Source organism: Phragmites australis, chromosome 11 (genome assembly GCF_958298935.1).
Source record: "Phragmites australis chromosome 11, lpPhrAust1.1, whole genome shotgun sequence".
Taxonomy (NCBI): Eukaryota; Viridiplantae; Streptophyta; class Magnoliopsida; order Poales; family Poaceae; genus Phragmites; species Phragmites australis.
Genome location: NC_084931.1, coordinates 17,252,243 through 17,396,421, shown reverse-complemented (window position 1 = coordinate 17,396,421; position 144,179 = coordinate 17,252,243). Strand labels below are relative to the sequence as shown.

Here is a 144,179-nt window from a genome sequence, read left to right as displayed (position 1 = left end):
TGAATGGTAAATTGACCAAACATTTCCCAATTAAGATGTTTTGGCATAAAAGAAACATTAATTACAATAACAGCCTTGCACTTAAATTAAAGTTACCGAACAGGGGGGCATTGTGCCTCAAAAACCTCTCTGTAATGGTTGAAGTACTACAGTGCCAAAAAAGGAAAGGAGGATGGTACTGAAGGAGATGCATTGATCATACTCCTATGTCATGAATTCAATGTATACCATGAATGCAGTTCTAAAGGAAATAACATTGTCCATTATTAAATTTTCCTTTGTAAAAATCCTATGTATAACTGAAAATTGAATCACTACTCCAATATAGTTGTTACAAGAGATGAAACCAATTGCCTCGTTGGTCGTAACTATGAGACACTGATCAGATGCAGGTTGCAATCTGAGAGAAGAGATCACCTGTTGTGACGCGCTGGTGAGCTGCTGCTCCCACTCCTGCAGCTTATCCTTCTTCTCCAGGAACTCCCTATCCTCTTCCACTAGTGGCGGCTTGACGCCAGCCCAGTCGGCCACCACCGACTGCTTGAGCTCCTTGAATATCCTCAGCAGGTCCCTCCCGCCCTTGGCCGGCTGCACCACGTCTTGCGGCGCGGCGACAGCCTCCTCCCCGGCGAGGAGCTGCCGCGGGAGCCGCGCCGCGCCATCGAGCATCCTGGACGCCACGTCGGTGCTACCAGGCAACGGCATCTTTCCCTCGGCCTGCAAGAATACGCGCAGCTCGTCGCTGGGCCCGATCGCGGGGTGCTCGGCGAGCCGCCACAGGTACCGCTCGAGCGCGGCGCGGCGCTGGGCCACGAACTCGTCCCGCTGCATGACCTGGCTCTCGACGGTGTTCTTGTCGGGCCGCGGCGGCACGAAGTGGCCACGGAAGGTCTCCGCAAGGCGGTCCGCGAGTGTGACGAAGTCGCGGAAGCGGCGGCGCACGGCGTGGCGGTGCTGGCCGGGGTCCCCGCGGCGGACGCTGGTGACGAGGTAGGAGACGTAGGTGGGCGCGGATCCGGGAACGAGCGAGGTGGCGACGGGCTCGGCCTCGGTCTCCGGGTCTGAGACCGCGAGGAGCACGTACTCTGAGGCCGCGGCGCGCGCGGATCTCGGGGAGGCGGAGGAGGACGCGGAGGCGGAGCGGGGGGAGGAGGCACCGGCGACGTCGGCATAGGAGGGCGGATCGACGAAGGAGGAGGACGACGTCGAGGAGAGTGGGAAGGCGGCGGCGCGCGCGGGAGGGGAAGGGGGATAGGCGGCGGAGAGGAGCGGGTCGAAGGTGGAGGCGACGGAGGCGTAGTCGGAGGCGGCGGCGAGGGGGAGGGTCTCCATGTCGCCGTCTTCCACGCCGTCGCCAGCGGCGGCCGGATCCGGTGGCGGCGCCGAGGACATCATGGCGAAGCGGGGCGTGGGGACCGGGGAGGTGGGTGAGCGAAGAGAAGACGGAGGACGGAAGGCGCCGGCGGTTTCGTTGCGGTGCGGTCACCGCGCGGTTGGGATAAGAGACGCACTCGCTCACGTGCTCCGTCGTGGCCTCGAAGTAGTAACTGTGTGTGGGGTACCGTGTAACGTATGCAATGCAAGCAACCACAACGCATTTTTAGGGTGAGTTTTATTAAAAAGATGTGTTGCATTGTACTATCTCTATTTTTAAATCAATATTATTTTAAAATTTTAATATTATTGTTAAATAGATGTCATTTTAGATTTTTAAGATGATATTTTACTAAGCACTCGTAGTAAAAGCTATTAAAGTGGAGTTTTAAGTCAATAAATATGATGGATCGGTGATTTATGTATCATTGATTGAATGTTGGAGAAATCAAGAGGAGGTAAACATTCATGTATGAAAAAAATTATTATAAATTTGTTTTGTATGTCGAAAGTTAGAACGACATCTAAAAGAGAACAGTAGTATAGTCTAAGTGAAAGAAGGTTGAAGGAGCTGTATAACTTTGAGAAAAGTATTAAGTTGGTTGCATGATCAGATACAATAATGAACGTAGTGAATCTATGAAGATATTTAGTTACATATATGAGTGGATGTAATGACCATGTGACTTGAGATTGATGAGTGGATTCTACTGATATTGTAGCTTATGTAGTCTGCATCCATCTAGCCTAGATACGATCTGAAGATTAAATTATACAATTCAGTTTTTACAGTCCAATCTATTTATTTTAGTTTATAAATTATAAATCATAATCCTCTATCGTCTGGAAGCTGCAAATAAACGAGTTCTCAATCGGAAAACGTGAAAACCAAGTCCTAAACATATGAAATTGGAGTCTCGAGCACTGCAACCATCGGAGTGGAAACACGACCGATTCGACTAGGAAAAAAGTAGAGGATATTATGCACGCACAACAAAGAGTATATACTTAGCGTGTAAAAGTCCAAATGCTTAGCATAAGCAATAAATGCAAATAACTATTTACGAGTGTGACCACTAACATGCTAATGTTTCATTATACAAGAATATATCATTTTCGGCTCTGAAACACCGATACTTCAAGAAGTTACCATATTCATATCCGATACAGTATCAATACCAATACTCGTCGGATATGTATCTAGCTAGTATTGAAAAAATTAATTATGTAAATTTTAGATACACAGTTAGATACTTCTTCGATACTTAATGGATACAGTCTAGCTCATTTACACCCGTATGACCTAACAAGTCACCCATAGTCTCGCACGCCAACTGTCGTCTACAGTTTTACACGCCTCCTCAAATCCACCGCCCGTGACCCCCTCCCAGCCGCAGTGGTGAGTTCCTCTCTTGCTATCTCTTTTTCAGGTTAATTGGTTAATAAAATGGTTGGTGGTTATGATTTATATGGAATGGAAACATTTTTGCATGTTGTAAAGACGACAAAGTAAGTTAGTGTTGATATTACATAATTTGAACTACCTTTTGTCATCTCATATGCAAATTAGAGATAAGTTAAATCTAGATATATGTCCTAGTTTGATAGGACATGTTAACAATAGTAGCTTCTGAGTGATTTAGATAATACAAACATACTAATGCATCTGTAATTCGATGAAATTGATTGATTGGCCAAGTATCATGAAGTAATGGACTACATAGCAGTCACCCTGAAGGAGTCCAAGTCGAGATCTTGCCAGTACCCCAACAGAAGAAGCGAAGAAGCTTGACAAAAGACCTGATATTCTCCATATGCTGAAGCAGCGCCTATATCTGGAGTGAAGCAACTATCTCGAAGTAAAATTACGAAGGAACAAGATGAAGATCTGAAGATGGAAGTTTTCTTGGATGCTCACCAACAAACTCAAATCTCAAGGACAAGATTTATTTAAAGGGAACATTTCTATAACAACCCAAATTCTATAACCTAAAATTTTCTTTAAAAATGAAATGTTTGCCTTTGAAAAAAAGAAAAAAGAAAAGCAAAAATCCCCCAGGTCCCTCTCTTCCTCCCCTTCTCTCTCCAGCCTAGCCTGTTTTCCTCCTCTATCTCGGCCTCCCTCTCCCTCCAGCCCACCTCTCCTCTCTCACACCCTCCAGCCTAGCCTCGTGCCTTCGGCCCAGTCACCCCATTTGCCCTCCTTTCTCCCGCACGCGGATCATGCCCAGCCGTCGTAGCCCATTCCCTCTCCCCTCCGTGCGCGCCTGCCTTGGGCCGAAGTCGTGCCGCACTGACCTGACCACCGCTCTCGCCCGCGCCGGACTCCCGTCTCTGATGAGGACATCACTCTTTCGGATACACACACACACACCGAGTATTCCTCCAACAATAGGTCCATTGACACGAGCTCGTGCACGTCAACTAAATCATGAGGTGAGCTCGTTCCTTAGTGTTCCTTTATACTTTGATAAGGATGGGATGCTACTGAATAATCATGATGTATTGCTACTTAGGAACACAGGAGAAGAACAGCATGGGCGCCCAAGCCAAGGTGGAGTCCCAATCCAGTTCGAGTCCGTTTCGGAGTCCAGGACCAGTCCGCACTAAAATCGTCGCCCAGGACGCATACGGACTCCGTTTTTGACGTTCTACACATGGTTGGAAAGCTAAGGAGATAAGCTTTCCAACGGTACTGGTCCCATATCCAAATTCTTTCTGAGTCAATGGAAATCGTCGAAACAAGTGGACGTCCAGAATCTGTCAGGGTGCTGCGCCACCATCTTTTGGGCCGTTGGGCCGTGTAACGTGTTGGAGTCCATTACGGACGCGTCCAGGGGTCCTTGGCCGACCCTAGTATTTTATATACAGTAGCCGCCGCCCTAATTAGGGTTGGATTTTGCTTAGACATTGATCTACACACAGTTGTGAGATTTTCGCTCTTGTTCCGGACCGACTAGGCCGCCGCAAGTGTTTGTGGAACCCCGACTTTGAGTGCTTGAATTCAACTCGCAATATTTCAGATTGTATCTTCTACGTTCTTGCTTGTGTTCTCGGTACGCTTGCAGGGATTGAGCCTTCTTGGTGAGGTCAACCGCGCGACACGGTTGATAACCATCGGAGCTGTGGTGTAGTGATTGCAAGGGAGACGATCTGTTCGGGTCGAAGCCTTTGGATCATCAACGTCGAGTTCTCCACCCACCGACTTATCACTACCTATCGGAAGATCAGGCCAACATTGCTCATCAACTGGTATCAGATTTTCAGGTTGCCCGTTAGGTAATTTCGTTTTCCCCTTTAAATTAGTTTGTTTTTCATTACCTAGAGTCCAGAAAAAGCCAAAAAAAAATTCGTCAATTTTCGCTGCCCTAGAACCCTTTGTGTCTGTGCAATTTTTGTTTTCAGTTGCGCGTTGTTGAGTTTGTGTCCGTGGTCGAGTCTTGTTGCTGGTTTTAGAGTCGTATTCTTGGTTTTTAGTCAACGCTCCGTGTTGTTTTGATCACGCCGCTATTCCATCGCCACCATCCCCACCAACAAGTCGAGTCACCACATTACTCAATTTGCCACCGCGAGCCGCCTTGTGTTACTTTCCGCCACGCCAACCCTAGATAGGTCGCAAGTCGTCTTGTATCAATTGCCCTGCCACCGCTGCCATCCTTATTCATCTCGCGATCCTATTGCTTGCAATACCTTAAAGAGGTCAATTTCTGCAAGAGTTGCTTGGAAAAAAAACCCTAACTCGACAGGGGTTCAGTAAAACGGCCATAACTTTCTCATACGGACTCGGAATCAGGCAAAAAAAATTTTCACGGACATCTACAGAAAAAGTTACATCCGTTGCTCCCCGGCTATGCCGGGTTCCGCCGAAATTTTTTTCCCAAATTCGGCTCAGAAGATTGAGTATTCGAGCCGTGAAGTTTCCGCACGCTTTTCAAAGAACGTGCTTGATTTTCTGTAGGTCACATCTTGCATCCGTTTGAGCTAAAAATTTCTGTGGTTGTTGCTTGTGTGCTCCTAGTTTAGAAAAAAAAAATCAGAAAAATACGGAAATTTTTTTTCGTGATTCCTACTAGTGCTAAAAGACAAAAAAAAAGAGGAGCACATAGAGAACACCCAGATAATTGTGCTGTTTGCTGTGTCTTTCTCTGATTATCCTTTTTTAGCTTTGTTTCAGCTGTTGTGCTAGGACTAGGGACACGTGATAGACCAGCAACTGTGATTCATACTTTGGACACTTATTTAGCTTTGCTCTTCTGATTACAATTATTGTTAATCCTTGCTACCATATTGTGCCTTCCAAGCTCCACCTCCTTTGATCCGAACAGGTTCACTCTTGCAATCATCCCACGCTTCCAGACTCGTCACCGGTTGTTCCTCCTTGCTGCGTTGGTAAGAACATTTGTAAGAGCGTGGTAAGACGCTTGAGTGTGTGTGATTCCACCTTCCACAACCTAGTAGTTGATAGGGATAATATTTGTTGTCCTTTATTTTCTACTAACCATGTCAGGTGATGGCTCTCCGTCGGATTTTAAGAATTGTGTGTCCAAGGAAGAACTCAACAAAGCCTTGCAGGATCATACTAGGCTATTGACAGACATTAGAACAAGCATTGCTAACCTCGTCACGCGAGTCAACGACCTTGAGTTGCGACAGCCACCACAGGATGATGACCATTCACATGATGATGATGATGATACTAATGATGGTGACCAAGAAGATGGTGAGGTTTTTGTTGAGCAAGATGCGCGTGCTGAGCAACGTCCTCATGCTGAACAATTACGTCGTGGCCAACAACAACGTCGTCAAGGTAATGGAGGTAATAATGTTAATCGCAACGGTCGCGATGATCCTTATTCTAAGATTAAGTTTTCAATGCCTCCTTTTGGTGGTGCATATGATGCTGATGCTTATTTGAATTGGGAAATGACGGTTGATCAAAAGTATAGTTCTCATATGGTTCCTGAAATACATAGAGTTAGACTAGCCACTTGTGAGTTCACGAATTATGCTATTATTTGGTGGAATGGTCTAGTTTCTAGTGGCTTAGAACCTGAATCATGGCCTAGACTAAAGCATGTCATGCGCAATAGATTTATTCCTCCTGATTATACACGTGAATTGAAAAAGAAATTGCAGCGCTTAAATCAAGGTTCTAAATCTGTCCATGATTACTATCAAGAGCTTCAAATTGCTATGCTTCGTTGTAGTATACAAGAGGATGATGAGGATACCATGATTCGTTTTTACTCCGGGTTGAGACGTGAAATTCAGGACCTTGTTGATTATAAAGATTACAATACTACCAATAGGTTGTTCCATTTTGCTATCTTGGTAGAAAAAGAACTGCAGGGTCGATAACAGGTGCAGAAATTGCGGAACAATTTTGGGAGTACATCTACTTCACGAGTACCACCGGGACAAGCAACAACAATCCCTTCTACATCTACACGATCTGCTGCTCCCTCCTCCAACACTCGGGCGCGTTCAGCAGGAGCACCACAACCATCACGTGAGGTGAGTAAATCTACTGTTTCGCAGGATCCAATGCCACGCTCTTCTTCAGGTGCAGCTACCACGGGTCGTACAACGGGCATTATGTGCCATCGCTGCCAAGGTATTGGCCACGTTATGAAGGATTGTCCAAACCAGCGAGCATACTCCGCAACAGCAGATGGTGGATATGTTAGTCATAGTGATGTCGAGGAAGAATATGCATTTGAAGCTAATCTTGCAACCGATCATGACATGGATAGTGAGGGGGAGGAGATTAGTGGTACCGCTGCCACGGAGAGTTATGCAGCACGTACCTTCATTGTGAAGCGAGTTTTGAGTTCTCAAATGGGGCAAGCGGAGCAGCTACAACGCCATAATCTATTCCAGACATTCCTCATTGTCAAAGATGCACGTGTTCGTACCATAATTGATGGCGGGAGTTGCAACAACCTCTTGAGCTCTGATCTTGTGAAGAATCTTTCCTTGCCAACACGTGCACATCCTCATCCATACTACATTCAGTGGTTCAATAACAGCGGTAAAGTTAAGGTAACACAATCTGCGAGAGTACATTTTTCTATTGGTTCCTACCATGATTATGCTGATTTTGATGTAGTGCCTATGCAAACATCTTCACTTTTGTTAGGCCGTCCTTGGGAATTTGATACCGATGCTACACACCATGGTAGAAGTAATAAATACTCTCTCATGCACAAGGGAAAGAAAATCTCTTTGCTTCCTTTAACACCTGCTGAAATTGTGCAATGTGATAAAGCTTTAGCTGAAAAAGAAAAGAAAGAACGTGTTTTGGAATCTGAAAATCAGCAAGTAGCTCAATCTGTTTTTCCACCTAAGAAAGAGAAGAACACACCTAGGTCCGAAGGCATTAAGTTAAAGGGTGGTGTTATGCTTGCTACTAAATCTGATCTTGCTGAAATTCAAGATAATGATACTTTGTGCTATGCTTTCGTATGCAAAGAGGATTTATTTTCAATTGATGATATACCTAGCTCTTTGCCTGCTGCTGTCACTAACCTTTTGCAGGAGTATAAGGATGTCTTTCCAGCTGAGATACCCCCGGGGCTACCACCATTGAGAGGGATAGAGCACCAAATAGATTTGATCCCGGGAGCGACTTTGCCAAACCGCGCTGCATATAGGACCAATCCGGAGGAGACTAAGGAAATTCAGCGACAAATCCAAGACCTTTTGGACCGTGGGTACGTACGAGAGAGCCTTAGTCCTTGTGCTGTTCTTGTTCTTTTGGTTCCTAAGAAAGATGGCACATGGCGCATGTGTGTTGATTGTAGAGCCATTAATAATATCACAATAAGGTATCGTCACCCTATTCCTAGGCTAGACGACATGCTTGATGAGTTGAGTGGTTCTATTATTTTCACGAAGATTGACTTGCGTAGTGGTTACCACCAAATAAGAATGAAATTGGGAGATGAATGGAAAACTGCTTTCAAAACTAAGTTCGGTCTATATGAGTGGTTAGTGATGCCTTTTGATTTAACTAATGCACCTAGCACTTTCATGAGATTGATGAATGAGGTTTTACGTGCTTTCATAGGAAGATTTGTGGTGGTGTACTTTGATGATATTTTGATCTATAGCAAGTCACATGAAGAACACATTGATCATCTACGTGCTATTTTTACTACTTTGAGAGAGGCACGTTTGTTTGCTAACCTTGACAAGTGCATCTTTTGCACGAATAGAGTTGCTTTTCTTGGCTATGTTGTTACTCCATAGGGAATTGAAGTGGATGAAGCTAAAATTGAAGCCATCAAGAGCTGGCCGACCCCTGGGACTATCACACAGGTGAGAAGCTTTCATGGCCTTGCAGGGTTCTATCGGCGTTTTGTGAGAGATTTCAGCACCATTGCTGCCCCACTTAATGAGTTGACAAAGAAGGGCGTTCCGTTCCAATGGGGGCCAGCACAAGAACAAGCTTTTAATACGCTAAAAGATAAGCTTACGTATACACCTCTACTCCAACTTCCGGACTTTGGTAAGACTTTTGAGTTAGAATGTGATGCTAGCGGTATTGGAATTAGAGGAGTGCTACTACAAGGAGGTAAACCTGTTGCTTATTTTAGTGAGAAATTGAATGGGCCATCTCTTAATTATTCAACTTATGATAAGGAGTTGTATGCTTTAGTGCGAGTTTTAGAAACATGACAATATTATCTTTGGCCCAAGGAGTTTATTATTCATTTTGATCATGAAGCTTTGAAACATATTAGAAGCCAAACCAAACTGAACAAACGTCATGCTAAATGGGTTGAATTTATAGAGTCTTTTCCTTATATCATTAAACACAAGAAAGGTAAAGACAATGTCATTGCAGATACGTTATCTAGACGTTATACTATGTTGTCCCAACTCGATCATAAGATTTTTGGTTTAGAAACAATTAAAGGATTATATACTACTGATTTGAACTTTAAAGATGCTTTCGAACATTGTAAAGAAGGAAGAACTTGGAATAAATATGTGCTGAATGATGGATTACTATACCGTGCTAACAGGCTATGCATCCCAGCTAGCTCTATTCGCCTATTGTTCTTGCAGGAAGTGCATGGAGGTGGTTTGATGGGACATTTTGGAGTGAAAAAAACCGAGGATGTACTGGCTACTCACTTCTTTTGGCCTAAGATGAGGCGGGACGTCGAGCGCTACGTGGCACGCTGCACTACTTGCAATAAAGCTAAGTCTCGCTTGAACCCACATGGACTTTATATGCCTCTTCCTGTTCCTAGTGTGCCTTGGGAGGATATTTTTATGGATTTTGTTTTAGGATTGCCTAGGACCAAAAGGGGGAGGGATAGTATATTTGTCGTTGTGGATCGTTTTTCAAAAATGGCACATTTTATACCTTGTCACAAGAGCGATGATGCTACAAACATAGCTGATTTGTTTTTCAGGGAAATCATTCGCTTGCATGGAGTACCTAACACCATTGTTTCGGATCGTGATGCAAAAATTTTGAGCCACTTTTGGAGGACACTTTGGAATAAACTTGGGACAAAGCTGCTGTTTTCGACGACATGTCACCCTCAAACCGACGGACAAACGGAGGTTGTGAACCGCACATTATCCACCATGTTGCGAGCTGTTTTGAAGAAAAATTTGAGGATGTGGGAAGAGTGTCTACCCCATATTGAGTTCGCTTACAACAGATCAGTTCACTCCACCACCAAGGTAAGTCCGTTTCAGGTAGTGTATGGTTTTAACCCCCGTGCCCCTATTGATTTACTTCCTTTACCAACATCCGAGAAATTAAATTTTGATGCTAAGACACGTGCTGATTTGATTATGAAAATGCATGAGTTGACTAGGGAAAATATTGAAAAGATGAATGAGAAGTATAGAACTTATGGTAGCCGAGGTTGGAAACATATCACTTTTGAAATTGGTGATCTTGTGTGGTTACATTTGCGCAAAGATAGGTTTCCTGATTTGAGAAAGTCTAAATTGCTGCCTCGAGCTGATGGTCCTTTTACAATTGTGGAAAAGATCAATGATAACGCATATAAGCTTGAGTTGCCTGCAGATTATGGGGTTAGTCCCATATTTAACATTTCAGATTTAAAGCCATACTTGGGAGAAGAAAATGACATTGCATCGAGGACGACTCCAATTCAAGAGGGGGAGGATGATGAGGACATCACTCTTTCGGATACACACACCGAGTATTCCTTCAACAATAGGTCCATTGACACGAGCTCGTGCGTCAACTAAATCATGAGGTGAGCTCGTTCCTTAGTGTTCCTTTATACTTTGATGAGGATGGGATGCTACTGAATAATCGTGATGTATTGCTACTTAGGAACACGGGAGAAGAACAGCATGGGCGCCCAAGCCAAGGTGGAGTCCCAATCCAGTTCGAGTCCGTTTCGGAGTCCAGGATCAGTCCGCGCTAAAATCGTCGCCCAGGACGCATACGGACTCCGTTTTTGACTTTCTACACATGGTTGGAAAGCTAAGGAGATAAGCTTTCCAACGGTACTGGTCCCATATCCAAATTCTTTCTGAGTCAACGGGAATCGTCGAAACAAGTGGACATCCAGAATCTGTCAAGGTGCTGCGCCACCGTCTTTTGGGCCGTTGGGCCGTGTAACGTGTTGGAGGCCATTACGGACGCGTCCAGGGGTCCTTGGCCGACCCTAGTATTTTATATACAGTAGCCGCCGCCCTAATTAGGGTTGGGTTTTGCTTAGATATTGATCTACACACAGTTGTGAGATTTTCGCTCTTATTCCGGACCGACTAGGCCGCCGCAAGTGTTTGTGGAACCCCGACTTCGAGTGCTTGAATTCAACTCGCAATATTTCAGATTGCATCTTCTACGTTCTTGCTTGTGTTCTCGGTACGCTTGCAGGGATTGAGCCTTCTTGGCGAGGTCAACCGCGCGACACGGTTGATAACCATCGGAGCTGTGGTGTAGTGATTGCAAGGGAGACGATCTGTTCGGGTCGAAGCCTTTGGATCATCAACGTCGAGTTCTCCACCCACCAACTTATCACTACCTATCGGAAGATCAGGCCAACATTGCTCATCAGTCTCCCTCTCTCTGCACGTGGGCCCCAGCCATCTATAGCAGCCCGACCTCACCCGCCAATCTTGCGCTTGAAAATGGAAAGGAACCCACTCATGTTCGCCTAGATGGAAAGCCCGTCAGAGGAGAAGAAAGGAGAGGCGATCACAAGCAAAAATCAGAGCACGGTTGAAGGAATTCCCCGCGAAATTTCCATCGGCTACCAAACCCGAGCCGAGATCAATTCCGTGAGCCAGGCTATATACACCCCCTCCAACCCCCCCCCCCCCTCCTGAGCACCACAAACCCCTCTGTGTTGTTTTCCCTTGCGAAACACAGCACCAGCGCCGCCCAAGAGCCTCCTCCTCGAGCTCCCACCGCCGCACTTCCTTGCCATCGCCAAGCCACTGTGCCGCTCCTGGTGACCACATGACCAAAGATGCTTCAAATAAATTTTCTATATAATTGGTTCATTTTCTTTTGACGTGAAACAAGGCAAGTTGAAGGAGAACGAAAAGGTTGTTGCTGCGGATGTTCTGCCTTGCAAGAAATTATTTGCCGGAGCTAATTTGCACAAGAAGGAAACAAAGTCATGCATTCAGATTGGCTCCATGCATATTGACTTATATTCGAGCTGTTACTAGTTAGTTTAAATGGGGGAGTTAGATTTGGGATTAGTAATCTAGCCGCATTATTTTAATATTTGTATGTTAGAGTTATAGCCAGGTTGCACATTTAGTCGGCCTTATTGTTTTGGCTGAGTCAGGGTCGGTTAAGTATCTTGTTTGAGTCCGATAAGGTGTGCTGGCCGAGCTACAGCTCTCTAAAGAAGCCCGTAGTAATTGACTTCAGCCGTTCCGGATCATCACACCAAGTTCCGTCCACCTGTTTAACCTTCCTAATTTTGTTCTTCCTGGCACGTCACACAGCCTGCCTGTGAAAATAATTTGTATTCCGATCTCCTTCCCGTAGCCACACAATCCGAGATCTCTTGAGCCACATCATCTCCTCCCTATACAGTAATTCATCCATCTTATCAGATACAACCCGTAATTCCGCTCTACTGTGATTTGGATTTCCCTTGATTTCCTCCAGCTTGCCCCTCAAAACCTCCAGCTCTTTGGTCACAGAACCAAAGTTCTTTTGGCTCCAAGAGCACAGAGCGCGCCTGATATGCTGGAGGGCAGCCATGACTCCGCCCAGTCCTCTATTAGGAGCAACTAGTTTGATTGGCGTGTCGTACACCGCGTCCATTTTTATTTTACTGTGTAGAGCATGACAAAAGAAGACTAAAAAATTAAGTTCACAAATTTTGTACATTTCAATATTTATTTATAAAATTATTAATGTTAAACACATTAAATTAATTATAGAGAAACAATAATACTTTTATGCATGCACATAGTTTTAACATGTAGGTGAAAGTAATACTAACCTAAAAAATTTGTTTCATATTTTTTTGAGTTTTAGATATTTTTCTTTGTATTTTAGATTTTTTCAGCTGATTTATTAATGTAACTAATATTCATTTCGATATTTTTCTAAAATTTTTGGAAAAGAAAATTATGTATTTTAGATTTTTTCAGCTGATTTATTAATGTACCTATACATATGTATGTATATATATATGCGTACAAATATACATGTATATACGTATACGTACTCTGGATCCACTGCTACAGTAGCAGAACCCCTGAGAGGGCACCAATTCCTCCACTGTTAGGATATAGTATTGATGCACCAAGCATCTTTTATCTCTACAGCCAGAGACTTCAGTCTCTCCCACATGATCTCATATCTGAAAATTCGCTTGTGGTGCTCCCGGTTTTCCTTCTTAATCTCCAAGAGAAGCGGGCAATGATCAGACCTTGATGAGACCAGATGATGAAGGGTAGCATCCCCAAAGATGTCGTGCCAAGTAGTATCTGCCACTACCCGGTCTAGCTGGACCTTCACATTTGCCAAACCATCACGTCCATTGTCATATGTGAAAGGTAACCCAGTGAAGCCCAAGTTTGAGGTCACAATCCGCAAGAACCTCCCTGAAAGTCTCCATCTGTCTCTCGGGTCTTGGACACGTCGAAAAATGTTCGAAACCCCACATAGCTTCATTGGAATCTCCCATGACTAGCCAAGGAAGGTCTGAAACCCCTCATAAGCGCCTCAGTAACTCCCACATGAGATGCTGGTCCTCCGTGCGTGGCTCGCCATATACAAATGTAATCCTGAACCACAGCGCAGACAACTCCCGCACTAACACATCAACGAAACGTCTATGTTTCTCAAGCAGGCATACCTCCACCGACTCATGCCAAAACAATGCCAAGCCACCACTCAAACCATCACCGCCGTACAAGTCTTCAGACCTAAATGCCAATGTATATTAGCCGCACGCACACTAGACCATCATGTTTCACACAAGGACACCAAACTTGGGATTTTTGATCTGACTAGAGCAGATAGCTCTTGAACTATCTGAGAGAGCCCTAACCCTCGGTAGTTCCAATATAAGGCATTCATTGCTCCTGACGGGCCTCGCCGTGATGACCCGTGTTGAACCAACATAATTGGCTTCTCAGAACCCCACTTGTGACTTTTGCCCCTAGCCAAACCTCCAAAATGCTCTGTCAATTAACCAGTAGCCCCAGGATTGGTCTCTTCCCTGCCTTCCATACTTGCCACTGTACCTCCCATTTTTCCTGCTCATACAAACTCCCTTTCATTATAGAGTTCAGCTTCTTCTTCTTCAGAGCTCCACCTTTGGCCGAGCTCCTTGGCCTCACAACCAGCGCCATAGCACGATTAACCTCACAAGGCCCCTTTTGGTCTACAGTTCGTTTACACCTTAAATGCCCCTCATCCTTTATCTCCGATGAGCCGTGAGACTCCAAAGAAGACCCCATAGCTTCCAGTACCAGAATCATGTCATTTGAAGAAGGGAGCAATCCATATATGGTCCAGCTTGCAAGAGAGGTACCCCTGATGACTCCACCACACCAGGAAGATTAAGATGCACCACCAGATTATGACCTCTGAGTTACCCAGCTGAACATTGGGCTGATCATTGAGGTTTCCCTTTTTCTCAACTAGCAGTTTGTCAACTTGTTGTGATAACTCCTTATCCACCTGCATGTTGCCCTCCTTTTCATTCGCTTCAAAGTCATCTGTCACACCAACACGAACAAGACTGTCAACCCTCTCCTCCCATGCAAAGGCACCCTGACATCAGGCCAAGGAGGAATCCGCACTCCCGGCACAAGAAAAAGAAAGTTGATGCTGAACCATTGGAGCAACCTCAGCCTTCACATAGCTCGTCTGTTGTTCAAACTGCTTACACGGGGAGCAGCACAGCCCTACCGAATAACGTAGCGATGCTTCCCCCTTCTCTGGCTTCTCGCATTCCTTGTCTGAGTGACCCCATAAACCACAATGGAAACAAAAATAGGGTACACGTTCATATCGAAGATCAAAGTTCCTCACCACCTCCTTGCCCTAGTTCTTGATTTTTGTTGGAAGTTTCACCTTGAGAGCTCTATCAACTGGAAGCTCCACCCTAACACGAAGAAAGTCATGCTTGTTGTGACCTCTCTCTTCCATGTCCACCGCCAGGACCCGACCAAATTTTTGGCCGAGTGTCTCACCCACGCGTTGTGTCATCATCCCAAGTGGTAAGTCATAGATCCGCACCCATACAGGGATGGCATTGAGTGGGACCTCGGATGGCCATGTAAAACCATCAAAAGCCACAACAATTAGAGCATCACCTTTATGGATCCATGGACCACCCTTCAACACAAAGGAGAAGTCACCTTCCGAGCCAAGCGTGATTATGAAGAGGTTATACTTCAAGACCTTGAAACTGAAATCGGCACGCAACTGCCATGCGCGCTTAAGATCATCAAACAAGGCTAACAGGTTTGGGCGCTTCAGCAAATAGTACCTTGCAAGAACCATCCATTGCCCAGCCGAGCGAGCCTCTACTTCATCAATTTCAAACTCCACTGCATCCTCTTCCTCCTCCTCCGCCCTGCCCTCAAGATGGGCACTGGGGCCTATGTTGACGCTGACTTCGTCATTGTGTTCGACATTGAACCTCTGATCCAATACTTTGCCAAAATCATGTAAAGCAACCTCAAACTGGGAATTCTTGCCACTAGTTGGCACCAGCTCCATCCCAGAGGTGACCTCCATGGGCTTAATCACGCCGCCACTAGAGAATGTCGGGTGGGAAGTTTCCTCACCGAAAACCCCTTGATCACCTCAATTCTTAGCAGGAAGTAGTGAATCAGCACCAGCAGAAAATGTCAAGCCCTCTAGATCGAAGAATGAGCACCAACAAGAAATCCTTCGAGCTTTGGGAAGATACTATCGCCAACAAAAAAAGCTTTGTTCCGTGTATCCCCTGGCGCCCACCCCTTGCTTTTATGGCCCCTGGACTTGTGCACCAATCCAGATCGGAAATGGATCGATCCTCACCCATCCTCCCAAGCCTCAACGTGAATTCCAGGGACTCTTTCAATTTGGAATCCAAGACTTCGCACCCTTCCTGACAGCAATCTTCTACAGGATCATATCACACTGAAACCCCCTCGAACTCCTTCCTTAGAACGGCCAGCCCACTCCTGAGGACGATGCGGGGGCGAAATCCATCAATTCTCTGCGATATCATCGTGTCCCCAAGGGACTCCTTCATCCAATTAGGATCAAGATCCATCCAAGACCACCATCAATTAACGAACTCAGGCAAGCCCTCTGTACTATTAAGTTTGATTGAGCCCAATATCTTAGTTGAAATGAATGCTAGCCTTTGTAGGGAGTTCTTGGCACAAGAGATTTCAGATGCCCTCTTCCAAATGGGGCCGCTCAAGGCACTGGGGTCTGACGGGTTTCCGGTATGGTTCTATCAGAAGCACTGAGAGGTCATCAAGGATGATGTTGCAGCTGTGCAAAGGTTCTTCGGTGATGGTGTTCTCCCCATGGGCATCAATGATATGGCAATTGTGTTGATCCCTAAGGGGCCAAATCCAAAGGAGCTAAAAGATTTCTGACCTATAAGCTTGTGCAATGTCATTACAAGGTAATATCAAAATGCCTGGTAAATAGACTTAGGCCATTGCTTGATGGTATTATTGCACCGGAACAAAGTGCTTTTGTATTAGGGAGAATGATCACGGATAATACTCTGATTGCTTTTGAGTGCATTCATGCTATTCAGAAGGGTGCTGGTGATTGGGAGGAGTTTTGTGCGTATAAATTGGATCTATAGAAGGCGTATGACCATGTGGATTGGAATTTCTACAAGAGTTTTTGATGAAGCTGGGCTTTCAAAGTCAGTGGGTACAATAGGTTATGACTTGTGTCTCCACTGTGCGCTATATTGTTCACTTCAATGGGGTGCCCTTGCATCCCTGTATTCCGTCACGTGGTCTTCGGCAAGGTGATCCAATGTTGCCCTACCTCTTCTCCTTGTTGCCAATGGCATTTTTATTCTTCTTAAGCATCATGAAAGACTAGGTTTATTTGAGGGGTTGCGAGTCTACCGGCATGCTCCCAGTGTCTCGCATTTACTATTCATGGATGATAGCCTATTGTTCTTTTGTGCCAATGCTTCTCAAGTGCTTACAGTGAAGAATATCCTCAACTCCTTTGAACATTGCATAGGTCGACTGCTGAGCCCAAGCAAATATTTGTTATTGGTGAATGAGGGACGCCATGCAGTTGTGGCGGAATAAGTAAGATCTATATTGGGAATTCAGTGTGTGGACGTTGAAGCTAAGTACTTGGGCCTTCCTACGCTGCATGGATGTGTTTGCAAGGGGCTATTTCAGTCAGTGGAGGAGCATTTCCTGAAGCGCATGGTGGCCTGGCATGAGAAAGACCTTTTGGTCGCTACTAAAGAGGTCGTGATTAAAGTCGTGCTGCAAGCTTTGCCTACCTACGTCATGAGCATTTTCAAGCTTCCATACTCTCTATGTGATGACCTCATGAAGCATGTCATGGCGTTTTGCTGGGGTTCAGAGAGGGGGTGCCAGAAAATGCAGTGGATATTGTGGTAGACTTTAATCTTGCCCAAACGCCAGGGGGTATGGGTTTCAAAGACTTTAGGCTTTTCAATCAGGCTCTGCTCGCCCGTCAGGCCTGGAGGCTCATCTTCTACCTAGAGAGTTTATTTGCGAGAGTCCTCAAGGCAAAGTATTTTCTAACGAGCAATGTTCTGGATAATGTTGTGACAGGTGAAGCTTCACAGACATGGAGGGCTATTGAGTATGGCTTAGAGCTCTTGAAGAGAGGGGTGGTGCACATGATTGGTGATGGAGATGATACCAGGATTTGGCATGATAATTGTCTGTCGCGCCTTCATGGGATGTGGCCCATTGGAAGCACCCGCACCTATCACCTACGTCGGGTAAACCACCTCATTGATTTAGTGTCTAATACATGGGATGAAGCCACAATTATGAGATATTTTTTCCGTGTTTTGTGGAGGAAATTCTGAAAATAAAGCTATTGGTTGTTCGCACTAAAGATTTTGTTGCTTGGAACATCGAGAAATCGGGCCTATTCTCGGTGAGGAGTGCATACATGTTAGCAATGAGGTTGGAACATGAGGTGGGAGTGATAGGGAGCAGCACATCAGCTGATGGGGAGCACCGAGTGTGGAAGAAGCTGTGGAAAGTTCAGGTACTGGTCAGAGTAAAGGTTTTTGTTTGAAAGGTCGTCAATAATGGGCTGCCAACCCGTGCCAACAAATGCTATAAGCATCTTGAACAACTAAGCACCTGCAAGTTGTGTGGTGCCCTGATGGAGGATAGTTTTCATGCTATTATCAGATGCCCAATAGCACTTCGACAGACTATGAATAATCATTGGCTCTTGCCGACAGAGGCTGATATTATACCATCAGACCGTGATTGGTTATTAATGATCATAGATAAATTCCCTGAGGAGGTCCTTGCCAATTTCTTTATGCTTATATGGTGTGTATGGAGTGTCGGCAATAGTGTTCTGCAGACTAGGGGATCTCCATTGAGGGATTTGTCAATTTCCTGTGCTGCTACATGGACGCTCTGTGTTAAGTCCAACAACAGAGCCCGAGTGCAGATGACAAGGGTAAGCTATGTCATTTGCAGGCAGGACGCAAGAGCTGTGCAGGTTGCAAGGTCGATAGAGAAAATAAATGTGTTCCTCTTAGTATGAGTACTTTCAAAGTCAATGTGGATGGTGTGTTCAATGACCAAAACAGTTATATAGCTGTGGGCATCATTATCCGAGACCATGAAGGGCTGCCTAAGCTAATCACCTGGCGTGTGTTGTTCCACTGCAGGGATGCTAAGGAAGCGGAAGCTATGGCCTGTTTAGAGGGGACCCAATTGGCTCAAAGATGGCTGGATCGTAGATTTCTCCTGGAATCTGATTGTGCCACAGTGGTTGAGAAGCTACGGAACGAGGGCACATACCGCTCTGTGGTGTCTCCACTGATCTGAGACACTTTGCATTAGGGGAGCTACTTGCAGGATCTCAGCTTCACCAAGGTTGGGAGAGAGCAGAATAAGGTTGCACATGAGCTTGCGCAGTTAGCGATTAGGATGAGTCAGAATTGTGTGTCCTTTTCTAGTGTCCCAGAGTGTGTGAGAGCTTTAGTTACTAATGAGTGTGTTGGGTCTATCTCTTGTAGTTTGGTTACTTAATCTTTAATAAAGCTCTCTCCTTCGAAAAAATAAGTGTGCTGGCCGAGTCCAAGTCCTGGCTGGGTCTGTAAGGTCCCTACATGCACATGTGAGAGTTAAAGTTGAGTCCGAGTCGTGGTTCAAAGCCTGGATGCAACCCTTGTACGGCAGATTAGTTTTTGACGTTGTTTTGTCGAGGTGTTCCTCCAAACACAGATGGCGATCCCATTTGCTATTTTCTACTGAATTTGTTGCCCAATTCTGGTGTTGGTGCTTGGAGTGTGTGATCAGGGATTGTTCCTAGGTACCCTGTTTGATTCCTGCGAAATCCCCATCTTCTGATCGTGGTTCACTCTGACTGCGGGTGGAAGTATTTTTAGGGCTTGGTGTGCTGTTCCCTCTGGTTTGCAAGTCAATTTCCTCTGCTATATGCTGCTGAAGTCTTGTGTGAATTTGTTCCTGCTAGCAGTAAAGTTGGTTTATCTATTATCTTGCTGCTATCACCTGCCGTGAGATGTTGCTACTCTATCTACTTTGGCGAGGGAATCAGTTTGGTACTCCTTGTGACATTGCAACTGTTTGTCGAGAGATTTCTGCTGTTATTTGATCATAATTACAGATTACTAATCACGTCGAGATCACAATTCTTTACTGTTGCTGTCTCTGTTACTATTGATACTCCAGCACAAGCCTAATGTGCGTTTGGTTAGAGGATAAAGTTAGATGGGATAAAATTATTTTTGTTTTTTAATGAGATGTCCAATTTTCTATTTGAATGGATTAATATAATGGGTTAGTTTTCTATTTGGTTGTTAGGATTACAGTGGATAGGATAATCTATTTTTCTATTTGGTTAGATTGATTGGATAAGCTGAATTGTCACACCCTAAATTGTACACATTCATATCTATATGCATCCCATAAGCATTTGGATGAATTTGAGCATGTTTGAATTTGTTTGAATTCAAATTGAATTAGAAAGAGAATATCATATAAAATGATAAAAATGCATATAAATAGAGCATACAAAGGAATTTACTTTTTTACCAAATAATTTATAGTTGGAAATATTTTTATAAATTAGTACATCACATGAGAAGAATATTAGTAAATGTTTTCAGGTTTTAGGAATTTATTTGAGGCATTTAAAATTACTAGAAGTTATAAAAGTAGGCTTCTTTGAAGAATATTAATTAAATATTGGCTCATGCTTTTTGGATCAACCAATTAAAACTAGTTGCTAGTGAGCTCTAGTTTACTCATAAAAATATTTATAATTTTTGAACCACTATTATACCCTAGATAAAATCAAGAGTTAAATGAAAAGCATGAACACACATAACAATAGACCACTCTTGCTAGTGTGGAACCGAGCGGCCTCATCCCGGACTTTTTCCCGGATAAGCTCATCCAAGATCTTAAGAAATATATTTTTTGGTTGGATGGCTCTATCCGCTCCTGATCCACGAACCAAACACCAGGCAAAACCAAAAACTTGGATGGAAGGATCCCATACAACCCTCGTATGGTGAACCAAATACGCCCTTACGAGGACAAAGGGAGGTCCGCACTAATTACAAGTTGTTCGATTGATTAAAATTCAAAAAAGTTAGTATTGTTGATTAATACTGTGAAAGATTGAGTAAATTCAGGCATCACAATTGTGTGTCGATCAGCGAGCCACGTGATGTTTTTGTCCCACGTGGCAAGCTTAGTTAGCATAATCGGCCTAGTCAACAAGCGACGCGAGCCTCTTTTTTCCTTTTTATTTTCAAAATCTCTTACTGACGTCAGCCTTGCACAATAAAACCTTTTTCAGTAGATTCCCAAAAATAGGTTATCTTTAATTAGAAAATTTATGAAAATTTGTTAATAAATTGAATAAAGGTTTAAATGTTTTTATAGGTAAAATAAATTTAAATAAAAATTTTTAGTTCTGTTTTAATATCTTTTAGTTATAAAATAATAAATAAATTTTGAATAATGTTTTAATAATGGTTTTAAGGTTTAAACAAATTTTCTTTAATGTTCTTAATTTTGAAAAAAACAGGAAATTATTATTATAAATTAGAAAATGGGTTTTCAGTAGTAAAATAATTTGGAATGATCTACCTTGTCGCCTCGGTTTTCTCATATCTACCTTGCCACCTCAGTTTTGGTGAGATCAAGGGTAGTATTGCTTAGCCATACTTGGGAAACCACGGTTTAATAACTTGATAATGGTTTTATGCAACGAGATAAAATTGTGTTTGAGCAACATGAACTAAGGAATTAAGGAAGAGGATAGGTTGGTTGCCAAGGGAAGGTAAACAATAGTCTTTCTCAATTCAATTAAGGATCTTCATAGTGTAATCGGATCAAGCTTTATAGTACAACCATAAATCTAGTATGGGACGTGTCTAGCCAATTAATTAGTCTCTCCCAACATAGTGTAGATCAGGTGGTGGAACAGAGAATGGATGAGATCTTCTTGGAACCGTAAGGTGCAAAAGAGGGCTTCTGTTGTTGAGGATATTTGTATCACTCGACAGTGAAACCTAAGCGGATAGATACTTGTTGGGAGAAACTTTTTAAAGGCCTTGCAGTGGTCAATTGAGTGCACACCTTGGAAGTGTGTAAGCTACCGACGAGTATCGGCAAAAGAGTTTGATCATGTATTGTGGGTAAAGTGTACAACCTCTACATAGTGTAAAACTGATATATCAACCGCACTCATAGTTACGAGCAGCAAGGAATGCCACACATGATTAGAATACACTATGTTTGGATAACTTTGGGTTGATGGTTCATTCATTGCGAGAACCATATTTGAGGTGTTCAACTTCGCCTGAGGTTAAAAATATTAATTCTTGAGGTTATTTAGTTTCAGCAATTACTTTCATTTTTATTAAATTCTGACTTTATACAAATAATCTCATGTAAACCTTATTATTGTGAATGCCTTCATATCATATTTCATCACAACTTACGAAGTATGAGACATGCTCACACTTGCTATAACCATACTGCTCATTTGGGAATATTTCTGAAGATGACTATGAGGATGGAGAATTCTAAGGTGGTGCTCTACATTGATTGCATGTGAGAGATGCAGATGAGAAGATTATGTTAGTTGCGGTGTTATTTGCCTTTTGATCCTCGAAGGTCCTCCATGTGAGAATGACTTTTTATGTTAAGTTAATCACATTGTGTTTTGTTATCATCTGTGAAGTCTCTGTATATTGTGATTGATTCCCAGCTCAATATACACAAGGGAATTGGTCTGTTCTTAGACTGGTTCAGACAACATACAGCCCACCCTAATAGGGTCGAGTTTGTTCCTTATTTCCTACCTACGAGCATGTTCATGGGCACAAATCACTACTCAACGGGTATACACGCAAATACCCGTGGAACCCATTTACCCGTCAATATATATGACATGTGGGCCTGGCTTACCCTAACCCTAATATTCCAACCACTCCACCAACTCTAACCCCCTGTCACTCACACTAGCCCGCGTCCCTGGCTGGCTCCCTGCCACCAGGCGCCACCACGTCGCCAAACCGTTGGGTCCAAGCGCCATCGTCGCCAGCCCTGCCCCGAGCCGAGCCGTGACCGTCAGCCGGTGGGTAAATGGGTATACCCACGGGCAACGGGTTTGGTCCCCGCATTTGCAAATATACCCATGGGTAGAGCAGCAAGTGACAGATACAAATATTGATGAACACTACATGTACCTGCCATACTCGATTGCCATGCTTCCTCACGTGACTCGCCAACCTCAACCAAGCACATGCTTTAGCAATCACGCATAAGAGAGGAAGCACCCGCCCACCCCTCATCACGTCGCACATTGCTAATCTCTCCAACAGGCTCTAATGGTGGCGACTACATAGCTCGTGTCCCCCACCTCCTCCTTATTGATGTGAAAAGATGCAACGCCAATACTCTGAGCACCTCGTGTTCATAATCTAGCGAGTAGCACCTAGGATACCCTGGTCGTGGTGCTACGTTGTTGGACCTTCATCGTCACCCACTCCCGGGAGTGACCCGTCAGAGTGCGGATGGCCAACAGCTTGTCCTTGGTCATCGAGGTCAAGAACCGATAGCAATGTAGATTGAAAGAGAGAACATGACTACAGAAGCTAGGCAAAAGAGATAAAAATGAAAGATAGATTGTGTTTGATCAATTGGTTGATTTTCTCAATCGGCCATGACCCTCTCATATTTAAAGGACGACAAGTCTTAGCCATAAGAGATCAGGACTCCTAATTCAAACTGAATAAGACTTACAGATATGATTTAGCTATGCCTTTTGATCTCCAAACTTTCTATAACTGACATACCTTTCCTAACTGACCACGTAAACTCTCATATATCTACTCGAGTATCCTTTATTGCAGCTCGGTCCTCTTGGATTCGACTACATTCTTGACGTATCCATGTACTTGAATCTGACCAGCTCTTCCACCTATCCGGAGACCAAGTACTGAAACAAACCATAGTCATTAATTGCCTCACTGGTCGTGACCACTGATCGTAGTCATGAAGTATTATTCACTAGTCAAAGGTATTGTTCACTGGTCGAAGTTACTGTTTATCTGGTTGGAAGTACTATCCATTTGGACGAGTACTATTTACTGTGGTCAGAGTATTGTTCACCGCGGTCGGAACACTGTTCATTGTGGTTGGAGCACTATTCATAGTGGTCGGATCACTGTTTATCAATGGATGTATTTATCGTTGGTCACCTATTAAGCCAGTCATTACTGCAATGACCACTATAAATGCTAAATCTTATCATCAACACATGCCCCCCTGTTTTTGGTAAAACTTGCTCACTAAAAAACATAATATCTCCCTTCCTACCTACTCAGGGTGATGATTAAGACACCGGCCATAAATGTTCCTTAGGACGATGGTAATCAATACATCGGTCATATTCCTTTAAGCATCTTGCCACACGCTAGGATAAAATTTCTTCAAGTATCACCCATTAATAACTCTAGGCAATTTCTTCCCTTTTAGACTTTCTAGCAAATAAGAATTTCCAGAAACGATTCTTACAACTTTATATGGGCCTTCCCAACTCAGAGACCATTTGCTAAACTTATTGTCCTTTGATCCTACATGCAAAATAATCTTCCACACAAGATCTTCAATCTAAAATGGCTTTGCTCTTACCTTCTTGCTGTAGGCTTTGGCTACTCTTAATTTGTCCTTCTCGATCTCCCTCAAAGCCTTCAACCTTTCATATGTCGCTTGATCAATCCTATCAATCATTAAACTATAATAATCCACAGTCGATAGGTTACTTTGCTCGGCGAATCTGAAAGCATTAAGATTTACTTCAACAGGTAAAATAGCTTCTTGACCGTAAACAAGTTTATACAGCATTACTTTAGTTGCACCATGTCTAGATATACGGTGTGCCCACAAAGCCTCTGATAGAACTTCATGTCATCTTTTAGGATGTTCCTATAGTTTCTTCTTAATGAGCTTAATCAAAATTTTATTACTAAACTCGGCCTGACCATTGGCCTGAGCATAATATGGAGATGAATTGAGAAGCTTAATTTTTAATGACTCGGCAAATTCACGTACCTGATGCGATATCAATGAAGTATCTTGATCCGTAGTTAAAGTCTGTGGAATGTCGAATCTATGAACAATATGGTCTAATATAGAATTAATTACCTCCTTATATGTCATTTTCTTGAGAGGAACAGCTTCAGCCCACGTAGTAAAATAATCAGTAGCCACCAAAATAAAGCAATAACCTTTAGAGAACGGAGGATGTATCTGGCCGATGAAATCCAAACCCCAACCTCAGAACAGCCATGGTTTGATAATAGGATGCATCATAGCAGCAGAAACTAATTAAATATCACCAAACTTTTGATATGTCTCGCATCCTTTATAATACATGAAGCAATCATTAAGCAAAGTAGGCCAATAAAAACCAACACTTTTCAATAACCACTTCATCTTGCGTGTTGATTGATGTGTGCCACATATGCCTTCATGCACTTCTCCCATAGCAATCCTAGCTTGATCTAAATCCAAGCATTTGAGAAGTACACCATCCACAGTTCGGCGATATAAATCATCATTCAACAATGTATATCTAAAAGCTTGCCGTCGAATGTTTCTATCAACACTCTTGTTTGGATCTTTCAAATAATCAATGAGAGGCTTCCTCCAATCTTCAATTTTAACAACTTCAACTTTTTCTCCCAATGAAGAATATACAACCGAACCCAAAAATTCATGTTCGGCTATACAAGGATCAACACATTCAAGCATCGGTATTTTAATCACAAATAATTTGCATCTATTAACTTGATAACTCTTGTTGTGCTAAGTCATTAGCTCTGAAATTATCATCTCTAGACACATGCTTGACAACAAAATCATCCAAAATATCAATAATTTCTAAACATTTATCAAGATAGCTATTTAGTGATCCGTCAAAACACTAATAATTACCAGAAACATGCTGGACAATTAGTAGCGAATCACCAAAAGCCTCTATGAAACTTAAAATTCATAGAGGCAAACTTAAAACTATGCTTAATTATTGGTAAAAATTACTCTAGACGACAAGATGTTTCAAAAACAACACCTCTAGGTGACACAAAAATAAGACCAACATCTTGTCAAACCTCACAAGAAGAATTATCAAAATAAAGCTTCTATGGTTTAATAGATATAAAACCGATATCTAAATCATACTTATCATCAATCCAATTGTCAACAATAAAATTAGTTACAGTTTGGCCTTTCATAGATTTCAAAAATTCATAAGCAAAATCATATTTTATAAGTGCATAAACCCATTTACCAATTCTACCACTTAAAATTGACTTTTGCAACATATATTTAACTACATCAACTTGACATGCTACTACACAAGTACTTAGATAGCAAATAATGTCTTAACTTTGTGCAAACATAATATAGTGATAAGCATAATTTTTCAATAAAGGCATACCTGGTTTCCACTTCCAAAAGACGTCGCGATTGCATGCTCTTTACCATCTTGTACTAAAACAATACCAATCACATCATCTCCCGTAGCGATATATAGCCGAAAAGGCAAACCGGCTTTAGGCGTCAGAAGCACTAGCAGAGTAGACAAATATTTCTTGATTTCATCAAATGCAAATTGTTGTTTTGCCCCTTAAGTGAATTCGGTCTCATTCTTTAACTGAAGTATAGGTGTAAAAGCATTAACCTTCCCGGATAAGTTTGATAAAACTTTCTCTAGTAAGTAACTTTACCCAAAAAATTTTGCATATCTTTTTTGTATGTAGGGGGCTAAACTTTTTGTATAGCTTCTATTTTATTAGGATCTATCTTTATGCCCTTCTTATGTATTATAAATCCTAAAAATTTCCCAGTTGACACACCAAAAACATATTTGAGTGGATTATTTTCAGACCATACCGTGCATTCTTTCAAAGGCTAAACGTAAATTGACTAAATGAGAATCATCATCATCCGATTTAACAATTATGTCATCAATATATACTTCTAATATGACACCAAGTAGATCATGAAAAATTAAATTTATAGCCCTTTGATAAGTAGCACTAGCATTTTTCAAACCAAATGTCATAACCACCCACTCAAATGGACCAACAAAACTAGGACAACGAAAAGCCATTTTAGACATATCTTCCTTGGCCATAAAAATTTGATTATAACTAGCATTATCATCAAGAAAACTAATTATTCTATGTCCTGAAGCATCATTAATTAATATGTTGGCTATCATCGTCTTTAGGAGTAGCTTTATTCAAATCTCTAAAATCAATACAAACTCATAACTTACCGCTACTCTTCTTCTCCACCAAGACGATATTGGAAATCTAATGAGCATACCTATATTGTCTAATAAATCCCGATTTCAACAATCGATCTATTTCTGCTTTGATTTGATCATACATATTAGAATTAAACCTTCTAGGGGGTTATTTATAAGGCGTAAGTCCCATTTTAATAGACAACCGATGTTCTACTAACCCTCAGTCAAGTCCCGACATCTCATGATATTCTCATTCTTATTTGACCGATATTGCTCCATACACTTGTGCAGCCACTCTAAATTTCTATCTCTATCCGCATGAATTATCTCTACCTCATCATCCACCCACTGAATTAAAAATTGATGCAAGGTGAAGCTACACAACCATTTGCATGAATCCAATCACGTCCAAGAATAACACTATAGTTACCTTGCACCTCGACGACGAAGAAGGCGGTGGATAATGTCTTGCTTCCAATAGTGAGCTCCATACATATCACCCCTTTGGCCTCATTAGAATCATCCGCAAATCTATTGAGTACTAAATTGGTCTTTATAATTCGCTGTCATCTCTACCAAGCTTCTTGAAAATTGAGTATGGTATTAAATTTATAGCAGCTCCACCATCAATAAGCATCCTAGAAATCGACTTTCTATTAATACGACCCTTCACATATAATGGCTTCAAATGCCGATCTGTCTCCTTTGGTTTCTCAAAAATAGCCTCCTTTGGCCCCAAATCTAATTGAGCCACCTTCATCCACAGCACAAAATTTCGAAGGTAACATAGAAACCATATTTATATCCATACCTTTAGTTGGTGAAGCATCACTAGTGTGCACTGGCGAATCATCATAATCAAGCAAATCTTCATCTTTTCCATCACCTTCCATAGGTGTCGGTGTTATTATTGGGGAGAGGGTTGTTGTAGGGGTTGTCTTGACATCTTGCTTTGGTCTCCACACTTACTTTGCGGGTTGCATTGTCTTTACTTCATTGAAAGTGTCATCCCACAATTTTTCAGCTTGCTGCTCCATTAATTTCTGCTTGCGTAGCCGCTGCAATCTTCTCTTTTTCGTGTAAGATAAGCTAGAGGGCCACCACCTCGGCTGTAGATATTTAGAAAGCAGCTTGTTGCTACTTGCTTCATGATTATTAGAATTTGGAACAGTAGGTACAACAGTAGGTATATTTTTCAGATTTGACCCATTTATTGCAAATTATAATCAGTCTCTTGCCAAGCTCTTCGGCGACCACTTTCATTGATCCAATCTCAATAATATCAGCAGCAGTGGTCCTTGTTTTAGCAATATTAGAATCTGAATTTTTAACAAAAACTCCACTCCCATTGACCCGGTATTCTTTCCTCACATTTTTAGCATGTCTAACATCACTAGACCGATTTATATGCCCCAATCGATCGTCAACAACACATGATATTCTATCAAAAAACTGGCCTACGTGGTGTTGTCCATCCCGGATGAAAGGGTGGAAATTGCATAGGAGGAGGAGGCATCCACATACCGTTATAGTCCCAAGTTGGGCAAGAAGGAAAAAGCATTAGAGGAGGCATCCATGACCATGGCGCTAGCCCAAGTGGTGGACAACACGATCCTTCTTTGATTGATGATGATAATACACTTCTTGCTTCAAAAGTGGTCTTGGCCGCTTGAGATTATTTTGCCGATTTGCATGTGTTTGTACAGCCTTGCCTTTTTCATATTTAGACAAAATTTGCTTGAAAGTTGGCTTGGGTTTCTCAACCTTGACATGTCTTTTTGCTTCATTCACCTTCCACTTGACAACCTCCAGGCTCTTTGGTTTGATCATCCTTGGTTTAGCATTGCCATGCCCCCCGGTGATTGAATTTTTCACCACGATCTTGATTGATTCTTTGCCTTTGGGAGTCTTCTCAAGTAATACATCTCTTAGCAACCTTTTGTTCTCCCCTAAAGCCTTGGACCTTCCTTCACCAACGATCACATTTTTTCCTAAGCTGATTGGCTTGAGTTGCTTGAATTAAAACACTCTTGTCTTGGAGATCAATTACATTAACCGGGAATGGTTGCTTGTCAACTTGAATCTCTGAGAATTTCAATCGTTCTTCATTAATGGTCGATTGAATCTACCAACAAAAAACATTGCAATCGTTAGTTGCATGAGAATAAGAATTGTGCCACTTACAATAAGCTCACCTCTTCAATTCTTCTAATGGAGGAATCACATGACCATGAGATAGCTTAATCTGTTTTTCTTGTAGCAAGTAATCAAAAAGTCTATCGCACTTCACTATCAAAAGTAAATTTAATTTCTTCTTGCCGAGTTTTTTGAGGAATCGGCTTAAGAGTGGAGCAAACGAATGATTTAGACTTACAAGACCAAGATCACTCAGCTACACACACATCGGCATCATCATCGTCTAAATTTTCAGATTCGTACTCAAGCATATGAACATTAGGATGATTGTCACGTCCCAAAATGCTAATTACATAATTAAGCATGCACAATCATCATCGTATGTAATTATAAATATTTATCCATCGAGTTGAGTCAAAATGTGTTTCAAGTACTTTAATGATGGTTTAGAGTACTTTGGAGAAGCCCCAAGTACTTAGAAAAAGGTGGAGAGTGAAGATAAGGAGATACTTAGGAAAATTCAGCAGAAACCGCCCTTGCTATCTGACCAGGCTTATCCGCAGTCTAACCACCAGGTGTGCAGCCATGTGGGCTTTCCACATGGACCTACCACGGTCTGACTGAGAGAATTGGTAGTCTGACCGCCAGAAGTCAGCATAGGCACCACTTAAGGCAATCAACCTCTCTCTCACTCTCTCACTTTCTCTCACTCTCTCCCTCTCTCCACCAAACCTTAGAAAGAGTGGAGTGATCCATTCGTCACGTTCGAAGGCTGGAGACTGGAGGAGGGGAGTCTCACGAGCTTCCCAGAGGACTTCCCTAAGTCTTCCCCTTTTTTCCCCACCAGATTCGCCTCCCACGTGAAGGGGATCGAGGGGGTCCTAAGAGGGGGGGGGTGAATTAGGACTCTTAAAAACTATTGGCTCCAAAACTTTCACAAGATAAGCCTATCTCAATTTCTATCTAAATGTACTTTAGATTTATCTAGTGTGTCTACTCTATTGCTTAAGATAATTTTAATGTAAATTTCAAGTAAATGCGGAAACATAAATTAGGTAAAGAGACGAACTCGGCACGAGAGATTTTTATCTCGTGGTATCGGTGGCACACAAGCCACCCCTAGTCCATGTTGGAGCTTCACAAAGGATATGCTCCCCGTTGCCAAGTCTCTTCCGGTCACAGCTCTTGAGATACCAAGTCACCAAGATAAGGCCTCAAGCACGATGATCCACCAAGCCACCAAGGCGAGGTCTCACCACTAACCTCTCTTTCGGTCACTTATACGTCACTTTCACTTCGGAGCTTTAGTCACAAAGACACGGGCCTCCATGTCCCTGCACAATTCTCACTACGTGAAAAACAGACATGGGTGACAGGTGATGACAGTCATGGATGACAGGTACAGTAACCATCACCTCGAATGCGTCACTGATGATAAGTTATTAGTGACGGGTACGGACCCGTCACCAATGATGAATAAAAGTGACAGGTAATGACTGTTACCTGTCACCTATGAACGTCTCCCATGTGATGGGGAGAAATATATGGGTGACGGGTGACCTCTTAACCTGTCATTTGTATCATATAATAAGTGACAGGTAACTAGGTTACCCGTCACTTATAGCTTTCACCCATGTACAGGGGAGAAACACATAGGTGACGGGTGACCTCTTCACCTGTCACTTATATCATCTAATAAGTGATAGGTAACTAGGTTACCCGTCACTTATGGCTTTTACCATGAATTGGAGAAATACATAAGTGACAGGTAACTAGGTTACTCGTCACTTATGGCTTTCACAAGTGACGGGTAGGCAGTTTACTCATCACTTATGTGTCTCTTGCCCCATAGGAATGAGCTGTTTCCTGGCTGCATCGTGGAATGTAGCCAAGATTTGGCAGTCGTCTTCTCCCTGTAAACAATAGCAACACATCCAAATACATATCGACAAACACACTTGTACAAGAACTCGCTTCATCACAGAATTGCAAATATTACAAAGTTCAAATGAATTCATTACAGAATCACAAATGTTACAAAGTTATGATCAACTCATAATTACATAAGACTTTACAATCAGGGCTTCTATAGTGGAACTCGCCCTGTGGGCTGATGACTTCAGACACCATGAACTCATCGATCCATTGTCAAATATCCACGAGTGCACCCGCGTCAAGAAACATACACTTGTATTTCTGCATAATTTAACCCGTAACCAACGTTATGTTATCATGGAATTAAACTAATTACCAAAATTAGTTATGAACAATATTGTATTAAACTTACATCGGGGGATTTGATATTCTTTGCTCGAAGCGTGAGGGGCATGTTCCATGCAGTATAGAATCCGCATGTGTTGCCTGGTGGTTGTTGGTGGTACTGCTGAAAAGAAACTTTACTGTTAGATGAAAAGGAAAAAAACAGCAACAGAGAATATTTAGTAATCTATTTGGTAGCACTTACCTCGTACCTGGTCTTGTGTGTCAGCCTGCGGCCGGTTTTCGCGTCGTAGTCAGGTTGAGCTCGAAAGTACTTGTCAAAAGCCCTGCATAAAGAGGGATCGATTATGGAGCCTTTGAATGTTAGAAAAGTTTAATATGTGAACTAAGATAGGTAGAACTTACTTATTGAGGGGTTGTTTTATAATGCTGTAATCATGCAATCTAAGTTTGCCTTTTGCAAATATTGGTCTTAACGAGTCGACGTAGAACACCAAGTCCCACTCAAGGCAAATGTTAAGTAAGATCCAATGGCCACCAGTGTTGTGGGTGCCCATCAGGTACTTCACTTTTGATTATTGTTGCATTGCCCTGGCCACATGATTCACAGCGTAGTCGATATGAAGTTGGATGACCGATGTTGCAATGGCCTCAGGGTCAAGAAATGCGACGGGATCCTTGTTCTTCATTGTTTCTTTCATCAAGTGTCTACAGATAAGAACACAGTTAGATTCAAGACTTAATGATATTAATTAATGAATATCTAGTATCAAGGGACTTATAATGTAAAGATCCGTAATAATGATACATCCAGGCCATCAATGTTGAAGAGGTCGCATAAGTCATTGAAACCCACAATGAAGTAGCCGTCTTGATCACTTAAGAAGTGTCGTCGTTTGTACTGTACGACAATGGATTGATCATTGCTGTCTGTACAAGCCTATACGTAGTAATTATGCAGGTCGATACATGCTTTTCCTTGCCCTTGCTAGCTCATCTACCTTTATCAAGGGCTTCCCATATTTGAATTTCGTGTTGGCCTGAGTCCACACTGGTGAAATGTCCGTGGACTTCTTCACTGGTACAATGGACTTCGACTTCGCCGGTACAATGGCCTTTGACATCTCCGGTAGGGGCTTCTTAGAGCATTTCTTCTCGACCTCCTTTTCCTTCTTCTTTTTTGGGCTCTCTGGGGGAGACAGTATTGGGTCTGGAAGCGAGGCTGCCGGATGTGGAGGAGAATACGGTGAAGTCGGCTTCTCTGGAGGAGGCGAAGGCAGTGAAGTTGCCTTCTCAGGAAGTGAGCAGCGCGGCGGTGGTGTACTTGGAGTTCGTCCAGACTAGGATGCACTGGAGACCACGATGTCGCCCCTCTTCCACTGGATCCTTTGATGAAGAGCTTCACTGACAGTTATGACTTCCTCATTGGGGAGGACCTCCAACATATGATCGGTGGCATTGCTATGTACCATATCCATCGTAACCACGGCATAGCATGCACATATCAGGACCGTATGTAAGATACGGATGCCTGGAAGTACCTGGCCCCTTGCAACCTCGATGTGATATCCGCTAGGCCTGATTACAAGGCTGCAGGGCGTGGGCCCTTCTAGCAGGTCAATTGTATCCGGCTCAGTCTCGGCAGCAGCTACTTGTTGCTCGACCTCCCTGGAGGCGTAGCTACTCTTCCCTGCAGCTCTGGGGCTAAAATCCTGTGGCATGGAAATCTGTATTATCTTTTGCTTCAAGATACCCCATGATGCTTGAGTAAACTTTCTGGGTGATGTCCCGTGTTAATACATCCACATCCACTGCACCCGACCTCTTCCTCTTCTTGTACATCCCGATGTCTTCGGGAAAACCGTATTTCCAGCCCTGGGAACTTGATACACCTCGCACTCGACCTGGGTGCTCCAGGTTTCCCAGCGCTGCTGTGAGAACATCACGTTCCCTGACCCCGGTGAAAGAACCTTGGCTGGCTTCGGCTGGCTTTTCTTTGACTTTTTCTGCGACTGCCTGGGTTTCACTATTTCTGAATGTGATTTCCCCGCTATCGGACAGCTCACCCCTTGCATGCAAATATGACCGCGATCGTCCTGGGAATTGATTCCAAGAATTCTCGCGGCCTTCTCTAGCTAATTTCTCATCCTCTGCCTGCCATTTTGCCCTTTTCCCAGCGTACCTAGCTGCGCTGGTCCTGTGGTCATGGTTGTTCTTAGCCCGAAGCTGCTTCTTCTTCTCACTCTCCTTCTTGAACTGCTCAGAGCTCTTCATCTGCACAAAAGCCACCCCTTTTGCTAAGTACCGATTCACAAGCTTGCTCTTAAAGCTTCGGTAAAGTTTTGCGATCGCTTTCATTGTTGCATTGACCGCTGCATTCTTTTGACACTCGCTCATGTTTCCAGGGTACTCCACATACTCCATGACAACATTATTGAACAAGTCCCTCTTCGCTTCGTCACTGAGGTCATCGAACTTAGTCGTTATCAGCACCCTCTCCTGAGCAATGAACCAAGCGACCCTCTGGAATCTATTCAGGGCCTTTTCATCCGTAGGCAGCCCGTCAGCATTGATTTCTGAGACGGTAACCTTGTCTGTCTGCTATTGTGTTTGTGTCCTTGGCTTTCGGGCTCATGCAACACTACCAGTTGTCTGGCTTGGAGACTGCGCTGCCGCCATATAGAGAGAAAAAAGTGGAGTTGACATAAACAAAGAACATTCCTCCATTCAACAAGTATAAAATGTATTGACTCACTCGCATTAATACCTCTTCGGCGGGATTGTATTCTTCATCACTTGCCCGACGTTGGCTCTCCTGATTCGGTGACGGGTCAGGGCTCGAGCTATGATACTAGCTTCCGCTGCTGCCGGAGGAGGACACTGGGTGTGAGCTTAGGCTCCTATCCGCCCCATCTTGTGCCGGAGGGCCCTTTAGTGCTAGTGTCCTCTGTGCTTTTGGTTTCTCAGGGGTGACAGTCTTCTTCTGCCCCATATAAATCAAGTGTAGTATATTCTGTTCTCAATAGAGGAAAGAAAAGGAATCAAGGCTAATGTCTAAAATAATGATTGAGCAGTAGGTTGATATTGCAAATGAATTCCTCTCAGAACACTACAGCTGGCCCTAGGACTCAGAGTTCCTGCTCCCTAGCTGTTACATAGACATATCATCGACTAGGCATGCATCTAAGTTCTTAACTAGTTTCCAAAACCTGAACATAGCTCTATAGAGATAAAACATCATGGAAGCAAATGGGAGAATGAACTCAACAGGATTTCTAGGTGCATAGACACACAACAAGTGAACACTACCAGTTCATCTCCAGGAGCTGCCAAAGCCAACTAAAACCTAAAGAGGAATCAGGCCGAAACTATTGTACTTAGCACGACATGCCCAATCTCAGATCAACAATTCATCATCGAGTAATATAGTGCTCGCAACCATACTGCTTAGATCGGAAATCAAGTTTAATATATTCTTTACACATGACATGGAAACAGCATATGAAACATATATGAAATTGCTCAAAGATCTTACAGTAGGTATGAAACATATATGAAAATGCTCTTAGACTATGTATAACAATTGGCCCAAGACATTAAATGTCCTACCCTCCCTAATTGTTCTGTTGAACTCATCATCAATTGAGCTATCACCTAAGTTCTCAACTAGCAAACAGAGCCTGGACAAAATTCAAAAAAATGTGTGGACAGTACTGCTGTGATCAAACAGAGGACCCAGAACTAAACATACTTAACTAAGACAAAACTGACAGTTGCATATATCAAAAACAAAACTGACAGTAGCATCATCACAAGCCAATATCTGAGCCCAATTTCAATTCAACTACATCATCACAGAGTAACACTCCAAAAACAACTCAGAATGTATCACCAACACACATGTCCAGAGCAACCACTTAGGCCTAAATGCTATTGTGCTTAGATAATGAGCTCAATTTCAGTTCAACTACATCATCACAGAGCAATACTCCAAAAACAACTCGCAGAAGAGAGCATCATCACCGAGCATCATCACAGAAGAGAACATCATCACAGAGCATCATCACAAAGCATCATCACAGAGCATCACTGTAAAGAGTATCATCACAAAGCATCATCATAGAAGAGGAAAACTCACTGAGCGAGGAGGAGGAGGCCGGGGAGGAGGTGGCTAGCACGTCGAGGAGGAGGCCGGGGAGGAGGTGGCCAGCGCATCGAGGAGGAGGTGGTCGGGGAGGGGGAGGCAGGGGAGGAGGAGGTCGGCGCATCGGGGAGTTGGAGATCGGTGAGGAGGTGGTCGAGGACGAGAAGGCCGGCGCGGAGGAGGGTTCAGAGTCGAGGCGCGGGGAGGAGAAGACCAAGGACGGCGATGATCACGGCGGCGGCAAACCCTAGCGTGCGAAACCAAAAATTTAGCCAAAATGAGAGTGCACACGCGCGGGGAAGAGCTAGGGTATATACATATAAGTCATAGGTGACGGTGAAAAATGTCACCCGTCACCTATGAGTATTACCTGTCACTTATTAGAAGTAAAAAGGTGACATGTGATAAATGTCACCCGTCACCTTTTACTTCGACTCGGCCACATGCGCAAAAGTCATAGGTGATGGGTGATAAATGTCACCCGTCACCTTTTACTAAGACTCGGCCACATGCGCATAAATCATAGGTGACGGGTGACGAATGTCACCCGTCATCTATGAGTACGACACATCACATTTTGACATTAATATTACAAATTCAAATAACTTGAGACTTAAAATTTAAATTTGGCATTAACATTAACAATTCAAATAACTTAAAAGTCAAATTTGACATTAATATTATAAATGTGACATTAATATTACAAATTTGACACTGAAAATTCAAAATCGCCATTTTTGTCCTTTCTTGACCTAGATCCCTTCATTGTGGTTGGGGCAAATGTATGGAGTTTCCTTGATCGGCGAAAGGCGTGGCATGACTGCAGTAGCAAAAGGGGGAATTTCATCGAATTGATTGAACTCCTCCTCATCAACGACGTTTGCAACTCCGACGATGCGTCTTTTCCCAGCGAGAACTACATGGCATTTCTTCTTTGTTGTGTTAGTCACATAAAAGACTTGGCGAACATCTTTAGCAAGTACGAAGGGTTCAAACTTGTATCCGACATATTTGAGATCAACGCTAGTGAACCCATACTTATCATTAGTGACGCTCTTTTCCCCATGTACCCAACGGCACCAAAACAGGGCTATCTTGAATCCCAAGTAGTTCAGCTTCCAGATCTCCTCTATTTGACCGTAGTATGTGCCCTTCTGCATGTCGTTGTCATAAGCATCTATACGGACACCACTGTTCTGGTATATGCTCTTCTTATCTTGGGCAACTGTGTAAAATATGTATCCATTTATATCATATCCTTGATATGTCATAATTGTGTATATAGGGCTCGATGCTAGTTTTTTTATCAGAACACTTGTAGGAGTACTCAATTGTCTGATTTGATCTCGGAACCAAGTCGTGAACCTTCGCATATGTTGCCTTGCAACCCAACCTTCGGTCTGCCCTGGATTATCTTCAAGCAGCATCTATTTGTGCTCATCGACATATGGATACAATTCGCTCATTTGTTACAGTATGAGGAAATGAGTTTGGTCGTCAGCCTTCGTATCAGGAGTTATTGCCATCTTCCCCAAAACTCCCACACCAGCGAGCCTCCCCTCATGGTGAGACTTAGTACTAACACCGGATCATCTGGTGAGTACACTCTCACAAACTAACTGTTGGAACCTCACTTAAGCCTCTGTGAATACCGGACACTCCGGTGTATACTCCACCTTCATCACTGAACTTCTCGGTGAGTATACCTTAGCCATTTGAGCCAACATCTTCTTTGTGTAAATTGCTCCGGTGCACATCACTTCATCACCGGATCATCCAATGAGGTTACTGCATTCTCCCCTTTGTCAACAATGCTCCGGTGATTTTCTCCGGTGTGTTCAAATCAATCACTGGACTATCTGATGGGATCTTCTGCTTCTTTTTCATCTTTGCACTGTTCATTATCCGGTGTATTGTCCGGTGTTGCCTTGCTTCATCACCGAACTATTCTGTGAGTTGTTCTATTCTACCTTCTAGACAAAAACACTCCGGTGTTGCCAACACTCGATCACCGGACTATCCGATGAGGCTTTCATGCCTATGTCCCCCTTTGATAGAGATGCTTCAGTGAGTGCAAATACCCAGAGCACCGAACCATCCAGCATAGTCATCTCTCCTGGACTTTTTTCAATTCAACCAAACTTTGTCCCAGCTTCAGTGGCTTCTTTATATATTACATCCATGAGACCTACTAACATATATTCTTGACAAACATGTTAGTTCCAATGATTATGTTATAATTAATCACAAAATTACAATCATGGCCTAATAGAGCCATTTTTCTACAGGCCAGTACCACCTATGAAAATAGTACAACTACAAGCCTGATATGGGACGGATCTAGTCGAGTAATTCGTTCTCTTCTCAACATGATGTAGATCATTTGGTGGTGCGGAGAAGGAAGGGTGTACTTTCTAGAACCGTAAGGCACAAGAGGAGGCTTCTGGGGTGAAGGGTGTACTCTACTTATGTACGGTGATGAAATCTCAGCAGATAGACACGTGCTAAGAGAGACATTGTAAAGGTTTTGTAGTGGTTTCCTAGTCATACACCCTAAAAGTGTGTAAGTGTTTGATCAACACAGACATAATGGAAATCATGACTTGTGGGTAAAGTGTACAATCTCTGCAGAGTGAAAATTGATATATCAGTCGTGCTCACGGTCATGAGCGGCATAGACTCCTCACATGATTAGTCGGATGGTTTCGGATGGTTTGGATAGTCTTTGGTTGGTCCGGATGGATCATAGTGGTAGGAACTATGATTTAACCTTAGGTTTTAGATAGAGGTGGATGAAATCTCAGATGAGGAGCAAAGTAGTTTGAATATTGGCTCAAGTTTTAAAAGATTTTTCATATAGTAAATATGTTGTTTTTGTAACTATTTTACTACTAAAATGGTATTTATGCAAACAAACCCCTGAGTTAAGTCATTCTTGATATTGGTCTCATGTCATACTTTCCTACACTTACTAAGTATTCTATATACTCATACTTGCTATACACAAATAATGTTGCTCAGTCGAGGAAGATTTTGAAAACTTCGTAGAAGGTGGCGCGTTCTAGAGAGTGTTCTCCATCAAATGATTGTGATGTCACCCGGAAGGTTGAAGACTACGCTTAGTTCCGCTGCAGTGTCTTTGCTTTTTGACCCTTACTGGCCCCTTTTGTAAGATCAAAGGTACGTTTAAGTTAATGATATTGTTCTGTTATTTCACTTATGACATCGCTATATATATAACCTGATCCTAATATATATGTAGTTTACATTTGGTTTGATCTTAAAATCGGGTGTGACAATGTGAAGATGGAAGCAGTCCTTAAGGTCCCGAGGATGAGGTTTTCATAGTCTGGTATTAAGGAAAAGTCCAATCACAACAAACCTTAGCTTGCTTAGATAATGGTGGATCAGTTCTCTAATTTGCTAATGCATACCAGCATCAGTGCCAAGCGTGAGTGTGTCTTAGATCTTTAGTTGCAGCTATGTTTTTTCTTCCTCCAATACGACTGTGAATTTGTGCGGTGATCTGATGACAACAGACGCTGCAATTTGGATCGTTGTACTTCCTTTTACCAATAAATTTAGTTCATATAGAGAGTTAGTTTGGCGCTCCTCTTTTTTTTGGGCGGGGGGGGGGGAGGGGCTAGAATGTAGTTTTTATCTTAGAATGCCTGATAGATCGTATTTGGTGTGGTGACCATCAGATTCTATATCTCATAAAAGAGTTATGTTAGATGATCATTACTTAAGCACACATCATGTTATGGCCTTTAGAGTTAAACACCGCATAGAGCTAAATTTTAGAGAGGCTCAGCTTCTTCTTCCTTCTTACTCTCCTCTTTTTTTCTCTCCTCCTTCCTCCTTCTTCTCCCCTTTTTCTCTTCTTCTTCCTCTTTCATGCCCAAAACTTGTAGGGGGAGGGGCTGGAGGGCACTCAAGTGTTTATGGAGGGTAGGGGGTTCAAGCCCCCTAGCCCCGTTGAATCCGCCCATGCGCATAACTAAAAAATTTACACTGGATTTACTTCTATCTTATCAACGAAAGATTAAAAAATTGAGGTGTTTTCTAAAGAGAGATGCTTAATTGATTTTTTCAAAAGACAAAATTTGAGTAATGCGACACAATTTCACACAAACTTGTGGGCCAAAATCAAAATCCCTGCAACTCCGACACCAGTCATGTCACTACTCCATCTACATGGCACTGGTCGTGCTTCTCATCTTCCACCTTCGGTCCCATGGTCTGCGACCCTGCCCTAGTTTGTCAACGATGCTACACTCGTCTCCCTTGAATCTCCCATTGACCCCTAGCCCAAGAGTTCCACGATGCCATCGTCATTTCGTCCTTGTCGCGCTCTAATACACGATAACAATATGTCTCCCATGGCAACAGGTGTTACCGCGTGCTCCAATACATGCTAAAAAGGTCATGTCAAACTCAAATGGAAGTAGTTACAAACAATGGCACTCTACCTCAAGCTCAAAATGCTTATAAATGTCACAAATCTAAACAATGAAATGGTTTACCACCTTCAAAATAAGTAAAACTACTATGCAGTTGGCACACCACTAAACTATCCTGATTTTGGTGGTCTTGGAACATCACTACCAACTGTGGTATAAATTACATCAATTGCAATATGTATCGTATATAATCATTTGTTTCTCCACTCTACTAGTTATAGTGCTGCCTATCTATAGTGCAATAATACCTTTACTGATTTTTGACATCCGATCTACTGCACTACGATCCACCCATCCGTCCTCTGATGCCTCTCGACATCACCATCCTCTCTTGAAGCCTCATCGCCTCCTCTCCCATTCATTGGAAGGGGAAAATACTCTTGGCCCGAGCCACACCTAACACTACTCTATGCGCCGCTACATCTCCTCTTCTTCCCTTTTCGCTCATCTTGGAACGATTTAGCAAAGATATGTGATAATTTACATGGTCGCCATTATTTTCAGTTTGTAACTCTTAATTATCTCCAGCAAAGTCACATCTTAGAGCAACCTAGTGTGTGCGCGATTTTGAAAGTGAAAATGAGCTCGCATGATATTAAAGAAAGGAAAAGGTATGCCGTCCTCTCCCATATATTCTACTCCCTTTCTCTTCTCCACCATTGCAAGAAAATGTAAGAAGAAATTGGTGTGGTCCCTGATGAAGGAGGGGCGGAGGAGATGTCATGGTGTAGGGGTCAGGGAGGAGGATGACCTCGCCAATACCTTGCATGTCGAATCCCTTACCGCAGAACTAGCAACCCAAGGAGCATGGCAGATGAAGATGAGCAGGGCCTTCATGTTTGGGCTCCATCGCTCGAGCTATGTTGACCACAATGCGATTTCGATGGTGGAGAGCTCAATCCATGGGCCCTTTCGGCATTGGGGAGTCCAAACCCCGAGCCACGAGAGCAAAGCTTCCGCTGTAGAGTACCCGATTTTCTTTATTCCCGAAGGTTGAACCAAACAAAGATTCCTCTCTAGCGTATAAGATCCTGTTTGGTAGAGTTTCAACTTAAAGATCCTTACATGATTTAAAGTTTGTAGGATAAATAAAATAATTTAAATATATATTTTTAGTTTAAAATAAGAACAAGATGTTTAAACTAAAAACTTTTAATCTATCTATAGCTCCAGCTCCAAAAATTTCTAGAGTTAAACATGATCTGCACCAAAATTTTTTGGAATTGAAACTCCATCAAACAGGCCCTACATCGAACTATGGTGCTCTCTTGTTCGGTTTGGCACAACACTGGAGTTGCTCTTAGCAAACACAATATTGTCATGACAGTGTGAGAATGTGAGAATGTTTCAAAAGTCTAGTCAACAATCTAAGAGCACCATGAAAAATCTTGACTGTTATGGAATCGGCTGTTTCTATTTGTGTCAACACGTCTAGACCAAATTAGACAAGACTTTTAGAAATAGAAATATTTCAGAGGAGTTTTATCCAAGTCCAAATTCAATATACTTTGTGCTCTTTATTCCCTGTATATACAAATACAAGTTAGTAGGAGACCTCTTGCTAAATTATCCTTATTCACAAGCTCAACGGGTCGAGGCTACATATCATCATTTTTCGGCATAGTACACATGATATCATCACATCGCTGAAGTTTTGTCAGCCTTAGAGCTACATCTAATTCTCTAAATCTTATTTTCGTTCGAGGTTGGATCACTGCGACGCTCAAATTCAACAAAATTGACAGCCAATTCAAAACCCCTCAAACTCAAAGACGAGGGTCACCCGTGCTGTCTATTTTTGGGTCATTGCTGCCATATCCTCATTTGACACTTTCACTGTCCGGTGGTTCGCTCCCGTCCCTTCATCAATCCAGGCCGCTCACCCGACGCTCAACGGCCAAGATCTCTCGCTCCCCCAACGATAGGGTTACGGCAGCAGCACGACCATTCCCTCCGGTTGACGATTGCACGCCGTCCGTCATATACCCAACGGTCAAGATTCATCCACGTACCCCTTCCTTGGACCGTGCCAATCTCGGTGACCCAACAAACCCTTCTGTCGTCCGCCTCCTCGCCTCTCCTCTTCTTCCCCACCCGCGGCGCGCCCACCAAAACCCTAATCCAGATCGCGAGGATGGCCAGCAAGTTCGGGCTCGCCGGCGGCATCCCAGAGAGGCGGGTGCGGCCGATCTGGGACGCCGTCGACTCGCGCCAGTACAAGCCTGCGCTCAAGCTCTGCACCGCCCTTGTCGTCAAGCACCCCACCTCCCCCTACGCACTCGTGAGCACTCTCTCTCGGTCTATTTTTTTAGTGTATTTTTGGGGATGGTTGGACTAATCTGGTGCGGAAATGTGTAGTTCGGTAATCAGCAGCACTGTGCCGTGTTTTTTTTTGGTGTGGGCCGTTCTGTGAAATGTCTGACCAAATGGATGGGGTTACTTGTGCAGTACTGGAAAACGAGGCGATTAGTTCTGAAGTACGTCATTCTTGGCTGGCTGGACCTTGTGCTAAGTGCTAACTTGCTTTGAGCTTTGGAGACTGATGTGATGTTTAAGGTCTAGGAGTAGCTGCAATTTTCAGGCAAGTGTGTATGTGCTTTTGCGGGTATGCCTGGTAGGGACCAAGACGAAAAATAGAATCATCAGGAATCTTTCAGCTGAGGGTTATGGTTGGAAGGTTAGCAACAGCCTATTCTCTCATTGCTACGTAGCTTCCTGTTGGGGAGAGGACTGGTGCTCGATTTTGGTGCTTGAGTGCGGCAGATTTGGCCTAGGTTTGATCCCCATTGTATCCTTCTTCAGTGCAAAGTCAGAGCTGCTTCCATACTTTCAAAAACAGGGGGTAGCTTCATATTTAATTCTCATCTGCTGGGTTGTTGCCTACCGAGTTGGATGGAATCAGCTGGTGTTGGGCCAAAGGGTGATGATCAATCAGGCTATAGAGGGAAAGGAAGAGTGGTGGATTGATTGCCTAGGTGCCTGCCATGTGGTGAGATAGAGAGAGAGGGGGGGTGGGGGTGGGGTGATAATTGAAGTGGGAATAGCCCTCAATGTTGTGAATGTGTAGGGGTGATGAAGGATTGACAGCGAAGGGTAAGATTCTGCAGCTGCTAAGGCTGACTTGACCTCACCCAGTCAGTCGCCCGCCTAACCTTGCCAATGAGGTCCTGATTGTGGTGGTCAGCCATAGCTGAGGTGGATTTTTAAAACACTGATTATTGGGATGAACATACTTTTTTGCTAATAAGGAAGCCAAAAGAATGAGATTTTCCTTGGCCTAGCTATCAATGAGCTTGGAATGAGGATTGGCTTACAAGCCAATACCAGCAGTATGCAAGCTGCTAATCTCTGAGGTTTGACAGCGAGTCATTGCATTGAATTTAATAGTTCAGGTGTTCATGTTATGTACTGTTTATCTCTGGTCATAGAATTTCAGTCTTCTATTTGAGCTCTGTAAGATGTTATGGTCTGTAGTCTTTTTGAGAAGCCTTTTACCCTTGTTTGGTCCATGTTTTCAACATATTTCAAGCACATGGGATTCCCAAGTCCCAACCACTAGGAACATATCCTTATGGAACTATTTCTAAATAAATTTGCGTTCTGTATGGTCAAAGAGTCAATTTGCGTTCTGTATGGTCAAAGAGTTAATTTGCGGCCTGTATGGTCAATTAAATAACGGAGCTGCTTCTCAGATCAATTTGGAGCTGTTCTTGCATTGATATCTGTCATTTCCTTCCACATCTGTTTAGGACCTGATAATGAAACTTCTCTTGGTTCTATCATTTTAGTAAGGGGTCTGCTTTTTTTTTTAAAGGAAAACATTGGTTGTCAATGCAATCAAGCCTTACTGTTAAATTGTCTCATTCCAGGCCCTCAAGGCTCTTATTTTGGAAAGAATGGGAAAGCCAGATGAAGCATTGTGTGTGTCCCTGAATGCCAAGGAGCTGTTGTATTCTGACAATATTTTTCATTTTGATGATCTCACACTTAGCACTCTACAAATAGTATTTCAAAGGCTTGACCGATGTATGTGTACTTGGCCATTTGTTTCATCTCCTTTGCGTCGTTTTTTTTTCCCTAAATTATCTTGTGATCATGCTAATGCAGTGGATCTTGCAACTTCTTGCTATGAATATGCCTGTGCAAAGTACCCTGCAAACTTGGAATTAATGATGGGTCTTTTTAATTGCTACGTCAGAGAATACTCATATGTGAAGCAACAGCAGGTATGATGGTTTTTTTAGTTGTTACTTGATTAACATTCCTTGTGATATCTTAATTTCATTGCTTGCCTTATCTTTTGCAGACAGCTATAAAAATGTACAAAGCTGTAGGGGAAGAAAGGTTTTTGCTCTGGGCAGTTAGCAGTATTCAGCTGCAGGTCAGATATTATGATTTCTCATATTTCCATAGATTTCTAATATTTAAATTTGCCATTTAAATTCATTACTAGAAAGGGATATTATCAATTTTTGTTCTCTAAAAACTAAGTACTTTGTAGATAGAAACAATGCGTTTGTCATGAACCAATGAGTACAATTATGATCAACAATATGCTTTCTCTGGACTGAGGGGTAGTAATGGTTCTACCTTTCTAGGAGCTGACACAACGAAAAGATGCAATATGAGGGTGAGTGGAGTTATTGGAGTGGTTGAGTGTGGAGAGGGGGATAATAACGAGAGTGAGATGGACCATTATGCAGGCAAGAAAAGAGATAGACAATGGTAAAAACATAAAAACTTTATTGGTCCCGTTGGCACCAACTAGTGCTAAACTATCATATCTTAATGCGCTCAGATCCTCAGAAACCTAGAAATATTATTTCAATCATTTTTTATTAAGCTACAAAATCACAGTCAGAAAACTATGCTTAGGCAATAATCCGCATAGAAGTTCCAAATCTGCCACTACCCATTTGAATATTTGATGCAATGTAAGAAATGATTATAGTGTATTAGTATCAGATATTTGGATGCTACTTCTTTGGATTACTAGGTGAATAGGTATTTCATATTGTTGATTTAAGCATGATCTATCCATACGGTAAAATGCAATATTTTAGTAATGGAAGTATGGAAGTGTTTTCATTCTTTCAAGTGTTTGTTGCTGTACTTAAGTGCACTTATATTGCACAAGAGTACAAGACATGATATGTTTTTGCCCATGGCAGGTATATTTTAGCAGTGGAGGTGAGAAATTATTAGCACTAGCTGAAGCGTTGCTTAAGAAGCACATAAATTCACATAGTTTGCATGAGCCGGAAGGTATTTCTATTTTCTAAAATGCCCCTTTGCCATGTTAGTTTTTTCTTTTCCTTTCACTGACGCCGTCCTCTTCTGACATATTTGGACTGTGTGGCAGCACTTGCTCTGTATATTTCAATTTTGGAACAACAGGCAAAGTATGATGCTGCTTTGGAAATTCTTTCTGGAGACTTGGGATCTCTTATGGGAAGGGAGGAGGACAAGCTTCGTTTGCAGGTAATTTGATTTCAATTTTCTTGGACAATGTCTTGTCGTGGACGCATAATTACTGTTGAACTGGGTTGCAAGTTTTGATCAACTACTCTCACCTTTTCACATTCCATTTCTCCCTATCTTTGGATCAGAACAAATAGGATCTGGTGATTTAATTCATGGCTGTGTAAATCATAGTAATTTGTTAATATGCGAATTTATAACTTACCGTTCTTACTGTACCATCTGTAATGAATCTCTCTGGAATACTCTAATAAATTCGAAGTTTGCAAAAGTCATAAACTATAACGAGAGCATGGTTAAAATAGTTTATTGGTAATGTTGATTTATTGAAATCATTAGCTTTATTTAAGTACTCCCTCAATATACAAATGTATCTCGTTTTGGGTAAGTTGGAATCAAAATTTCAATGTGACATCTAATTTCAGCAAATATATCTAGATCGACAAGGCCAGGTGAAAGTATAATCTATCATATAAAAAATTATTTCCATTATACTATACTTTAATAGTTTCTATCAACATATTGTGATAGAGTTTATTAGTTAAAGTTACCCACTGTAGACTGTGCCATGTCTAGAACAACATACTGTTATATACAGAGGTAGTGCCTTTGTCAGAGCATGTTGCACCTCCAGCTCATATACGTTTCATGTGCTTGTATAAAAGATCCTCCAAGTCTCTGTTTTCTCCCTTCCTATTAGGAATGCAAGTGTGTCAACTAATGGGTAGTTGGGTCACTGCTCTAGTTCATTTGGCCTTCAAATCCAAGAAAAAAATGAACTAGCAAATAGGTGGAAGTGCATTTTTAGTTGGAGTGGGTTTTGGGCCGAACCCAAAAAATGGAACTTGCATCCCTACTCCCTATTGACAATGTTACCTGGACTCGCGAATCCGAAAAAAATTTGGTGTGTCGTCACTTATCCGCTCATCGACTCGCACCCGACACGGTGCAACGTGGATCCGACACCTTTGGCCGCGTCAGGGGGGGGGGGGGGGGTGGGGGTGGGGAGGAGAGATGCGGCGGTGGTGGTGTGGGAGAGGAGGTGAAGACGGGGAAATGGCAGAGGCAGCGGGGAATTGGTGCTTGGAGGATTCTGTGTGGGCTGCAGTTTGCGGCGTTGGGCTGATTTGTTTTTCTCTTTTCTCCTTTTCTTTTCTATTTTTCAGCAGCTTTAGTGTAGTTTGTCCAACTACACAATGTATTCTTAATATAATATTAATATAAATTAGACGAATCCCCGAATCTTATTTTCTGGAGTTTGCCGAACCGGACACCTACACCTAAGTCGGACTCCGACACCCGCACCCGTGTCCTAGTAACACTGCCTATTGATTGCCTTTGCCTTTTGAGTTTCATTCACTTCAAGTTGACAGGGGCGGCTTCATGCTCAAGCAAGTAACTACGTTGCTGCTTCGGAGATATATCAGAAGGTCCTCGAGTCTTGGTAATGTTTTCCATCTTTAATTTGATAGAATTTTCAGTTTAATAGAGTTGATCATTACTCATTTACCATGCGTTGCTCCTTAATAATGTTTTATGAACTTCATCCAAAAACAGTAGCACTCCATGCATTTACTAGAAACTCTACCGACTGACTTATCCTCTTTCAGTCATACAACCTGACTCTTTTGATCTACTGTATTTTTAAATATTAAGTTTTATATTGACATTTGCTTCTGAATCAGGAGGCACCGTTATACTTCCCATTGTTTGAAACTTTTGTTTTTGCATGTTCTCCTTGATTTGTTGCATCCTATTTTATATTTATGTTCACCCGCTGTCAATTTCCCTTTTTTTAACTTGGGTTTAATTTTTGATGATTGTTATCTCCTTTTGACTGGACAGTCCTGATGACTGGGAGTCCTTTCTCCATTATTTAGGCTGTTTGCTGGAGCATGACGTGAATTTGCCTAAAGCAAGCACTGGCGAACACTCTTGTTCTTCCTGCTCTGTTAATTCAGCATTGTCCAACAAGACTTGCCTTAGCGAGGAGCTGGTACTTCCTTCACCTAGAGCAACTCTCTTTTAAAATGAACTTTTTTGGTTGGCGATGTGAATATGACTTACTGGAAGTACATTTGTGCAGGTTGAATCTCGCCTTACAAGCGCATTATCATTTGTGCAAAGGCTACAAGAAAAGAACTCCAGCGACTGCGTCAGAGGACCTCATTTAGCTAATATTGAAATTGAACGGCAACGCCGTGTCAGTGGAGACCTGAATGATAGAAAGGTCATTGAAGCTTTGGTGAAGTACTTGCACAGGTTTGTCTGGTGCACCTCTTTCCCTTTCTTCTTTGTGCTGTTGTCTATTTTGAATCTGTTCAAGTGTTCATACCATGAGTATGCATGATGGAAATCTCAGCCTTGAAATTTGCATAAGCCTTTTAGCTGGCGGTTTTGATGTTTACCACACATAAAAAATTACACATGAAGTGGCACATTTTAACTTACTGAAAGCGGGATGAATCTCTCTATGCAATTATGCATAAGTATTTTCCTTACCCTTGGCGCACACTTTTTTGTTTCGTTGTAAGTAGTGTTCTTTGCTCTTAGATTTTGCTAGTGGCTACATTTCCTGGATGCTGTGCTGAACCCTAGTGAACCATATATGGTAACACAACTTTGACAACAGTGCCCATGGCTTGCTGCATTGTTTCTGCTAGTAAGAATGATTTTAGTTGCAGTCCAATCTCTGGGCCAGCACACCCCAACATGCTATAGGACATGGCTGAACCCTAAACACGTGATTGATTGAATTCTGTTCCTATCTCCTCTTAACTGGGATTGCGTTATTGTCCAACGTAAAACACTTAAGAAACTGTACCACACCTCCCACTTGATACCCTCACTCATCCTTCGTGCTTACTGCCCTATGTACTGTGGGAAAAAAAGACATTGCAATACCCTATTCTGTTTAACATAAGCGATTCATTCTGTTTACTAAGTTCCTGATATGACAGACAATAGATTGTGAGAAGCAGAAATATGTGTTGAATATTAATCTGAGGAAAGGGCCCTGGACATACATGTACTAGTGAATTGTTGCATTAGCTACCTATACTTTGAATTTAGTGCATGTGTTTTGAGATTTGCCTCCTGGTTACCAAATTTCAGGTGGTAATGTTTACTTAGTATGCCAATGAAAGGAAAGATAAGGTGGTAAATTACTACTTTGTAAATATAGGTGGTTATCTGACAAATAGGAATCAGTACCACCGTATAATTTTTATTATTATTATGTTTACACATAAATGTCAATTTTTTAATATTCAAACTTTGACTGTTATTTTTTCACAAATATATGTGCAGATATACAAGTGCTAATCTGCACCCTAAGTGTAGCTACACCAAACTGAACTACTGAAAATTTTAGTAGTAACTACCGTTGGTAACTACTGAGTGCAGCTACTACTGAACCAACAGTAGTACAGTGTATTCGGTTCAGTAATTTGCATTGGTTTTTCTCAGTAGTAACTACTGGTGTAGAATAATATGCTACAGCTAGGGTGTAAAATAGCGCTACCGTAGTTATAAATATAATATTCTTAGAAGTATTGTTGATGGGAAGTCTAACTATACATTTTCCATTTTACTTCAAAAAATAGTTTATTGTTTGTCGAAGTATGAAACAGTAAAGCCAAAGTTAACAGCTATTCATAAGCAAAGGAATAATTTGTAGTTTTATACCTGTTTTTATTTTTGCGTAGCAGTCTACCAGCCCATGGATTGCTAGAATTTAATGATCTGGTTGCTACAAGACTTTTCTTCTACTATTTAGTAATTGCAGTCTCTAGCAAGTTTGTCATTGGATTGTTGCCACCATTGCTAACCTTCTACCATAGCAACTGTGCTGTTTCTACAGAGTTGGTACAAACTAACTATAATGTGCACATATACATGCTATATACATATTTTTTCATATTTGCTTTGACATTTTGTTGGCTTTCTTAGGACATGTTGTATGCTATGTCAATATCATGGCAATATGTGTAGTGGATTTCTAATATGATAGTTACCATACATAGCAGAATCACTTAAATCTTCATTCTTGTAGATAATGACAAACATTGTAATTCTAAATGTTTTATTTTGAGCTTATAGGAATTGTTTTTTACCATAGTGTCGGCTCTCTGTGATGATTTGTGATAGTATTTTGAAGAATAACGATGCTTCTCTTAATTTTTACTTTAAATTCCACTTGGTAGCTAAATGTCTTTTTTTTGTCAATTGCAGATTTGGTCATTTGTCTTGCTCTGCATCTGATGTTGAAATTTACCTTCACATGCTATCTGACAATGAGATAACCGAGTTGCTAGATGCAATTTCTGGATCTTTTGATTCATCATCAGTTTCGGTGAACGCACTGGGTTTGACAATAACCCTTTTTAAAGTTCAAGAACTTTTGGGAACTCTATTCACAAAATCGACTACAGGTCTACCTCTGTCAAAATGTCACATATTTATTTGTGTTGTACATTAAAACTTTATTGGGCTGTCTCATTTATGTCAGTTATTTATTCGTGCACCTTAAATTTATCTCCTAATCCAGAACTTCAGGGCATTGCAAAAAGAATGGTTCATACATTTTATAAAAATTTGCCTCTCTCAAACGACCTGGATCCTCAGGAAAGCATGTATGGCGAAGAACTCCTGTCTATGGCCAGCAGTATTCTTGTGCAGGTATGTAGCTGTATCTAATCACAACTAGTGTGAGAGAATAAAAGGGACATTTTAAACTATCCTCAAGTCTCCAAAAAAATAATGTAAAATTTAAGTTGTCTTTTGTGCTGTAAAGTCCAACTTGTCAGTAACTGTTACAAGCTTCTTCTAAATGTGCCCAATTTGTCATCCAATGAGTTGTTCAATACCACAATATATGAAAATGATACCTGGATTTTCCCTTTATATTTTTAAAAGGAAACAAATAATTTTATCATTTTGTGTCCATCTGCAACCCCAGCAATTTATTACTACCTCCGGTCATAAATACTTGATATTTCGGACAACACGGTCTCCAAAGTGCAGCTTTGGTAACTATTTTCTATTGAATCAAATTTGGACCAATGAAGTCATGCTATCATGAGAGTACTTCTCAAGACAAATCTACACATGCCGTTCGTGATCTAAATATTTGAAAAGATATTGATAGTCAAAAGTCTCCAGTTTGACTGGAAGCATGTCCAAAATATCATGTTTTAGTGACCGGAGGGAGTTTGTCAAATGCAAAGGGAATTTGAAGTTAATTATTTTTCAAATATTCAGGCTAATTCACCTATCCATAACATGAATCATGTTACCATGATCCATTTTTATTACCTGCATGAGAGTACATGGTTCTGGTCAATATACTGTATTGTTTTGTTTTTGTTGTCATGAAACTGCTGGAAAATTTCTATTCTTTAGTTATTTTAAGTAACATATTTCTCGTTGTCCTTCTCCATATAAATTGCATTGTTAATACCTTGGAACAGCTATACTGGCGCACAAGGAACTTAGGATACTTACTTGAAGCAATTTTGGTACTAGAGTTTGGATTGACTGTTCGCAAGTAAGTTTATCCTGATATACACCTGTCTTTTCATGGATCAATTTATGACTAATCTCTAATCCTTCAGTTCTGTTACTTTAGTTTATTAGGTGTCTATTAAATATCTAATAAGCACGAAATATTATCAAATTCCGCTGCTGAATTGACTTAATGGTTAAGTTTGAAGCACCTAAATATTAGTGTTCTTTGACCAGACCTAAATGATTATTTGTTTGACTGTTGTTGCATCTCTTTTAAAATAGATGCGATCCTAGAGTTAATTTGATTAGTCGCATTCGGTGTTGTTCCATTTAATAGTTTTTATATCAATAATGTCACTGTGAATAGCTACTTTTAATTTTGCATGCACTTGGCATCCAAGGAGCTTTCATATGCAGCAAAGCAAAAAAATGCAAAAGACTAGTGGTACTGATGCTGCACATGAATTGTTTAAAGCTCAAAACATGGACCTTAATGGTTGATCTATATTACTTAAAAAAAGTAAGCATTTGTTTACCTAATGTTTGCTGGCCATTATTCATGTGTTGTGGCCACATCCCAAGCACATGTGTTGCCCTGGTGTTATTGCATGCACACGCCTACTTTATCCCCTGTAGACTTGTAGCACGATGTGGTTCATTCCACCTTTACAACGTGCCATCCCTCATGAATATAATAGATCATATGGCGACCATTCTTAGCTGTCACCGATGTAAGCATGCTACAATCATATTGTCCAATTACGTGTTAGTTGTCGACTTAGCTTTCACCGATGTCATTAAGAGCATGTTTTCCATGGGTGACAAGGAAAAGCTGTCGTATACTTGTGCAATTTCTGACTTGGAAGTCAAGGATAACTGGGAGATTGGTTTTGATATTGGTAATATTAATGGTGTTAGAGGGGGTGGAGGTGGATTGTTTCCCATGATAAAGTTGAGATGAAGAATAGAGGTTGGGCGTGATGTCTCAGAGAAGAATGACACTAGAAGAAAGAGGGTGGAAAGGGGAGAGACCAAGAACAACATGTCAAGGGGAGGAGCATAACGGAGACTTGTTTGGCTTTTTTTGGGAATATCTAACTCAGGTGACTGAAAATTCAGAAAAATCTTAGTTGATGAATCATACGTTGAATTCATGCCGAGATTTGTGCTCCCCAGTGTCATCCTTCTCATCTTTTGCGTTGCCGCTCGCCGTCGGTCGCCATCGGGCCGCTGGGTTAGGGTTAGAGGGTTTACGGTCTGTGTTCACCTATAGTCCCCTGGTCATAGAGGGAGGCAGGGGGGCGGCAAGGCGGTGACACCATTGCTAACTGCGGATTGGAGGGCATGGGTGGGAATAGCGGCGGGGGCGACAAGGAGCAAGGTCATTAAGTGGTGGTAGCCACTGGAGACGGAGGAGGGTGTCGCGGGAGCATCTTGTTGCCGGAGATGGTAGGGCGGGTAGCCTTGGGTTGTGGTGGAGATGAGCAGGGCAGATGCGGCTCCAGCGGACCTTCGGCGGAGGAGACATAGATGAGGAGGGTGGAGGGTGCTCCGGTAGGCCTCGCCGCTGGGCGAGGTCGCGGGTGGGGTGCGCGGGTGTATTGGGCGTGGCGGCTCCTGGAGGGAGAAATAGAGAGATAGACAGAGAATGAGGGGGTGCTAGGGTTAAGAAGAGACCGAGTGATTTTGGCGCTTGGATTTTAATCTAACGGTCAGAAAAAAAATGTGACTGAGATTTGTGGTGTTCTCAGTCACCTGATGAGGAGTTGCTCCCTTCTTGTATTATCTCTTTTTCTTGCTTTCAAAGGACAGCCTCATCTTGTATGGAGGCCTACTAATCTTAAATAAGGAAAGCAACAATTAAGTCACTTGGATACGAAAAGTTATAACAAGATTGATGAACAACCCCTTGGACTGCTGCGGAAAACACCATCCGGTTTCAAAATAGCTCGATTAATTCAGAAATTTATTGTCTTCAATTTTTGGGATTGATGTTGCTGCTGAAGCTTCCTTGCAGCGTGCAGACTTACAGTCCAATGTGCAGTACCATGCACATTACAATCTAATTATTTGTATTTATCTGACTAAGTGTTGAATGAAAATCTCTAATTTGGTTTTGTGCTCAGGTATGTCTGGCAATACAAGATTATTCTGGTGCATCTGTATTCTTACATGGGAGCTCTTCCATTAGCACATAAATGGTAATTCTCACGTTTGGATCCTTTCAAATGTGATTGCTCATTGTAATTTGCTCCACGCTGGACTTTCGTGTAGCATGCTTGCTCTGCTAACTTCTTTGAACTTAAGTTTCTAGTTCTTTTCCTAGAGATTATTCGATGATATCATTTTTTCTCCTTTCCTGATTGATGTTCTTGTATACAGGTACATTACCTTGGAGGTGAAAAACATTCTTCTAGAGTCTGTCTCACATCACATCTTGCCACAAATGTTGAATTCTCCTTTCTTGCAACAAGCTGCTGATCTTGTTAGGGATTATCTGAAATTCATGGACGATCATTTGAAAGAATCTGCTGATCTTACTTGTCTTGCGTATAGGCACCGTACTTACTCAAAGGTAAGTGGAACCCCTTTTGTTTCTCACCAGTAGCCATCTGCACGGAATCCATGTAAAGAACCTCTTTCTCTCTCTCATACACACACGCCCACACGTACACAAAATATTCCAGTGCATCAAGCGCAATAACGGACTAATGGTACATGTTTTGTAAAAAGGAAACACCAGTCATTTCTGCAATGTAATTACACAAAATGTGGAAAACCTACTGAGATCCTGAGAGTTCTCTCTAATTGAGTCTGGATTTTGCATTATCTCCATGACTCAACAGCTTACTGTTTAATCTTACATAACTCTACTCAGGAAAGTTTCTATCATGAAATCATTGTATTACTTTGAAATATTGAATTGTAAACAAATGCTGTAACCAAACTGCACCGGGTGGACATGCTCTTTAACTCCTGGGGATCAGCATCCTAAATACCTAATATCACTTGATTCTTCCAAACATACCCCATCTATTCTCAGATACCTGCAATTCTGACCAGAATTTTGTACACGTATGTACTTCCCAGCTCTTGGTATATTTTCCAAACATAAATGTATTGACTGTACATCTCTCCATTCTTTACTTATTTATAGTTTGTACTTTATACTAGTGATACTGTTGGGGCTTGGTCATATTTTATTGAAAACGCTTAGGTATGCATTATACTACATGCATTTGAGCATCACTAGAATACACCAAATACAAAGGCAGTCTGCTATTATCATTTTCATATAGACTGATTGCATCCATGGAACATCTGGAATCTGGTCTTAGCCACCTGACAATAACTATTCACATACTGATTTTTGAACCGATATTGGTCAGCGCTATTACAAGGAATTCAACTTATTATCTGCAGTACATAATCGCCAAGGCATTGTTGCGCAACATCTTTGTTCTTATTTAGAATCAAATTTGTTGCAGTGATTCCCTTCCACATCATTGTCTGCATCATCGCTTGATTTCCCCCTAATGGTGTTTTGTGCCATTTCTGAGTGTTTCTTTCTTGTACTGTTGTTTCCTCAGTTTCTATGCAATTTTGTTCAGGTAATTGAGTTTGTTCAGTTCAAAGATCGCTTGCAACGGTCCATGCAATATCTTTCTGTGAGATCAGATTCTGTGTTGCTGCATCTGAAGCAGAAGGCTGAGTCTCTTGAGGAAGTAGAGGTTAGTTGTCCCTTGTCAACTTCTAATCATAACTTTGGTACATATTAGTTGTTCTTATAAATATACTGATGCATGTTTTGATATATAAACAAATATATCTATTTTTCTCCTCTAAACCATTTTGAAACTTGATAGTTTTGGAACCTTAAATTAGGCCATAAATGGGGCTGGATATGTTGTCTGTTGTCGTCGATTATCAGTTTTTATATACCAGTCCTGAAGATTTTGATTTTACTTGCTCCCTGATTGCAGTCTATTCTTGAAAATGCAAGCAATGGAGCTAGATTGGTTGAGCTATCTAATGAGGACAGCATGAAACACTTAACCTTTAATGAAGATCTTCAGGCACGACCTTGGTGGACACCAACAAGCAGTGTTAATTTTCTGTCAGGTGTTTGCTTCTTGTACCAAGTGTGATTTTATCTGTTTATGCTTAACAAGAGCACCCCTTTAGAAATGCTTGCACTACACTATATATGTTTGCCAGTTACTTTCTCCATTTGTGGATCTTTTTTGGAGTCAATTATGGTCTTGCAGGCACAATAATGCTCACTTTTGTCGTTATGATTTTGCAGAACCATTTGATGAAGATGCAGCACCTGCAAGCTATAGGGCCAAAGTGGTACGTCATTTTTATCGCAACCTTATATAAGCTAAGTCAAGTATTATTTAGTTTTCATAGTACTCTTGTATTATTAAAGGATTGAGTCTTGTCCTGGTACATGTTATTAAGCCGACTTTTTATATCTAGTGGACATATTGGTACATTGAAATTTTTTGTGCTTAATAGACATCCATGCTGCTCTTATTGAACGTATCTTGTCATGCATATTTTGTTTTCTCATATCAACTATTATTGTCCTCAAATGTATTGCAGTGCAAGCACAAATCTAATGAGAAGTATGGTCCTAAGCTGAAAGATGCAGAGAGAAAATCTCTTGTTCCTCGGCTGGTTTATCTTTCCATGCATGGTGGTGCATCTTTCCTCAGGGAGAGTGAGCTGAATGGCGCTTGCTCTGATGTAACTGCTGTTGGAGAAATGAAAACCTTGCTTGAGAAATATGCTAGGAGTATTGGTTATTCTATTGATGATGCTCTAAGCGTAGTGCTGGGTATGTCATCAGGCAAGAAGGCTGTTAAGGTACTAGTCAACTGAATAGATATATGATTTTTTCCTTTCAGCTTTCTGACTAATCTGTCTGTACTTTCCCCAGTTTTTTTCTTTATATATTTGCAATATTATATTGTGTATCTCAAGAATAATTGCTGCATTTTTTTACAGTACAAACGCATATCAAGCAAATCCACTTTTTCTATTTTTGCTTTCTCTACTATATGGGTTTTGTTATGTAATGTGTAGCTATAGTTCATCTGTGTGGAATGGGTTTTCCAATTTAGCAGTATGCATTCATTACACTTTCTGGGGAATAGAACTCTGTAAGTCTGTATGTATTGATTGGAACTGGAGTTTTGTCTTGTATATTGCTCATAGTGAGAATTCTCTTCTTGCTGCAGTACTGTGCTTTGCTAATTCGAACTGTACAATTGCAGGATTTTGCTCCTGATATAGTCAGCTGGATGAGCTTTGCTGTGTTTATCAATGCTTGGAACTTGTGTTCTAATGAGTCAGTGATCCCTGGAACTGACGGGAGCAGCCCAAATTCTTGGCAGATTGTGGATAACTTGGTCAAAATTTGCATAGATGAGCAGCTAACTGATGCCAATCGAATGTTGACTTCTCCAGGAAATAATTTTCCGCTTTTAGTTCGGATGGTTACAGAACCCATTTCCTGGCATCTTCTCATAATCCAATCCTGTATGAGAGCTATGGCTCCACAAGGAAAGAAGAAAAAGAAAGGTGGTCCGTCGGAGCGACCAAACATACCTCACTTGCAGGCAATTCAAACTTCTGTACACTGCATTGCTGACACTCTCCAAAGCGTCCAGACATGGTTATCAGATCAGATGAGGCCAGAGGAGCAAGCTTTGGATATCCTGTTGTCACAATTGCAAGGAACTAGTGCTGAAGGTCCAGGACAGATTTCCTGTATCTTGGACGAGAGTTCAGCAATGGCCAACTCTGAAATCGGTGGTCGGATTGCCCAGTCTTTGGAATCATGGAGCTCTGCCGGTGTGGTAAGAAGAATTGTTGGAGCTGAAAATGAGACCGTTGCTGAGTTCCATAAAATATGTGACTCGAAGCTGAAGCTGCTCATGTCAGAATCGGCTTCTCTATCGGCGATGTTGCACTGAACTTCAAAAAATTTTGCCCATGATTTTTCCCCCGACTGTTATTGTGACTTCCCTCTGATGTTGTAACAGTATAACGTCTTGGCTGTTTCTATGCAATTTTGATTGATTGACATCCCCGCTTTTGCGTTACTGTTGCTGACCTGGGATTGTTATTTACATGCCCCGGTTGTACCACCGAATGTGTAAGTCTGTAACCTGACGGTGAAGCTGTTGCTTATAGAATCCACTATGGTGTGCTTCTGTTGTAGGAGATGGCGCCCCCCTTGTTCCGTTGAAGTTTGTCATGTGTTCAACCTGATGTCATGGCACGCAGGGAGGTGGGCAGAACTGGAGCAGACACGCGAGAGCAGGAGGCATGAGTTTGGTTTTCGGAATGAGGTTTTGTAAACCTGCATTGTATATGCATGGAGAGGGAAAACAGTCTAACTGAGTTATATTTATTAAAAAACAGAGGGTTTTGGAGTTATATTTATTAAAAGAATAGAGTGTGTTAGTTGTACGTGTCTGAACATATTAAGTTTACGTTTGGTTGCTTGTAAGGAATTTGTGATATTGATAAATGAGTTTGCTTATATGAGTATGTATCTGCTGAGTTAGGTTATCTTCAGCAGATATTTTAAAAATTCATCTTCTATAATACTATTACAGTATCTATTAACACTACTATAATATTTTTTTTTTTATCTCTAACAGCTACCTTATTTGTTACTTTTTATTACTCTCCTCTCTCTAAACTTACAGATATACCTTGTGAACAGTAATACGATCTCTACTTTCATCAATAAATTTTTCGTTCTCCTTGTGCTACAGTGACTCACCGTATTACTGTAGCATCAGATACGGGTGCTGTTGGAGTGCCTCTCCTGAGGCCATCTTCAGCAGCTACCTCAAATTTTCATCCCTAAAAACACTATTACAGCATCCCTTATCACTATTATAGCATCCCTCAATATATCCATCTTCAGCAGATACTCTATATCTCATCCACTATCTTCTCTCCCCTCTATTAAAATGATTATTTCCCAACCGCCATAACCGTCTGAGGGGCAATGTTTTATCGCATGATCCCGTTGCAGCGGCCATTGAAACGCACGTTACAAATTAGTGTGTCGAATTATATTTTGTTAGAAAATAATTTTGCGGACAATATATTTGCATTAAATTTTGAGGGATAAATCAGTATCGCTGCACCTGCAAGTAAGCATTCGAACATGACCTGATGGAATGTATCCTGGAAGAATGTGGCGAGTCTTCCCCTAGAAGCTTCACGAGAACTGGCTTCTCGGGGAAGGAGGGGCGGTGTCTTCCGTCACAAGGCTCATGAGGTCCCTATATATACACGGGTGAGGTACTCACAATTGGCAAGCCACCAACAAATGGATCGTCGTGAAGCTTGGAAGGAGACCGTGAGGGAGTTGTGTTTCGGAAATGACTCTTTCGATGAGGAAGATTATTTATTCCTTGCCACTGTGAGCGCTTTGTATGAGTCGGAGGCATCACAGCGGGGACCTTGGAGTGGTTCAGTGCCGGGCCGTCGGCGTATCGAGCGGAATCGCCTGGAGGGTCATCATAGGTTGTTTAATGACTACTTCGCCGATCACCCGGTGTACCCAGATTACATCTTCCGTCGCAGGTAATGTTATGAAAAGGAAGTGTGTTGTCGCAGTATTATGATGAAACGTCTTATGCTCGTCGGTCCTGCAGGTTTAGGATGAAACGTGACCTGTACCTCAAGATTGTTCAGGCAGTTGCGGACCACGATCCGTGGTTCCAACAGAGGAGGAATGCTGCAGGAGAGCTCGGCCTGTCGGCGTTGCAAAAAGTCACTGCGGCGTTTCGCATGCTCGCGTACGATGCTCCCGCCGATTCTCTCGATGAGTGCCTCCGGCTAGGGGAGGCCACTATCATTGAGAGTATGAGGCGGTTTGTGCGAGCCGTCGTCAGGGTGTTTGGCGACCAGTACCTCCGCGCTCCGAACGAGGAGGACACCGCGCGCTTGATTGCTACAAACGAGCGAGGAGGGTTCCCCGGGATGCTCGGAAGCATCGATTGTATGCACTGGAGGTGGAAGAACTGTCCCACAGCGTGGTCTGGTTCCTACACGGGACATGTGAACTCTCCGACGATCATTCTAGAGGCAGTGGCGTCACAGGACCTGTGGATTTGGCATGCTTTCTTCGGCATGCCTGGTTCGCTAAACGACATCAACGTTCTGCACCGCTCGCATCTCCTCGACAATCTTGCCGCTGGCGTGGGCCCCCAGGTACATTACTCCGTTAACGGTCACGGTTACACCATGGGGTACTTCCTTGCAGATGGTATCTATCCGGAATGGGCCACCTTCGTGAAGCCAATTCCTTGTCCAGTTGGGAGGAAGCGGCAGCACTTCGTCGTTCAGCAGGCGGCGTTACGGAAGGATGTCGAAAGGGCCTTCGGGGTCCTACAATCTCGGTTTCCCATAGTGAGGGGGGCAACGAGGCTATGGGACGAGGAAACACTTCACAACATCATGACCGCCTGCATTGTCATGCATAACATGATAATCGAAGACGAGAGACCTGATGGGGACGTCGAGCACGTGTACGAGGGTGCTGGTGATCCTGTGGAGCCATCACACACCCCATCCCCCACACTAGAAGCATTTGCCCAAAGGTATGGGACGATAACTAGTAGGCAGGGGCATCACCAGCTCCGTGAGGATCTTGTCGAGCATCTGTGGCAGTTCCACGGAGTCGAGTAGTTCGTACTACGTTGAGACAGATGTCACGTGTCCTGTGGTAGTCAGTATTACGTTAAATAACTGGTCCTGTGTACTTTGGTATTGCGTATTATGTTTAGTAATTTGTCACCCGTCCTTTGGCAGCTAGTGTGAGGGTACTGCGTATTATGTGCAATAAAAATTGCCGTGTCCTTTGGCACTTCGCACGAATGTATGTCCTCGTAGTGAAGACTGACTGGAACTGCAAGGATCAGTTCAAACGCAGCATAGCCATTACACTAGCTTATTCATACAGGTGTACACCAGTAATTTCCCATCAGACTCTAGACAAGCACAGGCATGAAGCCGTCCGAAAATCAAGCAACATTTATACCTGATGCCAACACCAGGAACAAGACCGAACATAAATCGAACTGGACAGCTACTCTACATAAACTCCACACCGAACTGAAAGAAACAATGAACAAGACCATGGTTCAGATGAGACACCTCAAACTGGACAACAATGTAACCATAAACTGAAATTCGGCCATAAGGAGTTCACAAAGATGGGCCTCCGGTGACGCGCCTAGCGGCAATGATGCTCTGCCTGAGGCTCTTGTAGTAGGACTGCTGGTCCTCATCCATTTGAGAAAGGTCCATGCTCATTATGTGCCTCTCCTCCTTATCCTTTTCCATTTGCATACGCTCCGCCTCGAGCCTCAGCCTCTGCTGCTCCTTTTCAAGTTCCATTTTCATTCATTCCTCCTCGAGCCTTAGCCTTTGCCGCTCAACATCCATCAACTCTGCAAACCTCTCAGGTCTTTCCTTTTCAATCTTGTCTTTCATTGCCAACTGCCAATCGAATAAGTCCGTCATGGGCCCAGAGGCTGAACTCGACGATGAATTACCGCGGGCTTCCTTCGACCGAGTGCGACCTGGTGGCCGTTTGCCACGTTCACTAGCATTGGATGGAGTTGCATCCACATCCTCTGCTCCATTCAAGCCAGCAGACGAGCCTACATTGGGGGTCGATGAGGGGCTTCCCGTGGTGGAGACCTTCTGCCGTTTGCGCGAGCTTTCTACCTGCCACTTGGGATGATCCCTCAACTCCCTCCAACATGGCAGCAAGGTGAACTCCTTGTGCTCGGCGGCTTGAAACATCGTGCACGCCTCCACGACCTAGAATGTGTGAAAAAACAGCAACCATCAGATTACGAGATGCAAATGTATTGCATACTAGCCATGTGAAAAAGGATGCAAGCCTAGGCAAAGAGGTATGTTTGAAACCGAAGCATTACATGGTGCTACAATCGAAACTGTGGTTGCAAGACATTGCTGAATGGAAACAAATACAGAACTAACGACGTACCATCTCCGCCTCGGTTGTTCCGCTCCTCCTGTTGCGCTGCGCCCTAGCATAATGGCTGCAGAACTTCTGCACCATACCGTTGATGAAAGTCCATCTCCCCTGCAGCGACTTCCGATTGCGGGTAGATGCGAATTTTTTGTTCTCATGGTAGAAAGTCTCCACCCGCTGCCAGAAAGCACCCAACGTCTGGTTGCTCCCTACCACGGGATCCATGCTCACTTGCAGCCATGCCCCCACCAGTAGAAGGTCCTCCTCAATCCTGTAACTGGCTCCACGGCCACCCCCAGGAGCGACATCTCCAGTAGCCTCCCCACTCTGGACATCTGCCGCCGGGATCTGGCTACCGAAAATGCTGTCTTGGGTTAGCGGCGTAACATCGGCCCAATTCATGTCTTCGCTGTCGCCACGAAGGAACCCGGCATACTCCATCGATTCCCTGAACACAACAACATCAGCAAATGGACATGCATTGTAATGAAATCAGTATGGTCCAACAGATTTTGATCGGTACATTGACACATAACGTAGCACAGGAAGCAACAAAGTTCAACCTACCATAAGGAGTTCACACACAAATTGGTACATTGACACATAACGTAGCTCAAGAGTTCACACACAAATTGATACGCCTAAGGCAATGACACATGCATAACACATTACTACTGGAACACATACATTACGGCACATTCCCAACATCTAAGGTTGCACCCTCCCCGACTAAATGCTACCAGAACGATCGGATTCATACGACATGCTATCATCCGAACAAAGTAACTCATCCGGCCTCCAGTCAACGGGAACCACGTCATCGTCGTCAACGTCCAATGATGCTGAACCTTCCTGTACCTCCTCGTCGGTCCCATTGTCGGCGTGACCAACACGGTTCATTGCATCTTCTACTTCGAACCCAAGTTGTTGAAGGTCCGCCGCAATGGTGTCGACCTGCAGAAGTGCCATGTTCAGGTCCACGGCACCAGGGGTGCTGTCCGGGCTCAGGTTATCGCTAACCACCTTCTGCAAAGCATCAGCCGCCACCTGCACACGGCCTTGCATCTTCGACATAAGATCGGCTAGCTCGGCGGTGTCCATCTACAACCAAGGAGAGGGAAGACTAAAGCGACAAACTACAAATGTCATGAAGGTAGGATACATAAACAGAACAGACCTGTAGTCTATGGTCCACTCTCAGTACTGTCCCCCCTTAGGTAAAGCCCTCACTAGCATCAAGAGTTCCACACATTAATTGCACTTAAGTCATCAGAACCGAATACTTCATTTGCATCACACTCAATGCCAATGTCTCAGTGAATTGCACTTTCACTGATCCTACAAGTATCCAGCATCAGGTGCATCAACATTGGACACAAAAACATGTATGAACACAGCCTGATCAGCATGATTGTCCATTCAAAACAAAGAATTGCACAAGGTTTCATGCCTCCCCTGTCAAATGACCCCTTATTTCACATTATGCATACATGAACTCAACCTTTAGTTAAGTCATGAACTCAACCTTTAGTTAAGTCATGAACTGCCTATAGAACCTTTAAACAGAGGTCAGCTACTTCAATTGTACCTCCCAGCACTGCCTATAGAACTAATCAATTGTATGAAACCCACAAATCCATAGGTATCAATTTGTCACCACACTACCTGACATGCTTCTACTTCATTTGCACTCAAGGGTCCTACATTGCAGCACCAAATTTTAGGTCAACCTGCATTTTGATTTCGTCACGGTTCAGAGCAACAGACATCCTTTATACAACACCACACCACTATGAACCAACAGAGCAGGTACAAAAATCCTAGGCACATACACAGCACGAACAAATGGGATTTGGCATGCCCAAACCATATCAGAGCACCCTATATCAATCTAAACGCTCCAATCTGCAATAGAACTCGATTCAATCTCAAACCCTGATCAATTTGACCACATTTCATGTCAACGTAATGCTGCAACCCGAGTTGGTACAATATCCTACCACCCTACCATTTTGCGGCACATCTTCAGTTCGGTTTCCATGCACAACACAAAATTACACTGCAAATCCTTGCACAACAACAAATTGCATGCTAGATCAGAATGTTACGAGTGCCACCCCCCTAGATCCGTTCACCTAACCAAACAATTTGACAAATCCACAGCCAAAACATTGCAAATCGCAGGATCTTCGGGACGAAGAATCCCATCACCAGCTACATCGTCCTATCCCCGACACTGCCCACGGCAACCCACCGCAGCACCAGCCCAACCTTGACGAATACCCATGGATCTCGACGCGTGAGGCTTACCAGAGCTTTGGGGTCGACCATGGTGTCGCTAGGGCGCCGGCGGCCGAGCAGACAGATGATGGGGAAGCCGCCGAATCCGCGTCGTCGCCCGGCTCGCCGGAAGCAGCTCGCTTGCGATGGCCCCCGCACGTCCCCGCCTCGTCGCCGCAACCACTCGCCAGCTCCACTTCCTCCTCTCCGCGGGAGCAACGGCCGGTGCTGGATTCCCCTCGCGCACAGTGTTGCGGCGCCCGCATCTCCCCACAAATTTGCTGACGCGAATGGCCGCCCCGCTTCCCTGTTCACCCGGATGCGGTAGCCGCTGGAGACGGATGCGGGCGCGTTCGGGGGAAAAATCAGCCGCTACAGTAGTTTGCGGCTCGGATAAGGGCGCCGCTGGAGTTGGTCTGACTCTCAATCGGCAATTTCTAGCAGCACAGTATTTTGCCGGTCAAAATAAAGATCCTACCAGAGCTGGCTTTAGTATACGGATTTAAATAGTGTTTTACTTCAGGTCAGTTTGAAGGTGTATATTTGTATTTGTTAGGTCAATATATTGTTTAGTAAGACTATACACAATTAATTGGATTAGGCTGATGCAAATTTGGACAATCAAACACATGCTAAGCGCTCAATATGCTTTTGTCGTTTGAGATTATTCATTTACCTACGGGTAAATACCCGAAAGGGTAGAGTATGAGTAACATTTGTTATCCTTGTTTAGACAGGTGTGGTACTCGCTAAGCGTTCAGCATAGTTCTTTGATAGGTGGGTCTACTCTAGTTTTCTTCATCCACTTAGCCACTTACGGCTTAGCAAGTCAGCCACTCAGTTTGCCCCTTGCCCCAGCAGCTTTGCTCTCCAACCTCGGTTTGTGCCCCATTATCGCGTGAGTAAACGAGTATACTCACAGACCACAGATTTGATGTCAGCCTTTGCCCGCAAGGGTTCGCGCATAAAAATCTTATATATATATATATATATATATATATATATATATATATATATATGAATGAATGAATAAAGGGAAAAATGCACAAACCCCCCCATAAGTCACTCCATTTTTGAGATTCCCCCCATAAGCCATTTTGTTGCAAAACCCCCCAACAGTAATTTAGATTTGCAAACCCCCCCCCCCCCCCAGCAATTGTTTAATCCAGAAAATAGGTTTTCTTTAATATAAAAAATATGTAAATTCTTTAATAATTTAGATAAAGGTTTTAAAAATGATTCCTTTGGTGAAATAAATAAAATGAAATGTTTTTAATTCTATTAATCTTATATATATGTTTTTTGAATGATAAAATAAATGTTTTAATTATGAGAAAAATTTAGAAAATCTAGAATAATGTTTTAATAGGTTTTATATATTTTTAATTATGGAAAAATGGTAAATAATTAGAAAATAAAGGGAATTTTTAATTTTTCTAGGTTTTCTATGTTTTTAATTTTAGATAACACATAAGGCAAACGTATAAGTTGCAATGGTATAAAGGGAATCTTCTCTAATTTGTCCGACCGGCCTACCCATTGGCATGGCACTTGGTCGCATTCCAGCGCCCGGCCTCTCTTCCGTAGATGCAGAGAGTTCAGCAAGATTTAGCATCAGTCTCTATTGATTTGTCGTTATTTGTGAACACAAATAATAAATAAAATTATATCCTTATTCCTCTAAGGGACATAATTAAAATATTTATTTTATCATTGAAGAACATATATATAAGATTAATAGAATTAAAAATATTTTATTTTATTTATTTCACCAAAAAATCATTTTAAAAACCTTTATCTAAATTATTAAAGAATTTACATATTTTTTTATATTAAAGAAAACCTATTTTCTGCATTAAACAATTGCTGGGGGTTTTTTGCAAATCTAAATTACTGTTCGGGGGGTTTTTGTACAAAATGGCTTATGGGGGGAATCTAAAAAATGGAGTAACTTATGGGGGGGTTTGTGCATTTTTCCCATGAATGAATGAACGCTATCCCTACATGCAACCTGCGTGTAACCGCGATTACCGGTCAAAAATTCAAAAAAATCGGAGAAAATTCATTCGACAAATTTTGAATTTTTGCGAAAAAATCATGTTTTTGCCCTCTCGGTAACCGCTCGGTTTTGGTCGGTTACCGAGCGGTTTGGGTCGGTTACCAAGTAATTTTCTCGTATTTTTGATTTGGTCAGTTACCGAGCGGTTTGGGTCGGTAACCGCTCGGTTTTCTCGATTTATCGAGCGGTTTTATCGAATTTCAGCGCAGTTCAACAAAAAACCTAAAAAAGGGTTCAATCTTGTAAAGTCAATAACTAATTCATCTGAGCTTCAAATCAAGTGAAACAAATTTTGTTGGCTTCCTTGTAACATTATATACATGATAAAAGTATTTATACTCGTAAAAATGTTCAAAATTTTCTGTGAGAAATTTTATTTGTTAAACCAAGGTAAATGCATAGTTTACTCTTTGCTAATCCAAAAATCATGAAACTAATTTTTTTAGTCTTCTTACATGATCCTATATCTTTTAAAAATATATTAACTCATGAATTAGTTATTGTAACATGCATGATTGTGTAAATGTGTTGTGACTAGATTAATTCATAACTGACCCATCACACCTCAAAAATTAGTGAAACCACTTTCATTAGCTTATTTATATTATGATTTACGTAGAAAAAATAATAGTAGACATGAAAAAGTTAATTACAATGATGTTTCTTAATATATTCACTTTATGCTTGTGAACTTTGTAAAAATCATAGAGAATTTAATAAAACTCTAAATAAAGTGAAATCAATTTTAAAGATTCTCTTAAAATACGTTTTATAAAAAAAAAATATGAGTTTGCATGTTACACTTTTCCTTAACGTGAGTTAATAATTGAGCCGCACGCTTCAATTGTTTTCATTTTTTTTAAACTTTCTCCCTATAGAATATGATGAAAACGACATTATTTTTGAAATTTTTTTTCGCATAAGGTCTTAGAATTGTATCTAGTTTTTTCTAAGATTTTTTTTGATTTTTTTTTTAATTCTTTTATTTTTTTCAATTTTTTTGAATTTTTTCGGTTACCGATAGTTTTTTAAACCGGATCGGACCGAAAAGATCGGTAGCCGCGATTTTTAGACGGTTACCGACGGTTTTTTAACCCTTCATGCAACGCTCGATTTTCATCTCTACCCATCGTGCATGGTACTCTAGGCACAAGAGCTGGATGTGGGGTCATGGGGGATTGGGGGGTGGTCGCTTCCCTTGTCAGGCGTGTGCAGGTTGCGAATCAGAAAATGCAGTCGCCGTCGGTGTCAGCCTCCCCCCTCCCTGTACGACTCTGCTCCTGCACATTGCGTCTTCGTGCACACAAGCTACTACTACTGTGGTACCTGCGAGTATTTTATTATATTAGAGTAATATAGACTATTCCGTAAAATACCCGTAGGTTTCTTCTCTCTCTCGTCTAAAGCGAGGCGTGATGTGCGCTGCGTCCTCCTTTTTCTCCTCTGTTTTTGGTACTAACACAGCTGCCTGCATTCGCTGTAACAGCGTTTAGATCATCAAAGAATTGTATCGTACTGTATTTGCGTTTTACAGAGCAGGGCAGGGCAGGGGTAGGGTCCTCACGCAACGCAACATTGTGCGTCCTCTTTTATAAGGAGGGAACATCAGGGGAGAAAGAAGAAAAAGGGAAGGGAGCGAGGGGGAGCCATGCCATCAATTAATTCCATCAGGCCCTGCACGCCGAACCTTTGCTTTGCCGCCGGTTGTGCGTGTGTGTGAGAGAGAGACACGACACGGGACCCCGTGTCCCGCGACGCATCACTTTCGTCCTTGACTAGCTCGCTCGCCACCCTTCTCTCCACTTAATTTGGCTCACGGACGTGACATCGCCAGCCACCGTTCTCTCTCTTGTTCCCGCGAGTCATCTATGATCATCATGTTGCCCATCAAGTCTTTATCCATGTATCATTCACTGTGCACTAGATGCTTGTTCACTGAATCACGTCCTGAGGAATTTCGTAGCATTCCTGTGAGATTCGTACCCGATTCTTGAAAAACTCATGTGAAACTCGTGTGTCCTAGAGGAGCCTAAAGTTCAAATTTCACACATCTCAAAATTTACGGGGTGAATGCACCATGCAGAATCCATTCTATTGCTCCTATGTACTGCCAAGTAGGACGTTCTTGAAGGAACATTTGTTGTGTACGAGACAAGAGTGTGTGTTGAGGGGATGGATCTTCAGTTCCCTGACCTTGTGCTGGAGGACAGAAGTGTGAAGACGGATAATGCAGGTGTTCTATTGAAAGGAAATGTTATACATTCAATTGCACGTTTTTTTAGGCTTTTAAGGTTGAGGCTGTGAGCTAGCTAGCCCCGCCACTCCTACACCATCTCCGCTGCCCCTCCACCCCACACATCACCAGAATCATCCTCATCATCAGGGTTGTTGCCTTGACTCTCCTGCAGCTAGCACCACCTAACCATTGGTTCTCCTCTCTTCGTGGCTTGTAGTGCTCTCGTCACCTCGTCGTCCACTCCGCATCTGCTACCATCACCGTCGAGCTGATCTTTTGCCCTAGGTATCCTTAAGTTCGGGAATACTTCCCAAATCCAAAAAAAAGTTCCTAAATATTAGCCCGCCGATGGCGAGATTGACTGTAAAATCCTCGATTCTTAGGTGACTGATCACTAAGAAATGTGTTTGTCTAACTACAAAAATATTTATAGTATCTTACTCCTGAGGCTCTAAAATTATTTCCAACTAAATGCTGCATTTAAAAGTAGAGAAAAAAGCTCTTATCAGGAGCGTTCCGTACCAAGCATACTGCTCAATAAATTTTTACTTATAAAGTAGCGTGCTCGGTTCTATAAGTTTTTGGTACATTATGGCCTAGTGGACAGTGGACACATCTTTTGAAGTAGAAGCCAAAGCTCCGAGTGAACCTGAAATAGGCCATGGACTTGGATCTACCAAATGATCAGAAGGTGAAGGCATCAAAATGCTTTGAGTTTTTGCACGGAAAATGAGGCAAGATTTTGGGCTGTCAATGGCCCACGGCCACTATGTACAACCTGCAGCTGATCAGTGTTTGAACCCCCAAAAGATAATACGCACATAGATCAAGGCTGACTATTTCGAAACTTTTTTAAATAATATTATTTTATTAAAAACTTGCAAAATAATAGTTAAAATCTGATATTTGTAGAAATAGTTATATGTCAACGAGCAAAGTGTCGATATCCTACACGGCAGTAGGCTCGATACCTATTGACATTCCGTGTGTTGACAAATATTATATCCAGTAGATAATATTCAAAGTAAAATTCATAACTTTTTTATATAATTACAATATAGATGATTTTTATATGAAAATTGTATCTATCGAACAGATCTATAACTTTGTTGCTAAATACTTTTTCATTTAAATCAGTTAAATGCTCAAAAAGTGGTTAGAAATTTCAGATCTAGTTTATTAGATCTGAAATTTATAACTAATTTTTGGACATTTAATGGATTTAAATGGAAAATTACTCAACTACAAAGTTGTATATCTCATTGAGAGGCATAATTTTCATATAAAGATCATCTCCATCTAAAATTATATGAAAAAGTTATGACGTTTTTTTTAATATCGTTTGTGGGACACATGATATATCAGCACGTAGAGTGCCGATAACCCTGGATCTACTGTCACATAGGATGTCAGTATGTTGAGTGCCGACATATCTCCAGTCGGCACTTCACATGCCGACAAGTTCCTAATCGGCACTTCGCGTACCAACAAGTACCTATTTATATAAATATCAGATTATTATTATTATTATTTACAATTTTTCAATAAAATATTATTACTTTAAACAAATTCCAATGGTTCCCCCAACTTCGGTGCAGCCAATCAACTATAGGACCTTGCAATTGCAGTGATCCAAACATGTCATGAGTGGGCATCATTCTACTTCAATTAGGTGGTGGCACTGGCTAGTATTTTCAGTTTGGGAGTACATTCTTGTCATGCTCATGCCCCTGCACACAGGCATGTACGCCCCCACCTCGCTCAGGCTCACGTCGTCGCCATGTCCCGTCTAGCTCAAGCCCACCTTGTTGTTGTCGTTGCCCTTCAGGGTTGAGCTTGTGCCCATGCCACACCCCACCAATGTGATCACCACCTTACTCATGCCCGCGCCACCACCGCTCCCTATCTCAGGAATACGGTCGTCACACAATCACACAAAGTTTCAGCCTCTCAAGATTCAACTCACTCATCTATGCGGTCGTCACTCGTACCTCAAGGGCGCTTGGGCCGCTATACGTGACGTGTGGGCACTAGGTCGTGAGCTGTGATCACATCTTGAGCTATTGTAGACCGCGGTTACCAGGCACACATATAGAACATGACACTAGATAATTGTCTATGTTTTGTAACGAAAACATAAACATTGGACGCACTAACATCAAACATAAACTAAAGGTATGGAGATGTGGATACGTCATAAGAGCGCTAATGAATGAATACATCAGGAGCGATAATGTAGTTTGATTTTAGATGTGATTAAAAAAGAGAGTAGAAGATTATCCGTTAATTTTTCTCTTAATTTTTTCAGTTATTTTTATTAGTAGAACGGACCCCATATCCATACTCGGTAAAGAGGCGGAGAGGGTAGATGACGAGAATAGATAGTAAATGTAAGTAAATTATTTAAATTTTAGGATTTTTATTAGATACGAAGAGAGTAGAGGGAAGAAGTAACTTGAGAACCGACTCATATTTTATATAGTTGACATATATAATTTTTTAATAAAATTTTAGATGTATATATACACTCTTGCACAAAATTAGTAGGCCCGTCAATGGCTGGTGGTATCATTGATCTCATGTGCATGCCTGTGAATGAATTGTCATGCTGCTAATCCTTTTGGTTACTTTCTGAGAACGCGTGATTAATTAAATATTCACGTGTGGGGACATTTTGTTTTCTTTTTGGTGTTTGTACTGGTTTACCAATAGTAAAGAGTAAGGTGTAAGTTGAATGAATGTGAGCACAACCATGATAGGTCTAGTATCCCGGATCCCAATTTTGATGTTGTCACAAGGAAATCCTCCAAGAAAGAACAATTTCATATTTGCCGTTGCAAACAAGTGCAACTTCTGATGTACTACCATCCAATTCGAGCTACGTCGTTGTTAGGCATTTAACCATAGTGGCCGACGACCCACATGTAAGTGAACGATGTAGAAGAGGAATAATGAGATGGGAGAAATTAGGATATATTCCGTATTATATGTATTTGTGGGTATTAATAGGAAGGAGATGCTAAACATCCGAATAAAAAAGTGAGTAAATTTAAAAAAGGTACATATTTTTGGCATATGTATAAAAAAAATTAAGTGCTCATGTAAAAAACTGCACATTTAAGGCCACAATTTTTTTTTAAAAAAAACTATAGGTTTTAGAATTTTGTGTCATGTTCAGCCACATCTGATAAGGATAGCCCACATGTCGAACTAACACAACCCAACCTTTTGCAATGTTATTAAACTCTACAGCCATTGTTTAGCATCGTGTCTCCCGGAGCCAACAAGAAGAAGAGGGCGGCCAGGAGGGCAGCTTTATTTGTGGCATCGGCAGTGTTCCCGAAAAGAAAAAGGTAAAGTATGAAGGCTTGACCATCTGACCAGCGACAAAGATGCACATCTGCGATGGCTAGTTTTGTTCATAGCAGGACCAGCCAGTAGTTTAGGACCACCTCGTCTTCGAGCAATGTAGATAATCACGCTTAATAATTTTTTTTGAATATAAACCATAGCTTTGCTGCAGAAAGTCATCAAGGGCATCGTAGTACGTGCAAGACAAAAGCTTGTAGCCAGTCATCAGTAGTTGTCATGTTCTAACTCTTAAGTCTGAAACTGGATATCTACTATCTACAGGGGTTCTCGTGAAATTCGTGCGTTCCAAACAATGACCAGAATTTACTCGCTCCTTGTTACGGTCCAAAAGATTTGAAATTGATATGCTTCGAGTTTGCATTTGCAGCAGACCAGCACTCGGTATTATTTGAGTTTTCAACTTTTACTAATGCCAGACCAATAGTGAAACTTACTAGAAAAAGACTGGATACATGCAAAAAAGTATATATTTTTTGAATTATGGGTGGGACTGGTGAAGATTCCCCTGAAAGCTCTCCGGCAAAATGGCAAATGGTCACTGCGAAACAATCAATACGTTGCAACACCGGTAGGAATCGAAATCATTCTGCGAACGTAAAACAGGGAAAATTACCCCAAAAAACTCAACTCAATAGCTTTATAGAGATGATGATGATGACAAACGTCCAACAGCTCTTACATTATATTCTACATATGGCATAATACATGCATATAATTATAGCACTAATAATTAAATAGACCTAAATTAGCCTCTCCCCTCCGTGGCCACAACAAGACCAAGCAAGCAGTTCGCCGTCCGTTCCATAAAGAACTCCTGCCGCCACCGCCGGCCGGCAAGCCGCCGGCCGCCGCGGACTGTATGTCACTGCACTGACGGCTTGCGCACGAAGTACCGGTACGCGGCGACCTTCCGCTTCCGGGAGCCGGAGTTGTCGATGGACAGCACCATCTTGCCGGCCTCCCTCGCCGTGAATGCGTTGTGGACGGGCTCGTCGGCGGTGGCCGGGACCATCCTCGTCTTCTCCACGCACAGCGTGTAGCTGTCCTCCGCCGCCGGGACGTACTCCGCGCCGTACTCGAGGTCCCAGCCACCGACGACCAGGTCCCACGTTATTGTCGCAGCTGCCTGGAATTGCACAAGCCAATGGTTTAGCCAAGCTTCACCAAGATAACACCGAGTAGTAGCATAATGTTCGCATAATCAATCATGTGCACGTCTGATTCATGGCCCCTGAGCTAATATTAAATCTCCCCTAATTAGATAACACCAAAGAATACATTTTGTTTATTTCTCGTGTTTATACTAGACACTTGAGTTGGAGCTGATCTTGGCATGAAGCTAATGGCAGTGCTAGTTTCTCAACAACGGCCCCTACCATGTGCAGGATTCACATGAACATTGGCCTGGACTACCAGAACGAGAATCCAATACAGTGCTCAACTTTTACAGTGGTAGGCATTGACAGCAACAGCAAGATTAACAACACTTTCAGCAGGCAGTTTACACCTCAATTAGGCAAGTCAAGCTTCGAGATACAAAGCTTACTGAAGGCTTTATTTACCCTGCTACGTGCTCAGTAGAAGGGGTTGTAAAAAACAGTGAGAGCCTTCGTGCTAAGTCGAATAGACCATTTTTTTAACTTGGCTCAGCATGCATCCCTGATGAGCCAAGGACAGAGGAGGGTGACAGCGCGTGGAAACTCGCACCGTGGCGTGAACTGTAAACTAAAGTAAAGCTACAAAAAGACGTGTGCACTGTGCTACCTACTGTAGCAATCAATCCACTTTTACCCTGACGAAATTCTCACATCATTTCCGCATCGCATACGAGGTGCGGTGCTGGGCTGCAGGCGTTGCAGCATTCAAACCTCAGCGAGACGAAGAAATTCACATGGAAATCACCCTTTCTTGTTCACATGAGAGGGCTGAGCTAGCAATGGTATGCAGGTGGTTGCGCGTGAGCAATGGCAAACCCCCTAGTCTCATGTGGGCAGCGTCCCATGACTCATGTCAGTTTCGCAGGGACATGATACAGCGGCTGCAGAGGCAGCGGTCTGCTTCACGCAGTGTTTACTGGTGAAAAAGCATTGCAGTGCAAGAACACACAGCTCAAAGTCCTCTGCTTTTGCAGCGTGCCCAGCGACGCGTTGATGGCCAGTTCCCACAGTACAAATTTCAAAATCCAAAAGGACTCCTCAGTCCTCACTGCCTCACATGCACCTGTATCACTGCCATCTCCCAATTCTGCAGTACCATCTCATCCACAGACACTCTAGTACTGTGTGTCTACACCTCTTGAAGGGTGAAAAGATTTATTTAAAAAAAACTAAAAAAGGGGCGGCAGAAAGAGCTGGAACCAACCTAGGACACAGCGTAAGCAAGAAACGAGGCTCAACATGCTTGTGTGCTTTCTGATCTCGAGCGCACAAGCTCACTCACAAAGCATGCAGGTGGTGATGCAAATGTTTAGCCCCAAATTGGCATCCCGGAGACAGGCAGATGAAAGTGATGGATAGGCCAAGTTAGTAGTCTGAGAATACTACCACTAGTTTAAAAATGTTTTTTTCTTTGCGCCCATCGTAATCTGAATTTGTAGCTAGGTATGTAGATTTAAAATATGCAAATGCAAATATGAAACAGCTTGGGACGTTTGAGTTCCCAATGCAAGAAACGAGTGCAGTGCAGGGAGGGGGCGAAATTGGCATATACCTCGATGCCGTCGATCTCTAGGAACACCTTCTCGCCGCCCTTGATGGTGAACTCGGACGCCGGCTTTGGCGGTCCGTTCTCGAGGTCGCCAGCGCGGCTGAGGCCGCCGTACTGCACCGGCACCAGCTCCGGCCGGATGAACCTGGCATCAATTGCCAGAGCTTACACATGTGTACTAGGGGCGCGCGGGAAGAAGGAATAGAATCTCAAATCTTGCTTACTTGTAGAGCGTCTCGGCGACGTTGCCCTCGCGCGCGATGACGAACTTGCTCTTGGTGCGCTCCGTGAGGAACGGCGAGATCATGGAGAAGAGAACCGAGAAGTACCACGGCACGTTGATGAACACCTTCGAAATGGCGGATAAGTGGGGCATTTGATTAGCGCAAGAATGCGAAAAGAAGGGAGGGCTCGACGAAATGCGCGGCGAGGCAGAGACACAGGTCAAGAACGAGCAGTACCTTGCGCGCGACCATCTCTGGGTAGTTGTCCTGGAAGAGCGAGAGGATCTGATTGGAGGCGGCGCGGAGCTCGCGCTTGGGCATGTCCTTGAGGTCGGTGACCTGTATGATGGCGTTGACGCCCCCGGGCCTGAGGCTGAGCGCTCGCACGCCGCGCTCCATGACCTGGACGCGCCAGCGGAGGAAGCGCGCGAGGCGGTCGCCGTCTCCGAAGGCCCGGTCGTACATGTCCCTGTCTTTGAAGACCCCGTAGGCGTTGTAGCAGACGGGGTGGCCCTCGCGGTCCCAGCCGTGCATGTAGGCGACGACGCCCTCGAGGTCCTTGAAGCCCAGGTCCTCGTCGAGCACCGCGTCGGCGCCGAACTCGGCCCGCCAGGCGGCGCAGCGGAGCAGCATGGCGTGTGCGTCGCGGACGCGGAAGTCGCGCGCGCGGAGGAACTTGAGGAGCACCACGTCCGCGCGCTCGTCCGGGACCGCCGCGGCGCCGTCGGTCGCGGCGGTGGGAGGGGAGGAAGGGGCGTTGAGGGGGACGCCCCAGATGGAGATGGGGTCCGGGTGGGTGGCGAGCAGCGCCTTGAGGTCGGCGAGCGCGCGGAGCTCGGAGGACGGCAGTGCGGCGGCGACGTAGGAGTCCTCCTTGAAGGAGGAGGTCCGGAGCAGCGCGGTGGCTTCCATGAGCGAGGACATGAGGCTGCGCTTGGCGCCCTTGGGTGGCGCGGGGGACGGGGTGGTGGTAGGGGACATGGCGGTGGCGTGTGCTCTCCTTACTCCTGCTTTTGGAAGGGGAAGGTGACAAGGTGTTTGCGGAAGGCAGTGGGGGAGGAGAGATGGAGGGAGGGAGGGGGCAGGAGGAGAGGAGCTGGCTGATGGCGCGCTCTCCCGCCCCGCCGGTTTTAAGAGCGGACGACCAAAAGTATGACCAGAGGCTTTTCGTGAGCGGGTGGCATTACATTACTGCTTCCTCCATTTCCATGTGCCTTTTTCTTGTTTTCACTAAACATGAGTAACTAAGGGGATCCATCTAAAGCAACGCCAACAAATCACAGTTTAGGTAAAGTGTAACAAAGGTTTTTGAACGCTCAGACTTCAAATATGGTTGAGTCTTTCCAGAATCCCTGGCTGAAATTTTCGAGATTCAGTTGCAAGTCTAGTGTATTTAGTTCAGTTTCTATAAAAATAAAATGCATTGGCGGTGCATAAACTTGTCACGCAGTGTCAGATAGATTCACAATCTTTTTTTTCAGTTCTGAACCGTTAAACTTGTTAAGTGGTTCATTGCAGATCCAAACCCTATCGCTAGACTCTAGGAGCCAACGTGGACATGCCAACGTGGTGGACATTTTGCGCATGAGCCCTTCGATTTTTCACACATCTGCACAACCGGCCTATATCTGATCCCCACTCACTCTCTCTCACTCTCACTCTCTCACTCACCCTCTCACCCGTCGCCTCCTGCCATACCGCCGCCATCGCCTTTGTCCCAGTTAAGATTGACGCTATGGCAGTGGAATCGAGTTCGTCCGTTAGGCGCAGGGGCAAGGCAAATCTCCCCACTACCTTTTGTCCTTCATGCGGTTGGAGGAAGGTGGTGGAGCTGGTGGCGGACACCGATTTGAATCGGGGTTGAATCTTCTACACTTGCCCAAATCACAAGGTTAGTTCGTATGCCATCGAATTGAAGTTGGTTTTGAGCACCATGTGTTGTTGGATTTGAGTTGCCTTGCGTTTTTCTATAGAGGGATGTGTCGGGTTGTGATTTTTGGCTCTGGGAAGACGACTACTTTAAGTACCTGAAGGTGATTGGGGAGCTTGATGGTGATGCTGATGGTACTGCAAATGCTTGTGGTGGTTGTCGATAGGCATCGATGACAAAGCCATTTTGTGGGCCAAAACTTGTTGATCAGAGGAAGCGTTTCAATTTTATTGCAAAAGAAGAAAGGGAAAGAAATGAAGAACTGTCAGCTTTGATAGCTATAGCAATGGAACTGTTAGGCTTAGGAAAGGAAATTACATGGTTTCTGAGGGCAATTGTAGTTGTGTGTGTGCTGTTGCTATTTAGTTTGGTGTTGTTGGTTTGCCTTCAGGTAAAGAACTGAAGTAGCAATGGCAATAGTAGTTGTTGGTTAAGTGTTTTGAAATGCATGTATCTGTAGTTTTGAACTGAATGTATGTATCTGGTGTTTTGAACTGAAATGCAATCAAAGTTTCCTGCAATCATGTGTTCCAATTGATATGGAATGAACAACACATGGTAAACATATGATAAAGTTTGAATAATGTCCCAAAAGGTGGCAATTTTACTGATATGCATAGAGTATATCATACATATTCAGGTCATCCATCTGGAGCACTTGACCTACTGTAACTTAACTATAACTTAGCTAACTAACATAGCCTATTACATATCAAGCTGGCAGAGAACTTTGTTTCTACCAAAAGAGCAAAAGCATTGTACAAAATATTGACCACCCAGATTTAGAAGCAGCCATCTGGTCATCTTGACTTACTTTAACTTAACTAAACTATAACTTTGCTAACTGACATAGCCAATTACATATCAAGCAGTCAAAGATGTTTGTTGGTACCAAAAGAGCAAAAGCACTGCACAAAAGAGCAAAAGCACTGCACAAAATGTTGACTACCCAGATTCAGAAGTAGCTTATTTCTTATTCTTGACAGTTGCAGTCTTCTTAGGTGGTGCAGCTCCAGCCTTGCAGTTGGCAATCCTGGCTTTCCCCTCCCTTGATGCAGTTGTAGGTGGCACAGGTCTTGCTGATGGTTGATTAGTCATGATGAAAATAGAATCTGGCAAAGGTTGAGGCACCATCTCCATTCTACTACTCTGTGATGCCTGCACGATCCATGCGTTCAAACAGTTACAATTGTGCATAAGTGTGAATTGGGCGTATTCATGCAGTAGTTGTATTACCTATCCTTGCATCTCAGACAGCATGCTGTTTCTTAGTGGTTGAGACAGTAGTTGACTTGTTGTACGCTGAGACATTATTGGCTCCTATAACAACATTATTGGTTGGTACTAAGCATTGAACAAACACAAAAAAAGTAAGTTTGCTACCTGGGTGATGACAGGTTCCTCATCATCTTGAACTTCTGAACTAGAATGTGTAGCTCTCCTCTGTGGCTGTAACTTTGGCATCATACCAGCTTTCTTCAACTCACAGCCCTTAGTGTTGTGGCCACTGACTCCATAATATTTGTAGGTCATAATTATCCCATGCCTTGACAGTGTGGGTCTATTTTTTTCCCTCTTTCTCATATGGTAGCTTCCTTCTAGATTTGGGTGGCCTACCAACCTTCTTGTCATATGCTGGAGAAGCACTTGTGGCCCATTAACCTTTTCCCAAGTACTCTGATCTCTGCATGGCCAGATGTTATGTCCATATACTTTGAGGTATGTTGCTGTGGAGTAGCATTGAGAGATCACTAACTCTGCACTTATCCTTTCATGTCTTAAGCATGCAATGGCATGGTTGCAAGGGATACCAGTAAGATCCCACCTTCTGCAGTCACAAGTATTGCTTATAATGTCCACAATGTACTGAAAGTTCCTCTCCTGCACCTGAAATATTCCTTTGCCAGCAGGCAGTGCATAACAAGTGTTTGCCAGCTCTGCATTCTTCTGCACTTTCTTCCTAATCTTTGGACAGATAAAGCCATTCCAAACCTCACCTACCTCCTTCTCCTTATTGAAATGTCTGGTCATAAGCTGCGCCTTGATCCTTTCCAACATGCTTAACATAGGCATCTCTCTTGCTTCTAAGATGTAGCTATTAAAGACTTCACAACTGTTGTTTAACAGGATGTCACACTTAGGAAATGTGCTGAAAAAAGCTCTTACCCATGTATTTGGAGCCATTTCCCTTAACCACTCATATGCTTCCTGGTTTAGAGCCCTCATTTGGTCCATGTTCCTATTCCACTCCACAATTGAGCTAGACCTTGCACAAGCCCAGAGTTGATTCTTCAAGTTCTCACCTTTGAACTATTGCTGAAAGTTTGAGTACAGATGCCTCACATAGAATCTATGTTCAGAATCAGGGAAGATTTGCTGCACTGCTGGAATTAGACCCTACCAAGGCAGACAAGGGAATTAATTAGTAGTGTAGATATGCACTGCTGCAATAAAAAAAGGATAGAAGTGAAGACTATATTACCTTCTGTTTGTCAGTCATGATAGTCCATGGATAAGTGTTATCAATGTGAATATCTTCTTTCAATGTCTGAAGAAACCATTTCCATGAACTCAAGCACTCAACCTCATCAACACCTATTGCAATTGGGTAGATACAATCATTGGGATCAATCCCAACTGCAGTCAACAGCTGTCCACCAAACTTTGTCTTTATGTGGCAACCATCTAAGCATATAAGTGGTCTGCAACCAGATATAAAACCCCCTTTGCATGCATCTAATGACATATACAAAGTATGGAATCTTGGACCAATCAGGTTTAGGAAGAATGTGCTGCCAGGATTGCACCTCCTTACCTCTTGCCCACAGTCCCACAACTTGTTGTACTGCTCAACCTCATCCCCATGTATCTGTTTCATTGCCAGCCTTCTAGCTCTAGCAAGCTTGCTCCTCAATGGTGTCAGATTCCATTCTTTTTGAACTGTCCTAGCAAAGTTTGTAAGGGACATCTTATCATCTGCTCTGAAGGTCTCCAAGTACTTCTCAGCTAGCCAAGTGGATGTGCATCTCTTCAAAACCCATTTCTTCTGGCAGTTGTGGTCACCCCTATATGTCTTCACCATCAAACCATTGCACCTCCTATCATGTGAAGCATATAGGTTCCATGGACAACCTTGTTCACAATGTGCCCCTAGCCTTTTCTTCTCATTCCTTGGTATCTTGATATTCACCCTATGCTTCAGGCTATATTCAGTGATTGCCTTCCTAAGAAGCTCAACTGAAGAAAATATCATTCCAACCTTGAAGATAGGATTGTTCATGTCCTCTGCTCTAAATGTTTTGAACTTGAATCTAGGTTCACCTTCTGCATCAGAGTTTGGCAATTCAATGCCTTCCTCATCAGTAGATACCTCCTCTCCATCCTTGTTCACTTCCTTATCAGTAGATAGCTCCTTTCCATCCTTGTTCACTTTAAAAACTTGATCCACATTGTCCACAAATAGATCATCATCATCTTGCTCTAACTCATAGTCACTGTCAACAAAATCAGGGTCACTGTCACTATCACTGTCTTCACTTGCACTATCAGCCTTTGCCTCAGCTCCTTGTTCAACTCTTCTTGACTTGATATTGTCATAGAAAACAGGAAGCTTCTCACCAACCTTCTCCTCAACAATGATTACCTTTTTAGGGCTGAAAACCTTAGGCAATGTAGCAATTGGGTTTGCTACAATGTCCTCTCAATTCAGGCCTACAATATTGTCATCATGATCCAAATATATAACAAAATTCTTGACCTTTTCCACGACAGATGCCATAACAAGTGTATCTGCATCATTGACAATTACCCTCAGACCATCTGCAAGAGTCTTCCCTGGAAGCAACCAATATGTCTTCAAACTTTGACTCTTCTCGTACCCAAGTTCAGCAACAAAAACATCTATCCACAATGGTGATAAACTATCTGTCTCACAGTGATCGAACCAGTCCACTTTCTCATCTATGTAAGCCCGGTTCCCACCTTGACCAACAAAGAACCCGTCATGATGCAACTCAACAGAAAACACATCATTCCCAGGACCTACAAGACCAAAGCCGCAACAATATAAGACCGAAACCTCCATATCAATTTCCTAGCATAAATTTCACCAAAACCCTAAACCTAGGTGCAAAAGTTGAACCTTTCGACCGCCAAGAACTTCTACATCCTAGAACGATGAATTTAACAGATTTGGTCTTCGAATTACTTACCATACATGGGCGGCGGTTTCCCTTTTTGCCACCTGGTGGCCACCATCCTCTCCACCTCACCGCAATTGTCGCCTCAATCCAGACTCAGCTAAGGAAGATCATGCCTTCTTTGTCGTCAGTCGGTCCCGATCAACACCGACCGCCGCCGATCAACACCTCCAAGTCCGTCTGCCTCTACGCCTACCAAGCGTGTGTGAGCGAGAGTGAGAGCGAGAGAGAGAGTGAGTGGGGATTAGGTTATAGGCTGGTTGTGCAGATGTGTGAAAAATTGAAGGGCTCATGCGCAAAATGTCCACCATGTTGGCATGGCCATGTCGGCTCCCAGAGCTTGGTGATGGGGTTTGGACCTGCAATGAACCACTTAACAAGTTTAACGGCCCAGAACTAAAAAAAAGGTCGTGGACCTATCTGACACAGCGCGACAAGTTTATGGGCCACCAGTGCATTTTACTCTTTTTATAATACCCTATGAAAAGTGGGCTTCATACCAGTAATTAGGTGCCCAGTGCGTGTTCTTGATAGCAAAAGGATACGAGGACGTCGATATGTCATTTTTCTCGCGTAGGATGTCACATAAAAGTGTTTTGTTCCTCAAAACTATGGATTTTGGGAAGAACATTGCTGGTGTTCTTTATATTAGTGTATATATGACTCATATTGAGGTATTTGTCTATGACGAAATATCAAATACACAAGAGCATATTAGTAAACATATGTGCAAACTCAATCTCTTATTTTAGATCTAATCTGACTATCTGAGTGCCTAAGTGAGAGTTGAAATTTTCTCCAACCCACTTGGTCAGGACTTATGCCTAATTTGACAGGGTCAAATGAGAAGGTGCATAAGTGGACAATAATATTCTAACCTGTGACATCATGAGCCAATTTGATATGATGGAGATTGAGTTGTTACATATATTCATTAATATACTCATATATATATATATACGGTATACTGTCTGTATATTTTGCAGGTATGCTCACTGTAGTTCATGTCTGTGCACACCCTACAAGTTGTAACTCACAGTATTTCAGGTTATAACTCACAGTGTTTCAGGTTGTAACTGGAGGATGCCCAGTGCGAATAACAAGTTGTAACTCACAGTGTTAGCTTCCCGTGTTGCAATTATGCATTTATGGACGTGAAGTTGTAACTGATCTACCTAATAAGTTGTAACTCGCAGTGTTTCGAGTTGTAACTGGGGGATGTGCACAGTGCGAATAACAAGTTATAACTCACAGTGTTAGCTTCTCGTGTTGCAATTATGCATTTGTGGACGTAAAGTTGTAATTGGTCTACCTAACAAGTTGTAACTCATAGTGTTTCGGGTTGTAACTGGGGGATATGCGCATTGCGAATAACAAGTTATAACTCACAGTGTTAGCTTCTCGTGTTGCAATTATGCATTTCTGGACGTGAAGTTGTAACTATTCTACCTAAGAGCATCTCCATCCGATCCCCTATATTTGACCCCCTATATCTTCATATAGAGGTTCTCCCTATCTAGACTGACCCCCTATTTCTCTCTGCGCTCCAACCGGTCCCCTAAATTTGACCCCATATATTTTACACACCCATATTTTACTACTATCCTGTAACTACCAAATTAATTCTAACGGCTATTTTTTCCCAACGGCTACTCTTTTGTCCAACGACTATATTTTTCTAACGGCTACTTTTTTTAACGGCTACTTCTTTCAACTCTACATATACCCGGCCAGTCTCCTGTTGCCATTCACCAAGTCTCATTCCCTTGTAGTTCCTTCTTTGGTCGAAATGAGTCATCGTTTTCTCTTAGATTCATCGTCGTCGGAGGAGGATGATGACAACGAACTCATTCTTGCTACACTACACCAAGCACACACTCAATATGTGCTTATGAATGCTGCACGACCTGGCGGTTCCGTGCCTAGACGTCAGTATATCAACCGCAACAGAGAAGCCGGGTATTGGAGGCTATACGAAGACTACTTTTCAGATGCTCCTACCTACGGTCCAACTTTCTTTCGTCGCAGGTTTGTAAATGGTTTGTTTTTGTTTGTTCGTCATTTTTGTTCATCATCTTGGGTTCGGTTGATTCTTATTACTTTCTTCAGGTTTAGAATGGCTCGTTCTCTATTTCTTCGCATACTGCAAGCTGTAGAATAACATGATGATTATTTTGTGCAGAAAAGAGATAGAAACGGACGTCTTGGGTTATCTCCTTTGCAGAAGATAACCGCAGCATTTAGGATGCTAACTTATGGAGTAGCAGCAGATGCTACTGATGATTATATTCGGATTGGAGAAAGTACTGCTATAGAGAGTCTTAAAAGGTTTGTGAAAGCTATTGTTGAAGTCTTTGGTGATGAGTACCTGAGATCCCCAAATAATAATGATACAGCTAGATTATTTGCAATTGGAGAGCAAAAGGGTTTTCCCGGTATGCTTGGGAGCATAGATTGCATGCATTGGAAGTGGAAGAATTGCCCTACAGCATGGCAAGGTCAGTTTACCGGCCATGTGCATGAGCCCACCATTATTCTAGAAACCGTTGCTTCACATGATCTTTGGATTTGGCATGCCTTCTTTGGTTTACCAGGGTCGCACAATGATATTAATGTTCTTCACCGTTGTCATCTATTTGCAAAGCTAGCTAAAGGGCACGCTCCAGAAGTGAACTACACCATCAATGGTCATAATTATACAATGGGATTTTACCTTGCAGATGGCATATATCCTCAATGGGCCACATTTGTTAAGCCAATACCATCTCCACAAGGGAATAAGAGGAAATAGTTTATGAAAGCACAAGCAGCGGTGAGGAAGGAGGTGGAACAAGCATTTGGAGTTCTGCAAGCTCGTTTTGCCATTGTTCGTGGACCAGCACGATTTTGGGATCAAGACACACTAGGACAAATCATGACAGCTTGTATCATCATGCATAATATGATCATTGAAGATGAGCGAGATGCAGAAGGTGACCACCATTTCGATGGGATGGGAGAAGTTGCAATAGTTTCTCATCATCCTTCGGCTGAACTGCAAGCATTTCTTCAAACTCATCAAGCCATTACTAACAGGGAAACTCACTCACAGCTTCGCGATGATCTAGTCGAGCACCTGTGGGAAAAATATGGAGGGGTGTAGTGTATGTAGTTGTACCAATAAAGTCAGTACCTATCATGTTCTGTTTTTAATTATGTATGCACTTGTAATAATGTAGTTAGGACCTATCATGTAATGTTTTTAAGTATGTATGCAGTTGTAATAACGTATGACAATGTATGTAGTTCTTTCATCACACAACAACATCGCTCATACAACTAACATAAATAGTCCATACAGCTAACATAGAGTTTGTACAACACTCTAAAAGTTCATACAACATACTTAGAATGCAAACACAATACTTAAAGTTCCATATATGAAGTAGCTCAACCCGAGCCTGTGCCAAACCGCCGAGCGATGATCTCATCCTGCAAACTCGTATAGTATTGTCGTTGTCGCTCACTCATACCACTAAGATCCATATTCATCACCTTATCATCTTCAATCCTTCTCCTTAACGCAATATCTTGTTCCTTCAGTTCAATCTTTTTCTTCTCAAGTGCAAGTCTCTCATCATAGCGCTCTTTTTTTTTGCAACCTCTTTCAGGGCTTCTGCCTCTTTCTTCTTAGCCCACATGTTTTCCAACGCTTCCATGTAGAGATTATCTCCAGGAGAGACATGATTTTTACCTCGCCGTTGTCGCTCTTTCTCCGCCTTCCTACCTCCTGGCCTAACCACGGGCTCTGAAGTATGACCATCTCCATCATCCTCTAGATGACTCTCGTTGGTCCCAGGAGTGGACGACGGACTTCCAGTGCTGGATGTCTTTTGTTTTTTCTGGACGCACCTATCCTTCCACTTTTGCTCGTGCTGCAAGATATTCCAAAAATGCAACAATCCGAACGATTTGCCCTTCGGGTCTTTTGACTTATACAATTCACATGCATGCATTACCTAGACATGTAAATACGCCTTATTAGACTTGCACCAACATATGAAATGACAATCAAATAAAGAAAAGAACATTATACCTTATCTTGTTTTGTCACCCCGCTTTGCCTCCTGTTTTGAATCTGGACATAACATCCACAAAACCGGTTAACACCTTCTAGTATGATAGACCAACAGTGCTGGAGAGAATTAGAATTACGATTAGATGCAAAGTCCTTGTGCTCGTGAAAATAATCAGTAATTCTTTGCCAATACGTAGCACAGGATTGTTCATTCCCTTGTATAGCATCCAAACTAACTTCTAGCTATGCCGACACCAACATGTTGTCTTCTTTTACACTGAAATTTTTTGATCTGGCCTTTTTGGCTTTTTGGGATGCACCAGCTTCTACATGTGGCAGTTGTTGCTCCTCATGTGGGCTTACAAATTGACTATCATCCCAATACGGTCCATTGTCTTCAATGTTTTGTTCACTCATCAATTCCAAAAAACCATCCATTGTTGTAACCTGCACTTGCATAATACAAACTGAATCATGAAACTAATTTCTAGCATTGCAAAATAAAGAAAAACGAGGGAGATCAAGGAAACCACGCGATATGAAACTCTCGGATTGGAACAAGTAAGGAAATTGAGAGAGAGAGAGAGATAAGTGTAATGGGCTGTTTGTCTGATCGGCCCACTTGTGCCTAGCACATTCTTCAGTTCAACTATGTTTTAGAAATAACTAGCTCATAGTTTAAAAGTTTACCCCTTTTCCTGGAATGCAATGAATCAATGCATTAAAGTGAGTGTGTGATATTTACAGATGAAAATATATGATGTACTATAGCCTTGAACTGAAGTTTAGAGCATAATCATTAAAGCAGCCATTGTTCTTGTTCACCTGCTAAGCTGTCTAATTCCTAGACAAAAACAGTTTTGCGAATAAATCAACTGGTAACTCTGCTGATATTTTAATTCTGCGATACAAGCAGAAAATCTGCCATTGAACTTCCCTTGGATTATCTGTAGACTGTAGTACCTTACCCAGGTGGTCAAAACATGCAAATGGTCTAAGTAGATTACCATGAAGTCGGAAAATCTGACCACAAAGGTTCATAGAATGAATCGATGTAGTAATCTGGTTTCCAATATGAAAAATCATAGCATAGATCATAGCTATAAAAACAAAGTAGAATTCAGTTTCCTGAGAAACAATTCTATGACTAATTCAATGCATTGTAAAGAGTTTCACATAAGATGTTTCATGTGTTTCTACTTTGTGCAGATGTTCATACTGCTATTTAATCATTAAAGCATATGTTTGGTCGTTCTAGTCATGCCATGTCATATTTGTTAGCAAAATCACATGTTTAAAGTTACAACTATATGCATGAAAACGATCTCCTTCACATGCTTCCTCATCTCTATGTGAAATATAGAGCCGAACAAGCCAACATATAAATCAGTCCATAGTCCTTGGTAGAACGCAAACACCTCTATTTTTTAGATTTTAGATGCTGGTTAGGGAGATTTAGCATTGAATCTATACTCATTACTCAGCAAATGAAATCAAATAACTAATTCACATTTGATATGCAGAATCGAGTGTAATCCAAATTGCTGATTAAACAAGTTGATAGGAAAAAAAGAAACAATAGAAAACAAGTTGATAGGAAAAAAAAGAAACAATAGAAAAGGGGGATTGTGCTCTCACCTTGCTGCACCAGATCGGCGAAACAAGAGCTCGTGGAAGCCCAAATTGTTGATTGGTGCAGAAGAGGATTGAGGGGATTGACGAGGAAGAAACCTCCAGCGGTCCGGCCAACTAAATCGAGCACAGCGTCAAAAAAGATGTGCCGTCGAAGTAAGATTCAGCCATTGGAGAAGCCCATGGCCACCAGATCTGCAAGCTCGAGTACCATCCCTGCACGGGCTCTAGAAACACGTACGGGCTCCTTCTCTTCCTCCTGCTGCTTCTGCTGGGGTTGAGTTGCTCGAGTGTGACCTCGCCCACCTGCACGGGCTTCGGAAACACGAACGGCGCCGCCTCCTCCTGCTTCTTCTCTTCCTCCTGCTGCTTCTGCTTCTGCTGGGGCGGCTTGGGAGGGGCGGAGATGAGGGCGGAGGGGCCGGCGGCGCGGGTGGCCAAGGGAGCCGACGGCGCGGGGCAAGCGTATCTCGCGTCGTCGCCAGAAATATCCGTGGCGGGAAGGAGCGGCGGGAAGGAGAGGCGGTTGATGGATAGGGAGTCACCAGCGGTTCCTAAATCTGAGGGTCGACGGAGGTGAAATAGGGATCCTTGAAAGATGAGGAGGCTGATGAGGGATCGGTTGGAGAGCCATTCGAGCGTTTTTTTCTTAAAAAATAGGATGAGGGATAAGATGAGGGCTCAGATGGAGATGCTCTAACAAGTTGTAACTCACAGTGTTTCGGGTTGTAATTGGGGGATGTACGCAGAATAACCTCGCTGTATATATATATATACATATATATATATATATGTATATATATTATATGAAGCATATTTGTTACTCTCGGGAATATGTACTCCTACATACATATCTTATGTGATAAATGGTATGTGCATGGAACATATGAGTATATAAGATCATCAAAGTGGTATGTACACTTTTTTAAGATGGTATACAGATATTTTTGAATATATTATATTTTATATATAAATATAAATGTATTATCAAAATCTATTAAAAATGACAGGCTTCTTTGCAATTTTTTCATGTAGTTCATGTTGAAGTATCTTAGAATGAGTATATAAGTATACTCATAGTGATAAATGAGTATATCCAATTCATTTATGTAGTATGTACTCTCAGGAATATGGACTAGTTTTCCTATATATATATACACACACGCACACGGTGAGTCTATTCTGCGTTTAGACGCAACAGTGAACTACGTTGCGCCACCCTCAGCAGTTGCTGCAGCCACCTTCGCACCACCCCAGTTATGACTAAGAAACTAATCAGTTACGATGACACATATAGATGAGTTACGATCATATGATAAAAAAGTGTATAATTACGAGAAGCAATTTAGTTTACTGCTGCGTCACCCCCAGTTACGACTAAGAAAATAGTTAGTTACGACAGCACATATAGTTGAGTTACGATCACATGATAAAAAAATCAGTTACGATAAACTATACTGCTTTTTAGATCATAACTGGGGTGTGCGCAGAGGTGACTCAGTTGCGATCACATTTATGACTAAGAAAATAGTCAGCTACGACAGCACAGATAGTTGAGTTACGATCACATGACAAAAAAGTCAGTTACGATAGCAACAATACTGCTTTTTGAATCGTAACTGGAGATGTGCGCAGAGGTGACCCAGTTACGATCATATGACAAAAAAAAAAATAATTACGACTACATAAGGTACCCAGTTACGACCATATATATTTAACTAACCTTTCTTGTGAGTCGCAACTATACTATTTTTTAGATCGCAGCTGCGAGTGACACAACAGTAAACTACCGTGCACCTAGGCACATAATAGATATATATATATATATATATATATATATATATATATATATATATATATATATATTCTCTATTCTACTCCCTGCGCTAAAAATAACTATTCAACGCACCGGTCGCACCGCCCCCCCCAACCCAGACCAGCCCCGAACCACCCCGCGCCCCGCCCCCACCCCCCCCCCCCGACCCAGACCAAACTCACGAAACCCCGCCAACCAACCCGCAATCGTAATCCAGCAATTATTACGACCATAAAATTTTATGTTATTACGACCGTTTATGTATTATATCCTTACCGTAATTATTTAATCTTTATAACCGTAACCATATAGCAACCAGATCAAAACAAACGCAACCGTGTTTCATTCATATTTCAACCATATATTTCTTTCTTATTTAACGATTCGACGTGGCAATTAACTATATCGATTCCCAACCGTAATTTTATATTATATATGGTCGTATACGTCTAACATACCTTTGACAGTCATGTTGACGCCGAACCCGCACATAACCGTACTGAACTAGATAATATAACCATATATATTTTATTCTTTCACGGTCCCCCTTGCGGCACATAACCTTACCCATTCGTATTTACTCATTTGTTTTAACCGTATATACGTTATTTATTCACGACAGGACAATTTACAAAAAATCTGGAAATCTACTGGCCAATATGATTTTCCTGAGGCCTTTCTATTTTCATGTAACCTCCCCCCATTGGCCCAACCGTCATCCCGTGAATGGCGCCCATTTTATTTCCCCCTCATAACGCCCTCCGTAAATAACAACAGCAGGGTACCGTATTAAATTAATTATAGTTACGGTCACAATCTAAATTGAATGGAGCCCTTTTAAATGGCTATGACTCCGAAAAATAAAAGCACGAATGATTTAATCATAATTGATTTATGGTTACATGGATACTTTGAATATGTTTATGTGTACGAAAGATCACTCGTTACTATAAAATTAAATTTTACGCTTCATAACAATATGATTTACGGCTCTCTGTATGATTCATATATGGTTCATTAATGTATATTTTACTACTGGTCAATCTAAGTTATACGGTTCCCTGATTGTTTTGTGTACGATTAAAAATCTGGAAATCAACTCGTTCTCAACAAAAATTATTTTATGGTTATACGGTTCCCTGACCAAAGGACATCTTCATACGGTTGCAGAAGCAAATTTACGGCTGCGATCGAAAGTTTTACGGCTAAAAAATGTTTTCCTGATCGAAACGGACCAAATATGCTCTTCATACGGTTACGGAAGCAAAATATACGGCTGCGGTCGAAAGTTTTACGGCTTCGAGCGGATTTCCCGAGCGAATCTACGATCGGGGCGCGGGGTATCCTGGGGCGCTAAATAGCTATTCAACGCGCAGCGCTAAGAATAGCAGCGCCCTATATATATATATATATATATATATATATATATATATTCCTCGTTGGTGGCTCAACTTTGCCTAGTTTTTTTTGCTCATGTCGGGCTAGTTTTTATATCAAATCCAGCTCGAAATCATGCCATATAGATTTCGTCCATAAAAAATCGTGCCCGCTAGGAATACAAATCCTAGAAATATCATGTGAAATCACCAGGTTTGGAAAACTTGTGAAATTCTAGTCTCGTGCTTCTTTTACCTCTTTTGTTTCATACGTGGTGAGTGGGTGTGGTGCGCTCAGATAATATCTCCTGACTTCACATGATGATTTTACTCTGTCGTGAGCAGTTGGATCTTAAATAGATTGGTGAGAGTTAATGATACAATACCTTTGAACAGTAAAACTAGCATAGTGTTTGCCTAGGGTCAACCCTGAGATTTCAGTGATCCGAGGTGAAACTAAAAACGAGGTCCATTGAACGTAAATATTGAAATATTTATATATCAATTACAAAGATAATATTCTGAGTAGAGTCCATGAGCATTTACGATAAGCTTGAGCAACCTGAAATGCGTCCGTTACGGTAAACTATAACAAAATTATCGTAAATACTCGGAAGAACAAAATTGTAAGCGATCGGAGTACATGTACGTATACTTGGGTTAATGCATGCTAGGTAGATAGAGATACTCACGTGCATATATATAACTTGCTGCGTATAGCTTTAGTTACTCATCGGTACATGCAGCAGGTAGCATGCAGCCATAGTAGCTTTGGAGCTATCTGCTCGTAGGTGCCAGCACCATAGTACAAATACTGGACCCATTGATCGCCAGAGCAAGCGGGGACCTTTTCTTATTTCAAACGTGCGATCTCAGTAAGGGTCGGATCCATTTAAGGTGGAGTAGAAACTATAGAGGAGAAAAACTAGTGATGAAAACTCATATGGCAATGGCTGACACATGTTCTTAATTGAAGCTGCTGGCATGCAGGACGCCTTAGAGTTGTGGTCCGATAAAATGTAGTAAACTGGACTGTCTGGACAGAAGAAAACACGAAACAGGCAAACGAACAAATAGGCTAGGCAAGCAGGTCACTTGATTTTTTATGGACCAGAGGAACCAGACCACTTGCGTCCTACCGTGCAGACTGCTAGGCCTAGCTGCTACTTTAGACTTAGTTCTATCTATTATCGTACGGACTATTAGGCATGCGTACTATACACATGTATATGAGGAGGGGCCCCTCGATTTGGAGCCCGGGCGGCTGCCCCGCTCGACCCCCTTAGGGCCGGCCCTATGTTTGGCTACAAGTTACTGTACCCGCTCTCACTATGGGTGCGCTCATGTTGGCATTTGAAAATCTAGTGCCTAGATCATCCTTCGGCTAGCTAGACTTGGATGTTTTTCTATGAAACGACCAGCCATCGAGCCCAGGGAGCTTACCTGACCTTTTATGCCATCATCGGATGCTTGTTCTCACAGAATCGAGAATGACAACTACAAAGGGTGAATAGTTGTATTACCAATTTCTTTCAAAATGGATGATCTTCTCCTTTTATCATCCAACGTACTTAAAAACCAATAGCAGAAGTAAAACCAGAGAGAATCAAGTTGCTAAGGAAATATCCAAAAAAAACACATAACTCTTGTGGATGTATATGAATCCTATGTTATATTGAAACTCATCTCACGGGTCATTGTCATAAAAGATAGCAACTTGAGAAAAAAAAACCTTTGAAGCAAAGAAAAGATAGTAGAAGAAATTTTCTAAGTTGATGATCTAAAGGCAAAAGAATTCAATACCTACTTGTATACATATGTATGTGAATTTTATGTCTCTAGCAACAAGAAGAACAACTTTTCAAGGTGAAATTTTTTTAGCTCAACAACAAAAACGAAAACACAACAAAAAAGAGAAAAAAATTGCAAACTTGAAAGGGAACCAATAGAGGAAAATTAGAAGGAGGTGAATACAAACACAAGAGTAAACATAAATTTTATTGCTTACAGAGGTCACCCCTATTTTTAACGGATTATAAAGTTTTTTTTCTTACAAATCTCCCACATAATACATAGGTTAAGCAATCCTATTCATCTCCTCTAAAACCCTAACACAAAGCTCTCATATGAATGACTAATGAGCTCAAGTGGCTGGTTCCTAGGGCTCAACTAGCCTTCTCCCTCTATTTGTAGCCTAGGTTTATTGACCACTAAGTTTCCTAGCTTATTCCTAAAATACCCTTATCTTGTAATACACTCACACTTACCACCGATGGTATTTTGGTTTATTTTCTCCTCCATCCATCAGACAACTGAGACGCCTTCATGACTCAAGAAAGAGCAAACCATGTCACTTGGTATAAGAAAGATTGCAAAAGCACTAAAAGAGGCATAGTCAAGACAAAAACCTCAAAAGCCCAATAAAGGCACAAATGCTCTCGCTTGATGGATGCACATTTTTCATTAAAATTTTCTCCCACTTTCATCATGCAAAATCCTTCTTGTGAAGTAGTGTATATTTCTCCCCATTTGCAATGCAAACATCAAGAACAAAAGCATCATGCAATACATGAACATGCAATCCTAATGAGATTTCACAAGTATACCATAAAACATTTGCAAATGCTAGAAACATTAAAGGGCTATGAAAAGTAGAGTGTGGAGCTCACAAGTGCACACAGGCTAAAAAACATACAATGTCACAAGAACATGAAGCTATATAAGCTAAACTGAAGAATTATTGACGCATTTAAGTTCACATAGCTGAATCATATTAAAAGTGACCACCATATAAGCATCCACTTGTGCTGAGGCAATACAAGTATTAAGAGCTAGTTAACTTCAATCTCAAACAAGGAAAAATAAGCATTTCTGATAGTAGGCTTTGCAAACGCTAATATATGAAATCAAGATTTTATTAGATCAAATGATTAAAATGATTGAACAATTAGGCACATTTCTTTGTAATTCATTTTATCCTCAAGTTGATTTTATCAACAATGGTTCACTTCTTTTGCAAACCACATGAAACATCAAGATAACCGTATTGGATCAGATTTTAGCACAAGAACTTGATTTCTCAACATTATTCAAATTTGCACAAAGTATTAAGTTTTCACATGATCAATCAAGTAGTGCCTTTGCGATATAAGGAACACATGTTCTCCCCAAGGTTACATCATGAGCTAAACATTTGACAAAGACAGAAAATATAGTGCAATGTTCCACAATCCGCTATCTTGACCAAAAGGCCTAGAGCAAGATATTCATCAAACTAGCTTTAAGACAAGGATTGACTAAGCCAAAGAAATTACGAATATGGTGATCAATAATTGAGCATTTCATAATCTACATGATTCATAAAATTACCAAATTTCATCTTTAGGAAAGCCAGCTTGCTTGAAATATTTTGTGTCAAAGCATCAAGAGGAGCCAAACATTAAAATCTTGCTCCACACAACTACACAACTTAGTCCAAATTCAAGTCTAGCAATAGAAAACTCCAAAGACATACAAGTCAAAGCTCAACTACTATGATTATTTTATAAGATAAAATGCAATGAAAATACAACAAAAGTAAGATAGAGTATGTATAACTGTAATTTCTCCTCACACAATGCCATAGGGATGCCACACTCCAAGCTCTCCCCTCAAATAGGCAAATCTTGTTGTATTTAGAGGCTTGATGAATATGTCAGCAAGCTGGTGTTGGGTATCAATACATCTCAAGTCAATGTATCCCTTCTCATTGTGGTCTCACAAGAAGTGAAATCTCACATATATATGCTTGGTTCTAGAGTGTTGGATTGAGTTATTGGCTAAGCTTATGGTACTAGTGTTGTCATACAGAAGTGGCACACTCTTGAAATCTAACCTAAAATCCCTTAAGATAGCAACCATCCACAAAATTTGAGAATAACTACTAGTGGTAACAACATATTTACCTTCAGTAGTTGACTGCGCAACACTAGATTTTTTGCGATAAGACGAACAAATAAGAGAGGTACCCAAGAAATGATAAGTACCAAGGTACTCTTCCTGTCATTTCTGCAATCAGCAAAATCAGCATCCAAAAAATCACATAGCGAGAGAGAAGATGATGCAGAAAACCAAAGACCATAGTTAAGGGTATGTTTGAGATACCTCAATATGCGCTTCACCGCTTGGCGGTGAGATGTCTTGGTGATGCTTGGAAGCGGACACACAAGCAGACGACGAATTGGATGTTCGGTCTTGTTGTCGTCAGGTACAGGAGGGAGCCAATCATGCTTCTGTACTCGTGCTGGTCTACCTCCTCGCTATCTTTATTCGAATCAAGCATGGTCGAGGTATCCATCGGTGTCACCAGCGGCTTTGTGTCGCTCATGTCGAACTTCTTCAGCAGATCCTTGATGTACTTCGTCCGGTAGACTAATGTACCTTATTTGCATTATTTGATTTGTAGCCCATGGAAGAAGTTGAGCTCACCCATCATTGACATCTCAAATTCCCTGCTCATAGTATATGCATACTTGGCCACAAGTGCATGAGAAGAGCTAAAAAAATGATATCATCCACGTATATCTGAACAAGTAGAAAATTATTGCCATGCCTAAAGGTAAATAAAGTTTTATCCACCGACCTCATCACATACCCATGCTCTAGTAAGAAAGACTTAAGCCTATCATACCAAGGCCTAAGCACCTGCTTAAGCCAATACAAAGATTTCTGAAGCTTGTATACTCAATTTGGGTATTTAGGGTGCTCAAAACCTAGGGGTTGCTTAACATAGACCTCTTCCTCTATGAAACTATTTAGGAAAGCACTCTTAACATCCATTTAGTACAACTTAAAATATTGAGATGCCGCAAATGCTAGGAGGATCCTAATGGCTTCTAATCTAGCTACTAGAGCAAAGGTCTCTCCAAAATTGAACCCCTCTATTTGAAACCTTGAGCCACAAGTCTAGCCTTGTTTCTCATTACAAATTAATCATCCTCATGTTTGTTTTTGAAAACCCATTTTATGCATATGGTGTGAAAATTTCGTGGTGGCTATACAAGGACCTAAACTTGGTTTCTCTCAAAGTTTTTTAGTTCTTCATGCATGACATTAACCCAATTTGAATCAGAAAGAGCGTGTCTAACATCATGAGACTCAAAAGAAACAACAAATGCAGAATCTGTGAAATGAGCATATTAAGTAGATTTGAACCTCGTTACCCTCTCACTAAGGTTATCGATCATCAGTTGTGGGGGATATCTCCGCTGAATGTGTTGAGGAGCCTCGCGTTATGAGATGCTCTCCCCCTTAATTGCTGCTAGTGTAGGCTCGAAAGCAGGTAAAGTGGAAGTAGATGTTGCAAGACCCTCTGCCGGTGTAGAAAAAGCAGGAGCCAGCTCGGGAGCAGGTGTGATGGAAGGAAGTAGTGGATCATCCTCATCATCACCGAGAGCTGGAAGGTCACCATCTATGGAGATGCTTTTGCCAATCTCTTTGTCACATGCACACTCGAAAGCAGAACTAGAACACGAGGTTGATTCATCAAAAGTCACATCACAGGATTCCATGATGATGTTAGTGTCAAGATTATAAACCCTGTAAGAATGACTATGAAGAGAATTCTCCAAGAAAATTCCATCGAAAGAACATGACTCAAACTTATCAAGATTGCCACGCTTTAGGATGAAGTATCGATATCCAAAAACTCTCAAATGTGAAACCTTTGGCTTCCTCCCAAAGCGCAACTCATAAGAAGGCAAATTCAAAATTGAGCGCAAGAAAATCTGATTGGAGATAGAGCAAGCTGTGCTAATAGCCTCTACCTAAAACTTTCTAGGAGTCCTATGCTCATCGAGCATCGTCCTAGCTATCTCCACCAAAGTGCGATTCTTCATCTGAATCGTGCCATTTTGCTGAGAAACGTGTGGAGTAGAAAATTAATGCTCAATGCCATGTTGAAGATAGAAAGCATCAAAGAGATAGTTCTTGAACTCAGTGCCATTATCACTGTGAATTGCTTTCAATGCACCATGGAGTTCCTCGAACAATCTCAAAGCATAGCTCTGAAAATGTGAGAACACTTCATCCTTGGTCACAAGAAAGAAGACCCAAGAGTAGCGAGAGAAATTATCAACAATGACAAGTACATACAATTTTTCACCCACCGAACGAACCCGAGAAGAACCAACAATGTCCATATGGAGAAGTTCCCATGGTCGTTTAGTCATCACCAGATTAACTAGAGGGTGAGACGCAACAACCATCTTGCTATGCCAACAAGGAGCACAAACAAAATTCTTCTTAAACTTGAGCTTGGGTAATCCTCGGATCAAGCATAGAGCACTTAAATGAGAAAACAAAATCAAAAATCATGTTACCTAGTCTCTTATGACACATCCAAAGCTTAGAAGAGGGTTGAGCAATTAAGCATCGAGAAGAACCAACAGGCTCAGAAAAATCAGCTCTAAAAACTCTCCCAACTCTAGAAATCTGACAAGTCAAACCGCCTGAAGAATTAAGAACTTGAGAAGTATCACGTTTGAAACGCACTTCGAAGTCCTCATCCAACAATTGAGACACATAAAGCAAATTGTATCTTAGATGCTCTACCAAAGTCATATCTTTGAGATTGAAACTCTCATTCACCTTTACCATACCTTTATCTTTCACCCTTCCTTTTCGATCATCCATGAAAGTGATGTACTCATATCTCTTCATTGGGTGAGGCTGGAGAACCATGATGAATCTCAGATCATATGGCACGAACAACCGGAGTTGATGAGCCACTTGTTCTCTAGGCCTCCGCCTGCTACCTACATGTGAGAAGAATAATAAGTGGATGACTCAATTCTAGGGTTAGACAAAAACCTCTTGGGAATCTAGTATTGGGTCATCCACCCTAAAGCAGTAGAAGCAGGTGCATGCAAATTAGTGGACTATGGGCTAGTGCCATGATAGGGAAAATGTGATCCACCAAAGCGCTGCAACTCAAAGCTTCTTACATGTGAACCAAAACCATATGAATCATGGTAAGATCCACGTTGGGCACCACCTCTACGAGGAAGCTGATGAGCACTTGAGACTCGTGAGTAAGAAAAATACTCATGTACACAAAAGAGAGGGGGTACATGTCCCGAGTACTCCACTCTCACTCATGCCACTCATCCCTCCTATGGCGAAAGAAAAACCCAAAAAGGTGACGCTCTCTCTGGCAGTAGGTGCAATAGTAGCGTCTCTTAGGAACTCCACTACCGGTCACTCTAGACTCTCTCACAGGAGCTCTCATCTTAGGCTGTGGAGCTCTCTTATGTTGTGGTGTGGCTTTCTTCATTGTGGGTTGTGGAGCGAGTTTCTTGATATGTTGTGGTATGGCATTGATTTTGGACTTCTCGGCTTTGAGAGTAGTAGGTGAGGTGAAAACTGTCTTACAAACCCCATTGTAAGCCACCCTATCAAAATCCAATCCCAAGGTTGAACCTACCTTATCGTCACACATCTTGGTCTTGGCCAAGATCAAATCTATTTTGCCCTTGCCTTTTAAGCACTTCTCCACAAGAGAAAGGAGGCACTCATTCTCGGCCATGAGCTTCTCAACTTGCCCTATAACCTAGCTAAGCTTGTCCTTCAGGATGATGCAGATGGAGCAGTTTGGCTGCACATCCTTGAAACTCTCAGCACTCTCCAATCTAGACTCTATCTCCTTTATGCACTTAGTTTTCACATTAACATCCTTTGAGAACAAAAGGGCAATTCTTGCAAGCGCCTAAGAGAGTAGGTCTAGACTCCTCCTCAAGGAGCTTCTTCTCGGTAGTCTCAAGTCGACTGGTGACTTGAGCATGCAAATTATGAAGCTTAGGAAGCACACTCATGACCACAAGGCAACTATCACACTCGTCATTATTTACCCTAGACTTAAGCAACTCATGCTCAAAAGATGAACACTCTAGCCAAGACTTGAGTTCCTTAACCTCACGAGCCACTTTCTTAAGCAATCTATCCTAACTAACAAGCACATCATTCAAGGTATCACCCTGAATAGAAAGCTTATCGTAGGAGGGTGATACCTCATAAGAATTAAGTTCGAGATCACCTTCGTTGTCATCTGCCATGAAGTAATGAAGCAAAGGCCGGTGAAGTCCTTGTTCCTTCTCTTGCTCTTCACAGGCAGCTCCTCCTCCTCCGAGCTCTCCTCCTCACATGAGGAAGTGCCGATGTCGATGAGCGCTACCACGAAAGCTCGAGATGCCACCTTAGCCACCTTCTTGTCTATCTTGTTATGATTCTTGAAGAAGGGTTTCTTGAACTTCTTGTGCTTATTGTGGTCATGGTTGTGGTCTTCCCTCTTATTAAGCTTGGGGAAGTCCGCCTTGAAGTGGGTAGTGTTCCCACACTCGAAGTAGGCCTTGGAACCACCTCTTCTTTGGTCTCAATGGTTGTAGTAGAAGTAGGTGAACTTCTTCACAATCAGTGCAAGATCCTCACTATCAAGCACATCCACCTGCTCCTCTATGATAGAGATCAAGGAAGACAAAGCAAATTCACTCGGTGAAGTTTTAGCATAAGAAAAGCTAGCTGCATCCTAATTGCCATCACTAGGTCCGGAAACCATCGCCATGTTCTGAGACAAGGGGTTTCCGAGACCTATCTAAGTCGCCTTGGCTATCTCAGTAGACTGGAGCTTATTGAAGAGTTTATACAAGTCAGTGTGTCATAACTGGATGACTCTTCAATGCTCGAGATCTTAACTTCCTATATGTTACGGTCAAGAGAATAGAGAAGTGTGATCGCTCTCTCGTGGTCAGAATAGGGCAAAACACAAGTGGATCTAAGGTTGCTAATAATTCCATCAAATTTAGAAAATATAGCATCAGGATTCACCAGACCCTTGCACAAATATTTCATATTCTTGGTTGTATGTGCTCTAACACCTAGCCTTGATTTGGTTGGTACCCTCATGAAAGACACTAAGGGTAGTCCAAATCTCACAAGCAGTACGGAGGTGCTGAACCCTGTCAAACTCATTCCGAATCAAGATTGTGAACAAAATATTTCTGGCCTTATTGTTAGCCTCATACTGTTTGATTTGAACCTAAGTCATGTGAGCATCATGGATCTCATAGTTGGAATTAACTATTTCTCGTATTGCACTTCCTTGGCCTAGAAGGTAAGCCTCTATGCGCACCTTCTATTACGAAAAATCATGGCCATCAAATAGCGGGATCTTCCCACTTCTCTCTATTATCGCCTACGGATTACAAAGCCGATTAAGGTCAATAGGTGATCAAACCGGCTCTAATAGCAATTGTATGATCGAGAATGGTGACTATAAGGGTTTGAATAGGCGCCAGAATAGGCGCCTTACTAATTTCTATCGAAATAGATGAACTTCTCCTTTTATCACCCAACGCACCTCACAAACCAATAGCGGAAGAAAAACCGGAGATAATCAAGTTGCTAAGGAAATATCCAGAAAAACACATGGCTCTCGTGGATATATATGAACTCTAGGTTCCACTGAAACTCATCTCACGGGTCATCGCCACAAAAGATAGCAACTTGAGGAAAGAAACCTTGAAAGAAAAAAAAAGATCACCAATAGAAGAAATTCTTTAAGTTGATGATTTAAAGGCAAATAAATTCAAGACCCACATGTATACATATGTATATGAATTTTATGTCTCTAGCAACAAGAAGGACAACTTTTAAAGGTGGAAAAATTTCAGCTCAATAACATGAATGAAAATACAATAGAAAAGAGAAAAACTAGCAAACTTACAAGGGAACTAATAGTGGAAAACTAGAAGTAGGTGAATACAAGCACAAGAGTAAACACAAATTTCATTGCTTGCAGAGGTCAGTCATATTTTAGGTGGATTATAAATATTTTTTCCTTACAAAACTCTCACCTAATACATAGACTAAGCTCTCATTTTTCTCTCCTCTAAAACCATAATACAAAGCTCTCATATGAATGACTCAAGAGGCTCAAATGGCTGGTTCCTAGGGCTCAACTAGCACTCCTCCTCTATTTATAGTCTAGGTTCCTTGACCCCTATGTTTCCTAGCTTGTTCCAAAATACCACTCTCTTGTAGTACACTCTTTCAACCCCGTGGACTAGTCGTTGCCCTAACAGCTCAAATTCTCTTTATACGTCGGATATTCTGATGTAGATAACAATGTGAACACCGGATGCTCCGGCGTGTTCACCAGCTCCATCGCCGGATCTTTCGGCGTGTTCAATTGAGTAATCCCGTGCCTTCCTCAGTGCAAAATACTCCAGTGTTTCTTAGCTTCATCGTCGGACCATCTGGAATGTTAAACTACACTAAACCGGAATTTAATATCTTTTCTACAACAAATGCTCCGGCGTATACTCCGGCGTGCACACTTCAATCGCCGGACCATCCGGTGTGTAGTCCTTCGGTCTTCTCACTGTTGAATCCTCTTTGCGACAATTGCTCCACGTATACTCCGGTGTGCACACTACCGATCACCGGACCTTCTGACGTGTACCATCCTTGAGCTTAAACTCAAAAATGCTCCGGCATTCATATCTCCACATCGCCGGATTATCTGGTGTGTAAAAACACCCGACAAGAAAACACTCTACTGTTCACAACTCCTCTTCGTCTGACCTTCTGGTGTAGTCATTTGGGGTGTGTTTGGTTGCCCACATTAGGGGCATCCTGGCTCTGGCCGTGCATATATTCCCATGGAGAAGGTTGTTTAATTGCCCGCATGTATTGTTTATCCCTGCATCCACGAATGCAATTATACAATTGGAGCCTGGCCCAGCAGATTTGTCCGAATTGGGCTTCTCTCTGGAGCCTGGCCTGATAGATGCATTGTATCTACTACAGTGCTGCAATGAAACCACTTGTTAGTCTCAGGTGCAAGGCTATTGCATTCGCCCTTGCATGCAACCAAACACCTTCACATGATCATTGCATCTGTAGGTGTAGGGTTATTACATCCGTCTATGCAGATAACTAAACACTTTCTTTTCAGAGTCACTACATCTACTTAGCTTGCTTCTACTCTTCCATGATATATGCTGCACCTCTACGAAAACCCATGCGGGCAACCAAACACACCCTTAAGAATTCAGCTGTCAGATGTTTCACTGGTGTGAGTGGTTGCTGATGTGTACGTATTGCATGCTAGAAGCCTCCTACTCTTTTCTATGTGACAAGCAGGCAAGAGGTGGGGTAAGAGTGAGATCGTGGCTTTGGTAAGCATAGCAACTAAAGCCATGTTTGGTTAAGCTTCTGGCTTTTGCTACTCAGAAACAGAAAGCTGAATCAAATAGTCTGCTTCTGAAAATGGTTTTCTGAGAAGCAAAAACTGGCAAAAGCTGTCATTATTACTAGAAGGCAGAAACTGGTTTGAATGAGCTTTTGTAGCTTCTGAGGTAAGATGTTCTAAGGGGTATTACATATATTATATATTTCATCTGTATCAAAAGCTAATTCAAAAGCAATTTTTCTATAAGTAGCTTTTCAACGGTAACTTTTAAAAGCAGTTTTTGGAAAAGCTTCAGCCCAACTAAGCCCAACCAAATAGAACCAAACATTGGCAAAAGTCTCCACAGCTCGGCTATCCAAGCTACAGATCTGAGTGCAACAACATAGTAAGCTATGCTAATCTTTTAGTTATGGAAAAAAAGAATACAAAATATAGCAAATTCCATTTTAAAGTGTATATTAGCTTATAATAATCGATGCCTTGGATATAAATTGATCGGTAAGGATGTTGACTCATGGTGCTTCTATAAGATAGGTGCAGGGGTAGTGCTAAACTTTAAAAGTTCACGAAAAAGAAGCTACGCCCTATTACATTATTTTTATCTCAACTAACTTAGAACCACTAGTGATATGGATCATGAACAAAGTCCTCAGAGAATGCATCCAAAAGATGAGCTTGAGGAGAGCTCGTATCATCAGGGGCATTAGGGTGCATGAGATGCTGCAATTTACCTAACAACATTTTTCTCGTGACATCCGAACCATGGAACTGGGGTACTTACAATCCATTTGATGCTCTTGAACCTTGGCCATGGGGATGAGGTACCCGTGAACCTAGCACCACTAGAAAATGGTGAGACTGAGGAGCCCTGTCATACAACGTCATATGTCCCTCTCCATACAACACCTCGCGGTTCACAAGTCCATGATGCACTTACAAATCCATCGTGTTGCAGCCTGTTGTAGCACCTTCGCATTTCCCACAATTCAGCATCCACACAATGATACGATCTATCCAAAGAGCAAACGAACTCTACCATGCGGTGCTCACTTAATGGGGTTGCATCCGAAACATCTTCAAAGTTGCGACATTGTTGCCCTGGAAAGGAAAGTGAATGAATGGCCATCCACATAGAACTGGCAACTCACCACGAAGGGTAGCCATTGCTTTGTATGCCACCGCTTGAACTGCCATTTCCTCTGACATTCCTGTTGCCTCAAAGTACTGGGGGTTGGCTCTGCCTTCAATGATACGCGCTCGATGTCCATGGTCGCCAAGTAGTCCACCAAGTCAGACCCAACTCCTTGAGCATATAGTGCATACTCTAGCGCAAAGGTGAAATTTCCACACCACAACATTTCATGGAGGAGTGCAGTGAATCCTTCCATACCCACAACACGAGTAGCCATCACCATAGAAGGAGCGTCCATCATTAACCCATTGAGGAGACGGGTTAGAGATCAAAATTAAGAATATTAGCAACAAGAGGAGGTACGAATAGCTATAAGACAAGGTAGGGAATAAAGTAGAGCACATACTTAAGAAAGGAAAATAACTTTAGTGGTTGCTTTAGTGAGGTTGACATGTTTTACTAACTCACATCCTAAGTATTTTAGGCTACTTTATTAAGACTAGCTCTGATACCACACTACGAGGAATTATCTAAATTGTATTCTAATTAATCATCAGTATGATCATTTACAAAATCACGACCACAATGATTAATTAGAATTCAATCCTAGTAGTCCCGACATGTGTTTTATACCTAAGATCAGAACACATGCCTTTCCAACATGATTTGTCACATCAAGGCATAATAAAAAGTGAGTAAAGCAAATATATTACAAGTTGTGAAGCGAATACAGTTTTTGAAAATTTACAAAACCACCAAGCTAGGGGGACAAAAGAACAACTTCATCTCCTAGCCAGTTAGAGTAACTACGCAACGAAAAATAAAGTCTATAACCAACACAAGATAGGTAGTGCCATTTGCCCTGAAGCACTACCTAAAAAAACACGACATGAGTAGCTCGCACTACTCTTGCCCGTCACCAGCCTCGACGAGTATGAAATAACAGTATCCTACTTCTTCCTTACCTACAAAACTCATCAACAACAACGTGAGTACGAAGGTACTCACAAGGCTTAATCCATACTGGGTACATATAATATCCCGACTCCAAGGATTATGTATTTGAGGATGCGTAGCAAGGAATTAACCAAAAAGGTTAAATGAGTTTATATGCAAAAGCATTTTTGACTCATATGCGTGAGCATCTACCACTAACCACTTGTACCTCTACATAAGATCATGGCCGTAAGCATAACCATCACCTGATCATACTTTTGTCGAACACAACCAACATTAGTCACTTCCCAACATACCAACTACAACCACATTCAGAACTCTACAACTGATGCGGATGGACATAAGCGTATTCATGACTGAGAGCATGTCAATTCAAATTGATCCTACACTCTGCAGGGGGTACTTTTTTACGCACATGACACAAGACCATTCGGCTTGTGCAACCCATCATTTACACAAGGGAGTAGCCATGACAATCTTTCCCAATTAAGCCTCGACCATTTGGATTATTCATCTCTTGGTGCAGAGGCCACTTAGATCTTCTCCCAGAGCAACCTCAAATGTTTGTACAAGCCCTCCCGTTCACACCGTAGACGTTTAAGCCCAAATGATCACAACTACAAGAGGTATTCAGCTTATCTTCACCATAGCCGGATATGTGAAAAGTACGCAAAAGTGCTTATGCCAACGTCACCAACGATTGGTGCTTAAACAATGCAAGCGGTCTATAGCATCCGAGTTCCTCTCCTGACCTATCCCTAGCACTACCCATATCTCGTCTCATTCACAAACTTTTCATCCCAACATCATTATCATCGTGAAAGTAATTAAGTCTTATAGCTTGCGAACAATGCAACATTCACTGCTCGACTTCTACCGAAAACCTATGCATGGCTAAGCATCTCAGATTAACTTTTAAGTTAGATAGCAACATTGGTGTACCCAGGTTACAACAATAGAATTAATCAATAATTCAAAGTAGAAAAAAATGCATCAACATAGGTTATATCCACATAACCCGACATTGATATACTCACATGCAAAACATACGAAAAGCGATAATTTATCAAATTAGACTTCACACGATCCAAAGTATAAGGTGAAATATGCTTAGATACTTGTCTTGTTGTTCCAGCGCTTCGTTCACGTACAAATTCGGTTCGGCATTGTCTCGACCTCTTGAACCGTCAACGCGTCACTCTCTAGACATAATAAGAATGCATCGAATAAACAAATAAATAACCGAAATATATGCTTATGATGCATGATCGTGAATGACATGAAAGGTGTCATGTTTTCGAAAGCATTTGCAAAAGAATGCTAAAGGATTGGACAAGAAAAGGTTTAAACCTCTTATATAACTTGAGTTCACACGGAATTGAGTAACTTGTGGTCATACTGTGGGAAGTGGCGGTCAGATCATGAGAATTGAACATAAAAAAAATGGTACTGAGTAAACTTGATGGTCAGACCAGATCCATGGCGGGCAAATCGCGGCTGGTGGTCAGACTGGCCCTAGTGGCAGTCTGACTCATGACTATGGAGTCTGACTTAGGGTTTGAACCACCAAGCCTCAACTGGCAGTCAGACTGGCCTTATCGGTGGTCAGACCGCTGGGCCCTGCCAATGCCACCTTGGTGAGGTCGCCGACGAAGGCTCTGACGATGCCTTCGACCATGAAGGGTACCAAAGCGATCTACGAGACCAAGGAGTATTTGGGTTGTTTGGATGACACGCACGGGGCTAAACTTGAAAACCCCCATGAATGAGATCAATAGCTAGGGTTAAGCTCAGGTCTAAATAAAATGGGGATCGATTATAACTCATAAATGACGGGAAAAAAATAGGGGAAGGCTCACCTCGGCTTGGGGAAACTTTCTATTGGATTAGCCAACTCCGGGGAAGCTCTGATTTGAAGATCGGGCTCCGGGTGGTTATTGTGCTCGAGGTGGAAGATCTCGCATGAAAACGTCTCCGGCTAGAATCTTAACCCTTCATCTAACATGTCTAGAATCTTATCAATCTTCCATAACGAACATCAAGATATTTGAAGACTTTCAAGAATACTACATTTGAATATCTCTAGACTATTCTGAGGAAAAAAATAGCACTATCTTGTTCCTGGGAAACATTTATAAATCGAGATATTGTTGTATGTCATTTGTTTGCGAAATTGATGCCTTCCGTTTCACTGTTATCGGGGCCTTTAGTTAGTTGTGATGGTAATGAGCCATAGCTCGTTTGGCAAGTCATGCGGGTGGCATGCTGCCCACCAACGCTCAATCCCCAGGATCAACGTTGGTGTCTCATCGGGGCTCGCCCCCGAGTAGGGTTCTCACATGCGCTGGGTGCTATAGTCTGAGACCATTTCTTTAAGGCAGATGCGTGAGTGTGAGTATAGGCTGTAGGTGATTTTTTTGCCAGATTTTAACTTGATCAAAGCACGTAGTTGGAATTTCCCATCTTTTCTACTTTGCATGATCAATTCGATTGCCTCTCGTACCGCTCGCATGTGAGTGGTCCACGCAGGACGCCCTCGAGGCAGTCCACATGTTCCGGATTAGCTTGCCTGGCTATTTTTGCACCGCTAATGCACACTAAACAAGATTTGTGACATGTTCCGTAATGCAATTTATTAAAGATTATAGTTTGCTGCACGGAACACATGTTCAGTATGTACATAACTACATATACTCAAAGTTAGTACTGGTGGTACACGATTACATATGTTGCTATGAAACAGTCAGAACAAGCTGGCACCTGGAATATTTATCTTGCCAGATCATGAATAATACACGATAAAACTACGACAGATGCTGAATTTTGGTACGGCATAGCGAGGGCACAAATTAAACAAAACATCTCCATGGAGTTGCGAGGGCTCTGGACCGACAACAAGCGGGCACCACTCATGATTCTGAAGGAGACGAGGAGATTTTGCTATTTCTTCCTTTTGTTTTTGCATAATTCTATTGGGAGTAAATTTCCCATTAAACAGATAAGAGTCACACACAGTTCATCAGTTTCGCAAAATGATGGCGTCCAAGCTATATCAACGTATTGATTATATATCAATGATTGGATATTTATGTACAATTGGAGTTTTGCTCCGGTACATGTCTTCGTAGAAGGTATAATACTATTCTTAAAGGAAATTAGCTTGTTCGCAAAAAAGGAAGAAGAATAAAATAGCTAACATTAGTTATATGACCCTCGCAAAGAAACAACATGGTGAGAAGCACATAATAAATTACTGTTAGTATACAGTTTTCAGGATTCATAGCGGGGCCTTATACTCTACTTCTTAATGTATAGCTTGGGGTAGCGTACGGTTTAGTAACACTCATCGAGTGAGGTTTACTATATTTTTATCAAAAGATAGAAGCAAATCTTTGGAAAAAGTCTGTCTGGCAAAATTGTAAAACTACTGTGCGGAATGGATACACCAACTAAATTAATATTTCTAAAAAAAAACCCGCTTATTTGGATCGAGATTTTACCTCGCTGATCGGCTATTACTTACCTCATTCAGTTTCTGTCCAATTTCTTCCGCGAGCTTTTGCGTGTGCTTTGTTAGCCAGCTTGTGATAGTACGAAATTTGCAGCTTTTGGCGTGCATGGGAATATTCTTAGAACAAAAACACATGCAATCATTCTGACTTGCGGTGCCTTTGATCAAGCAATGTGAATCCCTAGGGCCGAAAGGCGATTAGTCTTCTTCTTTGCGAAATTAAAGTATACACGAGGGATTCTTGATTTAATCAGGAGCCGATTCGATACTGCGATCTGAATATTCTCATCATCAAGTTGTATCACGCATGACAGCGTGAGCTAGCAAGGCGACTAGCACGTTAACTGGAATCCGACGTATAACATGCATGTATCCCAGTATCTGTGTAAGTACCGCACGTTTCTCGGGGGAAAAATATCTATATACCGCCATATGCCTGCTCTATTGTTTAATCTCTTGTTGGTATTTAAGGGTCATGAAAAGTAACGGAGCAGGCTAATGCCCGTATGTGCATCCTAAGTTGGCTCTGTTCACACACCCTTAATTAAGAAATTATACTTAATTAGTTGCTTTTCTTATTAGGCAAACTATCTAATTAGGCATATATGATACACTCATGTATGCATATTAGTCAACACCGGTATGCATTCATGAATGTTTAAGGTGCACACATTCTAGAGGAAAGCAAAATGCTTTGACTAGGAAAAACATAGGTATACATTCAGATTTAGCATCCCACTGTTCGTCTATACAAAGATATTACATCATAGGGTGTAAACTGGAAAATTCAAACATGAGCAGAAATGAGCACACTGGTTCATAGATCACATACATTCAGATCACATGAATTTGCACCATTTGCTTGATCCATATGAGTAGATTCTTCTTCTCACGAAATGTATCATACAACTGACCATTTCGATACCTGAATTGCAAACAAAGTAAAAAAAAGGTATGAGCAATTAACTTTGCAATCTATTTATTCATTTACTTTCTGCTACATATTTGACAAAAAAATTGCTAATCAGATAAAAAATATGCCTCTCCAAAATAGTTAACTATCTCACTGAATCACCAGATTTGTCTAACAGTGAATGCAAAAAATAGAATATATAAAAGAAGTTAAATATGCCTGACACTTCTTTCACCTAGAATGTTTGATGTTCAAACATTGGATTTACCTTTTGAGTACCGAGAGTTAAAAACAAACTAAGGGTAAGAAATTAAGTTTGTATTGTACTTATTCATATATGTTCTGCTACATATTTAGGAAAAGCAAATTTCTTTTGACTTATAAGCAAACATATAAGAACCAAAAAGTAAATTTGTTTAAATTTACATCCAAACTCATGTGAATTCAGAGGATAAATTTGGTTCAATTTACATGCAAAAATCCATGCAAACTCAGAGAGAAAGTTGATAGGCAAAAAATCATACAAAAGGCAAAAGTAAATCGGCGCATCAGAGAAGAGAGCAAGAGATTTTGGGGTTATGGCAAAAGGCAATTAGATGAATTGGCTAGCCAAATTCAAAGCATTATATAGGGAAATTCTTACAAATGCCAAAGTAAATTGGCACAACCATGGTGATTCTGCAGTGTCCTCCTTTCCTGTTCCTAATTAACTATGTACACATCAGTAGTTATATTTGCTTATCAATATGAAATATTTTGCTTATCATTATAGAATAATTTTCTTAGCAATATAACAAGTAAATAAATTTGTCTTTGATGAGCTACAAAGTTTTCTTGTCAATATGGACAAAGTGCTTAGCAATATAAAAGGTACACAAAAATTGTCTCTAATGAGCTAAAAAATGCTTGATGGAAGAAAAATAATGCTTCAAGTTAACAAAGAAGTGCTTATCAGATAACTCTGACTAACATGATTCTCTCACTTATCTCCCAAACCCATCTCTCTCAAATCAAAAAGTAACACAACTAAAACATATTAGAGAACTACTTAGGTGAACAAAACCTGAGACAAAAGTGACTAATCTATTTCACAATAGTAAAGAAGTGAATTCATAGCACCATAATTCTCTCCTTGTCTCTCTCAAAATGGAAGGGAACACAACCAAATCAGAATAGAGATAGACTCAGGTGAACGAATCAAAGATAAAAAATACCTAATCATGTCCAAACACAAAACCACAATGAAGCATGATTGGCAGATGAAATAGAAAGAACATACACAGCAAATGTTTTGCTTATTAGTTTTTGAATTGTTGTTTTTTCAAATAATTAAGTTACCTCTTTCAGATAATGGAATCGTCTGATAGTTAATAGAAACACCTAGAGGTCTAAATAATTTATTAGGTTGAATGCATTTTTGATATAGTTAACCTAGTTTTACTACACAAAACATGATGTTTTCACTACATTCTCTCTATATATTTACTTCAAATGCTCTCCACTGCACTCATATTTTAATTACACAGCAAAAAGAAAAGGGACTCATAATTTTTATATTACATTTGGACAAATCAATTCACTTGCTTATTTGATATTAATATTGTTTATCTATAGCCACAGACTAGCCTGTTTGAATTACTATAATTTAAAAATGAATAAACAAAACATCATATTGACTTTGAAAAAATTGCTTTCACATTTTACAAAATTTGTTTTTTTCACATATATACATAAAGCTGCCCCTTAATGGCATTAACATGACACATGACTGCATAGAACATGATTTAGTGCATATATAACTACATAATTTTCTTGAAAAAAATGTTGTTAAACAAGATGAAGTAGGAGAGTAAGAATTGTACTAGGTAAACCGAAATTGTGAAAGAACGGTAAGTTTGGTTGGCTTCATGTAGGTGGCAACCGGTAAGTGAATGAAGCTAGTGCAATCATAAGAGCCAAAGGAAGGAAGTTCATGCAGCTCATGAACAAGTACTGGTGGCCATACTTTGACAGGAACAGACTTAAAGAGAATAATGACAAAAGCACAGTGAAATCTAGAGTGTTTCGCGACTAGCATAGGTAACATTTCTCACCTCACAAAACACTGGGAAGCTCAATAAGCAAGCAACAAACAAAACTACCCCTATGGCCCAAACAAAGAATGGAACACTGGCGCAAAACAATAACTATATTGGAGGGTTCACAAAAGGAAACTACACATATACAACACTACTATAACCTTATTGGACTACACTTGACAACAAGCTTTAGCTCACAACACAGATCCCATTCCCCTTAGGGCACAAAATTAAACAAATAGATGAGAAAGTTTAGCTACAAAATGTCAATAGTGCAGAAATTGTTGGGTAACGGGCAGGCTACACAAGTCTAAAACAAATTTTTTCTACTGCATTCACCCAAAAAACCATACTAGTAGGAGATCATAGATCATTACCACTCAACGCGCAATGCAGCGAAAGAAGGATCGGAGTAGACCAATCCAACGTCATGCGCGTCAAACTCCTCGAGCAGCTTCTCAATCATCTTTATGATTGCCTTTGAGGCATATCACCTTCAGTTATATACACATCCTCATTTATGTTTCCATTAAGGAAAGCCGTTTGACATCCATCTGCCATATCTCATAGTCATAATATGCGGCAATTGCTAGGATGATCCGGATAGACTTTAGCATTACGACGGGCAAAAATGTTTCATCATAATCAACACCTTGAATCTGCCTGAAACCTTTTGTCACCAATCATGCCTTATAGATATGAACATTTCTATCAACGTCTATCTTTTTCTTAAAAACCCATTTGCACTCAACTGCTTTCACACCATTAGGTGGAACCAAGTTCCAAACTTGATTATCGTGTATGGATTCTATCTCGGATCTCATGGCTCCAAGCCATCTCTCAGAGTTCAGTCCCACCACTACTTCCGAGTAGATCTTAGGTTCATCATTGTCTAAAAATAATATATCGCGCTGCTCGGTGGTTAGGAATATAAACCTCTCAGGTGCGCGACTAATCCTTTCCGACTGTCATGGGGCTGGTGTCTCCACAACATGTTCTGCAACATCCAATTGTGGTTCAGTAGGAGCTAAAACACTTTCGGATGGTTCTTGAATCTTTTTGAGTTGCATTGTGCTCCCACTGATGTTCCTTGAGAGAAACTCTTTCTCCAAAAAAGCACCGTTCCAGGCGACAAATACTTTGCCTTCTTCCTGGTTATAAAAGTAATATCCTTTATTTTTCCTAGGATACCCCACAAAGAAGCATTTATCTGATTTGGGAGTGAGCTTATCTGATATCAAACGTTTTACATAGGCCTCACAACTCTAGATCTTAAAGAAAGACAACCCGGGATGCTTCCCGGTCCATAAATCATATGGTGTCTTTTCTACAGCTTTAAATGGAACCCTATTTAAAGTGAACGCAACAGTTTCTAGAGATTATCCTCGGAAGGATAATGGAAAATTAAATTGGCTCAAGCAGTAGGGTCAGTCTTGGACTTTCCAACAGGTTTAGGTTTTGAGCTCGAGATCTCATCTTACGCTTTAGCTTTGGCCTTGCGTTTTCTCTTCTTGCTATCCTTCTGAACCATCATCACATGACTAGAGCTTTTCTTAATGCTTTCCTCAGCAGTCTTAAGCATCCCATGCAATTCATTCATGCTCTTCTCCATACTATTCATATGAAAATTCTAAATGAATGGCTCAAAGCTCGTAGGCAGTGACTGGAGAATCACATCAGTAGCCAACTCAAGACTAAGGAAAAAACTAAGTTATTCTAGACTCTCAATGTAACCAATCATCTTGATCATATGAGAACAAACTGGACTGCCTTCTATCAACCTGCACGTAAACAAGGACTTGGGGGTGTTGAACCTCTCGGCCCTGGCTTGGTTCTCAAACATGCTTCGGAGTCCCACAATCATATTGTGAGCATCCACGTTCTTATGTTGCTTCTGAAGCTCAGATGACATAGTGGCAAGCATGAGATAGCTAACATTGAGTGAATCGTTGTTATGCTTCTCATAAGCCCTCCGATTAGCGGCAGATGCATTATCAGTTGATTCATCAGGATAGGGAACCTCTAGAACATGCTCCTTTTTCTCTTGTTTGAGAACAATTCTCAGATTTCTATACCAATCAATAAAGTTTGTTCTAGATAGTTTTTCTTTTTCAAGAATCAAACGTAAATTACCACTAGAATTGGCGTGAACAGTAGGTGCCATGATCTACAACAGAAATAAATATGCAAAGTTTAGCACTATGTTTATGTAAACCTTTCATTAAACAATTTAACAAAAGATGCTCCCACTATATGTTTTAAAACTATTTCCCTCTAACGACATATAATGGAACAAGATCCATATTCAACTAAGTTCTGGTGAGCTTTAGCATCACTGCTAGAAACTTAGGTGACATAGGTAAGCAACATCTTGCTAATCACATCCCTACGTAACTCTTGTTTGTTGGGTGGCATCGAATGCTCTGGAGCCTAATACTGTGCCCCAAAGCCCAATACCATTTTGATAGCTTTGTTAAGTAAACTAACACTATACGTGTGGATGTCTGACATTCACCTTAACTGGTTAAGATAAAAGATGACACCCTGCTTTGGCAGACCTACCAAACAATGATCAAAACCTAAGTAGGTGTAGCTATTGGAAGGGTATCAATTATTCTTAATTTTTCTAAGGGATGCTACTCTATCATGTAAATATATCTATCTCATAGAAAACATAAATAAAATAATATGATAGGAACATAGATAAATATCACAGGCAATTATATTCACTGTGACATAGTATGGCCCCTTCACATGGTGATCTCCATCGCCATGGTCCCTGTCCTCCGGGTCATCACGCTTCAAGTCTCCATGATCATGTATTAGTCTATTACACCTAATAGCACTAGACAAATTACATGAGAAATAGAAGCATCACAAGTCAGCACGCAAGTCGTTATACAATAACATGACAGCCTTTGGCTGCAAATAACCATGACACGCAGGCCTTGAAAATTACACGCATGCAACATATACTCATAAAGGCCATACTATTCATATCATTCCCAGCAAAAACAATTTAAGCACAGAATCGAATTCTAACAAGATGATGAAAACATGTTATCCCTAAAAGCCCTATGCTCGGACAGCACGGCGGTCCCGCTAGTCAGTTAGCGGGTGAGGGGGTCAAGGTGGAAGCCCCCCCCCCCCGCCCCCGCGGGTTTTAGGGTAGTGCCCTGAAAATCTCTTAGAAATTTATAGATCATATCTATCAAATCGCTATGAAAGTCTCATCGGATTGATCATATCAAGCCGATTCCGAGTCATTCACAATGCCTCAATTTTCATTGGATCAATCATATTGATCATCGCGTGAGGTTTTCTGGATATGACGACAACATGTACAACCTTGATCTGCTGTTCTCACAACCACTAAACGGCGCGCGCTGTCTGCCCCGATGGTGATTCCAGCTGGTAGGGGCAAGTCGCACGCGCGGCCAGGTGGGAAATCGAGCTAACCTTTTTGGTCGTATGGTTCCATCGACTCGCACCTCATCCGATCCCAATTACACCAAACCATGTAGCAAACGATCCATCACATGAACCGGTCACTAAAATAATAGATCCAATCTATTACTACCACATATCACATCTATGTAATTGATCCAGATAAAAAACTACGCAAGATGGCTCTAATACTACTGTTGGGTAACGGGCAGGCTACACTAGCCTAAAATAATTTTTTTTACCGCATTCACTCAGGACACCATGCTAATAGGAGATCATAGATTATTACTGCTCAACGCATAGTGCAGCAAAAGAAGAGTTGGAGTAGACCAATCCAACATCGTGCTCGTCAAACTCCTCGAGCAGGTTCTCGATCAAATCCGTGACCAGCCCCACGCAGGTGATCACACTCCCTAACCAACTCCGAGCAGGTGGTCGTGCTCCTAAACTAGTTTCTTGACTAGCTCCTGATCAGGTTTGTTGTGTCCTCGACTAGTTTTTAGTGGTCGTGTCGTGATATCCGACTAGATCCGAGTGGTCGCATTATGCTCCGTGATCAGACGAGCAGGTACGTTGACCAGTTCATCACGGCTCATGACCAATCCCGAAAACGTCACGATCAACTTGCCAAGAAGATCAGCACCACAATAGTAGCAGCGCCTCTACGGTATCCACACGTGCTGGGCAGAAACGCCGAGCACTGATGTGCTAGCACCTCACGCGTGACTAGGGTTTTGGGAGATCATGTAGAAGGCTGCGGCTAGGGTTTCAGAGTGGCTCAACCTCAGCACGCCCTACTCACGCCTCTCCTTATGTAGAGCTCACCAATGGGCTCCCACGTTGGAAGCCCTTTATAACTCTAACTTCTCATAGATCACAATCCAATCAAAACCCATATACGAATCTAATTCACATGTTTTGTTCCAACCCATTAAGTGTGTGCCCGTTAGGTTCATGTATAAACGGCTAGGACTCGGAAATCCTTTCCAAATCGAAATCAATAGCGGTCCCTAGCATGACATGTTGACTCTCAAGTATACACAAATAATCATATCAGTTGAACCTTGATATACACATACACCAATCCCTTCGCCTCATGATACCAGTCAAGCTCAAGACGAGATACGTGCCACCATTGTGATAGCTCGACCATTCAATCGATCAAGTAGTTAATTCATCATGACTAACTCTTTAATCATATTGGCATGGCCATGCACTTTATCGATCCAACTACCTCGAGGGGCCCAGAAATATTTGTACCATTATCAAGGAGGGGCAAATTCTATCTTGATCGCTCACACACCCATGACATGTTTCATGACAAGCCAAAAAACTACCTTTATGACTCCCCAATTACGGAATAACGTTTGGCAGCCCCAAAGTATGCCACTACATATTCTGGGAATCAATGATGATCTTAGGTCTAAGAATCATGCAGGCACACTATTTGAGATAATAACTGATGGCACATTATAAATAACAATTCCAGCAGTATCTCAAGGTGGGTCTATCCAACATCATGTTGTCAACCGAAGAGTAATTAAAGCCTATAGCTTGCGAACGGGGTTGAACCACTGCTTGACTTCTATCGAAGAATCTATGCATGGCTAAGCATTTCAGTTAACTTTTAAACTAGACCATCATCAAGTTAAACCCCGGTTACAAGGAGATGGATCACCAATAACTCAAGACGTGGTGTAATACATCAACATAGGTTCTACCGATACAAGACCTGACATCAACTCAATAACATGCATAACGTACATAAAGCATATTTTATCACATTAGACACGTATGATCTAAATTAATGGGAGAAGCATGCTTAGATGCTTGCCTTACTGCTCAGGCAGTTACCTGATGCTACCCACACAGAATTCATAGAATCCGTGTGGCTCAGTGTCACCTTCAACCACACCCACATCATGCTCTGGATTCTCGTTCACTAAAGAAGAACGCATACAATAATGATCATGAATGAGGTGCAACAAGGCATGCTACAATGTGCATAACAACAAGCTAAAAGTGCAAGACATGCGAAATAATAGTAAACTTTGTGATCTAAATATTTTGGAAATCTAACAGAAGACCGGAGACTCTAGGTTGAACTCAAAACCTCCGGGTTGTACTCCGAATGGGGGTTCTCTATTAAATCTAAATCGAATTAACCCAGACCCTCTGGGTTTAACTAGACTGTCCAGGTTGGGCGGATTATCTGGGTGAGCCTCCGAGCGAGGGTGCTCGGTTAAAAGCACCATGAATTACCCGAACTCTTTGGTTTTAACTGGACTATCTGGGTTGGGCAGACTTGCACTTCTTGATGATCTTGCTTGGTCGATTTGACTCGCATGTTAAATCTATCCTACATGAACATTTATATACACTATACAAAGGGTTCTAGACTCAACTTGCACTGTAAACCCTAATGATTTTTTAGCACAATTCATTGGGGTTTTCATTGGTCTTCCCAGACTACCCAGGTTGTCCAGAGAGGTTACTTCGAGGGGGAAAACTCGGCTGATTTGATTTGCAAGCCTCTCCAAACCAAAGGGAAATATGTTTGAGATAGTTCATAGAGTCTAGAGCTCACTCACCAACCTAGCAACATGATTCCTAGCACAAAACTCATCTGAATCCTCTCTTTTTGCTCCAAAGCTCAAGAACTCGAGAACTCCGCAAACTTAGCTCACTCGAAATCGACCCACCAATTCACACATTCTTGCTGAGCGAAGCCTAAGGGACTTACCCACGGTGCTTGTGAAGGTTGGTGACCACCGGGTGATGAAGGAAACGAAGAAATCGCCTGGGAAGAGGAGTCCAACCGCGGTTCCTCGTTCTTCAAGCAAAAACACAAAGAATGGCCCGAATCCTTCCAGAAAATGAAAATGAATTGGATGGATGAGGAGCTTAGGAACTAGTGATTATGTGAATACCACATGCGTACCTCGATTCAGCTTCTAGAGGGAGGAATCAAAGCACTGAGAGAGAGAGAGAGAAAGAGAGAGAGCTTGAGAGAGGGGGCTGCTCTCTCCTTGGCCGGTTGGAAATGGGAGGGAGTGAGAGAGAGCATGGTGGAAGTGAGAGAGTGGGTGGGGGCTGCTGCCCCAATAGGACATGGGGTGGTTGGCCACCAATGTGAGCCCCACATGCTAGAGAAAGAAGCATGTTTCAACTACGAATTCATTTCTTTCTTTCTCCAAATTTCTTTCTCTTATCCAATTAACTTAAAACCAAGTGATCTAATGCTCCGAAACAAAATTACTCAAAAATTAATCTAATGCTTATGAAGCATGATTAGACTTAATTACATAATTATGGCTTTAGGACATGACACAAGGTGTGCCTATTTTTGGAAATAGGTCCTATAGTAAGCCAGATGAACTGTCTGGCAACATTAAAACTTGGATCCTGGTGACCTTTCATCGCGTTCGAACCCCTCATTCAGTTAATAATGATAATATGTTTTTCGACACCCGCCTAATGAAACTAAACCCTCGCATGTGAAAACTTGGCATTTCCACAAAGTTAAACTTATAGCTGTACCCTTGCCAATACAGTATGCATGTACTTATACCCCTTGATGTAGGGTAAGAGTTGTACATTTGCACTCACCCTTGCTTATGATTTTAGTTGAAGATCTGAACTTCACTGACGTCAACGGTGAGGCTGAAAAATGAATCTTGGTCTTATCCACACCCAAGTTGCATGTGGAGTGACATGTCCCCATGCTAATCCTGTTGTGCTCCCTTGTGATGTGGACTTTGTTGCTCGCGAGCTTTTGCGGAACCCTTTATGTATTATAATCTTGGTGGATTTATTTCACCACTCTCTTTGTCATATAACGGTGATAGTACATGTTGTAAGACTTGTATTTAATAGCGGCTAATCCAGAGACTGGTATAACAAAATTTTAAGCACAAGGATGATCCGGAATGCTTCAGGCAGCTACATGTGGCGGCTCGATGCTCAATGCAGACGCGTAGAGGAAGGACATCAAGGACATGTGCCACGAGATCCAGATCATGCACCACCTTGTTGGACACCGAAACATCGACGGCTACTGTGTGCAGTGGTGACAATGGTGGCTCGGTGTCGGCAGCTACGTGCGGCGACGGTGGCTTCACGCGTGACCCCGACTGCAGAGTTCATCGGGGACACCCCCCCCCACCACGTCTCCACTCACCAAGTACGCATCGCCGTCTCCTCCTCTCTCCTAGTCTCATGGCCAGCCTTCGGGTCCCCCATCGGGTCACCACCGGGGCTAGGGCCAAGGTAGATTTGCACCCAATTCGATCTTCACATCCATGTCAGGTTTTAGGTTTCAGGTTTTGGATCGGGTGCGTTCTTGCTCGACCTGTTCCCGACCTGCCCCCTTGCCACCCTTACGCGTTATGGTTCACCTGAACCCAAATGTCATGCCTCAGTGTGGTTCTAAATTTACTGTGGACCATAAACTCAGGAAAAAAAATGAAAAATAATTGCTGCAAACCACGGCACATCGAATTTCTGATATTAGTTAGTTTCGACGGGTGAGGAATAAACAAGCCCATACCATTGGATACATATAGTAAACTTATTTGAATCTAAAATTAGGACGATTAATTTTATTTAATTCCTGCATATTTAAGCATGCCTTGGATGACTATCCATGTGCAAACATATCCTACATCTCTGACTTCAACTAACTTTAAGCCACCTATATACAAACTGAGATATACATAGACAAAGTTATGTGCATGAACTTAATTTGCATCATAGATTATTTATCAGAAATGCTTAGCCTGCTCATTGTTGGCGGTTATTGTTGAATCACTTGTTTAGTGTGGCTCGATTAAAAGAGGGAATGGACCTCCTTCGAACATTTGCTTGCATTTCTTTGCTCGTTGTTCTACATTGATTTCCAACTCGTGTGTTTAGTAAAATATTATTTTTGTCGATGCCTGTTACCTAAGAACCACAAACCAGCAGAATATACCGGGTCTTCATGCATGTAGCCATATATGCGGTCCACTCCACTCTCGAGTGTCGAGTGCACTAACGCCAAAAATAGAGCAGTTGTGGGTCAGTCAAGGATGGGAATGAACAAGGTGTGTTTGGTTATCTCAATTTTCTCTTTTTTTTTTAATACGAGGATACCCATTTCCATTAAAAGCTTAACGGAATCATATTGTATTTAGATTCTTATATCACCAAAAGTAAGACAACAAAAGATATCCGTTTAAAACTATTGCTACGCATGCTCCAGGGATTGAAAAGCATAAACTAAACAACTGACAGGAAAGGAGACCGAGAACTTTATCATAAATAGATGAAAATACTCCTAGAACGTTCACAAAAGCAACCAGCATAAGGCCAACATCGAGACAACATATGTTTTAATCTTCATCCCTCTTTGAGTCTTGCTCCTCATCATTTTCCTCTTTATCTGATGGAGGGTACAGAAAGCCATCAAGAACTTGCGAAGAAGGTTGATGCTGCCTCATCATACTGGATTGAAAGTTGTAGGACTGTTATCAGTCCTACCAGACAAGGTTTTATAATAATATGTGGCATGCTTAAGAAGATTTTCATCTCCAATAATCTTTTCCCCTTCATGTGTAAAGGAAAATATGGTATTCTTTCTCTTTCTGCCATTGGCAATGCTATGAAAGAACTTAATATAATTATCTCCTTTCAAAAGCCATGTATTATGAGTTCTCTTATACCAATATATCTCCTCCTCAACAAGCAATTTTTGCAAATCAACCTAAATTTGCATTTTTCTTAAAGCCAAATCCTCATCAAGGGGACCATCCTCTTCTAACAACTCTAAATAAGTTAACTCTTCCCTGAGCATATTTCTTTTCTTTTTTACTTTGGCCTTTTAAATGACCACCCCAACCTTTAAGATGATTTCTTAAAGCTCTCAACTTTATGACTATCACATCAATGATATTCTTTCCGGCACACTAATTATCCCAAAAAGCTTTCACGTCTGATTTGAACTAAGCATGCTCAAGCCATGAAAGTTCAAATTGGAACTGTGCTCTCGAAAACTTATTAATCTCATTTGAAGAGATAAGAAGCAAATTATGATCAGATCTCTCTCTAACAATCTTTGTAACATTTACAAGAGGATACATGTACTCCCAGCCACATCCATCAAAATTCTATCAAACTTTTCTAAGGTGGGATTTCTTCTGTTATTACTCCAAGTGAAAAACCACCCACTCATATCCAACTCTTTCAGTTCATGAGTGTGAATGATGTCATTAAACAAAGAGGATATTATAGGAAGACAGGAAAGTCTATTCTTTTCACTTGTATATCTAAGAATGTTAAAATCTCCCCCTAATCAACTTAGGAAGATTAGAACTAGAACACAAATTAGAGAATTCACTCAGAAACTCAATTTAAAATCATCTTGTGTAGGACCATATACATTCATAAGCACCCATTCTTTTTTAATTCTTTTTATCAAAAAGAGAAAATTGAAGCATGTGATCCCCAAGAATGACATGTTTGATCTCAAAACAGTCAGGGTTAATACCACTTAAGATTCCACCAGATTTTCCAATTGAAGCAATCCAATGCCAACTATACTATACTTAAGACCAGGATCAATGTTTCTCATATCAGCTTGAAAAAAGTCCCTCTTCATAGTTTATTGAAGACAAATAAAGTCTAGCTAATGAGTTCCCATGAAGTCTTTCAAATAAGAACTCATCCCTTTTTTACAGATTCCCCTACAATTCCAAAAGCACCTATCATATATACCTTATGGGTTTCCTTATAGTTTCTCTCACAGGTCTCTGTGATATGGGAAGAGGATGTTTTAGAGTTCCTGAACTCAGGACTCTTTTCTTTTTATTACACAAATTTACAATTTTCACATGCTGTTTATCAGAACTTTTCTTTTTAGAAGAGTTCATCTCATTATCGGCATGCATACTTTTATAATCCATAAGACTGAGAGGGTTAGGGGAAGAGATATGTTTAAGTAAAAGACTAGCTTCCTCGGGAATAGCAGGAGGTTGAGCTTTAGCAATAAGAGAACATCTAGCATCCTCTAAACTTTTAATCACATTAACCAACTCATAATCATTAGTACTAAAAAGCACTCCCATATCTTGAGCTTTAGCAAGAATAGATTCATGAGAGAGATTTGCAAAAGAATTATTGCTATGACATTTATGTGAGGAAGTAGAAGTACCTTCCAGATTTCTTTTTCTTGCCCTTTGTACTGTAATTTCTTCGACGGTAGCTCCCACCAGATGGGCACACCTTTCACTGGCTCTTGTAGGAGCAGCAGGTGCAGAAGCCTTGTCTTGATAGAAACTGGAACCTGAATAGCAGCAGTAGAGTCTTCAAGAGAATGCTTCTGGGTATACTCCTCCAGGATCATGCACCTCTCCTCACCTTCTTGCATACGAATGTCCTCAGTCTCACTTTTAGCATCCAGAGAAGGAATCAAATTGATAACATTCTTATCAATTTGCTGCTGGAATTCATGAAGAAAGCATATGTTCAAACCTGTAGTTTGCAATGTTTCTACTTTCTAATTTCCCATCTTTATTCTGTCATCCTCCAATTCATCAGACAACAAATCATCTTCTTCTTCATCAGTGGACTCAATGTCCCTCAAAGCATCAATCTTCTCGGTGTCTTTTACCAGTTTCAATTTCCTCTTGTCTGGTAGATATCTATAATTTCACGAAAAAGAGTGTTTGATTGCCCGTATCCACTGTTCTACCCTGATCTGGCGGATGCAAATATACAATTTCATTCTAACTCAGGAGTGAAACTCGATTCAAGCTTCACTTCGTGGCCTGCCCAGTGGATACAGACTCAGCATCCTCTTATACAGACAGTGTCATAAAATAATCTTTATACGAGTAATCAATCACAATCTCAACTTTTGTATCTACTTATGCGGTCTCAGATCCAATCAACTAAATAGAATCTCAGCTCAATCTTTCTAGAGAGATATAACTAACCAAACACTCTTCTATTTCAAAACTCCATACAATATGTTTCTCCTCAATTTAATTATACGATGTAACTTTACAAAATCGCATTTGAAGAACTAAGCACACCTTAAGTCAACCTAGAGATATTTTTGGTACCAAAAGCCAACGACTTTCGATTCTTGTTCTTGTCTCTCGTCAAGGCATGCCAAGACCCTCGGAGAAGCTAGGCCAAGCAAGAGCTTCATATCTACTTCAACTTCAACGTGATATTAAGAGCGTCTCCGATAATATAATCAATGATTAGCTATAAAAATATACATGTTATCTATAGATAACATAATAGATAGCCTTTTTAGTAAATTAGCTATATGGTTTACTCATAATTTAATATGAGTCCACATATAATAGGGTATTAAAAGTTTACATATATCTTAAAATGAGATATATACTGACTACACATAAATAGCTACATTTTCTCTTTCCTCGTTTAATTCTCTTTTATAGTGACAAAAATATAAAGTTAACATTTTTACAGCTAGCTGACATGAGTTCTTAGAGATACCTATGCTATATAAAGATATAATTGGTGGTTTCATAGTCATAGTGGATGGTTATTTCGATGGTGGAGGATATACACTTACAAGGGAAAGTACCAACGAAAATAAAATAAAGGGGAAAATAAATGATGAAGCAGAGGAAGCAAGCAGTGGCTTCACCCACCTTGGGTCTTAGATGGGTCCTTTACTGTTAGCATTTGATCCATTTGAGCAAGAAGGCCGAGGATTAGGCCGGCACAACCATTTGAGACAGGCCGTGCTCTGTGGCACGTTATGGGCTGCCTCGGCCTTGCAAACAACCGGGGCGGAGGGGGTGACGACACGAGTTTTTTTTATTTTTTATTTTTTATATTTAATATTTAAATAAATAGATTTATGATGGTAAGATTTGTATAAATAGACGTCTAACGTCTTCTGAAAGAGTTGTAACCCTTTCAGAGAGCGGTAAGGATGTCTCGGTGGTAGCGTCAACTCTTACCGCCCTCCTAGAGAGCGGGTAAGGCTCTCCCCGCACGCTCACGGTCGTATCGCTCCTTATCGCTCTGTGAGAGGGCGGTTTGCCCACTTGCCGCCCTCTCAAGTGGCGGTTAGCCCTATCACTTGAAAATTTGTGTTTTTTTCAAATTTAACTTTTGTATATGTCAATTTGAAAAATAGTGCATATTCATTCGATGAAAAATATTAGTTATGCAAAAAGTTATCAAAATGACATCACGGAGTAGTTTTTTTGTCCCAAATAAATAAACAAATATCGATCCAAAATTTTCAAAAAGTAACTACTCCGTGATACCGTTTTAACCACTTTTTACATAACTAATATTTTTCACCGAATGAATATGCACTATTTTCAAATTAACTTATACAGAAGTTAAACTTTAAAAAATCCAAGCGGTGGGACTAACCGTCCCCTAAAAGGGTAGCAAGGGGAGGGCGGTACGGCCACAGGCGCAGAGGAGGGCCCTATCCGTCTTCTGAGAGGGCGGCAAGGGGTGACGTTGCTACCGTGGCATCCTTACCGTCCTATAAAAAGATAGCCTTTTCAGAAAACGGTAGACGTCTATTTGTACAATCTTACCTTCATAAGTCTATTTATTTAAATATTAATAATAAAAATAAAAAAATAAAAAAAACTTGGGGGCACTATAACGTACAAGACCTCTTCGACCAGGACTGCATGGGCCATCGGATTACTGCTCGTCTGTTCTGAACGTTTCTCATTTTTATCTACAGAATTCACTAAAAAAATCATCTATAGAAAAGAAAAAAAAGCCACCCTCAAAAAGTACATAAAAAATATGTTCACACATATATGTATATATATATATTATTTTTCTCATATTAACTGCTAAGTCCACAGAGGTATGAATCTCGATCTAATTTAATTCCCTCAAGTCTTCTATTTTGTGTGAATGTGATTCTTTTGATGACCCGTTTGAAGTAATAAGCCAGCGCGCATAACACTGCTTCCATCTAATCGTTGTTTAGCACATCTACTCGGTCCCCAATATAACACAACCATTGCATTTCAAATCATGTGGTATCAAAAGTTGATGATATTTTTATTAATATACAAGTATTTTTATGACGAATCAACTACTCTCCTTGGTTGCAAATGTAGATCGTTTTAGCTTCTTCAACTATTCTCTAAATATAAGTTATTCTTGAACTTCTATGCGTTTTTTCCTCTTTTATTTTCGTCTTGCTCTTGTTTAATAAATGCTACTACTCTCACAAATGAATGATTTATTTATTTTAATACAGAATATATAAAGAGCAAAAAGATTATTTAATCTACTTTCTTAATTTTTATGTATAAATCTAAAATAACTTATATTTGTAATCGGAGGGAGTAACATAGTTCCATGTGATGGTTCCAAATGGTTCTACGCATAGTAATGGACAAACTTATTAGGAAGTCTGACAACACGAACGCATTCAAGGACGCTTAAGATCAGAGTTAGCATCTAATTGGGGCATCGGCAAGTTGGAGGTGACAGAGTGTGGGAACGCACTTCTACACGCAAGCTCGGTAGATCGTATATTTGTGCGCCTTCTCTTTTCTTGTGCGTGTCTGTGCCGTCAAAGTAGACACGCACCACAGCAAAGCACTTGCAAGTCAGGCCGGTGTTTCTAGCAGCTCTCTCTCTCTCTCTATTGGCATGCCAATGAAGCTTGGCATGCGGTAGGCAGCCGTGTTGATGCGTTGTTTGTTGGATTGGAAGATGACAGGAGATCGAGATGTCTTGCGCGGTCGGCTTTGAACCCGAATAAAGCCAGCGAATGGCAGCTAAGCTTCTTATGTGCTAGCTGGTCTTTTTTTTTTTTAAGAAACCACATTACAACATGCAGAAGCGCACACACTCATATCACAACACATACGTATTTATACATTATCTACTAAAGATCGAAAATACTGAGCTTAGAGATTCACAAAGTCACCATAGATGTATCGTTATCAATAGGTACATCCAGGGATGGGCCTACTCAGGATCATAGATATACATATGTACACATAAATTTTTATACAATTCTTTTATATATGTATTAGGTATTAAATATGTCTTAAGTTTGCAGCTAACTAGCTAAGCCCAGGCAGCCAAAGTCAGTCTAGCTGCCCACTGCCATGCCTCACCCCACCGACCTACGATCTCATCTGAAGCTGATGGCCCATGTCGGCTCCCCATGCGGCCATGCCCACGAGATGCACTGAACGATAGTGGCTCCACATCTTGTGATATTCCACGAAACCTAGAAGCGAACTCAATGGAGGGCAGGTGTGGGCCTGGTGGGGGACAACTGATGCACATGCGCCAGTAGGGTAACGGAGGGGCTGGTGCTAGAAGGGCATAGCGGCGGCACGGTCGCCAGCAGGGTAGTGCCGGTGAATTTTGGTATGGCATGGCGCTAGCGTGAGCGCGAGCAGGTCAACAAAGAGCCTGGCGCTGTTAGTGTCGGGGCACGGTGGCAACATGGGAACAAGGGCGGTGGTGGGCCTGAGCGCTATCGGTGCCAAGGCCACGGCTGCCAGGCACGGGTGCGGCGTTGGCTGCGCCACAGTCTTGAGTGCAGGGGCTGTAGGGGCGACGGCAAAGGCACTAGACGCTCTCTCCATTGGTGAGTTCCCTGTTGTAGCGAACATAGTCCTTTTATAGTATGTATATGATTTTGGTGATTAATGATAATATAGTCAATGAGACTAACATATTTGTCAAGTATAGGCCTTAGTATACCTCACGGATACGATACAATACATGAAGAAGCCATCGGAGCGGGACAAAGATTGGATTAAGTTGGACAAGTCACATGAAAATTGTACATACCGGATAATCTAGTGATGAGGCATTTGTACATGTTGGATTATTTTTCTCCACGGTTTTGTACATGTTGGATGGTCTGGCGCTCAGAGGCTTATACACGCTGGAGCATTCTCAGAAGATGTTTCAAAGGCTGTACACACCGGATGATCCGATGATGAGGATTAGTTACGCCAGAGCATTTTCCAGGAGTTGTATTTCGATGGCAGAAGGAGTTTGCACACCGGATGGTCTGGCGATGAAAAGGCATATACACCGAAGGCTTTAGCGGAACATTTTTTAGAAGATTTTCTCTCGGCTCAGTGGAGAAAGAAGTTCTACTCGTCGGATGGTCTGGCGCATACTGAGGAAGCTTTGCCGAAGCAGTTGAATGGAGTTCCAACGTCTAGTTCGCAGACAGTACACACCGGATGGTCCGACGCTTGTAATGTTGCACACGCCAGATCATCCGAATAGTACAACAAAATATGACCATTAGAGCAGCGACTAGTTCACGAGGTTAAGACTATAAATACCATTTCACTCGATCATTTGAGTGTGCTATAGTCTAGAGAACCTCATGTACACTTGAGAAGATATTCAGCTACCAAAGTGCTAAAAGTGATCATCCAAGGTAATTAAGTACAATATTAGAGAGTGATTAGTGTTAATAGACCTAGAGAAAGTTATGTCTAGGTGTTGCTTCCTAGAGAGGGGATTGAGTGATCCTAGTTTGTACCAAGTGATACGCCAATACTTTGTAGTATTGTTGACTCGTCAACACTATGAGACTTAATAGCTCATGCTTGTTGACCCTCCGACTTAGTGTGTTACAGTAGCAAGACTCTTGTCCAGGAATACAGAGACCCTTGTCTTAGTGGCTCAAGCTCCGAAGTGAAGACTACAGCAAGTGACTAGAAGAGAGGCTTGTGGTGAGGTCTTACTTTGGTGGCTCAACCTACTTGAGGCCTAGGTGGCTCAAGGGCCATGGTCGGGTGCCGTCCGGGAGCAATAGCCTAAGTAGCTGCTCCAACGTGGACTAGGAGTGGAGTTTATGTCATCGATACAATATTATAAAAATTTCTTGTGCCGAATTTACTCTCTCTATCCTATTTACGTTTCTGCATTTACATGCTTACAATTTATCTTTTCATATTTACCTTTCTAGAGTAGTTTGCTATGACTGGCTATATGTTGCAAACCTTTTTGAACGGTAGAGTAGACACACTAGATGAACCTAGAGCACATTTAGATAGAAATTAATTTAGATTTATCTTATAAAGTTTTTAGAGCTGATTAGTTTTAAGTATCCTAATTCACCCCCTCTTAGGACGTCGCTGATCCCTTCACATGTGCCCCCATTCTAGAATTTCTCAATTCTACAAACACTACCACAAAATTATTGAAAACAGACGGTATGTCACAGATGGTTTCTTAGTAGTCGTTATATACTAAATATCCTCAGACGGTTGCTAAGACATACCTATGTGTATTTCAAGATCCGTGAATGTTTTCAAATTTGACCGCTCGTCTCCTTGACTCTTTTGGCTTCTAACACGCACAAATTGCTCGTCTCCCAAGGCTCTTTTGGATCTAGAGACACACATGAAGGACATCAAGGACGTCCTAAGAGGGGGAGTGAATTATGACACTTAAAACTATTGACTTCAAAACTTTCACAAGATAAGCCTATCTCGATTTTTATCTAAATGTGCTCTAGGATTATCTAGTGTGTCTACTTCTACTGCTCATAAGGATTACAAGGTAAATTGCAAGTATGTAAATACAGAAACATAATGAGGTAGAGAGACAAACTCGGTACGAGAGATTTTTATCCCGTGGTATCGGTGGCACACAAGCCACCCCTAGTCCACATTGGAGCTCCACAGAGGATATGCTCCCTCTCGCCAAGTTTCTTCCGATTATGGCTTTTGAGATACCAAGTCACCAAGATAAGGCCTCAAGTACAATGAGCCACCAAGCCACCAAAGCGAGGTCTCACCACTAACCTCTCTTCTGGTTACTTGTACGCCATCTTCACTTCAGAGCTTTAGTCACAGACAAGGGCCTCCACGTCCCTGCACAATCCTCTTGTCGCCGCTCCACATCAAGTTGGAGGGTCAACAAGTTTCTGGCCAGTCACAAAAACTCTAAGGCCCCGGCATACCTCTCGGTACACTTTTGGATCACTCCTTGATCCGCACTCTAGGTTGTAGCACCTAGCAACTATTTTCTCTAGGTCTATAAGCACTAATCACTCACTAATTATGTGTTTAATCACATTGGATGGCTTGGATGTCTTCTTAAGTGTACAAGGGTTTCTCTGGACTCCAGTACCTTCAAATGACTAAGTGGAGGGGTATAAATAGGCTCAACTCTGTGAACTAGTCGTTGCTCCAATGGTCACATTCTTTTTATACTCACCGAATGGTCCGGCGTGTGCAACATTACAAGCACCGGACTATCCAGTGTGTACTCTCTAAAAACTAGCCGTTGGAACGCCACTGTCATTTTTGTGAACACCGGAGTATTTTTCATTGTGAACACCAGAACATCCGATGTGCATACAATGTTAACCGAGCTATTTTGCAACCTCTCTGGAAAATAGTCTGGTGAAATCATTTTTTGAACACCAGATCATCCGGTGAGGCATATAGACTTTGGTGCAATTTTTCTGTGAACAATGGACCATTTTTCTCTGTGAGCACCGGAGTATCCGGTGTAGCACCATACTATTTTTTTATGAACACCGGATCATCCGGTGAGGCAAATTTCAGTAGAACAATATTATGTATTTTGGGCATAATTTTTCGCTCCAAACTCCAATTTTGATGATCTTAGGCTCTATGAAAAGCTTGTGAAGTGCTCTACATGATTGTACAGAAATTCACCCTATTTGATCATATCAAAAATTCATAAAAAAAAGTCCAATTCATTCCTCTCTTTGTTCCGGCTTCAGTGACTTCTCTTTTGTTGCATCTACGAGACCTACTAAAGCATAACTTGACAAACATGTTAGTCTCATTGACTATATTGTTATTAATCACCAAAATCACATACATACTCTAAGAGAGCCATGCTTACTACAACACGCAATCCCTCATCTCTCAATATAAAGCAATGAGTAGTGCTATTCTTCCTCACTCGTTATATTCAAGTGTTCCACCACATTGAGAAGCGAGTAGTGTTCCATGTCCTCACTCACCATTCGCATCAGAGAAGCTAGATCTTACCAGGGGCCGAATCACTTTCGCTACACCAAGGTGAGTATCATGTGGTTCCTTCATTGCACTGAGGTTTTCATTGCCTCGATCTGTGTAACTGATAGCACAACCTTGTTTCCATCGTAGATCTGTAATGGCGCAATTTATGGCAATTAGAAGGTGGTAGGATGGGATTGTCCCTATGCAACTTCGATGACGCAGATGCTTGGCATTGACTTTGGCCCTTCGGAGTTCATCTTATTTGCTGTTGTGAAGGCCTCCTCCGTCAACCTTATGTACATCGTAAACCGCATTCTCCATTCGGTTCTACCGGATGGAAATTTCTTCATTCTTGTTCATCGGAATGGAAACATTTTCATCACTGCAAGACATGCTTGAATGCCCATTTCTTGCTGCAATATCGCTAACGGTTTGGCTACAACGTAGTTTGGCTCTGGTTGATGTGTGAGATCGTCAAGGTGTAACCAGATATGGATGACTGTGAGATGCTAATTGAAGATGATCCTTAGGTTGATATTATGCTAAAATGCAGGAGGCTGAGATGATGTCTATCATTTCATCTTTTTGAAAGACGACATCGATTGACCCAAGTTTGTTGATCACTTTCTTATTTTGGAAGACGCCATTGCCATATGATGTCAATCATTTCATTCTTTTGGAATACGATGTCGATCAACCAATAATGATGTATAGCTAGCTAGATTTATGTGTTCTGAACAATATGTGATGTTCTTAACCTCTATGATATGTAAATGCTTGTGTTTTGTTTTCTGAACAATGTGTAAATGTGTTTAATTTGTGAATCATAAAGTGTGTATCTGTGTGACACCTTTTCCCTATAATAAACTTTGCTTCCTGGCTGCGCATCAAATTTGTTACTTGGCTGCGTAGCTAGGAAGCAAATTTGTTTATAGGGGGAAAGTGAGACACATACAATATTTTATAAAAATTCGTCTGTGACAATTAACACAAACGAGTTTTAAAAAACCTATTTGTGACTCTTACTAGTCACAGACAGGTTTAACCAAAGACCATATGTAAATCTTACTACGCAAAGACGATTATCTAGAAACTTCATTTATGTGTAAGTATATTACAGATGGTTCTAAAACTATATGTAACAAGATCGATATTATAGATATTTTCATAGAGATAGAATATATAACTAACTATCTGTGATAAGGTTGAAAATCCGTCTGTAATAACCCGTTATGAGGCAGTGAAAAACCATTTTACAGATCAAGATTAACTTTTGGTTAGTTTATACTGAATGTGAATGGCAGTATGCCACTAAGGCTGCCTGCTTTTGATCCATGAGCTATTGATCCCGTCATTGTTAATTTGTAGACTTACTGACTATAGTTGTCCATGGCACTAAGTTTGTAGACTTACTGAATATGGCACTAAAGGAAATATCAAATGAAAAAACATAGTACTACTTGTTTCATATGCTTATCAAATGAAAAAAATATAGATAATGAAAGCAGAGAAGTTTAAAAAATTATAGTTTATATTAACATAAGATGGTCTGTTTTTGTCTTTTGTGCTAATACGCATGTGATGCCTGCAGTCAATACATGTTCATAATTCATGTTTAGTTAGCGTTTTTTAGTTATGTTATATTATCTTAGATGTTGTTATTATTATGAACAGTTTTTTTTTTATCTTAGATCTTGGTGTTGTACACTAAAATTTAAAATCCTAGATTTGCCACTAGGTACGTGTCTACTACTGAAAAAAATCCACCTTAGCGAGCTGATCTTGCTTGGACGTCTGGACGAGATTAGTCCATCTCACAATATTAGTGGAATTTTTACCAGAGAAAATATTAGTGGAATTAATGCTGGGCGTCAATCAGGATAACCTGGCGCTGGGGGCCGTTGGATTGGAAGTGGTGTGGGTGCACGCAACACACGCACTGACTTGTCCACAAGGATCTTCTGTGGGCACTATGGCCTTTCACATGGGAGACTCTGGATGATCAGTTTTAGTCTCATCTCTCACATTATTTTTCTCATGAAGGGCCTCGCCTTTTGTCTCTACTCCCCATATTTTCTACATCATTTTGATAACAATGCACGAGGCTACGTGCCGTTAAGAGCGAGTCTCTAAAACTTCCTATATCTCTATATAGAAGTATTTCTGATAAAATTTACTTTTTAAACCTTCTCTATCTTCAACAGACTCCCTGTACCTAATCTATATATTTCACCAGACTCTTTTCTCTTTCCTCTCTTGTATCACCAACATGTGGACCCCACCCTTCATCTCCCTTCTTCCTCCCTTTCCTCTTCACGAGCAAATGAAGAACCACCCGATTCCTCCTCCTTCCTCCTCCCTGCTGCCCCGCTCTTTCTCCTCTCCTTCCCCTTCCTCCACCGCCACCCTGCTCGATTTCTCGTCGGATTTCGCCGTAGCTGTTGTGGCCCCTCATGACCACAACACCAGCTCCCCAACAAGCTATTTGGCCTCATGCTCACTCCCCTCTTCTCAGCGGCAATGGAACAACAACATCGCGTGTGAGAGCTCCAGCTTCTGCTCCCCACGACCGCGCCTCACGATGCCCCTGTACTGCCGACGAGCCCCACCAACCACCCGCAGCTCAACCTGAGCCTTTCCATCAGCATTGGGCCACCACCGACGTAGTCGCCGCCAGCAACAGCCTCGGCCGATCCGAATAAGAAAATAGCAACAACAGAGGCGACATACAACGGAGTAGGCCCGGATGGCGTTGACGGGAGCTGGAGCAGACGTATGTGGGATCACGGGTGTGGACCATCTGGGAGCAAGCCCGTGGCAAGTTGGAGAAGGTGGAGCGGCGACGATGATAAGCTGCTTGTTTTTGTCGAGCAAGGGTAAGGCGAGGATAGGAGGAGGCTTGGTAGGTGGCACAGGCATGAGTGGTGGGGTCAATGGATAGGGAATGAGAGCTGTTACGAGAAGTAGTTAGGATGGAGAGAGTTTTGGGCATCACTAGAAATTAAGAACTAGATAGGAGAGCTGTAGGAGAGATATTTTAGACCCTTAAGATCCTTAAAAATAGCTATAGAGAGCTATATTGGGTATTTGTTGAAGATGCTCTAACCATAAAAAATACAACATTTCTACTCAATCTAGAATCTGTGTCATGCATAATACATGCTGCGCATCCTTAATATGCTTAAGGAAAACCTCATTACGATAAATAGTTTTTTTTTCCCTAAATATGCCGTGAGAGTTTGAGATGACGAAGATACCATAGGCCACATTTGAGGTGACAACCTCGCTCGAGCAGTCAGCACAAACATACGACGCATGAAATGGAGAATCGAGAAATTCATCTAGGAATTCAAAGAGAGCCTGAAATTCGGAAGAAAAAGAGGATCCCCGTCAAGCACGGCAACATTTTATATGGCGCGCAGCTCTCGTGTAACACGCCACACACACGGCACCGCAGAAGATCCATGGCCGGGGCCGCCCAAAAATGGCGCGTGCTTCGTTGTATAACTGGTGGCTTGCGACCCGCGAGCCAACCGATCGAGCACCCAACTACCGAGCCGATTCCATTCCAGACCCTGCGAGCGCTTGCCAGTCACCAGCTGCCATGGCCGCCGCTGGCGCCGACCTCGAGAAGGCCGCGGCCGCCCCGGCCCCGGTTGCCACCGACGGCGGGGGCGCGGCTGGCGCCGGCGGCGTGATGGGCGCCGTGGTGCGGCGGTGGCGGACGCAGGACCTCCTGGACCGGTCCGGCTCCGCACTGCGCGCCGCGGCCTGGGCGCTCTCCCTGCTGGCGTTCCTCGTCATGGCCTTCAACGAGCACGGCGACTGGAAGCAGTTCGACCGCTACGAGGAGTACAGGTGAGACCGTCTCTCCCGTGCACTTCTTGATCCCCCACCACGTCCGGTCCGGCGGTGGTTGTCCATCCGGAGAGTGACCCGTTCGTAACTTCCGGCTGTTGGTTGGTCGGTCAGGTACATCGTGGCGATCGGGCTGCTGACCTTCATCTACACGACTCTGCAGCTAGTCCGGCACGGCGTCCGCCTCACCGGCGGCCAGGACCTGCAGGCCAAGACCGGGCTCTTCGTCGACTTCGCCGGCGACCAGGTAAGCATCACACCGATTCTTGTTGCTACCCTCTACTTCGCCTCCTCTGAATGTTTATTTTGTCTCGGCGATTCTTGTTCGTCTCTGATGTGCCTGGGGTTTCGCGATTTGCGTAAAAGACATGGTCGCGTCGCCATGCCTCGTTGGGGATTTAATCAGAATCACGGTTGCTTGTACGAAAGGAAAAGCGAAATATACTTGAACGCGGCGGTGAAACTTTTGGTAGCAGAGTACTACAAACATATTGCTCATTCAGCTTTGGGATGTCACGAGCAGCTTGTGATGATCCATAGCACCTCGTGAGGACAATTGCTTCCGATTACGACTGTTGGCGGACAATCATTGCGCAAGGTGTTCTGTGCTGGCATTTCAATGATTCCGGCTAATACATCACTTAATTCCGGTAGTTTATTATCGCATTATCAAGCTGTTCTGATGCACTCTTTCACAAGTCCACACGGAACTTGCAGCACGATTGAATCACTACATACGTACCATCATAGGAATGCATCGGCCGTTTGAACACGACAAATTCATATTCTTTTCATTTCATAACGATCGGCATCGGGAATGTGCTAGATCAGATGGCTGACAGCGACATCGATATCAATAGGCATGAACTTGACACCCAAGGCTTTCCTAGTCCAAAAAAAAAAAAAAAGCCTCATCGATATCAGAGGCCTGGCTTGAGGGCCAATGACTTGCATACAAAATCAGAACCTGAAATCTACCATATGACATGAGGGATTGATGACAGAAAGTACATGTAATTGTTATGGAGCTTGAATTGCGCCCTTTTCTTTTGATTTGCCCCCCTTTTAATCACTCAAGAATGCAAAGCACTTAAACCATAAAAAATGGAATATGAACTCTTCCTATATATAACTGGTAGTTAGTCCTCAACTTTTTGTGCCCACGACGGGATTTTGCATTGAGATGCTATCCTCAATTCTTGCTTGAAATTGATCGAGCAATATTTTACATACATTATCTGGCAGACACCTCAGTGCTATGACATTAACTGAACAGTCAAAACTCGGTCGTTGCTCTTCCTGCAGGTGACCGCATACCTGATGATGTCGGCGCTATCCGCCGCGATCCCGATCACGAATCGCATGCGCGAGGGTGCTGACAACATGTTCACCGACTCGTCGGCGGTGTCTATCAGCATGGCCTTCTTCGCATTCGTCTGCCTCGCGCTCTCCGCTCTCATCTCCGGCTTCAAGCTGGCCAAGCAGACCTACATCTGAGGACTACAGGGGGAAGACACATACAGATATGGGTTTGGTCAATTCTTCCGTCGTGTGTACAGTCTGAGCTGCGTCATTTACCATTGGTTGTATAGCCCATTATTTCTACCTGATGGTGTAGTATATAGGGTTGGTTGCATCATGGTAGCTGCTCCCAATTGGGAATGAGATGGACAGATGAGAAGTGAACTTAGTGTGGCTGCTTCTGTGTGATTAGGTGCTTACATGGTGAGAACCATGGAATGCAGCAATGTGTTCGCAAGAAATGGATGAAACCATGTTCATCTTACACGATCCAAAAATCAGTGTCTCATCTACTGCGCATTCAGATACTTTCTTAGTTTCTACTAGAAGCTGGTTACTAATCTGAACAACATAGGTTCGTTAAAGCATTGCGCGAGTGAAAAATTGTCAATATTTGGAACATTGCACAACAAGTCAATGTGCCAGGAGACTGAAAAACTCCGGTGAAAAATCAACATTTCAAACATGCCATCGACTGAAATAAATATGGAACTATGTCTACAAAACTGCAATGACAGAACGAAGGTCGGCAAGAGAAAAGAAGAGGAAAAAAGAAGAAAAAACAAATGGAAGAAAAGGTAAACTTATGCGGTGGGCACAAGGAATTCTTTGTCTCGAGGGCGACGAGTTAATAAGACGGGCCGATCCAGTGATCCATTCTCATCCAGATAACGCTGGTTAGCTGGAGTTAACAAAGCCATTAGCCATCCAAAAGGAGGAGATTGGTGACGTGCCCTCTTGGGCACCTAACTTCAACTTCGATTTTATCAGTAACCACTTATGATACGTTTTCTTTTTGACTTAATTAGATTGGTGCCATTATAATTTTTATGGTTTAGAAATATGCCATCAAACTTCACTAAATTGGCCTGATGTCATTATTGTTTTGCATACGTCCGCATCTTACCATTTTGTACGCCTCCGGGCTCCTTGGGCCCACCTGCAGGCGGGCGTACTTCGGTATGTCCCAAAATGCACTGCCGCTGGGCCTGGTCCACTCGAGCTGCTCCCGCACCGCTCCCTCACTCATCGTCACTAGCGACGACAGCGACCAACACGGCGACGGCGGAGGCGACTGGGAAAGGCAACATTGTCACTAGCGATGGGGGCGGAGCTCGGCTGAGGACGACTGCGCCCACACCTAGGATGGACGACGCACTTCCCACTGCGGCCGAATCGCAGAAACCGTGAGTAACCCTAGACTTCCCAGATCCCCCTAATTCCTGCACAATGCATCGGTTCTCGGTACGAAATAGCTCAGATTCGTGGTTTAATTCAGTTCTCGGGAGGAAATAGCTCACGATTTGATTAGGTTTCCTCTCTTTTCTCGCTAGGATTTGGTACGCAGTAGAGGTTAAGATTGAAGGTTTTGTCACGGTTGACTCAAATGGTAGGAAATCGTATACAAAAGATTTAACTCGGGATTGGGTAGTGGATTCAGACAGCTTTTCATTGGATTTCCTTATGAGAAGCTTAAGTGTCGAGGTCAAATGGGGCACTAACCAAAAGCCAGTGGTGTGGGTCTTTGACAAGAGGATGGGTGAGGATATTCAATTAGTTGATGAGAGTCAAATATTAGATGTGCTTGACATGTACAAACTAGAGAAACACTTAAAGCTCCTGGTAGCAGTGTTTGACAAAGACACATGTGATCAGTACGATGCTTTAGTCCTAGAACCTTTGTGTGTTGTGCCACCAGAACCAAGTACCATTCCCAGTGAATGTTTCCCACCTCCTGCTCAAGAAGGCCAGACATCATTTGAATCTAAAGTAGTAGGTTGTGAAGAACCTGCTAGTGAAGAAGCAGATGAAGCTGAGCCTGATGTCTTTGACAATGGTGAGGAGTATGTTGGTGTAGATGATGAAGGTATGTATGGTCATCCATTAGCACCTGTTGCTGGTGCTGACACTGCACAACCAGGGCAGCCTGATCTACCTGCTGCTGGTGCTGACACTGCACAACCAGGGCAGCCTGATCTACCTGCTGCTGGTGCTGACACTGCACAACCAGGGCAGCCTGATGTACCTGCTGCTGGTGCTGACACTGCACAACAAGAGCCTCCTGAGGTAGAAATAAATGATGCTGACCCTCAGGAACTCCATGTGCTGCATGATCTTGACAACCCAATTATTAGATTGCATGCATTGTTTCCTGACATCATTACCTTGAGAACAACAATTAGGCATTATGCTATTAAGAGAGGTTTTGAGTTTAGTGGTTTGAAGACAGATAAAACTAGGTTTATTGCTAGTTGTTCACATAAGGGCTACTCTTGGCGTATACATGCTTCAAGGCTGCAAGATAACACAACAATACAGGTGAGTCAATGCATTTACATGTTAGTGTTCATTTTCATGTCAATGTTCATCTATAAATGTGTTTGTCACATCTATTGTTTCCAATGGCAGATAAAGGTTCTTCCATTTGAGCACAATTGTCCCACAACTAAGCTGAAGGAAGGGAGGATGGCTAGTCAAGGGTGGGTTGCAGATAGGCTGGGGGACTGATTAAAGAAGAACCCACAGAAGGGTGCAAAGGATGCAAAAGAGAAGCTTGAAGAACAGTATGAGATCAAGTTGAAGTATTCAAAAGTTTGGGCTGGAATGAAGCTGGCACTTGAAAAGATTCATGGTACTTATAAGGAGAGCTTCCAATTATTATTTAATTGGGCAGCAGAGATGGAGAGGGTCTCCCCAGGTTCTCTTATTGAAATTGAAGTGCAGAAAGTAAGTAAAAAAATGTGCTTCAAGAGAATTTTTGTTGCTTTGCAACCCTATGTTCATGGATTTTTAGAAGGGTGTAGACCTTACATAGGAGTAGATTCAACTATGCTCACTGGTAAATACACTGGACAATTGGCCTCTGCCACCTCTGTAGATGGTTACAACTGGTTATTCTATGTAGCTTTTGCTATATTTGATTCTGAAACAGAAGACAACTGGACTTGGTTCATGCAACTATTGCATAGAGTTATAGGCAATCGTCCAGGTTTAGTCATTTCAACTAATGCTTGTAAAGGATTGGAAAGTGTTGTTGATGCTGCCTTCCCTGAAGCTGAGCATAGAGAGTGCATGAGGCATCTCTATGGCAATTTCATGAAGAAATATCGAGGACCTATTTTTACTCAACACTTATATCCAGCTGCAAGGTCTTACACTGGAGATGGATTCAGGTGGCACATGCAGCAAATAGCTGAGACAAGCCCAGATGCTATAGGCTGGCTTGAGAAACATCATGGAAGAATATGGTACAGATGTGGGTTCTCAGAAGAAAGCAAATGTGACTACCTGACAAACAATGTTTCTGAGAGTTTCAATAAGCAAATCAAGCCAATGAAGGCTCTGCTTCTTCATGAGCTAGTAGATGGACTGAGGGAGTTGATAATGGAGAACATGGCCCTCAGGAGGAATATAGGAAGACTGATGGAGGATGGGATCTTGCCAAATGTGATCAAGGACTTGAATAAAGCAAGCAATAGCCTAAGAGTTGTCAAGATTGTTAGAGGTGATGATGACTTTGCAGAAGTCACACTTGTTCATGCTGACAATATCACCAGGAGGCATACAGTGGACCTGCAAAACCACAGATGCTCATGCAGGCAGTGGCAAATCACAGGCAAACCTTGAAACCATGCCTTGGCTTGGATCTGTGCCAATAGATGTAAAATAGAATATTATGTCCATGATTACTACTCTGTGCAGAGGTTCAAGGCAACATATGCTGCCATGATACCTCCAATGACAGATAGGTCCCAGTGGCCTATTGTGGACCTTGGTTACAAAGTGTTTCCACAACAGCAGAAGAGAGGTGCAGGGAGGCCTAGAGTTCAGAGAATAAGAGGTGTTCTTGAACCAGGAAGAAGAACTGTTAAGTGTAGGAGATGTGGAGACTTTGGACACTTTGAGAAGACATGCAAGCTAGCTGAGGCATCTGGTGTGGAGAGCAATGAGGAGCGTGTGGGCCCAAGTCAATCAACACCAAGGAAGAGGTAACCCAAAACTGTACTGTTTTTATTTTTTATTTCATATTTGTGAAGTATGCCTGACAATGTGATTCTGTAAGCAAGAAAAAAAATGGCTTCCACTGGGGAGGGTGAGAACCAAACGCCCAAGAAGCAGAAGAAGACACCCAAGAAGAAGAGGACACCCAAGAAGAGGAAAACACCAAAAAAGAAGAAGGCTAAACCAAGTGCACCAACTGCCAGTGTTGTCAAAAAGCTCTCGAAGTGGTTGAAGACCTGATGCATGTAGTTCTGGACATGTAATATGTAGTTGCTAGTTTTGGACATGAGGTGTTAAGCTAGTTCTGGACATGATGCATGTAATATGTAGTTGTTGTTATGCTAGTTCTGAACATGACATGCTTGTGTTCAGCACATTCTGGACCTGATGCTTATGTTAACCTTGTTATGGACCTGATACTGTGCTGCTGTGACTAGCAATTTAGTGTTCTGGACATGATGTGTTAAGCTTGTTCAGTTCTCTCCCATTTCATACAGAATGATGTGTTAGATTATATTTAACCCAACGTAGCAATATTGTACTTGGCGCAATCATAATGCCTAGCAAACAATATTTCATTCACTTAACAAAGTAATTACACAGTCCTTCACTACTTGCACACATTCAAGCTTCTAAATACTTGCACAGAACTGCAACCACAATACCTAGCAAACAACCAACTAAAGCAACACACACACTGTCAACAACAACTCCTTTCTTCCCTATGCACAACATTGTCCTCAACGACACAATTTGCTGCTTCAACTCCCTGATTTCATTTGTCAGATGGGCAATCTCAGGCTTCAATTCCAAAATTTGTTGCTTCACTTCTCCATTGCGACCACTGTGGAACTTGTCGTCAGAAGAGCAGGGCACGATAACATCTTCCAGCAAACGTTTACGCCGCAGCCACGACCTGTACTCATTCTCCCATTTGTAGAATCCACAAGTCAATGGATCATCCTACCAATGTCAACGAAATCAACAAAATCAAACAAAGCCGTGGCCAAGAACACCGAAAACCTAACATCGATTTGATCCAGCTCACCTTCACATTCTCCTCACACTTGTAGAAAACTCTGCCATATGTCGCCGCTTGCTTGCTTCGTAGCTTAATCACATGTTTCCCACAATCTGGGCAATCAACAAGGGGGAGCTCCTCCACATCGCTGTCAGTTGTGCTTGACCTCGACGCCGCCTTCATCGGGCTACTCCAAACCTTGCTTGGGGCTGTCCCAATCAGGAGGATCTCGGAAGTCTAGGGTTACTCACGGTTGGTCGCCGTCGCCATGTTGGTCGCCGTCGTCGCTGGTGACGATGAGTGAGTGAGGGAGTGGTGCGGGAGTAGCTCGAGTGGACCAGGCGGCCGTTTTAGAGACCGGCGGTAGGGCATTTTGGGATATACCGAAGTACGCCCGCCTGTAGGTGGGCCCAAGGAGCCCGGAGGTGTACAAAATGGCAAGATGCGGACGTATGCAAAACAATAATGGCATCAGACCGATTTAGTGAAGTTTGATGGCATATTTCTAAACCATGAAAATTATAATGGCACCAATCTAATTAACCCTTTCTTTTTTGGCATATAACCCTTATCCTAACTCTTTTTTCAAACTAATCCATTGACACAAAGGGTTCATGAGCGAAAAGTGAGTTTTTTGGGTCTTGAAGGATTGACGTGTAGAACTGCAATTTTTCAGAGCTGAGATATTTATCCCAGCCAGGCAGCCACTATGAATGTATATGTCACATCCCGCCAAAACAAGCCAATAAATGAGCATCATGCGCCCAGCTTGCACAACTTTTCCACTAGGGCTGTTTGCATCTATCAGATCAGGAACATAGCTTCTTACTACTATAGAAATGATCATTAATATTAGATAAAAATGTTATGTCGAATATTTAATTATAGGATATACATATGTATAAAGAGTATATTATATACGGATAAGTTATGTCGTGTACATGCTTAATAACTCTAAATATTACAGAACCGAATCTGCAGTACCTGATACTCCCGGAGATCCATAAGGCGTATACTAGAAAGGTCTTGATTGGTTACCCAACTTGAGAACAACTAATATTCTAGCCAGATTTATCTAATCTTTTGTTGGTGGACAAGATGAAAGACTCACTATCAACTACGGCAAGATGATAGGTGGTACAAGACCCTGTATAAGGCGGGGACCTAGACTCTCGTAGGGAGACTCTTTTTCTAAAAGAACACAACTCATCTGCAATTCAACGCAAGCACTAGGACCATAATAGATACTCGATGAATTCGTCATTAGTCTAGTGTAGATCTCATCTACTTCTTATAATAGATCTAGACATATTGCCTATACTCGAGTGAATACAGATACCATAAACCACACAGGATGTAGGGTATTACTCCAATCGGGGGTTTGAACCTGTATACATCGGATGTTCCTCTTCTCTTGTTCGATTCCTAGATCACGAAGACAACCACGTTATTCTTACGAACATATTGTCAGGGAAAAACCCTCGATAGTTGGCGTGCCAGGTAGGGGTCTTCTGCTTTTCAGGATTGACTATGTCTCGAATGCACATTCGCACTATATTCTCCGACGCCAGCTTCTACGACCGCTTCGAGTCACTAACGATTGTTCTCGAATCACCTTTGGCTAGATAGGAGATCATGTTCGAAACTATTATTTTCTGCTGGGATGATTAGGGTGGATTGATCCACAATGGTATTCTTGAGTCCAATCCATTGGATGCATACAGCGATGTGGGACATCTTGAATGGGATCTTAAGGAGCCCAATGTTCTGTAGTTCATGGACACCGACAGCAACGCGAGTGGTGATGACAGCTTTGTTGATAGCCAGAGCAGCCGAACAAATCGATTCGTGTTTATGGCTAGAGGGACCGAGGTCCCACCTGCCAATCCAATGGCGGTAGACCCAAATGCCATGGTGAATAATGGCACAACAATCCCCGAGGATCTAGCAGCGGTGGCTGCCAAAGCCGGCAATGTTGGAGATATACCATTGAGGACATCTACAACCAGAGCTCTATACGCTCATTGATCATCGATGAACCACAGGAAGACCGATGCTGATGAGGACATCACTCTTTCGGATACACACACACCGAGTATTCCTCCAACAATAGGTCCATTGACACGAGCTCGTGCACGTCAACTAAATCATGAGGTGAGCTCGTTCCTTAGTGTTCCGTTATATTTTGATAAGGATGGGATGGTACTGAATAATTGTGATGTGTTGTTACTTAGGAACACGGGAGAAGACCAGCAAGGGCGCCCAAGCCAAGGTGGAGGTCCAATCAAGTTCGAGTCCGTTTCGGAGTCCAGGACCATACTGCACTAAAATCGTCGCCCAGGACGCATACGGACTCCGTTTTCGACGTTCTATACATGGTTGGAAAAATAAGGAGATAGGCTTTCCAACAGGACTGGTCCCATATCCAAATTCTTTCTGAGTATATAGGTATCGTCAAAACAAGTGGACGTCCAGAATCTCTCTGGGTGCTGCGCTATCATCTTTTGGCCCGTTGGGCCGTGTAACGTGTTGGAGTCCATTAGGGATGCGTCCAGGGGTCCTTGGCCGACCCTAGTCTCTTATATACAGTAGCCGCCACCCCAATTAGGGTTGAGTTTTGCTTAGATACCGATCTACACACAGATTATGAGATTTTCGCTCTTGTTCCGGACCGATTAGGCCGCCGCAAGTGTTTGTGGAACCCCAACTTCGAGTGCTTGAATTCTATCCGTAATATTTCAGATTGCATCTTCTACGTTCTTGCTTGTGTTCTCGGTACGCTTGCAAGGATTGAGCCTTCTTGGCGAGGTCAACCGCGCGACACGGTTGATAACCAACGGAGCTGTAGTGTAGTGATTGCAAGGGAGACGATCTATTCGGGTCGAAGCCTTTGGATCATCAATGTCGAATTCTCCACCTACTGACTTATCGCTACCTATCGAAAGATCAGGCCAACAATCCCATCATCTGGTATCAGATTTTCAGGTTGCTCGTTAGGTAATTTCGTTTTCCCCTTTAGATTAGTCTGTTTTTCATTACCTAGAGTCCAGAAAAAGCCAAAAAAAAATTCCGTCAATTTCCACTGCCCTAGAACCCGTTGTGCCTTTGCAATTTTTGTTTTCAGTTGTGCGTTGTTGAGTTTGTGTCTGTAGTCGAGTCTTGTTGCTGGTTTAGAGTCGTGTTCTTGGTCTTTAGTCAATGCTCTGTGCTATTTTGATCACGCCGCTATCCCATCGCCACCATCCCCACCAACAAGTCGAGCCACCACATTACTCGATTTGCCACCATGAGCCGCCTTGTGTTACTTTCTGCCACGCCAACCCTAGATAGGTCTCAAGCCGCCTTGTATCAATTGCCCTGCCACCGCTGCCCTCCTTGTTCCTCTCGAGATCCTATTGCTTGCCATACCTTAATGAGAACAATTTCTGCAAGAGGTGCTTTGAAAAAAAACCCTAACTCGACAGGGTTTCAGTAAAACGGCCATAACTTTCTCATACGGACCCGGAATCAGGCAAATTTTTTTTTCACAGACATCTACAGAAAAAGTTACATCCGTTGCTCCCCATGTTGGGTTCCGCCAAATTTTTTTTCCCAAATTTGGCTTGGAAGATTGAGTATTCGAGCCACGAAGTTTTCGCACGCTTTTCAGAGAACGTGCTTGATTTTCTATAGGCCACATCTTGCATCCGTTTGCGCTGAAAATTTCTGTGGTTGTTTCTTGTGTGCTCCTAGTTCAGAAAAAAAACATCAGAAAAATACAAAAAAAAAATTCGTGATTTCTACTAGTGCTAAAAGACAAAAAAGAGGAGCACATAGAGAACACTCAGATAATTGTGTTGTTTGCTGTGTCTTTCCATCTTGTGCTTTATCCGATCATCCTGTTTAGCTTTGTTTCAACTGTTGTGCTAGGACTAGGGACACGTGATAGACCAGCAACTGTGATTCATATTTCAGACACTTATTTAGCTTTGCTAATCTGATTACATTTATTGCTAATCCTTGCTACCATATTGTGCCTTTCCAAGCTCCACCTCCTTTGATCTGAACAGGTTCACTCTTGCAATCATCCCACGCTTCACACAGTTTCCAGACTTGTCACCGGTTGTTCCTCCTTTGCTGCATTGGTAAGAACATTTGTAAGAGCGTGGTAAGACGCTTGAGTATGTGTGATTCCACCTTCCACCACCTAGTAGTTGATAGGGATAATATTGTGTTGTCCTTTGTTTTCTACTAACCATGTCAGGTGATGGCTCTCTGTCGGATTTTAAGGATTGTGTGTCCAAGGAAGAACTCAACAAAGCCTTGCAGGATCATACTAGACTATTGATAGACATTAGAACAAGCATTGCTAACCTTGTCACGCGAGTGAACGACCTTGAGTTGCGACTGCCACCACAGGATGATGAACATTCACATGATGATAATAATAATGGTGACGGAGATGGTGACCAGGAAGATGGTGAGGTTTTTGTTGGGCGATGCGCGTGCTGAGCAACGTTGTCCTGCTGAACAATTAGGTCGTGAACAACAACAACGTCGTCAAGGTAACGGAGGTAATAATATTAATTGCAGTGGTCGCGATGATCCTTATTCTAAGATTAAGTTTTCAATACCTCCTTTTGATGGTGCATATGATGCTTATGCTTATTTGGATTGGGAAATGACGGTTGATCAAAAGTATAGTTCTCATATGGTTCCTGAAATGCATGGAGTTAGACTAGCCACTTGTGAGTTCACGAATTATGCTATTATTTGGTGGAATGGTTTAGTTTCTAGTGTCTTAGAACCTGAATCATGGCCTAGACTAAAGCGTGCCATGCGCAATAGATTTATTCCTCCTGATTATACACGTGAATTGAAAAAGAAATTGCAGCGCTTAAATCAAGATTCTAAATCTGTGCATGATTACTATCAAGAGCTTCAAATTGCTATGCTTTGTTGTAATATACAAGAGGATGATGAGGATACCATGATTCGTTTTTACTCCGGGTTGAGACGTGAAATTCAGGACCTTGTTGATTATAAAGATTACAATACTACCAATAGGTTGTTCCATTTTGCTATCTTGGCAAAAGAAGAACTGCAGGGTCGACAACAGGTGCAGAAATTGAGGAACAATTTTGGGAGTACATCTACTTCACGAGTACCACCGGGACAAGCAAAAACATTCCCTTCTACATCTACACGATCTGCTGCCCCCTCCTCCAACACTCGGGCGCGTTCAGCAGGAGCACCACCACCATCACGTGAGGTGAGCACATCTACTGTTTCGCAGGATCCAATGCCAAGCTCTTCTTCAAGTGCAGCTACCACGGGTCGTACAACGGGCATTGTGTGCCGTCGCTGCCAAGGTATTGGCCACATCATGAAGGATTGCTCAAGCCAGCAAGCATACTCCGCAACAGCAGATGGTGGATATGTTAGTCATAGTGATGTCAAGGAAGAATATGCATTTGAAGCTAATCTTGCAGTCGATCATGACATGGATAGTGAAGGGGAGGAGATTAGTGGTACCGCTGCCACGGAGAGTTATGCAGCACGCACCTTCATTGTGAAGTGGGTTTTGAGTTCTCAAATGGACCAAGCAGAGCAGCTACAACGCCATAATCTATTCTAGACATTCCTCATTGTCAAAGATGCACGTGTTTGTACCATAATTGATGGTGGGAGTTGCAACAACCTATTGAGCTCCGATCTTATGAAGAATCTTTCCTTGCCAACACGTGCACATCCTCATCCATACTACATTCAGTGGTTCAATAACAACGGCAAGGTTAAGGTAACACAATCTGCGAGAGTACATTTTTCTATTGGTTCCTACCATGATTATGCTGATTTTGATGTAGTGCATATGCAAGCATGTTCACTTTTGTTAGGCCATCCTTGGGAATTTGATACCGATGCTACACCCTATGGTAGAAGTAATAAATACTCTCTCATGCACAAGGGAAAGAAAATCACTTTGCTTCCTTTGACACCTGCTGAAATTGTGCAATGTGATAAAGCGCTAGCTGAAAAAGAAAAGAAAGAACGTGTTTTGGAATCTAAAAATCAGCAAGTAGCTCAATCTATTTTCCCACCTAAGAAAGAGAAGAACACACCTAGGTCCGAAGGCATTAAGTTAAAGGGTGGTGTTATGCTTGCTACTAAATCTGACCTTGCTGAAATTCAAGATAATGATGCTTTGTGCTATGCTTTGGTATGCAAAGAGGTTTTATTTTCAATTGATGATATACCTAGCTCTTTACCTGCTGCTGTCACTAACCTTCTACAGGAGTATAAGGATGTCTTTCCAGCTGAGATACCCCCGGGGCTGCCACCATTGAGAGGGATAAAGCATCAAATAGATTTGATCCCGGGAGCGACTTTGCCAAACTGCGCTGCATATAGGACCAATCTGGAGGAGACTAAGGAAATTCAGCGACAAGTCCAAGACCTGTTGGACCGTGGGTACGTATGAGAGAGCCTTAGTCCTTGTGTTATTCCTGTTCTTTTGGTTCCTAAGAAAGACGGTACATGGCGCATGTGTGTTGATTGTAGAGCCATTAATAATATCACAATAAGGTATCGTCACCCTATTCCTAGGCTAGACGACATGCTTGATGAGTTGAGTGGTTCTATTATTTTCACAAAGATTGACTTGCGTAGTGGTTACCACCAAATAAGAATGAAATTGGGAGATGAATGGAAAACTGCTTTCAAAACTAAGTTCGGTCTATAGGAGTGGTTAGTGATGTCTTTTGGTTTAACTAATGCACCT

At 42.1% G+C, this 144,179-nt stretch overlaps 8 protein-coding genes across 9 annotated transcripts in view; 5 read left to right on the top strand and 3 right to left on the bottom strand.

The window, feature by feature from the left end:
• LOC133885159 (sorting nexin 2B-like) overlaps positions 1-1,542 on the bottom strand; it is a 4,203-nt gene extending 2,661 nt beyond the window's left edge. The window contains exon 1 of the mRNA XM_062324819.1: positions 418-1,542. Coding sequence (XP_062180803.1) covers positions 418-1,395 — 978 coding nt within the window. The 5' untranslated portion in view covers positions 1,396-1,542. The remainder of the gene's footprint in view (positions 1-417) is intronic.
• Positions 1,543-41,877: 40,335 nt separating this feature from the next.
• LOC133884206 (N-terminal acetyltransferase B complex auxiliary subunit NAA25) lies at positions 41,878-56,918 on the top strand. 2 transcript variants are annotated; one of them, XM_062323550.1, is made up of 19 exons: positions 41,878-42,116; positions 43,705-43,861; positions 43,943-44,061; positions 44,142-44,216; positions 45,007-45,100; positions 45,198-45,316; positions 46,690-46,760; positions 47,162-47,312; positions 47,403-47,578; positions 49,550-49,749; positions 49,866-49,996; positions 50,788-50,864; positions 52,951-53,025; positions 53,207-53,399; positions 54,436-54,555; positions 54,808-54,946; positions 55,131-55,177; positions 55,433-55,696; positions 56,107-56,918. In XM_062323550.1, exons 1-19 carry the CDS (start codon positions 41,970-41,972, stop codon positions 56,806-56,808), a joined length of 3,057 nt encoding a protein of 1,018 aa, XP_062179534.1. In that variant the 5' UTR covers positions 41,878-41,969; the 3' UTR covers positions 56,809-56,918. The 2 variants fall into 2 exon arrangements, with proteins under 2 accessions (XP_062179534.1, XP_062179536.1); XM_062323552.1 differs by lacking the exon at positions 41,878-42,116 and adding an exon at positions 42,916-43,188.
• Positions 56,919-58,184: 1,266 nt separating this feature from the next.
• On the top strand, positions 58,185-59,548 carry LOC133884027 (uncharacterized). The gene is made up of 2 exons (XM_062323432.1): positions 58,185-58,441; positions 58,513-59,548. The coding sequence occupies exons 1-2, from the start codon at positions 58,185-58,187 to the stop codon at positions 59,546-59,548; spliced, it is 1,293 nt and encodes a 430-aa protein (XP_062179416.1).
• An 11,882-nt stretch (positions 59,549-71,430) lies between these two features.
• Positions 71,431-74,877, bottom strand: LOC133884209 (patellin-6-like). Its single transcript, XM_062323556.1, has 4 exons — positions 73,981-74,877; positions 73,744-73,868; positions 73,523-73,664; positions 71,431-71,939 (listed from the first exon to the last, which is right to left on the bottom strand). Exons 1-4 carry the CDS (start codon positions 74,722-74,724, stop codon positions 71,676-71,678), a joined length of 1,275 nt encoding a protein of 424 aa, XP_062179540.1. The 5' UTR covers positions 74,725-74,877; the 3' UTR covers positions 71,431-71,675.
• A 7,119-nt stretch (positions 74,878-81,996) lies between these two features.
• LOC133884025 (uncharacterized) lies at positions 81,997-82,663 on the top strand. The gene has a single exon (XM_062323431.1). The coding sequence runs from the start codon at positions 82,118-82,120 to the stop codon at positions 82,661-82,663; it is 546 nt and encodes a 181-aa protein (XP_062179415.1). The 5' UTR covers positions 81,997-82,117.
• A 47,814-nt stretch (positions 82,664-130,477) lies between these two features.
• LOC133885920 (CASP-like protein 4B4) lies at positions 130,478-132,674 on the top strand. Its single transcript, XM_062325689.1, has 3 exons — positions 130,478-130,875; positions 130,990-131,122; positions 132,181-132,674. The coding sequence occupies exons 1-3, from the start codon at positions 130,502-130,504 to the stop codon at positions 132,370-132,372; spliced, it is 699 nt and encodes a 232-aa protein (XP_062181673.1). The 5' UTR covers positions 130,478-130,501; the 3' UTR covers positions 132,373-132,674.
• A 2,401-nt stretch (positions 132,675-135,075) lies between these two features.
• On the top strand, positions 135,076-136,638 carry LOC133884024 (uncharacterized). The gene is made up of 3 exons (XM_062323430.1): positions 135,076-135,956; positions 136,056-136,385; positions 136,464-136,638. The coding sequence occupies exons 1-3, from the start codon at positions 135,076-135,078 to the stop codon at positions 136,636-136,638; spliced, it is 1,386 nt and encodes a 461-aa protein (XP_062179414.1).
• Positions 136,639-137,022: 384 nt separating this feature from the next.
• LOC133884023 (uncharacterized) lies at positions 137,023-137,602 on the bottom strand. The gene is made up of 2 exons (XM_062323429.1): positions 137,447-137,602; positions 137,023-137,361 (listed from the first exon to the last, which is right to left on the bottom strand). Exons 1-2 carry the CDS (start codon positions 137,600-137,602, stop codon positions 137,023-137,025), a joined length of 495 nt encoding a protein of 164 aa, XP_062179413.1.
• Positions 137,603-144,179: the final 6,577 nt, after the last annotated feature.

Excerpts from the sequence above, each read along its gene's own strand:
- LOC133884209 (XM_062323556.1), bottom strand. The coding sequence starts at position 74,724 with ATGTCCCCTACCACCACCCCGTCCCCCGCGCCACCCAAGGGCGCCAAG. Across the intron at positions 73,869-73,980 it reads CAGAGATGGTCGCGCGCAAG|GTGTTCATCAACGTGCCGTG; the intron begins GTACTGCTCGTT and ends GCCATTTCGAAG. Across the intron at positions 73,665-73,743 it reads GTCGCCGAGACGCTCTACAA|GTTCATCCGGCCGGAGCTGG; the intron begins GTAAGCAAGATT and ends AATTGATGCCAG.
- LOC133884025 (XM_062323431.1), top strand. The coding sequence starts at position 82,118 with ATGCTAACTTATGGAGTAGCAGCAGATGCTACTGATGATTATATTCGG.
- LOC133884027 (XM_062323432.1), top strand. The coding sequence starts at position 58,185 with ATGGATCGTCGTGAAGCTTGGAAGGAGACCGTGAGGGAGTTGTGTTTC. Across the intron at positions 58,442-58,512 it reads GATTACATCTTCCGTCGCAG|GTTTAGGATGAAACGTGACC; the intron begins GTAATGTTATGA and ends TCGGTCCTGCAG.
- LOC133885920 (XM_062325689.1), top strand. The coding sequence starts at position 130,502 with ATGGCGCGTGCTTCGTTGTATAACTGGTGGCTTGCGACCCGCGAGCCA. Across the intron at positions 130,876-130,989 it reads GACCGCTACGAGGAGTACAG|GTACATCGTGGCGATCGGGC; the intron begins GTGAGACCGTCT and ends TTGGTCGGTCAG. Across the intron at positions 131,123-132,180 it reads TCGACTTCGCCGGCGACCAG|GTGACCGCATACCTGATGAT; the intron begins GTAAGCATCACA and ends CTCTTCCTGCAG.
- LOC133884024 (XM_062323430.1), top strand. The coding sequence starts at position 135,076 with ATGGAGAGGGTCTCCCCAGGTTCTCTTATTGAAATTGAAGTGCAGAAA. Across the intron at positions 135,957-136,055 it reads GCTGACAATATCACCAGGAG|ATGTAAAATAGAATATTATG; the intron begins GCATACAGTGGA and ends CTGTGCCAATAG. Across the intron at positions 136,386-136,463 it reads CAATCAACACCAAGGAAGAG|AAAAAAAATGGCTTCCACTG; the intron begins GTAACCCAAAAC and ends TCTGTAAGCAAG.
- LOC133884023 (XM_062323429.1), bottom strand. The coding sequence starts at position 137,602 with ATGAAGGCGGCGTCGAGGTCAAGCACAACTGACAGCGATGTGGAGGAG. Across the intron at positions 137,362-137,446 it reads AGTGTGAGGAGAATGTGAAG|GATGATCCATTGACTTGTGG; the intron begins GTGAGCTGGATC and ends TGACATTGGTAG.
- LOC133884206 (XM_062323550.1), top strand. The coding sequence starts at position 41,970 with ATGGCCAGCAAGTTCGGGCTCGCCGGCGGCATCCCAGAGAGGCGGGTG. Across the intron at positions 42,117-43,704 it reads CCACCTCCCCCTACGCACTC|GCCCTCAAGGCTCTTATTTT; the intron begins GTGAGCACTCTC and ends GTCTCATTCCAG. Across the intron at positions 53,026-53,206 it reads CTTCCATTAGCACATAAATG|GTACATTACCTTGGAGGTGA; the intron begins GTAATTCTCACG and ends TCTTGTATACAG.